Here is a 141,982-nt window from a genome sequence, read left to right as displayed (position 1 = left end):
TTAAATTTGCCTGAGTTATGACTGTAGTTTTAAGGCCTTCTGTGGAGGGAAAAAAGGTTTGAAATAGTTCTATTGCACCTACTTTAGAAACCATGTTCGCTGCCTTTTAAGTTTGTGTTGAAATCACATTTGAAGAAGAACATGGCAGGAAGTCCAAAATCCTTAAGAACCATAATACTGATCCACTCAACCCCTGTTAAATATTTGTTTGATGAAAAGTATCTATTAGGCTGCATTCCAGCTACAGTAGTTTGATACAGTACATGATTGACTTTGTCTTTTTTAGAGACAAGCAGCAGATCTTTGATACTTGTTGAAGGACAACGGACACCACAGTTAAGTAGTTTGCAGGGTGGCTTTTTGCTACCTTCTCTACATTGTAGAAGGATTTCCAACTCCCCGGTGGTAATGCTTACCCACACAGTGTAGAAGCCATTCTGTCAAGGTACCTGTGATGTGATCTGAAGTCACAGATGCTAACATGATTTAACTTGCTGCATGTCATGATGGATGAGCTGAGTAGATATGGCAATGGTAGCAGTGAACTTGACTCTTATTGCTATACTGTTTACAAATGGCTTTTACAACCTGTGGATTGTTTAGAGATTGGGGAAGTAATTTCTTTTGTAAAAACATTGTCTTACCACTTTCTGAAATGTCTCAACTTGCTATGGCCAAGACATTACGCTAAATGTGTTCTGCTTCCATTACTGGTCATAGTGACTGGAGTCATCAATGTGTGGTCCTCTGTGGCAAGGAATCTAAGTCTGTGGTTCTGTTTGGCTTACTATGCAGCATCCCCTCTCCCTTTCATATCATAGAATCATATCACAGAATATCAGGGTTGGAAGGGACCTCAGGAGGTCATCTAGTCCAACCCCCTGCTCAAAGCAGGACCAATCCCCAACTAAATCATCCCAGCCAGGGCTTTGTCAAGCCTGACCTTAAAAACCTCTAAGGAAGGAGATTCCACCACCTCCCTAGGTAACCCATTCCAGTGCTTCACCACCCTCCTAGTGAAAAAGTTTTTCCTTATATCTAAGCTAGACCTCCCCCACTGCAACTTGAGACCATTACTCCTTGTTCTCTCATCTGGTACCACTGAGAACAGTTTAGATCCATCCTCTTTGGAACCCCCCTTCAGGTAGCTGAAAGCAGCTATCAAATACCCCCTCGTTCTCCTCTTTCCTTTGCATTCACAGGAATCTTGGGTGAACACGTTCTCTGCAACTGGGATGGATTGGATTCCATAAGCAATAATGCACAGTAATAGTGAAGACAACTGAGCTAGCAGCTGTGCATTCTCTGCACACTGAGCCAGTGGTGTGCACAGTAGCTTGGAAATGCAAATCCTAGTGAAGCCTTCTGGAAATCATTGTCTTTTGGCTTCAAAAAGACTGGTCCGTGGTTTGTCTTGAGATGAAAGGTGTAGAAATCTAAAATCACCAGAGAGAAATGTTTTTGAATCCGAGGAAGCATCACCTACAATACAGCAGGCAGCCTCAGAACTTAGTGAGGCATTAAGGAACACATAGGGTATTGGCTTGTCTTTGTAGTGCAAAGTGACTCTGGCAGAACAGGAAATGACTGTCTTGCCAAAAGGTAGACAAACAGAAATCACTAAGACTTGCTCTACGTATCTCTTCATTGAGGTTCCAGCCATTCATTCATTGAGAGCTGCTATGAGGCTGTGACGCTACTTAGAATAACTTGTTGACACACAAACTGAACAAGTTCTCTGGCATCTAGTGTTGCATGCTCAGCCTGTGATGAGAAAATCAACCCTTTTTCTATCTGTCTTACACTGTCATTTGTAATAAAGATTGTGCAGCTAGAGATGTCTGATCCTGCAGTGCTAATAATAGTATACACTTGTTTGAATGTAAGCAAATAGTTCTCAGACGCAGAGCAGAGATGTGGTGTAACAAGGTACTATTTTACATTCCTAAGTGAACAATTGTAGATGAATGTTGTGTAGACCAAGGATAACATTTTTCAAAAGCAAGCATGTTTGAACATTTTACCCCAGGCTGTCTTTTAGCTATGCTGCAAGAAGACTTCCTAATGAAAGGCAAGCAAACGGGTTAAAAAATAGATTCCAGTGGAACGTTTAACCTCCATTCAATAACTACGGGTCAGTGAAGGGCAAAAGGGAATGACCCAAAACGAAGCTGAGAACACTTCTTCCTAGGATGACAAATGTTGTCCTGGAAGGACAATATATCAGCTGGCGTTACAAATATCAGGGCAGGTCTGCACTTGTCCAATTTTATGCAGGTGAGCACCATTTCTTAAAAGTCTGCAAACCTGCTTAATAGAGAGACAAATGGAAGGGAAAGTTCAAAACTGGAAGGGTAGGCACCAGATTGTCTTCATTTTTTCAGATTTTCTTGGCTTATTACCACTGATGCAGCTTTAACGGTGGGAGCACTAGTGGACAAATGGTACATGTGGTGGGATTATTTTTTTAACCACCATGTCATTTGGACCTGGTGCCACACTCACAATAGCACAACAATAGGAGGTTGTGTGTTTTTTTTTTTTTTTTTTTTTAAAGGCTGGTATGGACACAGCCTAAGAATATTATCAACTGGGTTTCTGTTTTTAAACTTCTGCTACAAAAAACACCTGAAGCAAAACACGTGAATAGGTTTTTCATAGTGAGACTACCTGGCACTTCAGTTGTTAATGGGGTTGAAAGTTGGTTATGGAAGGGAGCGCCTGGTAGACCCTATAGATTCCCCTTGTATACTGGGAGCTTGTCCCTTATGTGTCGATACAATTTATATCCTTCACAGAAAACAATTTTATAAAAATTGACATTTAAAAAAAAAAAGTGCACACTCTAAACCTTAGTTACCAATAGTGGAAGGCTTTTAAAATATTTAATGACAGCCTCCTAAATCCTCCATCCAGTTTCCTTCCATCACTCTGGCTGATGAGAAGCAGGCTGCCTTCTTCCCCTATCCCAAATATGCCACAAATGTGCATAAGGAGAGAAGCGGGGGCAGGCTTGAATCCTTGAACTTTCTTTCCAAAGAAGGCAGCTATTGTCTCCGCCTCGGGGGAAGGGGTTTCCTGAATCTCCTACCCAGCCTCTGTTAGTTTTAGATGACCTTGCATCCTGTCGGGAATTCAGGGCCAAGAATTTGAGAGTAACAGAAGAGTGGGGAGAGGAGGATAATTTGTGACTCCTTGCCAGGAAAAGCCATTCGCTTCACACAAGAATCTGTGTAAAATTACTCTTGGGTCCTAGACCGTGTGTGATCAGAGTGATATCCGCAGTTTCTCTTTGGAAGAAGGTACTGATGACACTGCTTCTATATTGGTCCATTTCCATGGCTCTCCCACAGCTTTCTTAAATAGATATTGGGCAACAGATCATTCTTTGAAACTGTACTTAAGGGCTCAACACCCTATAAAGAATTCTAAAGGCTACCCTTGTTACTGTTCATTTGGACAGTATATTCATTTGTATATTGTACATCTAGACAAGTCGTAGTGTTAAAGAAAACTATTGCCAGGACCACTAGAATATTGGTGAAACTTGTAGAAACAAAGTTTTCTGCACAACTGCCCACAGTGTGGTAATCTTTCAAAGTCACTGTCGTGTTACGTTATATATCTTTTAAAGCAGTGAAGATCAGCAGCTATGGGTCTCTCTGTAGCTATCATTATCAGGCTGCAAAGCAAGAGACCCAAGTTTAAATTTGGACTCTGCCTTTAATGTTATATATCCATTAAGTATCTGCTTATGGGGAGTTCTTGTGACTCCACAGCAGTAGATGGCACATGTTTGTGTACACATGAACACAGAGTCACAGGACTTGCACAGAAGTTCTTTAAAAAGAACCAATGTTCCCATCCTGCATTATTTCCAGGAGAGATTGGAATTTCTCCTTTTATTTCAGGATGAGGTTTACAAAAAAACTTCCTTCCGTCTGAGGCAGAGGGATTGATGGGAAAAATCTCATGTAAAAGAACAAATGAACAGAGTCCATCCTAGCGAAATGTGATGGGGAAGAAGGGAAGGAAGGAAATGAACTTTGTGTAAAGTTAGGTTCTCAAGTCTGCAGTAAGTGTTGAACAGCGAGCATCTCCCACTTCCAAAAACCAGGCTGCTTATTTAGGTACCTAAACATATACTTTGTGGTCTGTTAGGCACCCAGGACTGAAGTTTGGCCAATGGTCCAGATTGTCATAGTTACACCAGGGCTGAATCTGCCTCAGTGTGTTAAATGCTATGACTCTAGCTGAGCACAGATTTCTTAGACTGTAGTGGCTTAACTGTTACTGAAATTTTTCCATCTAGGCTTCAAGTTCCTCACTTCATTGAGAAGTGGTGGATACTTGCTGCATCTCTTGTTAGGCTGTGCAGGGTTCATTAACAAGATTAAGTGTGAGGAGAGGAAGGGGAACTAACTTCATTGCCTCAAATGCTTGATTTCTTTTATAAATGCTTAATCTTTCTGCAGTTTCCCTGCGGAATCTGAAATTGTGGCTTCTACTGTTTTTTCCCATCCTCAGTTTCTTCCTTCCATCACCTCTGGCTCTGTCAGATAGACAGCAGCTCAACTCCTGTATATCTGCTGGGGCAGTGAGCACTTCTCAAAGTAATAATGGGACATGGTAGCGTGAAGCTTGGCTCTCATAAGGGATCAGTCAGAGTGGAGGGCAGCTTTAAATTGCTGATACTATTATTACTACATCCTATTACTGATTGCACTTGTAACTTTCACACACAAACAAGCCCAGTAGAAACTAATAAACAGTCTGGTATTAAAATGCATACAGATTGCATTCTAGATGCAAAATGTAAAGAAAGTGTCAACTATTCCATAGTCCTTTTGAGGTTTCATGTATCTAAAGTAAAGGAGCATAAACCCAAGGCAAACTCAGTCATTCTGGTAAGAGCTGCTTAACTAAACTATACAAATTGTTTCTCATCAATAATCTAACTGAATAACAAGAGGATTCTGTAATTAAAATCTTGGATTCCTGAACTGCAAAAAGATCTTAGCCCTCACTCTAGCTTTGAATGTTGTCATCTTTTGTAGCTTCTTGTCATTTTCTGTTCAGAGGTGAGACTGAAACAAAACTTAGGCCAGACTAGTGAAGAAGTGAATCTCTTCAAGAACATGGTTATCCTATCAAGTGAGTAGAAATTCAGAACAGAAAACTTAGGGCCAGATTTCTAAGGTGACATCAGTGGGAGTTAGATACTGAAATACATTTAAAAAATCTGTCTCTTAGTTATAAATAGCAGTACCTCTTGGCAGTCTGTCAGTACTTTCCTCTGAAATTTGGTTCTTCATTTGTAGTAAAGTTTTCAAGGTTGCACCGGTTGGAAGACAGGCTCTGGGTTCCTACACTCTAACCTCAGAGTCGCCTGACCTGACTGAATGGTATCACTAAAAGAACAGAGTACTTGTGGCACCTTAGAGACTAACAAACTTATTTCAGCATAAGCTTTTGTGAGCTACAGCTCACTTCTTCGGATGCATAGAATGGAACACACAGACAGGAGATATTTATACATACATGAAAAGGTGGAAGCATGCATACCAACAGGAAGAGTCTAACTTTCCTCTAGGTTTAGATTGATGCAAGATGTCTTTGTGAAAGCTTTCACTAGAAATTGTCTGTTTTCAAAGAAATCTGCAAAAGTAAATTTAGTTCATTTTTTCTGCATGGGAGTAAGCAGTTTACTGATTGGCCTTTTTTCATTATGTATTTCTCATTTAAGGTGTAATCTTTCTAGACACGTCTGCCTCATCATTGTGGTGTCTGAGCTCCTCCTCTGAGCAATGCAGTGTGGTGACAGTAGAACAGGAAGGATTTTTTTACAATTACTTTTAGGGGATAGAGTGGGGACTTAATGCTTTTTCCAGAGAAAAGCAGGATCTGTGTGTAGGGGAGAGTGGTACTAGAATTCTTGTCATAAATATTAATATCTAGGCTGTTTAACAACCATACCCCATCTTCCTGATCCACATGGGTAAAGACCACAAATTGTGCATATCTTGTCCTCTAGGCTACTTTGTTCTTAATTTGCTGCTGGAATCATCCATGACCCCTTTCACACATGCTGCCACACTTCTAGGCACTTCAAAGAAGTGTGATTTCTTGCTGTGTGATGCACAGCCATGTATCTAAGTAGCATCTACAGCCAAGGGCTGAGCAGTACTGCATGTGTGCTGGAGAGTAGGGAAGGGCAGAGAGACACAGATGATTACAGGCACAGTTGTTAAGGTGTCATCATAGGGATAGAATGAAAGAAGTATGGGGTTATGAGCGTCTCTGAAAATTTTTTGATTGTTCTAGTAGTGCTACCCTTCCAGTTCTTAGGTTTTAGCTGTCTTGCTGCAGAAATGAGATCTCTGGTTCTTCTGCTCCCTGCACCCCAAAAGAAACCCTCTTTAAAGAGAACAGGAAATATTCATTTTGTTTCACAGGTGTGGTCTGCAGTAGACTGCTGTGGATTTCAGTCCTGTGCACACTACCTTGTGTAGCTTAGTACTTTCCTTAGCTCTCATCTCACTAAATGATCAGCACAAAGACCCATATCTTTAGTGATTCTTAAATTTGTGTTTCTTTATATATATCTCCTTTCTTTTGTGACCAGATGAATTATATCCAGTTTTCTAACATATTCCCAGTAGTAACCCCTGCATATGAAAGATACTATATTAAAGATTAATAGTATTGGATTGAGTGGGTTTTGTATGCAGAATGAGTCACATTTATTTTTGAGGTAGGGACACATTGCAGTGCAGCATCCCATCAGCTCTGTGATGTGGTAGGGAAAACCTCTGAAGCCAAATTTGGCCCCGCCAGTGATGGACCAAGCAAGAGTTGTAAGTATCTTGAAAGCTATTTGGCTCTACAGGGAGCATTTCTGAGAGAGTAGTCTTAAAGGGCATGTAAACTTCCCAGTTGAAGGAAGGGTGGCCATGGTGGAGAGATGCAGCTGCTTTTGAGTGATATGGTAAGAGGGGGGCAATAGACAATGCTGGCACTTTAGAGGGAGGTAGCACACCAAAAATTCCTCTAGATGTATTGATGTAAGGTGTTGGCCCGGCAGACTGATGGAAATGTACAGACTGTAATGATGCAAGCTGATGAAAGCTCACAATTATGTAACCCTGGGAGTGTTTTGCCTTTACCTTTCAGGGCTTCCTAATCTTAACGTTCCCAGGAGTCGATGATTTGTAAATTGATGCTTATCTAATTACTAAGTGTAGTTACTGCAAAAAAGTTTGTTGCTTTAACAAAATAGCAATAATGCATCTTGGCTACGGCTAAGCAGAATGGCAAAACTAAAAAGACTGTAGTCTTTCTTGATTGGACTGTAGTAATTCAGCGTGTGAGTGGGCATAGCATTAGTGTGTCACAAGCTTTAAAAATATTAACTAATTTCAAGAAGTAATGAAATCGTATAAAGTCTCTCAATCAGTGGAAAAAACAGACCGTCTGTCTCTAGCTCACTGTATAAAAATTGGATTAATTCTCAGTCTGTCACGTGGGAGCCGTAACTTAGCTCTAAGTATATAAATATAGTCCTATAAAAATGATCCATTCTGGGGGCAGGCACTAATAAATTATGCTGCCTTTAAGGGCCACTCTTTATGTGAAGGTCTGTCTTCTTTAATTGTCGCTAACGTCCCAAATTTCCTTACTGGTGGTGGTCCTTTTTAAAAAAGAAAAACTTGACATTACAAATATTGTTTTGATTTTTCACATAGGAAGAGTAATCTTTTCTCACTTTCACTGTCATCCACCCTGCCCTCAAACACTCTGCTTCAGTTTAGCTGCTGGCTGGCCACATCTCTATTCAGTGACATGTTCTGACTGACATTCCTGCCTTAGCTTGTAGCTGAGTGAGTAATCTTCCCAGACGGGGAGTAACAGTTCCAGCAGACAGCTGTGTAATGAGAATGCAAGGAACTCGTTCCCTAAGCAACCAAGTATGTGGGCTGCTGCTAGGCAACAGCCATCTGGAACCCAGTTTGTGTTTCCTGGAATGTACCAGCCCATTTGGCTGGCTAAGAATTAACATACAGTTGTAGCTGGGAGTTTAAGAAAAGACACATTCAGTATTTTAGCAGGTTCCTGTGATTCTAAGGCAATAGAAACTAGACAAAGGATTGTCTTTGCAGGTTTTTTCCCCTCCTCCTGGTTTATTCATTTCTCCACAGTGACGTTTTTTGATGGTAAATGATCTCTACTAATATTGCAAAGGGTTTTCCAGCTGGAGATTCAGTGACTGGTAGGAGATTTTTTTTCCCCCTTAATTTCTCCTCTTAGAAAAACAAAATCCCATTGCATACACCCCAGTCTTGCATTTTACCCCTAATAGATTAGGAATAATTCATATGGGTTCCTCTTTTTGGAAATATTGATCTCTTCTCTGTCTGCTTTTGCAATAAAGTTTCAACCACATCTGCTAGTCAGTTGACACAAGTGATCCAGGTTGAATCATTCCTGCCTCACTGGTCTTTCTACTTTAATCCTGACTTGAGATTTAAGAATAACTTTTCTGAGGAGGGACACCATTCTGAAGTGTCAACCACTGGTTATGGTGTATCTTTGTTCAGTTACAGTCAGTGGTTGATAACTCACATTTTTATTTTTAATTATCTCCTAACTCTAGCTATGACAGCTAGATCCTGGAGGTTCGTTGGTGGTAGTTCTTTTCTCTCTGAAGGTTTCTGTTAATTTAAGAAACTTGATGTAAATAAAAACACACATCCCTGAGCAACATAAGTTTTGCTGTCATAAGTGGGAATGTGCACAGTGCTATGTTGGTGGGAGAGCTTCTCTCGCCGCCATAGCTACTGCCATTCGTTGTGATAATTTTCTTACGCTGATGGGAGAGCTCTCTTCCATGGGCATAGTGCATCTACACAAGCGACTTTACAGTGGCACAGCTGCATCAGTACAGCTGTGCCACTGTAAGCTTGCTAGTGTAGACATGGCCTTAGTATGTCTATGGTTCAGTTTCCCACCTGTTAAATGGGGATAATATTTAACAAAACCCTTGTGTGGTAGGGAGGATAAATACATTAAAGATTCAGGTTCTCGGATAGTACAGGGATTGTTAGTATATAAGTACTCTAGATCAGGGGTTCTCAAACTTTTGTACTGGTGACCCCTTTCACATACCAAGCCTCTGAGTGCGACCCCCCCCTTATACATTAAAAACACTTTTTTTATATATATTTAACACCATTATAAATGCTGGAGGCAAAGCGGGGTTTGGGGTGGAGTCTGACAGCTCGCAACCCCCCATGTAATAACCTTGCGACCCCCTGAGGGGTCCCGACCCCCAGTTTGAGAACCCCTGCTCTAGATTGATAAGATGTGTTAAATCCTTAATCAAACTGGGATGACAAGGACAGCCAAACCTTAATTTTCCCCTGCTGTACACATCTCTCAAGCAGACTGATCCCTTTGGGGTTCCCCAGGTGAATGCTCTGAGACTTGACAGTAGCTCTGGAAATCACTGAAACAGATGGCTGACCTCCCAGCTGGCAGAATAAATTGCGGTGACTTTGAATTTTCATCCTAAAACCAGTCTGGCTATTGAGCAATAATTGGCGTGAACATATCACTAGCTTTCAAGCAGTTAGTCCTGCTCAGGGCCAACAATTTTCTTCTATTCCTCCAACCTCAGGCAGTCTTCAAAATGACTGGCATGGCTGGGACTTTCAAAGGGTGGAATTTTCAAAAGTATTCAGTGTTGGTCTGTCTGTTCGCATTGAAGTCAATGAGAGCTTTATCCAACTTTAGCGGAAGCGGGGTTAGGCTATCACTCAGTGCTTTTGAAAATGCAACACTAAGGGAGTCCAGCACGTGACTCCCTTAAGCTCTTCTGAAAATCCCAGCTGGTTCATCTCTAAAGCAGAATCTATGGAAACAGTGCCGCGTTCCTAGTCTGCAAGGTACCGTTTCTTTTTTTTCTTCTTTTCCTCTTGATGAAGGAGTGGAGGGGAACTTAACTGAGCTATATTTTCAAGCCTTAAGTCTGTTTCTCAGTGCTTTAACAGCAGCTTGGATGCATGGTTGTGGAGAGAAGGAAGGGCAAAAGGCAGGGTACATCTACACTACCCACCAGATTGGCAGGTAGCGATGGGTCTATCGGGGATCGATTTATCGCGTGTAGTGTAGATGCGATAGATCAATCCCCAATCGCTCTCCCGTTGACTGCTGAACTCCAGCTCAGCGAGCAGCGGCCGTCGATCCCGTGCTGCGAGGACACCAAGTAAGTGATTCTAAATCTAAGATACGTCGACTTCAGCTACGCTATTCTCGTAGCTGAAGTTGCACATCTTAGGTCGATTCTCCTCCTCCTCCTCCTCTCCGCCCCCCCCCACCACCACCAGGCCTCAGATTGTCACATGGTGAGCATTAGTGCTAACAGTTGGTCACAGGTCTGAGATTATGTTGATGGTCTCCATGGAAACAACAGCACGGCTGTTTGTAGGACTGGGACTTTTGCTAGTTTTCTTTATTGTGACAAGTTTTCAGAATTTCAGGCTAGTTCCCAATCTGAGAGCACACCAGCAGTTCAGATCTTAGCTATTTCATTGGCTTCAGCATTCGTTTTATGGCCTGTGTGTTGGAATAAGAGCTGTATTGTTGTCTTGGCACTGTTTGCTGCTAGGTTTAGGCTTACTTTATAATCAACAGAGAGTTTCTGTTGCCCTGGTCTAGAGTAGGGGCTTGTAGAGCCAAAAACCACTGACTTTTTGTGTACCGCTTGCATTACTACTAAAAGCAGATGGGTAGACAGCACTTGGATACAATGGTGATGGGCGCAGAGGGAAAACTAAAGAAAACAGAATACGTAAAGAATATGTACAGGTCTTCTCAGATCTGACACCCCTCAGCTATTGCTTTCTAGACTGCCAGCCATATGAAGGCTGAGGCTGTATACATTTTATTCAGTGTTCATAGCTAAGGCTGCTAGTTTGTCATGGAGCTCAGGCAGCCCCTGTGCCAGGCGCACCAGCTGCTGCTGGGGCAGGCTCGGGCCTCCGCAGCACACGCCCTCAGGAACCGCAGAGGCAGCATGCAGAGCTTCCTGGCCATGCCTCCGCCTAGCAGCTGAGCAAGGGGGATGTTGCCCCTTTCGGGGACTCCCACAGGTAAGCGCTGCCCAGAGCCCACCTCACCCCATCCCATGCCCCAACCCTCTGCCCCCTCACACGCCCAAACTCTGCTGATGGGGGGGAGGCACAGAGCCAGGTAGGGAGCCTGCCGTCGCGCCCCCCCCCCCCAAGCCCATCACCCCCACCACTAGAGAGAGTCCTGGGCCGCACACCGCCGCATGCCTCCTTCTCCCCCTACCTCTCCCTCTTCCCACCCCCAGGTTTTATTCACTGGTATTTTTAGTAAAAGTCATGGACAGGTCACGGGCCTTTAAATTTTGTTTATTGCCTGTGACCTATCCATGAGTTTTACTATAACTGCCTGTGACTAAAACACAGCCTTATTGATGGCCTCCAAAGGGCTATTTTGCTTCAGTCTTATTGCCCCAGAGTTTGTCTCTCTCTGGGACAACCAATGAGCAGCTTTCTTCAGAGATGCTTCATAGTTGTCCTGGGGCAGGGCGTGGCTCTGTTCTCAAAACCTGTGCAGTGAACTCTCTTCCTTCTGGAGTCACTTGATAATATTCCCCACCTCCAGAGCTGTCTTGAACACCTTTCCCCTCACCGCACTGTAAAGGAGTCCTAGCACTTTTCCTTCCCATCTCCCCAGTTCCAGACCTACTAACCTACTACACTTCAATGTTGTGGATCAGATCAAGAAAAACGAAGTCAGCAACATTGCTTGATAATATTAGGATAGATCTGTGCTTACTGGTAGACTCTGCTCTTGTTCCCCAGCACTTCACAGTCTTGGGCAAAAAGCTTCTACAATCCCCTGCAGAATAACTGTGGAATTCCATTGGCTTTGTTTTGGAGGCAGCTGTTTTCTGTTGGAGCTAAAAGATTTGGGGGTGGGGGAGCAACTCGGCAGTTGGAATAAGAATATGGGGAAGGCTGGAAGTCCTTTGCTGCATTTCTTTGAAGTCAGGAGAGGAGGACAGACTGCTCTGTGGGAATATGCAAATCGCCAAAAGCAGTATGCACAGGTTTGGGGGATTTAGATTGTTGTTGCTAAATGTCAGTAAACCTCTATTTCACCATGCAAAACGATGAAAAAATCTTTCCGCCGATAGTCAAAATTTACAGATAGGCAGAGTATGAAAAATGCTGCCTGGGAACCTACTAGACCTTGATTTAAGGAGATTTACTTTGTATATTTTGACATGTGAATGTCACACTTTGTGTTCTAATGGTTTTGAAGCTTTAACTTTTTGAATCTCAGCATCTACTGTTAAATAATTACCTGACCTCCGTAAGTTTCCAAAACTGTGAAAACAGATACAAATAAAAAAAATTATTGAACCCCATAATTGTGCAGTTTGTAAAAATTAATTGGTAAAAATAAAATGCTTAAAAACAAATGTCTATCTGTCAAAATTATAAAAAATAAAATTGAATTCCATCAACCCTACATATGCACAGTGCTGCCGATGCTTTAATATTTCTGGTATGGCCCCTCTCTGTGGTTTATTGTTAATCCTCCTGGGAGGCCAAATTGTCAGCAAGTCAGGCGGAAGACACTGAATTCATAATAGCAAAAAGAAAATGGGGGAGGTCCTAGAAAGAACTCAGAATAACAGTAGATACAAAATAACACTGCAGTGAGGCAGGGAGCTCATCCTTCAATCTTGTTCCTTATTAAATCTATTAAATCAAATAAGGGGATGAAAATATGTTAGCCTTCTAACACTACCTTCCCCCTGTTAGAAAGGTTTGCATTAAAACAGCTGCACCCAGCCTTATGTAAGCTGCAGGTTCACTTTGATATGGGTGTGGATGGAAATGTACTTACTGCGTGTATATTTGATGCCAAACATTCTTGGGCTGCTTCCACTTGCTGTGAAATGTGGTGATCTGGGTCCTTAGCTAAAAGGTTATAGGGAGTCTGTAAATTGTGAGCAAGTAATTTGGCATTTGTGAAGGCTTTCGTAGGAAAGAAGAATCAGGCTGTAAAGATGAAAAACCTTGTCTCTTACTCAGGGCCATTTGGGTCACAGATAACTATGCTGCTAATGTGTTTAGGAGAATTCCAATTAATGCTTGGGGGTTTGTTCTCTAAACTCCATTTGTAAGCTGCAGTATGCACAGTGGCTCCTTTGTAAAATGAAATTGCCCCCTCACTTCCAGAAAGCACCTCATAAGCTTTGGGTGCTACCCCACTCTAAATAACAAGGAACCATTGTTTTTAAAAATGTTTGTGATTGTTAAAATTCTTAGAAAATCTAAGCTGGGGAACACCAAGAAAACCTCAGCAGACTTACCAGACTATAGCTTTCTCTGTGCCACTATGTACCACGCTACTAAGAAAGAAAGGATATTCCAAATTAAGCCAGCCAAATGGAGGTAGCTACATTTTCCTCAGCTTTCAAAGCCTTTGCCAAGGTGTTGGGGAGCCAAGGTACTTGGTCAGTTTCCTGTTACAGTAAGGAGTTGCATTGCTAAAAACCTTCCATATCATTTGAAAATGTGTTACTTGTCCTTTTCTATAGTGTAGTGCGGTGTGTGAGTCTCCAGGCCTAAAAACTGTCAGAACTAGTGTGTTAGGCAAGCTGGGAAATCTGTTTGTGCGTTTTGGTTACCACATAGGTTTCTACAGTCTAGTGAGCAATTGTCCCCTAGGATATAAATCCTTTGTAACTAACATGCTAGCTTATTAAAATGGATTTTTTTAATGATCAGTTTTTCTTTTCTACTAATTTTAATTACTTTTCTACTCACTTTACTACTCTCAGCTTTGGGCAAAGAAGATATCCTAGTCAGCTTCTACTTCTGCACTAGCATAATGCTGCTGTGTCTTGGGTTGCAAACACTTAATGGGGGAAATGGCTTACATATTAAAAAAAAGTAAAATCTTTATGAATGGTAGAAACCTTGCAAAACCTAAATTTTGGGTATTGATCGTTCAGTTGGACATTTGCTGTTAGGCAGACTGGCTTGACTAATGTTGGGTGGCGGGGGGAGGAGGTTAATTGGGTGGGTGAGAGCGGGGAGGAGAACAGAGGCTCTCCACATGCTGAATTTCCCTTTTTTGCTTGTGGGACGGTTCTGTTGCATTGTTTTCCTTCATATTGTTTGCTGACACACATATGTTCTCTCTGTTCCTGGGTGTGGTTTGGTTTTTTAGCTTATGAAGAATTTAAAGTCATATGGGTGTGGAGAACTATTTGCATAGTTTTCTGGCAATAGTTCTGCAATATCTTTTGGTTGCTGATGTGTCACATTGACATTATTGAATGGTCCCATCTATAGACGCAGCAGCTGCAATTGCAACCTGTGAGCAAATGGCAGAGCCCAGACGAGGGTTACCCATAAGGGTAGAGCTGGGATAGATTTGTGGAACAGTGTGTAGGGAACCTTGTGCTGAATAAGCAAAGAGAAGAAATTTTTTTCATCTTTTTTCCTTATATGCCTCTTTCCAGCAAGTTTAACAGAAACCTAGATGGATCATTTATTTAAAGTGGCTTGAAGAATTACAGGCTTTCCCAAATTATTTTCTGTTCTCTCAGCAAATGGAGACAATTCCACAAAGCCTTGCATACTCTAGGGAAACAGTGCACAAAATTTCCTACCATTGCTAACGCTGGTTCAGCTCCACTGCTGATAACACTGAGACCCTTGTGTTGACAAGCCACTGGTTGCTGTCAGCCTTTTTAGCACCATATCAGGTAGATCTGCTCCAAGCAGTGTTAAATTTTAGGCTTAAAGTAATGGTAACCTATCTACGCTAGAGGTCCCAAAGATTCAAAATATTGGTGGAACCGAACCAGTGTTGTCTTTGCAACTTTGCAGTTTTTAAAAAACTTCCCACAGTTGCTAAGGCTTGACTGACTGAGCTAGTGTAAACATGTTTTATTGTGCAAGAACAATAGGTGTGATCCTGCTCTCTTGGGACTCTCCTTTATCCTCCTGGGGCCCTGGGAAGAAGGCTACAGAACAGAAGGTCTTGGGCGAGTGGTGGACTGAAGGACAACCACTGACATAGGGAAGAGGGACCTTTGCAAGAGAAGTGCTCTCTCCTTAGATGTCAGAGCCTATGTTTTCATTGTGTTGCATCTATGCCTTGGTGTCTAGCAATCCTGTTCCCAGTCATCTTTGTATAATTGAACCTCTAAATAAAAAACTCATCAACCTGCATGTGAAAAAGTTTTATGGGGGATGACTTTCTTTCCCTCCTCAAGAGACCAGCAAATTAAAACAGTGAATGCTGTCTGCTTGTCTTTAGTAATTTACACAGAATTAATAGAATTCAAACTAAATTCAATTCTCCACTGTCACTTTGTTTAACCCAGTGGTCCCCAAACTGTGCAGTGCACCCCGCCCCCCAATGGGTACAGAGGAATGTTCGGTGCAGTGGGGCCCAGGCCAGCCCCTACAGGGAGCGAGGCGGGAGCTCCACCCAGCCCTCTCTGCTCCTAGCTCCAGCCCCAGCCTTGCCCCAGGCTTCACTGCTGAGGAACCCTTGGCTGTGCAGTAATGGGGCGGGAGGCGCAGACAGATTCCATTATTAGTGGAGGGGCGGGGGGTGGGGGGGGGAAAAGACAAGAAAAGTTTGGGCACCACTAGTTTAACCTAAGCCCGACCTCCTCTGTACTGGAACTTACCAATGATCTTCAGCCTCCTTGCATTTCTTGAATGGGGATTACTTACTTTGTGTGGATTTTCTATTCTTTTTTCCCTTTTCAGTGTTAAAATAATAAGCAGTAAAGCAAAGGTCTGAGTGCTCCTCATCCCATCCCATAATATAAGTATAAGAGGGCATTACATGAAACTAAATGGCAGCAAATTTAAAACAACAAAAGGTATTACGTTTTTATGCAACACAACTAACTGGTGGAACTGCTGCTGCAAGATATTACTGAAACAATTAGCATGGAGTAAACACAATTAATTGGCTAGTTTTATTAAGTGTTTTGAAAATTAAATGCATAAAGACTGTCAGGTGTTTAACTTCGATTGTTACCGGATATAAAATTGTGAGGTCCTTCATTCCTTATTTAGAGCAGTGGCTCTGAACCTTTCCAGACAACTGTACTCCTTTCAGGAGTGTGATTTGCCTTGCATATCCCAAGTTTCACCTCACTTAAAAATTTTGACTTTGGCTTCAGCTCTCACACAGTAACGCTCAGGCTTTGCTTTCTGCCCCTGGACCCCATTAAAATAATCAGTCTGAGAACTGCTGAATAGTATAAACAAGTCATTGTATGCAATTTTAGTTTGTACTGACTTCGCTAGAGTTTTTTATGTAGACTGTTGTAAAACTACCCCCGGAAGACCTCTGCGTACCCCCATGGGTTGAGAACCACTGACTTAAAGCACTGGCATGGGTAAGGAAGAAATTTATCTTGTGACATAATTCTGCTCAGCTAATCCTTGTGTGTGTGTGTGTGGTTGGGGGGGGGGGGCGGGAGTTGGTTTGGGATTTTTTTGGAGGGGAAATGGAGTAATGGAGAGAATGTACTTAACTTTCACTGACCAAAGCAAGATCACGAGAAGAAAACATTTCCCTAATAGCTAGAGATAAAGCAGAAGACCAGTTCTCGACAGCAGCAGGGAAACAGGCAAGTTCTGCTGCTCCTTGGGGAAAACTATCTGCAAGCTTAAAATGACAGTGCATCAGTTTATACTTGGATTATAAAGTAACCTTCCAGATTTCTTTAAAAGCTTTCACAACCAAAAAAGGTTCAAAAGCTTCACTTCCACAGAAGTTGAATGCTCACATAGACTGGCCTCCAGCTCGTTTGCCTCCGTCATTTAACACTGCTCAGAACACATCTGATGACATGGCAGTAGAAATGCTGTCAAACACTTTAAAACTAGTGCTCTCGTTGATGTGAGCATCAGTAGTGTTGCAATGCTGAGAACTCTTAAAATCCTCAGTGTGTACGAGGCGTTTGTGGTGGTGAAAGACTCTTGGTATATGTCAGTGGACAAAAGAGCAGCCCAGGTGGAATGCTTTGGGGAGGATTTTTTTTGTTTGTTTCAGAGCCCCTATATATTTAGGGAAGAGGTATTTTTAAATTGCTGTGAAGTATATTTGAAAGTGAGAGGGGAAAGTGGTGGTATGAATGGGGACTGGAATTTGCATAGTCACCTTTAGACTAGTGGGCCGCAAAGTGGAGTTGTTCTGTAATGTCTGTGGCTTTGTCAACATGATATAATGCTTACGGCTTTCCCACTGTTGCTCCCACCTGTGGTACGATGATAGGAACGCTCATGTCAACCTGTCACTGGTCTCTCTTAAGAGAATGTGTAGCACAGCAGTGTCAGTGCTGGAAACTCCTTGAGGCCTATATACTTCCATGTTGGCTACTCTCATGGGGTATGTCTGACTACACTATATAGCTGTACCAATGTAGTGCCGTGATGTAGACGATTTCTATGTCAGCCAAGGGGGGGTTTCCATTCAATGTAGTTAATCCAAATCTCCAGGAGGCGGTAGCTTCTGTCGACCTAGCCGTGCCTACAGAAGGGGTTAGGTCAGCTTCAGTATGGTGCTCAGGGCACAGAGACTCTTTCACAGCCCTGAGTGATGTAGTTTAGTTGATCTAATTTATAAATGTAGAACTGGCCATGCTCCAAGTGTGTCTCCCACACCCCAATCTAGTGGCTAGTCCCAATTCTGGGTTTACAGTGGTGCTGGGCCCACACTTAAAGGGGGCTCCAGCGTCCAGACCGTGGCCCTGCTCCACCTGAGCCCCACTCCAAGCCCCACCTGTCGCTTGCTCCTCTTCCCCTCAAGGCCCCACCCACCACTCGCACGGGGGAGAGGAGTGGGCGGGGGGAGGAGGAGAGGACATGGAGGGGTGGTGCCTCAAGTGGTGGGGGGGGGGGGGAAGGTTAATCCAGCCCTAGCTAGTCCCCAAATAAATCGTCTACTGATGCCAGCCAATAGTTATTACTTTTAGGTCCTGTCTACAGTACAGACGTCTGCGAGCATAGCTATGTCTGTGCTGGGTATGAAGAGGTGTGATCCCTGACCAACGGAGCTGTACTGGCAAAAGCCCCTAGTGTAGATATAGCTCTACTGATCAAACATTACTTTTTCTGGTGTACCTTATTTTGCTTGCAGGGAAGAACAGTTTTGCTGATATAAGTTGTCCATACTAGGAGTTCTTTGCTGGTATAGCACATGGCGTACCTGACCAGACAAAGCACTCCAAGTGTCACCATGGTTTTAGTTCTGGTTGTAGTGGCCTGTGACTTTAGTGCTAAAAGTCCCCAGGTTCATTCCTGGCTGATGATTTGTGATGGGGTCACTGGGGCTGCAACAGCAAGCGATTTCCCCAAAAGTGTAGACAAGTGAATTATTATCAACATTGAAGAGTGGAACAAACTACAGTAAAATGTCTATCTAGATAACACTCAAGGTGCAATGTATGGTTCCCCATGAGTGCTAATGGCCTCTAGCTAAGTGGTCCACACTCCTTGGTCCTTTTGTCAGCATCCTTCCTCTGTCAAGGCAGCCAAATGAGTCACTTCCTCCTTCTGTGACAGGGGTGACTCATGGCTGGGACAGAGCCAGCTCATCACTGCTCTGAATGAAAGCATCACTTTGGTGTGTGTGTAAGGGGTGGGGGGAGTTAGATATTAGCATAAACTCTCGTGTTGTGTCTGTAGAGCAGACACTGTAGTAAACAAACCGTGCACAGCCTTAGAATGAGGGAATTAATTCTGTCACTTCAACGGCGTTTTTAAAGGGCAGCTGTCATCCTTTTTTAAATGGTTCCATCAAGTCTCTCACTTCCTTGCTTTTCTCCTCTCTCCCCATCCTCCTCTGCGAACAAAATCAAACTATTGAGTTGTTGGCACACTTCAGTTGAGCTTTAGGGGCAAGCTGAACTTTTGACACTGCAAACCTTTTACAATTTGGAAAACCTGCTGTGGGCAGAGGACTGTGCTAGCATTTTTCTGGCAGTGGTTACTGTGTGCCTGGTACACTTATTGACCACAGCTCCAGGGGATTCTGGTCTATGAAGCATTTTTTTTAACAGGCATACAGGGGTCACATTGGGGACAGCAGTATGGTACTCTTTCAAATTCCACCCATGTGAGTTCTCAAATTGTGCAAGTGTTTAAAATATGAGCATGCAGCTCTAACTCCCCCCCCCCCCCCCCAGTAGAGCTTTAGTATGCTTTTAGACGCTGCTAGGCTAGCTGAGCCAGGGTCTTTCTTTTTTTTTTTTTTTTACTGTGGGGATGCTAGTGGTGGAGCTCCTAAATGCCGTGGTACCAAAATGAGGTCATTCGCAGTAAAATATGCAGGTCTGTGACCCACCCCACTTTCTGCTTGAGGAATGAAATTAACAGTACTGACACTTGATTCAGATACCAAGTAATAAAAACGTAACAGCTCATTGAGATGAAAGGGGCAGTACAATCAGTTTCAGGTACCTATATGGTTCCATTACCACATCATCTGGGCACCTCACAATCTTTAATCCATTAAATCACATCTCTACTATATCGTTCCAGGCTTTCTGCAGACTTCTGCGTGTGGGCATCTCTGAATCAATTGTTTGGTTCACAGTTGAGATTTTCTTCAACTGTAACTTCTAGAGACATAATTTTTTTTTCATGAAAGCTGAGATTCTGAAGAATAAGATAGCAGCTGGAGAGGTTCCAGTATGCCACACTGCCACATGCCTGCTGAATTAGAGCCCTGTCTGTTTTCCCAAAATGAAGATACCTGTCCAGAAAGTTACCTTTAGGTAGGCTTTGAAGTATTAGATTTTTGTTGGTAGATGTCTGTTTAACCGTACACACGCAAACCAATGAAAAAATATTTCCATCGATGACCATTGAAATGTAGACAGGCAAAGTAAGAAAAATGTTGCTTGAGAACTTATTAGAGTTTGATTAAAGGATGTTCACTTTGTATATTTTGACATGTGATGTTGACAATTGGTGTTCTCACTGTTATAACCTTTAACTTTTTTTAAACTGTCTGACACCCCCCACCCCAACAATTTCCTACAACTGTGAAAATTTAAATCTCTAAACAGAGGGGAAAAAAGCCTAAAATAAACATCAATATTATCTGTCAAATATATATGTCAAATTCTGCTAAGCCTGCCTTTAGGGTGGAGAGTTGAGTTACATCCCCCTGACCCAACTTGCTTTAAAGTCTGCACTGGAAGCTACTTTTGGAAGGCTGGTTAGAAAATGAAAATTTCAGACTTAAAGTGCCACTCGAAGTTCCAGTAATAGTTACTGCAGACGGGCCTGGGAGTGGCTGTGGCTAGCTAACTTGCCACTTAAGTATGTATCTCTTTCCTCTGCGTTTCTCCTAAGATTTGGGCACTCTGTCAACCCTGCCAAAGAAAATTGTGATTCCCTCTGAAAGGAGCTGAACACATGGGTGTGAATCCCTGCGCTGTGGGATAGCTTATTTTAAATTGAAGCTCGCATGGGTGAAATGATCTGACACTTCACTCCTTTAAATCCTTGACGTTTGTGGGTGTCTAACCGATAAAGCATATGTCTGAATACTGGGTTTTCTTAAAAATGCTGTTTTGATTTTTTTTTTAAATAAAACCCTTCCTTCTTTTTTGAACCGGATGGGAAATGTTCTTGTAGAGCTTGAGCCCTTTTGGGGTAGGAAGACTTCTCAGCTGGGGGACATCAGTGAATGCCAGAAACCCAACATAACTCTCTTGCAGAGAAAGTAACATAAATGCTTGTTCCATTACAAGTTGTTCCACATCAAATAACCTTCAACCATGATACCAAATTGGGAATATCCTTGAGAAGCTAGGGTATTTGCAAAATGTGTTGATGAATCTTTAAGGTGCTCTTGGTCAGAGAATTGTATATGCTTTGCTGTAGTACAGGAAGGGTTGAGTGTTTCTTCTGTTAAGTCCTTACAAGAAAGGTCCCTGGCACTCTTTGGGGGGAGGAGGGAGAGACTTTGCTCCAGTTCCATCCTCTCACCTTTAGTTTTGCTTATATACAATTTTTTAAACTTGGAGTAGCTTTGCTTTATTTTACATGTGTGTGCACTCTTGTTTCTATTGCAATAGTGCCCAAGGATCCCAGATGGGGGATTAGGCCCATTGTATTAGGTGCTGTACAAACAAGTATTACAGGGCCAGTCCCCCTCCAGCAAAGGCACATTCTAGGGTTTACACAGTGGTATAAGCAATAAGAGTAGAGACAGCTGTGTTTGCCTAAGGTCACTCAGATTGGTCACAGGCTGGTGGATCCCTCAACGCTATCCCTCTGATCTGCTTTCCGGTTTGACCCAGGACGTGGTACTGACACTTACAAAACTGGTGCAGGCAGAGGGGAAGACCAATATATAACACACACCTATTGTGTCATAAGCTTAACACCATGCACTGGTGAGCAGTTACCCTGCTGGGAAGCTGAGATTTTTATTTCAGAGTGGTAGCCATAGAATATCAGGGCTGGAAGGGACCCCAGGAGGTCATCTAGTCCAACCTCCTGCTCAAAGCAGGACTAATCCCAAGACAGATTTTTACCCCAGTTCCCTAAGTGACCCCCTCAAGGATTGAACTCACAACCCTGGGTTTAGCAGGCCAGTGCTCAAACCACTGAGCTATCCCTCCCTGTATCAGCAGAAAGAACGAGGAGTACTTGTGGCACTTGGTGTATTGTAGCCCTTGTCTTAGAAAGGTTTGTTATGTTCATATAGGAAAAGTGCTAACCACTTAAATTATTGGAGAGGGAATGACAGAGCTCTATAATATTCAGGGTAGGCTGGCTTCTTGGCCTGTCCTCCCTGACCGTCCCTTCATGGTGTAGTTTATGGGGCCCTATATATGGCATCCACTCTTCTCTTTTTCTTCCATTGAAGGCTGAGGAAAGTGATGTCCTTCTTTACAAAGAAAAGAAAGGTAGTTGGTAACAGAGAAGAAACCTAATACAGGCCCAAGCAACCGAGAATGTAGGTCAGGACATTGTAGGCTGATGTAATTATTGTGAGTGTAACCGTAGGAAATTAAACCCACTGTGCTCTGTGTCTGTGAGAGGAGAGATTACAAATAAATGACAGCTGGGCCCCTCCCTTTTTAATGCACTCCTGTTAGGAGGTGGGATAATGTTGCTGATCTTATTAAGGTGGAAATAGCCACTATCCATAGTTATTTAATTCAATGAAATGAATAAATGGGATTTGAAGAAATGGACTTTGGGTGTCTTGCATAGTTGCTTTTAGTAACATCTGCTGCTTGCAATTGTTTTGAGCCTGACCTTCAATTTATATATATGAAGAGATAGGGATGGGAGGAGGAAGACTGCTTCTCTAATAATCTCTCTTTGGTCCAACATATGGACTCGTTTTTTGTGGTGTGTCTTCCCCCCCCCCCCCCCTTGTTGATTCTTTAGCTCCACTTTCTTTTATTGTTATCGTGCTGCTCTCTGGGGTAGCTGTCACCTCTAATTGGGAGTCGCTGTGCCTAGAGTGACATGCTGATTAATATTTCATCTTTGATGTTAGCTAGGCTTGTAAGAGCATATACAAACAGTCTCAGTTTTGCCCATATAAAGACACAAATCACACCAGCTCTGCATCTCATTTGCATCTGTTTTAGAAGCAAGAGTGTATCATCTTCCTCAGCAGAGGCTGTATGAGTGAGAGGGGAGGAAACAATTGTTCAGTGTCAGTCACAGAGAATTGGTAGATCCATCTCCTGGCCATTGATCACTTGTATATACGAGTAAATTATGCTCAGAGTGTAGTAAGGCGGGGGAATCCCAGGTACCCTGTTAACATCCATATGTCACAAGAATGAGGTGATAGGTGGGGTCTTGGGTAATAAATAAATCTCACATTTGAAAGGTCTGTGAATTTCAAAATTGTTCAGTCACTGGTTTCTTTCACTCCCCCCATTTAATGTCAGTCATGTGTGGAAGATCAATAAATGGTTAGAACAGACATAAGTGGGAAGAGATACCGAATTTAAAACTCATTCTGCACAACCACTTAGCAAGCACCATGGGTGTACTGAAAAGTTTATAGCGGAAGCCGGAAGATTAAGGGTGCCTCTAGTCCCAGCGTGTTCACACTATAGCAGGAGTGCTAGATTTTCTCGCAGGCTTCAGCTGTGTATATATTTCTCCCTTCTTTCAGCTCCCTGTGAGGTAGATTGTTAATCAGCAGTACCAGGAGTGCGCTCTATAATTTGACTTGCAAGCAAGGCCAGATCTGTGAATCATCTCCATGTAATTAACAGGAAACAAGCAGATACAGCAAGTAAAGGCTGAGACAGCTGCAGGGAGGCAGGTTACATGCATGATGAAGCTACTGTGAGTGGCTGACTGCATATACTGTAGAAAATCTTTGCAATGCAGACTTGGTGGCAGACTTCTGTTATATTTCTAAGGAAGTTTAGCACATCACACATTCCACACACAAATACAGATACACTAAACTTGCTCCCAGAGAGTTTTTATTTAAAAAAAAAAAATTTTTTTTAAATCTGCTAATGGAAGAGATACTTAGATGTCTCTTCATACCCGCTGAGAATATATATGGTACAGGGGCTGGCACTGGAACCAGGACCAATAAATCTGGATCTGTTAGCTTTGCCACAGGCTTACTGGGTAACCTTGGACAAATTACTTAATCTGCCTGAATTTCTTTCTCTGTAAAATGGGGAGAATGATACTTGTCTATTTAGTTAAGCACGTTGAGAGCTAGAGGTGAAACCACTATATAAAAGCTTGACAAACTATGTGTAACTGTTTATATAAATATGTTTCAGTGAATAGACTTGTATATTTTCACGTAACAAAACAGTGCATTCAACTTTTTTACAAATTCCCTCACGCACGCTATTGTGCCTTGATCTGTGCCAGTCTGTTGCCAATCTCCACCAACAGTGCTGGCTTCGTGTCAGGGATGCACTATGAATGTATCTTCAATCCTTCAGGATGCAATCTAGCATGGCATTTCGCACTTCTGCAGGTGAATTGGCACAGTGACCCCTCTCTCATTTAAGCAAGACACAAAGGATAGAGTGGTTATACCCTTCTCCCCCATTACCTGTAGGCATCAGGAGCCCTAGAGACTTTGACCCCTAAGCTGAGAAGCCATGTATTAAAGCAGTTGTTTCAAGGCTGTATGTAGATTCAGGCAGGTGCTATGGTCCATGTATTCAAATTAGTCTCTACAGCCATGAGGGGCAGGGGAGTCAAACCTAGTACCACTGATCGGGGTGGGGGTGGGGGGTTGCTGCTGCAAACCCTAACCATGGAATGTTCAAAATTTTCATTGGAAATAATTTGTCTTTTTGCTGTAGCTTTTTTGGAGGGGGAGAGGCAGGTGGAGCGCAGCCCATTTTAAATTCCCCTCTGGTTTATTGCTACATAGACCTTGAAGCATTGTGCTAGTGCAGAGGTTCCCAAAACCCCTCCCCCACTTTTTTTTTTTTTGCTGGACCCCCTTTGGAGATTCATGTCCCATGCATGGGCCCCTCCTGTTGTCCCTTGGGGACCATGGTGGGGGAGGGGTGCCCAGTACCCACAGGGAGGCTGGGTAGTCACCATGTAGGAGATGAGGAAGCCTTCCACTCCCTGCCATGGCTGGGTTGTCTTCACAGCTGAGACCCAATTCCCTGCCTGTCTCACTCCACACGCCTCCCCTCTCTCCCCTCCCCCCCCCATGCAGCGGAAGTGAACCATGCTGCACCCCATGAGTACTGGCCCCCCTCCTGACCTCGGCCCTTCTGCGCAGCCCCACCCACTTCCCCCATGCAGGTTCTGTGTGGCAGGGCAGGGGAAGTGGATGGGCCTCTGTGCACCAGGAAATTTAGATGTTTGTTGGTTGGTTCCTTCAGATGTTTGTGAGGTGAATGGGATGCATACAGCAGGAAAGAAACCAAGTGACAAATCACCCATGGAAAGTCTCTGTATTACCTTACAAATTATGGGTTTAGTGCTCTAAGAAGAATCAAATAATAAAAAATTAAAACTCAGAGTAATGTCCGTTGTCCCTTGAGGTCACTGAGAGATGGGCAGGTGATCCATCGAGACTGTGCTGGCTCTGTCAACAGCAACAACAAGGTTAATATCCTGCAGTGCCTATTGCACTCTTTACTGCAGCAGCAGCACTTTAGATATATTTAAATAGAAGATAAAACACTGGTTGTGATCCTGGCAGCTTAGCTTTGAACAAAGGCATGTTGCAGGCAAGCCATGGAATGGTACTGTGAAGAATAAGGACCTCTGAAAGTATTGGTTAGGTGATAGTTGGATTTAAAAATAAAATAAAATAAAAAAGCTCATGCACTTTAACCTTTAACAAGCAATCGGCATGCTGTCCTGTAGGAAGTGAGAAAATTATAAAGGTTAGGCATAGGCTGTGTTCTGAATCGTAAAAGCAAAAACTAAAATTGGCTAAGAGTAAACCAGTAGATATTGGCCAAGACTGGCTGGAAACAGCAGATAAAGTCAAATAGAAAGATGCCAACTTCTGAGTGGTTTTGATTCTAAAAATAACTCTGCCAGGAAGGCTATAAAAGCCCAAATGCCCCTTCCCCCAATCAATTCACTTAACTACAGTGTGACTAAGGCCATGTGTATATGTACACTGCTGCAGCAGCGCAGCTGTATCAGTGCAGCTGTACCACATCTGGTGAAGACGCAATGTGTTGACAGTAAAGAGCTCTCCTATCAGTATAAAAAAGCCACCTCCACGAGTCGCAGAAGCTGTGTCAGCGGTAGAAGCTCTCCTATCAACACAGCGCTGTGCACACGAGCACTTATGTTGGTGGAATTTGTCGTCAGGGGTGGTTAATTCACACCTCTTAGCGACCTAATTTATGCCAGCATAGGCTGTAGTGTAGACATAGCCTATGAATTTAGTAACTTGTTTAGATGGGTCTCAAAAGCAAAAAAAAAAAAACACCTTTGAATGGGAAGATTCAAATGCTGCAAACCAGAAATCTTGCTGTAGAAACATTTTCTTCACCGTTCTTGCTCTTTGCCTGGGACTGTTCTTAGTTTTTGAAACTATTACATTCTGCCAGCAGTTCAGAGAGCTGATGAGGACCCTTTAAGCATCGTGATTTCCAGTTCTAGTTACACTGTCCTATCTTGCAGCAACTCCCTTACAGAAATTACCATGGCCTGTAAACAGTTCTGCAGTGTTATGTTGTAAGTCTCATCGCTGCAAAACAATCTGCAATTTAAAATAATTTCATATTTGTGCTGCCGTAACGCCTAGAGGCTCCCACCAGAGAGCTATTGTGCTAGGCGTTGTGTACACACAGCCAAAAGGTGGAAAGAAAGACCTCTGCCTTTGTAAATGCTCCACTGTAGCTAGATTGAGATGATAGAACAGCAGTGAGCTCATTTTTGGGTGGAGAGCTGGCAGTAGCTGAAACAACTTTGTTGGATGAGGGTGTGCAGGGATGGGGAGAGGAGGGAGGAGAGGACTGTCCGCGGTGGGGAGGAGATCCCACTGGCATTCTTGTGTTCAAAATTGAGCCACCCTTTCTGGGATGGGCCCATTAACCAGTTGACATGAAACGCTGCTTAGGGAGGGAAGGATGCTGGCCTAGAGACCAAGATCTGGCTGTGTTTACTTTGCAGCTTGCTTTCTTTTATCCTCTGCTTGACAACATAGATGTTGCTCCGTTTGCTGGAGGGGTGGGATGTGCTTGTTTTTAAAGTTCTGCAAAGTACCTGAGTAAATTTAATTTTTAATCGTGTTGTTGTCCTGAATGTTCTCGGTTGCCCTTGACTCCATGATTCGTTTCCAGTAGTTTCTTCTGCTTTTACTGTTGAATTCTCAACCTCTTCATAGCATTACTTAGAATACTGACATCAATGGAGAATGAGTATTTTCTTACTCACTTTCTATAGACTTCCTTTCCCTGTGAAATCTTGCATTCGCTGCCCCATGCACCAAGACCAGTTCCTTTGGTGATCACTGGGAAGAAGACTGAGAGGAAATACCAACTTTCAAAATGAATCTACAGGGCACCTGAAACAGTGTCCTTGCAGCCTGTGGAAGCTGGACTACTGGGCCTGGTGTTTATCTACCTCAATAACCCCAAATAAAATGTTTTTCCAGTGAGCGTTCCCCTCCTCCCCTGCATGTTCCTGTTTTGTACATCAATAGTGACTGGTTTTGCAGAAGTCCAGCACCCTCTTTTGGTTTTGCTTATAAGTAAGGATTTACATCAGTAGGATAGTAATTGATTTACTCTCTCAATCATACTGCAGCATGGTGGGTTGAAACAGCAGCCAGAAAACTATCTGTACTCCTTGTATATGTTTACAGCCCAGCAGTAAAACAGGAGCTACTTCCCATTGTAATGTTCCTGTAATGTAGGCTATGTCATAGGACCTCATTGTTATGATGGCAGATGACCTCATCTAAGTTAAAATACCTGGTTAAACTTAAACAACTTTTTTAATAGTATTACTAGTGGTGTGTTGTATGTAGCTGCAGAAGGATGAAGAGCCTGCATGGGAGGAGCCCAGGTATTTAGGAAAGGGGTTATAGTAGCACTACAGTCAGGCTGGGTGGGAAAAGCCGGGCAGGATGGCTTTTGCTTGTCCCAGACATAGGCCATGTCTATATTAGAAATTTTTGCCAGCACAGTAGTATTTGTTAGGGGTGTAACTTCTCTTGCAATATTTCTATACCAGAAGAAGTCGTAGCATAGGCACAGTTTATAGCAGCATAAAAGAACTTTTGTGAGTGTAGCTTATTTCACCTGGGAAACTGATGTAAGCTATGGAGGCAAAAGCACTTCTTTGCCAGCGTCTGTGCAGGAACTTCTGCCATATAGAAATGTTGGCAAAACTTTTCTAGTGTAGAGCTGGCCACAGCAAAATAATGGTTTTCACATCATCATTTACAGTAAGGTTCTCAAACTGGGTCGGGACACCAAAGTGGGGTCACGACCCCATTGTAATGGGCTCTCCAGAACTGGCCAAAGCCTGAGACCCAGCACCTTGGGCTGAAGCCCAAGCCCAAGGGCTTCATCCCTGGATGATGGGGCTCAGGCTTTTGGTTTTGGCCTCCCTAGCTGGGAGGTGGGGCTCAGACTTTGATTTTGGGGGCCCCCTCAATCCCCACCTAGGGTGGTAAAGCTCAGGCGGGGTCAGGCTTCGGTTCCCCCTCCTGGGGTCATGTAGTAATTGTTGTTGTCACAAGGGGGTCACGGTGCAATGAAGTTTGAGAACCCCTGATATACAGAAACTGGCAGGAATTTAAAGGAGGGGACTGGTGAATAAAATCTGTGCTTCCAGTATGGTATCTAAAACAAAACATGCAGGTTCTCCGCCACCATGCACAGACGTGAGTGCTGATTTAGGCTGTTGTTTCTGTCCCAACTGGTTACTTCTCTGATATTGTCCTGTGGCTGTCTTTCAGTGCCATTCGGCACTTAGTTTGGGTGACTTAATGGAATAAAGTAACTGGCTGAAGGATGGGCACATGGTTACCTTTGCAGAAGTGGGAAGCTGGACCTCTTGTACTCGACCGTGGGAAAATATTTCTTAGCGATTGTTAAATTCCCTTACGTACTACCGATAGTAGATTTTCACTGTCACAGCTATGGTGAGCACGCGAGAGAGATGCTGCTAGGAAGACTGTTAACATGAAAGCCATGTCCTGATTTGAATTTGGACATAACTGCCTTTAACACGTTAAAATGGTCAAGTTAAAGCCTTGGGGAGTCCTGAAGGCATGCTGTTATGTCTACACTAAGCTACTAACACCTTCAGAATCCTAGTCTAAACTCCTAAATGGTTAGCGCGTCAAAGTAGTCTTGCCTACTGTGTGAGGTTCTGCAAGGACTCTACTTCAGCTCTCTTCTAGAGGTGGTAGTGTACACCTACATCTCTTGTTTGGAAATACCAAACCCTGATGGGCACATACAATACCTCCTGGGTGTCTTGTGTGTTAAGTCTTCTACCATGTCAGATTTGCTGAATGCTGGCGTGTGGATGGCCACTGACTAATTTATTTCTAGGGCTCTTCTGTATTCCAAACCACTGTACTGACATGTTGTGGCATGGTGGTGTTTTATCCTCGTGAATCCAGCTGACTTTGAGTTCCCTGAACTGAGCTGCATGGTGGGGAAGATGCTGGATACCTATGTTTCCAGCTCTCAAATCAATAGCGGCAAATAACATACTGTGCACTCAGAGCCAGACTTGTAAAGGTATTTAGGGACCTAAATATGTAGCTAGGCCCTTCTGAAAATCCTGGCATCCCTGCATCTTTAGGCACCTAAATACCTTTAAAGATTAAAAACCAACTCTCCAGGGTTTGTAAAGTGAACATTTGTGAACATTGTAGCTACTGCCTGCTGGAAGAAACCCTTATGGCCTCTTTCCCTTTTGTAGGAACAAACGCCAGCCTGGTCCGGATACAGAAACTTGTCAACTGATGGGAACAAAGAACTGAGAGATTTGGCTTTACCAGGACACTAAACACGATTTAAAACAAAAAAAATCAGGGTTCCACGGAACTTCTGCTGTGTGGTGGCCTTTCCTTGTCAAACACTCTAGCAGTTTGGCAGGATTTTCTTCACTACTTTTCCACCTTCCAGCCTCTCTCACATCATGTTGTTTCTCTTGAACTTTATTGCAGGGTAGTGCTGGCTTCCCTCCCCTCCCCCACTTTTAAATGCTTTGGTGTGGGTCACTCAGTGCAAGCTGTTGGCATTAGATTGGTGTTTCTGCATTTCTTCAAATTTCTACTTGGAGATTTCTCCTGAATATTATAATTGACCTGCTTTTTCTTTTTCTTTCACTGTATCTGTCACATTCTCTTCAATTCCACTCTCTTGCTCCTTCCCACCTCTGCTGTTGCAGGTTCATCATGCCTAGTGGCATATAAAAAGACACCTCCCCCCGTCCCACCTCGGACCACCTCAAAGCCGTTCATCTCTGTCACCGTGCAGAGCAGCACCGAATCAGCCCAGGACACCTACCTGGATAGCCAGGACCACAAGAGCGAAGTCAACAGCCAGTCGGGACTAAGTAATTCTTCAGACAGCTTAGACAGTACCAGAACACCCAGTGTGACAAGAGGCAGCCTTGTGACTCCAGCCAGAGATGCTCCAGAGTTACCCCAGAAAAATGCAACCTTGAAAAGTGACAAAGGAACTCTGACAAGTGAAGAGCCGAAGGTGGAGAATATCCCCAAAAGGAAGCTGTCGTCTATAGGAATACAAGTATGGAATAGTTTGTACTCCTTTGTGTAACAGAGAATGTTCTTAAATGTTCTTAACTTATCTATTTAGCATGTGTCTTGTAACCAAACCTGCAGCTGAACCCACCCAAATAGCTAAAGAAATTAACCAGTTTGTAGAACAATCATCCAGTTCACTCAGAGGTGAAATACAACAAAATGTTGCTATAACAGAAATGTGTTCAGTACAAAATTAAAACATGTCATAAAATAATGTAGCTCTGTTAAATGGGTAATTCTCTTTAAAGGGGCATATGCACAAATGCTAGAGTTTGTGCCGTGTACTGTATTTTAAGGTCAGTCTGCATGCTTTCAATCCGAGTTCAAGGCATAGCTTCATTTAAGATTCAAACTCTTCTATTACAGCACTATTAAGCATGTTTGGGGCTGCTATAGTACGTAATGATTATGGCACCATGGCTCTGATGCAGTCTATCTGTGGGAGTGCCCCTCCTTCACCCCTATTGGTTCTCTGAGACCTTCTGTTACTGAAAGCCGACAGAACATGCAAACTAATGAAAAACAGTTGCTAGCTTTATAGCCCAATGAAAACTGCTCAGGGAGAAGTGTGTATCCAAGCTTTGTCCTGCAAAGGCTGCTTTTGGAGAAGTTTAAAAAAAAAAAAAAAGCCTAATTTATTTGCATTTTGCTTGTGGACATTTCAAATGCAGGTGGCTAAACTTTGTTCCTCTGGTGTATCCACAAGCGCCTGCTGCGCGTCACCTTATGACATGCTGAAGTAGTAGTAACCTTCCCACTTGCAAGTTTAAATGCAAAACATGTGGGTTCGGCAGGTGTAAGTGTGCGTTTGAAAGTGCAGATTAAAACACATCTTCTGCAGCATCAGACTTTCCAGTTTTGTTCATCACCCTTTACCCGACCCTTTACCCGACGTACTGTGCATCTCGATATAACCAGGTTAAACTCGTCTATGTTGAAGCCATACCCAAGCAGGCAAGTTAGTTCTTGCTTACCATTGTGTCCACAGTTAATTATTCTGAATGCCATGGAAGTTCGGCAGTGCAAACTGTACATTCAACATGAGGCTTTACATTGGGTTTTGAATTGTTCTGCTGCTGAAATCTAGCTGGCAGAGTCACTTCCAATGTCACTTCGATATTGATTCTTCCCCACAGAAATAGTGGGAATTGGAGCAAACAACAGTGGGGTGGAGAGGTAGAGGGAGAATTCCCTTTTTAAAGAGTCTGACTGTTTCAATCTGCTCCCCCTGACCCTATTCTGCCATTGAGAATCTCATGCTGTGACCCATGCCTCCCTACCTCCAGTACCTGGATTTCACTTACGGCTGCAACTAACTACTCAGGGCTTCCATGTTGCTCTTGAGTGGGGAGAGGGGAAGTTGATGAGAGGAGACGAGGCTTCAGAAAGTTTGAGAGCCCCTGTTCTAGGGATGCCCCTTTGGCAGTCAGGCTGCTGCCCTCTCTTGAGCCTCAGAATGGCCATCTGCCTGCCTTGTACATGCAGCTGCTCTGAGGCATCAAAACCTTTCCCCTCCCTGTTTCTGTTGTGGCAGTTGATAGAGCTGGATCCAGAATGGCTGTCTGACTACTGCTGGGCTAGGGATAAAATCTGACGTCCTCAGCAGATTGGGGCACTGGTAACTTCTCCTTAGGCTACCAGTATTGTGCCATCCATCCTAAAACAGCCTTCGAATTGGTTTACAGCATCTGTATGCTCTGTGTGCGCGCGCATGTGGTTGCAACTCTCCTGTTCTACTAACATGAATTCTAGCAGCAAGTTTTTGTTTTTTTTGTTTGTATTTTTTAATTTAATAAGGTTGACTGCCTTCAGCCAGTGGCAAAGGAGGAGCCCCCTACGCCAACCACCAAATTCCAGTCCATCGGGGTACAGGTAGAGGACGAGTGGCGGTAAGTGAGAGACATGGGCTCTTTTTTATTTTATCCCTTTAAAATACACTTTGCCAATTAGCTTAGACCCATTTCTTGCCTCAGTTTCATGTTTCAGTACTAACCATGTTGAACAGCATGTGCTTTTATCAAAAAAAGTACTTGCTCTGCAATGTAAACAGCTAAATCAATGGGAGCTTGAAATAAAAACCGAACCCAAGATGTAATTATAGATGCGCGTCAGTCATTTTGTCTGAATGGCCTATTGCAGTAAGCAGACAGACAAAATTATAAGGTTCTCTGTATTTGTGTTTTAAGGTGGAGGGGCTGAGGGGGAACAAGGCTCAGCTGCAGACACCGTAAACAAACCCATTGCATTTTGTACCAGTGTGTGAATCCAGCCACTTGGAGGGCTCCCCTTCATTTCTCTTGCTCCTGCTCTTTCTGCAGAAACAACCACTCTCGCAGTATGTCCTCCAAACAGGACGCCGATTCCGACGCACAGGAACCGAATCCCTCAAACTGTAAATCGTCTGAGAGAAGCCTTGCTGATTGTCCTCCGCGCTACAACTCTGTCAGTGTTGATGCCAGTACTAGGCAACCAGCCAAGCCCTCCCAGTTCAAGAGAAATCTCTCCTATGGAGATAGCAGTGACCCAGCCCTAGAGCCTTCCTCTCTCCCTCCTCCGGACCCTTGGCTCGAGACATCCTCCAACTCCCCTTCAGAACCAACACAACCAGGAGCCTGCAGGCGGGACGGGTACTGGTTTCTGAAACTGCTGCAGGCAGAAACAGAAAGGTTAGAAGGATGGTGCCGTCAGATGGACCAGGAGACCAAAGAGAACAATCTCTCTGAAGAAGGTGGGTGTTGAGAATTGCATGGCGCTTGGGAGGAGGGGACATACCCTGAGACTTGCTAGCATGTGGAACAATCTGACAAAGGAAAGGGGTGGTGCTGGCCAGGAAGGGACTAGATGGGATACGCTTTAGAGTCTGACTCTAGAATCACACAGAGAAGGCAAAGAGTGAGGTTACTTAGGAATGTAAATGTGGGTGATATTGCTACAGTGGGCATGATCTTTACCTTGGGCTGGGTTGTAACATTACAAGCTGCACTGCCCTAGGAGTGACTCAGACACAAATCACTGCTCCGTTGTTTGGGAGGTACAGGGGTGGCTTACATCATCCCTTTTACTCTTCATTCCCCCTCCCCCAACCTCCACGCAGAAAGCCAGCTATTCTGGCTGACCTCAACACTTCGTTCTGCTAAATACTTACAAACTGCTCAACGTTTAAACCTTTCTGTGAAAAGAGATGGTTGATCTGCCCTCCTCATGATCCTCTTGTATTTTGGAAGCGTGGGTTAAGGTCTGTCTGAGAGCATGTGCCTGCAGGTCAGGGGCATTTGCACAGTCAATGGGGGCTCGCCTATAGATCATGCCTTAAAAGGCTTGTCGTTCAACCTTGCTGTAGGCTCTAATTTAATGATTTTAGTGCCCTCTGTTTTAGGAAGCATAGAGCTATAGATATCAATAGTACTGTGTACAATTGGACAATAAGTGAAGCAGTCTATCTCAGCTGGAATGCGATTTCCTGTCTGTGTAATTAACTGTCTTAGGGGTCTCTGGAATTCACTTTCTCTGAATGCATAGGGGAAGAGGGGTTCTAGAGGATATCAAACTGGCTTCTAAGGGTATGTCTATGGTGCAAACCAAAACCCTGCAGCAGGTGAGTCTCAGAGCCTGAGTCGGCTGACTTGGGCTTGCGGGTCTCTCGCTATGGGATTAAAAATAGCAGCGTAGATGTTTAGACTCAGGTATCTCCGGCCCAAATGTCTACGCTGCTATTTTTAGCCCTGTAGCACGAGCCTAAGTCAGTTGATCCGGGCTCTGAGAGTCTCTGTTACCCAAAAATGACTCCTCTGCCTTGGAACTTCAGTAAAGCTCTATTGCAAACAGAGAATCTTGTGGCAGTCTGCCATCTTTGATGGGTCTCTTGGCAATAGAACAAGGGAAAACAAAGTATACAGAGACCTACAGGCAATGCATCCATTTGTAACAATAGATCATTAGTGACATGGCTTGTTTTAAAACATGAGTAAAAAACACAATTTTGCTCGTAGAACGAGTATAAGCCAATGTGTATGTATGCTAGGAAGCATTGTAACCTTTTGAAGTGTTCTTGTTTGCTACATTCAGCTGTTTTTATTTCTTATCTAACTTCTTAAATTCCTTTTTCTTTTGTTAGTTTTAGGAAAAGTCCTCAGCGCAGTGGGCAGCGCACAGTTACTCATGTCACAAAAGTTCCAGCAGTTCCGGGGCCTCTGTGAGCAAAACTTGGTGAGTAGAAGTAACTTTGTAAAATGTCAATAGTCTAACCACAGCTCTGTACTGCTAAGCTGAAGCAGCTCTGTGTATAATACAACCAGGCCGTTTCCTGGTGCCAAAGATGGATGAAGCTTTTTAAAATAAAAACTAAGCAGGTCTCACAAGCTATACGGTAACAGGAGTCTGACTTTCTTAACATGCACTTACTGTCAGTTTAGCAACCGAAGAGGGGTAGCTTGGGCACCTCACACATTTTCCTGGTGTATGTGTGCAACGTTAAAGCCATGTTCTGCCCTGGGATGCCTGCTCACGATTCTCACTGATATCAATGGTAGCCAACCACACCTATTGTAAGGCATAATTTGGCTGGAAGTATTTAGCAGAGAGGATTGAAACAAATGTCTGCCTATATAAATTTGCTCCTGGCTTGAATCCTAGTAAGTAGCAGAGAGAGTCTGTGTTCAGGATGCCTGCTTGAACCATGTATTTTATTACTCTGAAAGGTTTTTTAAGGTGAACTGCAAAGGGTTAGCCAAAAATGAAGTGTTTATAAAAAGCCCCCAAGCCCTCTCAAAATACGCTTACTCTGCATGGCTGATGGAACCATCCTCACAATACCGATTCCAGGTGCTTGTAAAATGCTGTGTGTGTGTGAATTAAGACTACTTCAAACATGGTGAAGTTTCTTGTCCTGGCTGAGGTCTCAACAGGACAAACTTACAATTTTTAAAATGTATTTTTAGGTTTATCCCAGGATGAAAGCCCTTCTGATGTTTAAGGAACACTTCAGTCAGGGCTCAGTAGTGTTTGTTGAAACCTTCTGGGGAAAATAATTTAGCCTTCAGGCTGAGGTATGAGTCAAACTGCAGCCCCAGTGGACATTTCCTGGAAAAGCTATGGGCCATAAAAATAGGGGGTAGTGTTGAATGACTGCTTTTTGGTTTTGCTGATTATAGCTGTAATGACATTTGCACTGGCAGAGAATCTAGGGGCCAGACTTTCAAGAAAGTTCAGCATGTTGGATGCATGCTGAGTACTGAGATCTTTTAAAAATCTGACACCAGATGTGTGAGCTGAGCACTCTGAAAGCCAGGTCCATGTGTAGAGCTCAGATTCTTCAGGGACCCAACTCCAGTTTACTTGGAACAGCTAGCTGTTTGGAGAAACTTCAGTCATCTATTTAGAATCTTTTAACCCAGTTTTGGGTTTCTGTTAAACTCCCACAGTTCCATTTCAGAGAGAATGTATTTTACTTCTGACCATGTTCCAGCAAAAACAAACAGCCTGTTTGCATTTCTGTGCATCAAGTGGCACTCAAGTTCTCGGGCTATATCCCATTTGGTCTGATCACATTTTGTCCTTTCAGTTTTTGTTATTTCAAGTATTACCATAGCATCTGGATGCTTAAAAAAGAAACCACAAATTTTCTGGTCTCTGAACTCAAACTTAGGACTTCTGGAATGGAAGCTCTGCGGGGTGAGCACTAGGCTAAGCAGCCATTTTGTTTCTTGCTACAAACATGAACTTGGATTCTAGACTGGGTCTCTTCTACGGTAAATGTTGTCAGGATTGGCCAGGACCAAGGCCTTGTGAGTGACGTCTGTCTACGGGAGACAGAAGTTTCTCAGGGACTGATCAGAGGGTCTGGAATGAACTCCCCCAAGTACTAAGGAAAAGCACAAACAACATCACCTTCACTCATAGTGCAAGACACCATTTTTTTTCCTTTGTCTTCTGTAACATAAACATATAGCAACATGTATATTTTAGAAAAACCCTATCAAAACAAGATACTCCACCACACGCATCTCTCTTGGAGAGAGAATGAGAGAAAGTGTGACAGATATGTAAACACATTGCTTAATGCGCTGTTGGAGTGTGCTCCAACTATGTTGGTGGGTACAGTATAAGAACCTATATAGAAGAGAATAAAACATGCACTGTATGGTGAAGATGATACAGTTGGTTGTCCTCTTCCTATGGATACTGGAGAAAAACTGCAGCTTCAGTCCCAGCCAGTAGATGTTGACATGAGCTCAGAATTGCCAAGGGTAAAAGTCTGATATAGCACAGACTACTGTAATCTCATGACCTCAGTGACATGCTGTTTCTGATTTTCTTGTTGATGCCCTCTCCCTTGCAGAACCCCAATGCCAATCCCAGACCCACAGCCCAGGACCTAGCTGGGTTTTGGGATCTCTTGCAGTTGTCCATTGAAGACATCAGCATGAAATTTGATGAGCTCTACCACCTAAAGGCTAACAGCTGGCAACTGGCAGAAACACCGGAGAAGAAGGTGAGCATGGGGCAGTTCAGAGTGGCCAAAATAGTGTGCATTCTGCCGAGTCACCAATTGCCCTTCTGCTGTAGCTCTGTGTTCTTAAACTGTGATTTCATAGATGAGATTTTTGGAACTGCTACTGTCCTCTGCTTGCTGCGTACTCTACCTTTTTAATACATATAATCAAAATAGTGTTTCCTGCATGTTCAAAAACAGAAGTCTCCCCCTACACATACACGTAATCTCCTGTGAGGTGCATCAAGAAGATTCCTATAAGATACATTGAAATGAGTGTTAGAAATTCCTGAAACCTTCAGGGGAAAAGTGATTTGGGGTAAAGAGTGGATGAGTAAATAGCACACACTTACATAGCGGGAGGGGATAGGCTTTTTGTTAAATGGATGTTGGATAAAGAGGCTAAGTTTATACTGAATAGGCTGTAATCAGTACCTGTGAGAACCATGTCACTTTAAATCCATGTATATGCTTTATTTCTATGCCTACATCAGTTCTGAGATGTGGGGAGGCGTGAGTCGCAGCTCACTATGTATTATAAAACTTATATTGCACACTACTGTTCTGCCTCTTAAAGTCCAGCTGTGTTAATCGTCTCAGCATGCTCTGACCCATCATTAAGCCCTAGGAGCAACCTGCAAACCCAGATCTGCTTCCCAGGGTGGGATTCTGTGCCACCAGAGAGTGAGACTAAGTTCACTGTCTGGTAAATGGGAAAGCAGATCGTAAAAACTGTATGTAACAAAAGTGGCTTGGATCAGAATCCTTTCTCCTTATTCACTTGATGCTCTGTTTCTGAAAGGCATGTCCCCCTTTGGGCCACAAGCTATCCCCTCTTGTTATCACAGAACAGAGAAAACTTCTGTATGTGCATTTTTATTTTATGTTTTGTCTTTCTTCTTACTGTCTCTTAAAGGAAGAGAAGAAACCACCCCCTCCAGTGCCAAAGAAGCCAGCCAAGCCCAAAACCCCACTGAACCGGGACAAAGCCTCTGATTCTGTGGATAAGCAGCGCCAGGAAGCTCGCAAGCGTCTCATGGCAGCCAAGCGGGCTGCCTCTGTCCGGCAGAATTCTGCCACGGAGAGCGCGGACAGCATTGAAATCTACGTCCCTGAGGCACAGACCCGCCTTTGAGCAAAGGGAAAGAGGAAGGAAACACATGTTTTTCTAAATCATTAAAGAGGGGGAAAAAAATTCTCTCTAAACTTAGTGTGATTTATTCGGTCTAGAGACGCTGAGCCAACCTGACAAAGGGCTCCCAATTCGGCTTTTTTTCTCTCAGCTTTAAGTAATGAAGATTTTAAAAAAATCCCCCACACACAACAAAAATTCCCCCTCTTGTTTTCCTCTCACTGGCTGTGGTGTTGCTGAACAGACTGAAAAGACTCCTGGAAGCCCCAGCCCCTCAGACTTGGAACTTCAATCTTTTTACTTGCTCAATCTAATGAGAATTATTAGCTTGTTTACAAGAAGAGGACGACAAAAAAAAAATGAAGCCTTGAGCACTTGCCATGCTGTGTTCTTTCTCCTTCTCCTCAACTCTGTTCTTCCTTATCCTTAGGGTTTTTTTCTTCTACCTCTTATTCTACCGTATCCACCCCCTCTCTCCCACCTTTTGCATGGCTTTGTTTACTGTGTTAGAAATAACCTCTCTTCCACAGAGCTCCTGAAGAGAACATCTGTTCAGCGTGTACTGGTGTTGCACTCTGCTAGCAAGCAGCCTTTCTTTATTTTTCCTTTAGTGGGGGGGGAGGGTATGGGGCGAAGGGCAGCAGGGTTCACATATCGACGTATTTGATTGAAAAGGAAGGAGGAAAAGATCTGCGGAATGTAATGCCGAGTTCTTCATGCAGCCTGAAAGCAAACGTGTGCAATAAGGTGGCGATGGGGGCAGCGCTTCATTGGCTGATTCCAAAAGAAAGCTGGCCCCATTCCAGGCACAGGATGGGAGCTGGAAGGATGATGTGGTGGAACAAGTGTGACCCCTACACACACACACACACACACACTCTCTCTTATTTTGTCCCCTTCTACGTGTTTTATTTTCCTTGAGAATCACTTGTTAAAAAAGCAGTTGCTACACAGTGGGGACCTGTTTCAAGGGGGAGGAAGGGTGTAATGATAGGGTATTTCTGGGTGGAGGACTGGGTTTTCTACAAAAAGAAGGGGGAGGGTGGCTAATGGCAGGCTGGCAGCCGGCCGACCTGTATGTATGTGTACATATGCACATATACACTTACTAGGATCTGTATATTTAATGCATACACACGTATACATACCCATACACAAGTGCAAGTGGTGTATTAAAAGCACCTCAGTTAGAGTGGGCGTATGTATAGCATATATTTTTACATGTACTATATCTAGATGTGTGTAAAAGTGTGTGTAAAAATATATACCCTGTGTGTAATCAGATTATTTTTCCTTGTATCCCGTGCTTTTTTTGGTGAGAGGGAGGGGTTGCTAAATATTTAATCCTTTTTAGCTCCTTCTCCCCCCTCACGCCTCCTTTTCAGTTTAGCTTCTTGGAGTCGGGCCTGAATGCCAGCGTCGCGTTCTTTCCACCCTTCCCAAAACGAACACTTGCCCCCAAGTTGAGCAATCATGTTGTTTGAGTGGAGAGATCTTGTGTCAGTTTCATGTGGGGGAAATCCCAAAGGAATTTAAACCAGGGTGTTGGTGATCAAAAAGGTAAAAACACAAAATAAAAACCTAAATCCTATCTAAGTGAACACTGTATACTGTGTTTATGCATATATAGTATGACCAATTTCTCTTCCTGTCCACCTACCATATAGATCTCGTAGCCTGGAATGAGAACCTGTGAAAGTTTGACCATAAGCAAAGTGGCTCAGATCCAGCATTGTTTTTTAACTTTATGAGTAGAAGATGTTGACTTGCTGGATTTTTTTTTTTTTTAAATAAGGCTTTTTAGAGTTTCTTAGCATTCTAAAATTAGGAACATGTAGAATGTGAATTCATCTTAATCATGTTTCCAAAGGTACCCAGACTGCTGGGGCACTGTCCCCAAAGCAGTTGTTTTCTGGGCTCTGTCTTGTGGGCTGCAGCCTGTTTTGCTGAGCTTCTGAAAAACCTCTTTAAATTGCGTGGGGACCATTCACGCTGCCTCAGTCAATCATACCTGCTCCACTGCTCAAAGAGTTCCAAGCCTATTCCCTGGGTTCTGGCCAGGCATAATGAAGCAGGGCACTCGTACCTGGCTGACACTATCATGGGTTTATGGTGGGTAAGATACATTGTCAGTGTCTCAAGCCATGTTACATAATCAGAAGCAAGTGGATGCCTCTCTGCCAGACTTTCATTATATCAGTATCTCCTTACTTTCCTGGAGGAATAAGGTTTAATAAAGCAAGGACAGCTGGCTGATAAAAAAAAAAAAACAAAATTCATAACTAACCTGAGTTTATAGCTCTGATCTCCCCCCCCTTAAAAAAAAAACACGACTATATTCTTGGTTTTTGTTTTCTTAATGGGCTTCTTAACTTCTAGGGCACAGTTGAGTTATTTAAACGACATGGGCATGACTTCTCTGTAATATCTGTAAACTGATGCAATAGACTGTGGGTCTGTAGACGTACTGTCTGTGTGTGATTGTGCACTAATATATTTCAGTGTTCAATGGTTTGAATGCAATCTAAATCTCCCATTTCTCCAGCATACCCCATAACCCCCTGAGAGCCAGTCAGCAGCTGGGGAGATCTAATTTGCACATGCCAATTAAATTTCCCCCCCCCCTAATAGGGTGACAAGGTAGCAACAGACCTACCTCCTAATCTAGAGCACAGCCATTGACCTTGGAATAGGCTTCTGACAGTGAAAGGGGATATTCTCACCACCTCTTCCTATAGAGGATTATCCTTGAATCCAGGAATTAAATTTAGTTTTAGATGTTATGAAGATACGATTAAGTCTGAGGAAGGGGATGCAAAAATCCAGCTGGCCCCTAGGCAAGGGCAGTAATACATCAAACCTAATAAATAAACTCGCTCCTTGTGCCTCCCACAGGCCTGTGCTGATCCCTGTCATTTTGACTATAAACACTGAGAGGCGGGAAACCTTGTTTCATCTTGGGACTCATTCTGGTCCATTCTATGCAGAAATAGTTCAGTTTCAGGTGTCCTTACCACTTGACCAGTCTCATTTTCCCCAGTCAGCCCCGGAATGGAAAGTAGATACAACCTCTGTTCTCAAGGTAGTGGGAAAAGAGGAAAGACTGTTCCCAACCTCTGATCAGCCTGATAATATAGCAATAGCGTTAGTAATTTGGGGTGGGAGGGAGGGAGAGGGAGTAATGCTGAGTATTTTTCCCTTTCACAGACAGATTACTGAAAACAAGGAGCTCTAAGGAAACAGTCACAACTGAAGTGATCGGAATTACAGGAAATCTATAGTGGTTATGAAAATCCTAAGCCCAAAGCCTATTTCTTGAAACTGTGCTTTAAAAAGGTTTCTCTAGCTCTAATTATCTAATACTATGTGGATGTGATTTTTTTTTTTAATTGTACATACAGTGCTACAATTAACATGATCTTGAATTGTGCAAAACTTCCCGCAATGATCTAGCCTCCTTTACTTCACTTTACCTCCATGGCAGAAGTAAGAAGCTGTCTAGCCCCATGTTTGTTAGTCTTCCTTTTGTTTTTTTTTAAAATGTGACTCTGATTCCACAGGAAGCCTTGAAAGTTGAAGCCTTGTACCTAGACTAACGCCCAACACTTTGTAATGTGAACCTTGCTGCCATTGTAGACTAGTAAAAAGATGACACCTTGTTGGTGCCTTTCTGCTTTTGTCTCTTGCACTTTGTGACTTCCAATATACCCATCAGCTTCCTAGGGTGGGCCCATATGCATAGGAAAACCTACAGTGGCAGGGAGTCATATTCTAACACAGGAGGATTAACAGTTTGGTGCAGTCTGCACAGGTGACCAAACAAGTTATAAATTGGCCTGAGGTGCTGTTACGTTGGTTGTATTACAGTAGGATCAGGGCCATAGTTTGCTGGGTGCCATACGGATACATTCCCTTCCGTAGAGCGCTTGCCCTCTAGGAGTATGGTAACGTGCAAAACAGTATCTGACCCAGCCTAATGGGAGTGGGTGGAAGCATAAGGTGATGGTAAATGAAAGATAGTGTATAATGGGCAGTAGTCTACCTACCATCTGCCTAGGCAGGGTCCAAAAGAATTTTCTAGGCATTGTGGGAGAGGAAAGTCATACGAAGAAGAACGTGGCATTGTCTCAATTGTGATTCTCTACCCTAGTAAACTTGTCAGTGTAAGTAGGCCTTTCTGTTGGCAAAGAAGCCAGCAGTCTGGTTACTAGGCACTCCTGCTTTGTGTGGAATTGACTGAAGAACTGGCTTCACAAGAGTGCTCTGTTCTAAGGGTGGAAGTATCCTCCTGCCTGTTACTTCCCACTGCCTAAAGAGGTAGTGGTGACAGATAGTGGCTTCATTTAATGTGTTTGGGGGAGGGGGAACTATACTATGTATGGTTTGTTAGACACCCTTTTTTGTATGGTTTTGTGTTATAATCTCCCTCTCTCTACTTGGCTGTAGTGTATGGGACTCACTCAAGGCCACTTCTACAAGCTTCTGTGATCATAGTGAGCTTTGGTTGGTCCCTTATGCCACTACAAATTGGGTGCACTCTGAAATGAAAGCAGCAACCAATACATTTTTTTAAATGCTCTAGCAGTGTGTGTTTTTAAAAAAAAAAAGTGCATTTCTAAAATGTAACAATGGCATCTGTAAGCAAGTATTTATCTACAAGCAAAGCCGGGTCTTGCACCTGCTTGTGTCTGCCAAGCTTGGAGAGGGCATAATGGTGGCATGGCAAAGAGGGAACAAAGGTTCCATGCCTTCGACTACTTTCTTGCCCTTAACTCACTTCCCTGCTGCCAGACACATGCTTGTTGATGCCCTCATGGAGCTAGAGAACCGACTGTGCCACACGGTTTAAGAAAACATCTCCCTATGTGGAAAAATAGAACAGTCATTGGGATGTGACTCAAAGCTTAATGCTTCTGGAGTGCTTAGTTTAGATACATGGCATCAAAGTAAGGCCATTAGAGTGGTCTGCAAAAAGTGTGGTAAATCTTCTCAATGCCATAATATAGCATGGCACTACCCAAAGTGCATGCCCAGGGAAGCGGATACCCCAGTGATGGGCTGTACCTGTTCAAGTTGTGGGTTGGGTTTCCATACTAAATCGGGCCTAAGCCAGCATTGTAAACACAGGCATTCTGCAGTTAGACATGAACAGAGAAAGGAAAATACAGCAGCTAGGAGTAAGGCTGAGCTCCTAGATGGTGTCCGTGCATTTGTAGGTTTTTAGACTAGAAAATGCATGTCTCTTCCAGCTTGATCCTGGGCCAATTCTTGCATTTTAGACTTGGTATTACGTAGACTTTGGAAGGGCAACTTTAGAGAACAAAAAGGCTTCTCCAAGCTCAACTGAATCTCTGCATATGCCAGTTAGAATAAATGAATAAAACTCTAGTAATTATATAGATATTGGAAATCAGATTTTTTCAAATGCGCATAGCCACTCTAATGTTCTTTTATTATTACTCAGAGCTCCTTTCAGTTTTATCAATAGAAGTGTGTGCATATATCTTGGCTCTTGTTCTCTGGCCTTTTGTACTAGCAGAATAGGTAGCGGATGGGGACACGGTGAGTTTGTCTATGCCACAGCATTCACCAGTACGGCTGAATGGGTGGCTATGATTCCTAATCTAGTTCTGTCTGTAAGATCACTCTCCAGTGTAAAGATCTCACCCATGTCTTCAACCCCAATGATGCCAGAAGCACATGGTACTGAGGTAGTTACATCAAAGTATGCTGAAGATAATTGCTGGGTGGAGAGCACCTTGGAGTGGAATTTATATGAATATATTCCCAGCTTTTAAGAGTACAAGTGCTAATTAGGTGGAGGTGTAGTCAGTCTCTGGATCAGAATAGTGATGGACAATGCAGAGAATGGTAAGACATTAGGAAGGCTAAACAATCCTACAAGCTTTTCATGTGCTGGTCCCTGTGAGTATTTGCAGTGGCCATGCATGCACTCTGCACCCAGGACCAGAATTTTTTCAATAGCAGTGTCCGTTGACCCATGCTTTCGCTGCCTCGTATTTGCTGAGGGCATAAGAAGCAGCATGGACTGACCGCCTCTCCGGTTCCTTTCTACTGCTCTTGTTCTGGGATGGAACCCTTGCCTGCTGACTTTAGCTCTTCTACCTGTGATATATTGTAAATAGTAGTTGGTTTGTTTTTATTGGTAGATAGCTTTATAGTCAGTGGGGATTTGAGAGCTCCCTCCATTGCTTCTCCACCATTTGGAGCACATAGTCCCAGGCTTCAGGCCCTGTCTGACCTGCCCTCAGGCCTTCCCAGTGAGCAACCTGCATGAGGGTTGCCTGCACCACCTCGGGGAATCTCACATTCCATCAAAGTGAAATCTGCTTCTCCTTTTGCCCTCGCTCTAGGCAATCTCGGGAGCTAGACTCTGCAGACATCTAATGGAGCACTCCATGGAGCCCTATCTGACTCAGGACCCTCCCACACTGTCTCATCAGCTGGAGCCTCTGGGCAGTGCCCCTGCAGCCCCAGCCCCTTCCAGCTTGAGGTCCTACAGACCCAAGGACTCCCCAAAATGGAGGCAGGGAAAGGGTAAGGAGAAACACCCTCAGAAAAAGGGAGACAGATCACGTCTTAAGTCCTTGAAGAAGACAACTGCATCTCCCATTCCATTGTCACTGGGTAAGATTCCACTCCCCAAGTGGGTGCGTTTTGAGCTCACAGGAAGCTTGGAGCTTCCAGTCCTATGAAACCATCCACTAAGGTACATAAGGACAGGAAGGAGTATTTGCTTTCCACACCCATGGTGATGCATGGCAAGACCACTGGGTCCAAGCCCTCAATGGCAGACCAGCCAATACCAAAGACTTGTGCCAGTTCTCCTCCCGCCAGACCTTGTTATGCCTTCTCAAGCATGTAGTGATTTACACAGATCCTGAGTCACTGTTCTGGTGAGAGACATCACTACACCATTGATGTCATGCACTGAGCACTCTCGGAATGCTATTCACCAGGGCACACCTCTGGCTGTGCTGCCTCAAGACACACCCCACCCATGGCTGTGCTTATACAGCCGGGTGACTCTTACTCTGAGGATGAGCAGGAGGTAGTACCGCCCATTCCCAAGAGGCAGGACAAGTGTCATTAGCTCAGATGGCTTCCAGAGCCTCCTGGAGACCCGGGATCCATACTATGGAGCTAGAGGTCAGTGGTAGCCCCTTTGGGGCCCTTGATACCATGAGGATCTCACTGCCCACACTGGAGTTCATGGGATTCATACTATCAAGCCACAGACTACAAGGACCTGGGACGCTGCTTTAGACAGAGTTCATCTCTAAGACAGGAGCCTCGGTCCCTCCTGGAGCACATGGGGGGAGCAGGGACAGCTGGTGCAACCAGATCCGCAGACAGCATCATCTTCATATCTGGATGAGGTGGTGGTGCCAGACCTCCCTCCCCTCCAGATGACTACAGGTAGTACCAGGAGCTTCTGAGGATTGCAGAAGCTCCCTGGATTCCAGTGGAAGAGGTCCAGGATCCTACATCCCATTGAAGAGTCCATTTTGGAGCTCCTCCCACAAAGACACTTTTGTTATGGATACCTGTCAACTGGGCTGGGGAGCACAGTCCGATGACCACACAGTTCAGGGTTCACACTCCACCTCAGCTTTCTCTAGCTTTAGGCAGTGCACAAAGTGAGATTCTTGCCCTTCCTCCAGTCCCCTCATGTTTAGGTCAAGTTGGACAATGTGACCCGTTTATTGTATAAACAAATAGGGAGGCTCAGGGTCCCCACTCTGCAGGGAAGCAGTCAAGCTCTGGAACTGGTACCTCCAGCATCTCTCTGCAGTGCTCCTACCAGGGATAATGAACTCCCTAGCAGACAGCCTCAGCAGGCATTTTCACAAGGATCACAAGTGGGAGCTCCACTTGGTGATAGTCCAGTAGGTATTTTGTCAGTGAGGATTCCTCTCTTGGGACCTCTTTGCAACTCAGGGAAACAAAAAGTTCCCTGCCTATTGTTCTTGACATAATCAGAAGCACAATTCCAAAGCAGATGCCTTCCTAGTGCAGTGGTCAGACCTACTGATGGATAGCTTCCCTCTCCTCCCCCTCCTACCTCGCATCCTCCAAAAGTCCAGGTGGGACAAGGCAACCATGATCGTAATATCACCATGGAGGCCACAGCAGTTCTGGTTCACCACAGTGCTGAAGATGGCCTCCTGTCTGTGGCCTTTCTTCTACAGCCATTTTTGGACCTACTGTTACAGAACAGAGGCAGAACCAACCATCCTAAGCTGGCTTCCTCCATCTGGTAGCATGGTTATTGGATGGGCAGTAGACTTAGATCTTGCTTGGAGGAGGGCCAGTCCATCTTTCTAAATAACAGGAAACCCTTTACAAGGAAGTATTATGGCTGTCAAATGGAAGAGGTTTTCCCTGTGGTACCAGAAGCATCACTTGCCTCCAGCGGAGTCCAGAGTCCTCTCATTGTGAACTGTCTCCTCTTCTTGAAATCTTCAGGCCTATCCCTATGGCTACATTTAGCAGCTAGTAGTTCCTTTCCTCCTCCAGCAGAGACTTGCTCAGTTTTCACCCACCCCACTGCAGTAAAGTTCTTAAAAAGATGTATCGGAACGTTCCTGCCCATTTCAAGGCTTCCACCTGCCTGAGATCTGAACCTGGTGCTGGTGGACTTATGAACCTTCCCTTTGAACCCTTAGCTCTCCTGCTTCCTCTTACACTTATCAGTGAAGGTGGCTGTGACGGGTTGGATCACAGAAACCCACTTGAGGCTGCCAACTGATGTGCCAAGACTACTTCTGCCCCTATTTTCCCTGCCAGCTTAGAACTCCAGCACCCTGTCTTGCTGAGCCAGACACTCCCGTCTGCTCCAACACAGACCCAGGGTCTGAACCACGTGCCCCAAAGCTGTAGGCTTAACTGAAAGCAACTTAAGAAGTGTTCCTGTCTTTAACACTCGGATGCCCAACTCCCAATGGGGTCCAAACCCCAAATAAATCCATTTTATCCTGTATAAAATTTATACAGGGTAAACTCATAAATTGTTCACCCTCTATAACACTGAGAGAGAGAGATGCACAGCTGTTCCCCCCCTGCCCCCCCCCGGTATTAATACATACTGTGGGTTAATAAGCAAAAACTGATTTATTAAATACAGAAAGTAGGATTTAAGTGGTTCCAAGTAGTAACAGACAGAACAAAGTGAATTACAAGATACAATAAAATAAAACATGCAAATCTAAGCCTAATACAGTAATAAAACTGAATACAGATAAAACCTCACCCTCAGAGGTGTTCCAGTAAGCTTCCTTTTACAGACACGTCCCCTTCTAGTCTGGGTCCAGCAATGCCTTGTAGTTACTGTCCTTTGTTCCAGTTTCTCTCAGGTATCCTTGGGGAGTGGAGAGGCTCTCTCTTGAGCCAGCTGAAGACCAAATGGAGGGGTCTCCCAGGGGGTTAAAAATACTTTCTCTTGTGGGTGGAGACCCCCTCCTCTCTCCTATGCAAAGTCCAGCTCCAAGATGGAGTTTTGGAGTTACATGGGCAAGTCACATGTCCATGCATGACTCAGTTTTTACGGGCAGCAGCCATTGATAACATGCTACCCTGAAAGTCCTAAGGTAGATTTCTTAGTGGATTGGAGCCTTCCAAGATTCATTGTCCTTCAAGTGTTTCTTGATTTGGCACTTAATTTGCACATTCCTTTCTCAAGAAGCTGACCAAATGCTTTACTAAGGGCTTGTCTACACTTACATTTTATAGCGCTCTAACTTGCTGGCTCAGGGGTGTGAAAAATCACACACACACCCCCCGAGCACAGCAAGTCTGAGTGCTTTTAAGCAGTAGTGTAAACAGGCTCTGAGCACTGCGAGCCACGCTCCCAGCGATCGGAGCTAATCCCCTCATGGAGGTGGATTACCAGGAGCACTGGGAGAGCTCTCTCCCAGCGCTCGCGCATGACCACACTCACACTTCAAAGCGCTGTGATGAGCGCGTTCCCGCAACAGCGCTTTGAAGTTTCCAGTGTAGCCATGCCCTAAGGCTACTTAGAAATCAAGCAAGTACACAGCCAATATTCATAACTTTGAATACAACAATGACACGTGCATACAAATAAGATGACTATATTCAGTAGATCATAACCTTTATATAGATACATTACATGGCATATGTAACTTAAAACATATTCCAGTTATATCATGGATACATTCATAAGCATATTCCCATGAAGCCTTATGGGGTGCAACGTCACAGTGGCCTTTCTAATGGCTATCCTTTCTGCCACAAGGGTGGATGAGCTTGCGGTCTTTGTGGCAGACCTGGCTTGTATGATCTTCCACAGAGAGAAAGTATCCCTGAGATTGCTTCCCAAGTTTATCCCTAAGTTCCTTCTGACTTTCACTTGAACCAGATGGCTCTGACCAGAAACCTTGTAATACTAAGGAAGATAGGAAACTCCACTCCGTAGATGGCTGCAAGGCTTTGGTCTTCTACCTTGGCAGGACACAGCCCTTCAGATGATCTCTAAGGCTATTCGTCTCCACCACTGGGAAAATGAAAGGAGAGGCAATATCTTCCCAAGGACACTCGAAATGAATTTCTATCTGCATCCACCTCTGCTTTGTTCTTGTAGAATCCTTTCCTCCTCAGTCTGGCAGGGCTCATTGTACCAGAGCTCAGGTTTCCTCCATGGTTCCCCTGCAAGGAACCCCATTCTTGGAGAGTGGCCACCTGGGGCTCCATTCATTTATCAGGCGCTGTGCCTTGATTTAAGCTTCGCTGGGGATGCTTCCTTAAGGTTCAGCAGTTCTGCAAACTGGTGCAGAGCACATCCTCCCACTGGCCTCCTCAATGAATACAGCATAGGAATCACCCAGAGTGAATTATCCATGGGGACCAGTGCTCCAAAATGAAAGGAAGATTAATTCCCTTATAGTAAGTGGAGTTCTTCGAGATATGCAATCCACGTGGATATTCATGTCCTGTCCTCCTTCCTCTCCTCTGATCCTATCAGGTTGGTGGTAGAGTAGGAACTGGAGAGGCGGTCCCTCAGTTGAGAGAGTAAGGAGGAAAAAGACACAGGTACAGACCACTGGACCCTGCTATTGAAAAATTTCTGGTCCTGGGTGCCTGGAGCACATATGTTCCTACAGTGAATACCTGCAGGGACCATACATCTTGAAGAACTCCAGTTACTAATAGGTAAGTAACCTTCCTTTCTTCTTCAAGTGCTGGTCCCTTCCTTTGTGATAGTGTAACTTCAGCTGAAAATAGCATCCTCTATTTTGTTTCTCAGCACTAATGAGCACCAGTTCCAGCAGCATCCTTTTCCTTCTGGTCTCCTGCCTGTGGCAGGGCGGCATGTAGCTGAGTTATTAAGTCATTGAGCCTGTAATTACATCTATCTTCCCACACTGAGGGGGATCTTACCAAGGGATACAGTGAAAATAAACTAGAAGGTGGATTTTTATTAAATACAGTTAAGAGAGAAAAATCTCTTAAACCAAAAGGTAAGATATTAAAAGACAGAGGATAATCAGGGAGGCTGCTTAAAAATGAGCCACAAGCTATGGCTATTCTCTACAGAAACAGACACAGCCCCTTTCTTTCTTTGTGGCAAGGTAGAGGAGTTTCAGGCTAACACAGTATTGCTTTTTTTTTATTTGCCCATACACACAGAATCAAAGAAAAGTAGGACTGGAAGGGCCATCAGCATCCTGAGGCAGGACCAAGTAACTCCCTAGACCATCCCTGGCAGATGTTTGTCCAACCTGTTTTCAAAAACCTCCGGTGACAGGCTTCCAAGGGAGCTTGTGGAATCCCTATTTCAGTGCTTAACTACCCTTGTTACAAAGTTGTTTTTTTCCCCTAATATCTAACCTACATCTCCCGTGCTGCAGATTAAGTTGATTACTTCTTACCCTACTTTCAGTGGACATAGAGAAGAGTTGATCACAGCCCTCTTTATAATAGTTAACATATTTGAAGATGGTCATCGGGTCCCCATTCAGTCTTTTCTCAAGACTAAACATGCCCCAGTTTCTTTTAACCTTTCCTCGGAGATCAGGTTTTCTCTCACTTTTTTGTTGCTCTTCTCTGGATTGTCTCCAGTTTGTCCACATCTTTCTTCAGTGTGGTGCTCAGAACCAGACACGGTACTCCAGCTGAGCAGGGGCGTAGCCGGGGGGGGGCGGGCAGAAAAAAGGCGCCACCCGCTGCGGCACTTGTACTCACCGGGCGGAGCTCTGAGTCTTCGGTGGCAGGTCCAAAGGTGCCAAAAAATTTTAAAGGCGCCACTTCTGCTCAGTGGGGGAGCAGCTGCTTCCCCTGCTCCCCGCCAGCTACGCTACTGCAGCTGAGTCCTCACCAGCACCAAGTAGAGCAGGACAGTTACCTCCTGTATCTTCCATACAATACTCCAGTAAAGACACCCCAGAATGACAGAAGCGGTTTTGGGTTTGTTTGTTTTTTTTGGACAAATATATCACATGTGGCTCTCATTGAATTTGCAATCCCCTGCTGCTACTAGATGCTCTTCAACAGTACTACTGCGTAGCCCAGGGGTGGGCAAACTTTTTGGGCTGAGGGCCACATCTGGGCATGGAAATTGTATGTCAGGCCATGAATGCTCATGAAATTACCAAGGTGGGGGGAGGGGGACTCATGGGGTGTGTCACAGTGGGGGGGCTTTACAGGGGCTGTACCAGGGACTCCTAGGGTCCCTGCTAGCAGTGACACCAAGGCAGCTGTACCAAGCACCACCACAGGCAGAGGCATCCTAGCTGGGACAGGTGCAGCCCCTGGGTGGTTTCGAGAGTGGGGCCATAGGAGACGGGGCGGGTCCGGGCCGCAGTGGTTGGCTGATGAGGAATGAGGCAAGGGTCTCAGAGGAGTGGTGCTTCAGGGATTGGTTGATGAAGGAGCTTGCGATTCCTAATTGGACTTGATTAGGGGCAGTATCCTGTGATGCTGCTGGCCTTGATCATTAGCTAGTTTGGGCAGAGGCTGGCGCGGGGAAGCTGATGCTTTGGTGATTGGGCGCGCTGCCGCGCTGAGGCAGGGTTCTGATCCTGGAAACAGCGCAGTGAAATCTGGGTAAGTGGCGCTGGCCACGCCCGCACAGTATGGCTCTGTGTGTGGGAAGATGGTGCTCATCAAGGAATTGTGAGTTGGGGGCTGCGGAGCGCCAGACAGGCAGAGCAGGGCAAGCCCCCAACCCCACTCCCTGGCAGGAGCTCGACGGCCGGATTAAAAGGTCTGATGGGACATAGTTTGCCCACCCCCGGCCTAAAAGGTTGTTCCCCATTTTTTAGTTGTGCATTTGATTTTTCTTTCTGAAGTGTAGCATTTTGCACTGGGCTCTACTGGATTTCATCTTGTTGATTTCAGACCAATTCTCCAATTTATTTATGCTAAATTTATTCCTAATACTGGGAGCCACATCTTCTAAAGAAATCAATGCCCATTGTGCACTGAGTGTTCTGAGTTCTTCTGAAAAGCTGGCCCTTAGTAATTGGGAGTCCTTGTTAGAAGACACAGTCCACTTCAGAAAGTAGCTGGCCAGGCCTAGCTTATAGTCATAGGAAAGGACTGAAGGAGTCTGGTACCATGGGTCTGTTCCAGTATCACCTTGACCTGCCTGCATTCATTGATTTTTGGTTTTTGCCTCTCATCTAACACTGTACTTTTGTCCTGTCTCCCATCCTTGTCCGCTGTTGTGATGGAGAAACCAGAGGTGGTGAGGGTCTGTCTAAAGTGTCTATATGCTGTGGTGAGCTCCTGCAACCACTGTGCCATAGGCTTCCAATAGCTGAATTCCAGGTTGTTTTGCAGGAAGAAAATGGCAGTGTTGTGTGTAGGTCTGCAGTACATCTCTGCAAGGGAAGAGGACAGGTGGACAGTACTTGCTCTGCCTCTGAGGGGAGAAAGGAACCCACTAAGCCACTCAGCAGGTGTCATCCTTCCTAGTTCCTTCTGTACCACCAAAGAGCAATAGGATGCTGTTGGTAAAGAGCAACACCCATGGCCCAGAGTTCTCCCGTGCCAAGGAAGGGAAAGGTTCAGGTGAACTGGCCTCTCCTGTACAGCCACCATCTGTAGCTAAACTTGGTAGGGAGGATTGTGGTGGCCAGTCATGGGTGAAGTGTGTTTCAAAGGCTGACAGTCCATGAGTTTGTGTTACTTTCCATACATACCCAAGGACTACCCTTAGCTAGGCACACACTGCAGTCTTATTAGCCTGGGCGACTAGGAAGATGGTTGTCCCAGCAGCAGGCTTGGTGAATTATAGATGAGTGTGGCAGGTTGGATTACAGAACCCCCTTGGCGCTGCCAGCTGATGTGCCAAGACTACTTCTGCCCCTGCTTTCTTGCCCTCGCAGCTTGGGCCTTCAGTGCCCTGCCTGCTTTGAGCCTGACCCACTAGCCTGCTGCAAACCCAGACCCAGGTCTGAACCAGGTCCCCTAACAGCTGTGGGCTTAAACTGAAAGCAGCTTAAGCAGTGTTCCTGTCTTTAACACTCAGATGCCCAACTCCTAATGGGGTTCAAACCCCAAATAAATCCATTTTACCCTGTATAAAATGCATACAGGGTAAACTCATAAATTGTTTGCCCTCTATAACACTGCTAGAGAGAGATGCACAGCTGTTTGCCCTCCCCCCCCAGGTATTAATACATACTCTGAGTTAATACAGACAGTAGGATTTAAGTGGTTCCAAGTAATAGCAGACAGAACAAAGTGAATTACCAAGCAAAATAAAAAAAACATGCAAGTTTGTCTAATACAGTAAGAAAACTGAATACAGATAAAATCTCCCCCTCAGAGATGTTTCAATAAGCTTCTATCACAGACTGGACGCCTTCCTAGTCTGGGCACAATCCTTTCCTCTGGCACAGCCTTGTTCCAGCTCAGGTGCTAGCTAGGGGATTTCTCATGATTGCAGCCCTCTTTGTTCTGTTCCACCCATTTATCTATGTTTTGCATAAGGCGGGAATCATTCGTCCTTCTCTGGGTTCCCACCCCTCCTTCTCAATGGAAAAGCACCAGGTTAAAGATGGATTCCAGTTCAGGTGACATGATCACATGTCACTGCAAGACTTCATTACCCACTTGCCAGCACACATGTATACAGGAAGACTTACAAGTAAAACAGAGCCATCTGCAGTCAATTGTCCTGGTTAATGAGAGCCATCAAGATTCCAAACCACCACTAATGGCCCAAGCTTTGCATAATCACAATAGGCCCTCAGAGTTATATTTCAGTTTCAGATACAAGAGTGGCACATTTATACAAATAGGATGACCACACTCAGTAGATTATAAGCTTTGTAATGATACCTTACAAGAGACCTTTTGCATGAAGCATATTCACACGCATTAGCATATTTTTATAAAATCATCTAGAGTGCAATGTCACAGAGGGAACTCTGCAACTCTAGCAGAACAACTCCTGTCTCAGTAAAGCAGAGCAGGGAGTTTCTACCATCTCATAGGGGAAAGATTTATGTGTCGGGCAGCCCAGGACAACCAAAAACTGAGTATGGAGAAGTGCCATTTAACTCCTCCCTGTCTACCAGCACGCTGCTAAACTGCCTACCAGCGAGGGGGAGAACGGCCCTGCCCACCAAACGGTAGAACCAGAGCATTTACTCGCCCAAGTGTTGGCTCTGTTCGAGCAGATGTACCCCACACTGTGCATGGCAGAGAGGCACAGGGCTAACACTGTCCCCTCCGCCTGGTGTGGTGCGGGTGCAAGACAGATCAGTAGCATGTCCCAAGGAGTGGGACATTCCTCACACGACGATGATCACCCACTCGATCTTCTGGGCTGGCCTAATCCAAGATCCACACTGACCTTGGATATGTCGTATCGAATCATAGAATATCAGGGTTGGAAGGGACCTCAGGAGGTCATCTAGTCCCACCCCCTGCTCAAAGCAGGACCAATCCCCACCTAAATCATCCCAGCCGGGGCTTTGTCAAGCCTGACCTTAAAAACCTCTAAGGAAGGAGATTCCACCACCTCCCTAGTTAACCCATTCCAGTGCTTCACCACCCTCCTAGTGAAAAAGTCTTTCCTAATATCCAACCTAAACCTCCTCCACTGCAACTTGAGACCATTGCTCCTTGTTCTCTCCCAGTTTCCTTCCTACTCAGGATGCAATTCCTGCTATGGGCTTCTCACCCCAATTGGGCTGAAGTGCATCCCAACCAGGATGCAGGAGAGGGGAGAAAGTGCAGGCCCTGCTTGTGCCTGGGCAGAGATGCTGTGACCTACTGCAGTAGCTGGGCTCATTGGCTCGAAGGCTGGCAACAAGGGCTGGTGCTGCTTGAGCTTAATCTGCTCCAGGTGGTCCAGGGCTGGCACTAGTGGGTCCCTTCACTCAGGGATGAAGATGGAGGACAGCAGCTTAGCAGAGCAATCCAGCACAGCCTCAGTTACCAAGGGAAAGAGCATCAGAACAGGGGACAAGTTTCCCTGCTGTTGCACAGCCTCCTCCAGGGCAGCGAGAGAAGCTGGGCCCCCAGAGCTGAGTTATTGCAGCTCACCACCCCCCACCCCCTTTGTACAGTACCCAGGCCATGCTCTCCAAGTGTCTTTCCACTGTGGGGAAGGGGTGGCCAGTCTCAAAGGGTGAACACTACATGAGCCAGTCCTGGACCTCTGGAGCTTTGACCTCTGCTATGTGGACAGAGAAGGAGACAGCCTGGGTCTAGGCCAGCTTGGAACACATAGGGATGGGCCTTACCTCCACCCCATCCGTGGTGGGATGAGAGCAGGGCTAATGCGTTGGGGAGGGTCAACCCTACCCCACATGTACACTAGGGAAGGTTATAGGTCACTGGTGCAGCCAATCCTGATGACCTGCCAAGTGAACCTCCAGATCATTCCAAACACTTGGTATGCATCTAAGATGCCACATGCTAGCTGGTATTGGCAAGGCTCAGGAGGGGACCTGCCTGGTCCCCATGTGCCATCCATGTCACTTGTCCCCTCTCTGAGGCCAGCACTGGCCTCTCCCATCTGGATTAAGTTCGCCCTCTAGGCTTTAGAAAGAACAAGCTGCTACTGCAATGCTTTGCACTGGGATGGGTCAGGATGGGTTGTGCTGTGGTTTGTGTCAGTGTGTTGCCATGCCCTGCACTGCTTTGTGGCTCACTGTCTCTAGCTATACCATTGTCCTTGAGGACCATGATGCTTCTGCTATATCTGCCTGATGTAGGCGAGTGATGCGTGGTAAATCTTCCTGCAGCTGCCTTCAACAGCGTCCTGGGCTCCAGCAGACACACACGGCCCGTGCTTGGGCATATGCTTCTGGTGTTCTTGTAGGGCCAAAGAGAGGCCCTTGCATGCTGCGATGCCCAGTGGCATACCCCCTGGGCCTCACTCAGGCTGGTAACCCCCTTCTCTTATCTATTGCATGAGTCAAAGTGAGAAGGAAACCGCAGCTGTCTCAAGGAGGGATTTTCCCCTACCCTCCAGCATCCCCCAGACTCTGTGTGAGCTGGGATGAGGATATCAACCGTGTCATCCTCCTTGGAGGCTGAATGAGCCCCTCAAAGCCAGGTGACAGTGTCCTCTATGCTCTTTCACCATATTCTTGCTGCCTGGTGCCGCAGTCCTGCATGCAACAGGGAAAGGGGAATTGAACCCCCAGCTGCACAGCTGCTGAATCCCTTCCCCACGCAGTGCCCCTCTCAGTGGGAGAAATTTGCAGTGTGCTCCTCCTCCATGCAGTGCCCTGTCGCCGTCATGCAGGGCTCCTGTGGTGAGAGTTCTCGGATCAGGGCCCGATTGTCATCTCTGAGATACAGAGCAGTCGGTTGCCTTCCTTTATTTACTCCTATCAGGCCAGTGCCTCCATCTTGTCTTCTCTCCCTTTCAACACTGGACAACAACAGACGCTCCAAGGAGAGTCCCAGTGAATATGTGATTAAAGAAAATAAATCTGCATGAGCTCTTACCTAGAGTTGCCAACTCTGTCTGAAGCTATTTTGGGTGATTTTTTTTTTCCAACATGACATAATGTCATTTTCTGAAAATAGCCTCTTGAAATCTCCTGCATTGCTTTCAATAGTCACCGGGAGTTCGATGCCGATTGCAGGAGACTCCAAGCCAAACCTGGAGGGTTGGCAACCCTCCTCCTACCTGATGCATCCTGTAGGGACAGTTCTGTCAGTGGGTGACTTTGAGTGGCCGCTCCTTGGGTCCCTGCAAAAGCCTACCACCACACAGCATTTCTGGTCACTACCATTAGTTTTCTGTTCCTGCTTCGTCCTTTAAGAGAGGCGTGCTCCGTGCTGAGTACGTTTCAAAGAGGGGGAGGAGCAGCTGCTTCTAGAAAGGCCTTAAACCCCATAACATCCATGTTAATGAACAGAGAACATTCTGAGGGAGAGAGTCCCAGCCAACCTTCCCTCAATGAGCTATTGTGTATTTGAAAAGCAATCGCTTGGCTTCTTCCTGAAACCTGACTAGGAGCTAATCTGCAGTGTAAACCGGTACATGTAAATGATAGTCAAACCCCACCCCACCCTCAGCTCCAAGCAGGGAGCATCGGGACCAGCTCACAGGCTGCACCCCATCTGCCCCATGCACTCTTCCTTTGGAAAGCCTGGTGCCCCACGGAGGACCCCAAAGACGACACCCCTGGCATGCATTCTGCTGGAACGGTACCTGATGGGAATGTCCTTTGTGAGATTGCTAAACATGGAAGAACGAGTGATTTATAGTTGCTTGGCAACAGTCCATCCCTTTATCCACCATTTCCCCCTCCAATATCCAGTGATTTAAAGGATTCCTGGGGGTGGGGGTTAATCCCTGGGGGAGGAGGAGCAGGGTTAGATCAGGATTACTTAATGGTTGACGTATTACCTAGCGGCCTTGGTCAGGACAGGGGCCCTGTTGTGCTGTATGCAATGCCAGTGCACAGAGAGCCCGTGGTCTCTAAGTGATGAGCTTACTCTCTAAGACAGGTTTCAGAATGGTAGCCGTGTTAGTCTGTATCAGTTAAAAACAATGAGTCCTTGTCGCATTTTAGAGACTAACAAATGTATTTGGGCATAAGCTTTCATGGGCTACAGCCCACTTCATCAGATGCACGGAGTGGAAAATACAGTAAGCCAGTATAACTATACAGCACATGAAAAGATGGGAGTTGCCTACCACATGAGAGGGTCAGTGCTAATGAGGCAATGCAATTAGGGTGGATGTGGCCCATTTCCCAACAGTTGACAAGAAGGGGTGAGTATCAACAGAGGGAAAATTATTTTTTGTAGTGACTCAGCCATTCCCAGTCTTTATTTGGGCCTAATTTGATGCATCGTCAAGTTTGCAAATTAATTCAGTTTCTGCATTTTCTTGTTGGAGTCTGTTTTTGAAGGTTTTTTTGTTGAAGAATTGCCACTTTTAAGTGTTATTGAGTGTCCAGGGAGATGGAAGTGCTCTCCTACTGGTTTTTGAATGTTACAATTTTTGATGTCTGATGTGTGTCCATTTAGTCTTTTGCATAGAGACTGTCTGGTTTGGCCAATGTATATGGCAGAGGAGCATTGCTGGCACATGATGGCACATATCACATTGGTAGATGTACAGGTGAATGAGCCCCTGATGGTGAGGCTGATGTGGTTGGGTCCTATGATGGTGTTCCTTGAATAGATATATGGTCAGAGTTGGCAACGGGGTTTGTTGCAGGGTTTGTTTCCTGGGTTAGTGTTTCTGTTGTGTGGTGTGTAGTTGCTGGTGAGTATTTGCTTCAGGTTGCGGGGCTGTCTGTAGGTGAGGACTGGCCTGTCTCCCAAGGTCTGTGAGAGTGAGGGATTTTCCTTCAGGATAGGTTGTAGATCCTTGATGATGTGCTGGAGAGGTTTTAGTTGGGAGCTGTTAAGTGATGGCTAGTGGCATTCTGTTACTTTCTTTGTTGGGCCTGTCCCGTAGTAGGTGACTTCTGGGTACCCTTTAGGCTCTGTCAATCTGTTTCTTCACTTCCCCAGGTAGGTATTGTAGTTTTAAGAATGCCTGATAGAGAGCCTATAGGTGTTTGTCAGAGGGAATGGAGCAAATGTGGTTGTATCTGAGGGCTTGGCTGTAGACAATGGATCATGTGATGTGGTCTGGATGAAAGCTGGAGGCATGTAGGTAAGTATAGCGATCAGTAGGTTTCCGGTATAGGGTGGTGGTTATGTGACCATCACTTATGTGTACTGTAGTATCCAGGAAGTGGATCTCTTCTGTGGACTGGTCCAGGCTGAGGTTGATGGTGGGGTGGAAATTGTTGAAATCCAGGTGGAATTCTTCAAGGGCTTCCTTCCCATGGGTCCAGATGATGAAGATGTCATCAATGTAGCACAAGTAAAGTAGGGGCACTTAGGGATGAGAACTGAGGAAGCATTCTAAGTCAGCCATAAAAATGTTGGCATACTGTGGGGCCATGCAGATACCCATAGCAGTGCTGCTGACTTGAAGGTATAAATCGTCCCTAAATCTGAAATAGTTGTGGGTGAGGACAAAGTCACAAAGTTCAGCCACCAGGTTTGCCGAGACATTATCAGGGATACTGTTCCTGACGGCTTGTAGTCCATCTTTGTGTGGAATGTTGGTGTAGAGAGCTTCTACATCCTTAGTGGCCAGGATGGTGTTTTCTGGAAGATCACCAATGGATTGTAGTTTCCTCAGGAAGTCAGTGGTGTCTTGAAGATAGCTGGGAATGCTGATAGCATAGGGCCTCAGGAGAGAGTCTACATAGCCAGACAATCCTGCTGTCAGGGTTCCAATGCCTGAGATGATGGGGCATCCAGGATTCCTAGGCTTATGTATCTTGGGTAGCAAATAGAATACTTGGTTGGCTGGTGCCTGTGATTGTTGTGCTCCTTCTGGGAGCTTCTGAGAGTCAGATGGTGCAGTTTTTTGTACCTCAGTGTGGGATCAGAGTAATGACCTGTAGAATGTGGTGTCAGCGTGTCAGCGTTGCCTATCAGCCTCTCTCTCTTCCATCCACAACCTATTCATCACTAGCCTCCCTTTCCTCCTCCTTTTTTTTTATAATGAGTTGTTTGTGAGGCTGGGGAAGGCATGCTCTGCGGCTGAGCTTGAGGTTAGAGCAATGTGATGCTGCTTTTACACAGCTTCAGCAGCTGCTGGCAGAGAAGCAACTCTACATAGAAGTCCAGTCTATTGTTTTGACCGTCAGGAGGAGTCCATGCAGAATCCTTCATCTTGTAGCATTGGTAGGAAGGTTTCTGTGGGTTAGTGTTGTTCAAATTGTGTGGTGTGGTGAAACTATTCCTTGAGTCAAAGACAGCAAAAGTAGGATTCCAGGTCACCACAGAACTGTATCATGGTCGACTGTGTGCCCTAGACAGCCACCAGAGGAAGGCAGAGCACAAGGAAAAAGAGACTTGGCAGACCAAGGAGCAGCAAGTAGAGATGAGCCACAAGGAAAGGGAGCAAGGCTGGGCTGCTGCAGTGGCGGGGAGAGAGAGAGAGATGAATACACAAGCAGGAATTTACCCTCTCGCAGCTGGCAGAGCTCCTGGTAATGCCATAGCATCAATATCAGCAGGGACTGCAGTAGCTCCAGCTAACTGAGACTGAGGAACTGCTCCTTTGCTGATCACATGCCCTGAACTCCCCGATGTTTCGAGCATGATCCACAGCCATTTAGGCCGGCATCCATGGCAATGACCTCTCTCGGGGGGCTAACAGGCGAGGAAGACTATCAGAGAACCTGTTCTCTGTCACCCACCAAGAGACTCAAGGCATGTCTTTGAAGGCTGGCAGAAGCTGTGGCGGGGTAGGGACAGTAGGAAACACTTCAGAGCACATAGGGGCCTCTAGCCTACTGTAGGATAGCTCTGCATGATGCAAAGATCCCCAGACTGCTCAGCTGAGGCCATGTTGTGTTTCCCAGTGTTCAGTAGCTTGATGCTAGAACAGTAAATGCTCTGGGAGGGGGGCTGTCTATCCCCAAGCTGCAGGATAGAAAGTGGAGGACTGGGTTTGTTCAGAACAAATCTGTGGATCTTCAGCAATTTCACTGCTTTCCCAGTCTCCTTTTCTGCCTCTTCCTTGGATAGGCCTAGTCAGGAGTCCTCTATGGTACCCTGCTCCCAGTTCCAACTGCAGAGTCCTGTTCTTGTTCTGGCCTTTGGTTTTATTGCTGCAAACACATCCTTAAAATAGTCTTTGTTCCTACTCCTCCAGGCACACCCCAGAGAGACGTAGCCTTCACTCTAGGGTGACCAGACAGCAAATGTGAAAAATCGGGACAGAGGGTGGAGGGTAATAGGATCCTATATAAGGAAAAGACCCAAAAATCAGGACTGTCCCTATAAAATCGGGACATCTGGTCACCCTACTTCGCTCTTCTCTGTCACATTGCAGCTGGGATGGGGGGACAGGATTGCAACTGCAGGTAGGGAGTAGGCCTTCCAAAGCAGACTAATTTCAGAAATGAACATTCTGTTTCCATGGAAACAATCTTAGTAGTAAACAATGTGGGCTTCAAAGCCCTTAAACCTTGGCACTCCTGGGCATACTTCGAGGCTGTTATGAACAGTAGAACCTAAGAGTTACGGACACCTCGGGAATGGAGGTTGTGGCCATAGCTCTGAAATGTTCGCAACTCTGACCAAAGTGCAGCTCGGGCTCCAGATCCAACAGCTGACACGCCAGGCCAGGCTTCAGCAGCAGCTAAGCTCCCTCCTCATGCACCAGCAGCTTCCTTACAGGCAGCTTCTTTCCCTGGGTACGACTGAGTTTGCAAGCTTGTCTCCTTCCTGGCATCTGTGTCCGTCCCGCTCTGGGGAGAGGAGGTGAAACCAGCATGTCTCTCTCCTGGTGGGGGGAGAAAGGGGTGAAAGAGGTGCAGACCCCTGCGCTGCTCCTGCTCTGCTCCCTCCAGCTGCCTTGTGCTGGCAGCCCCAGCATCTTCACCTCTTAGCTGTCAGTGGCTGCCCTGCACATGGGGGTGGGGACAGGCAGCCCAGATTTACCTACCGTATTTGCCTTTTTTTTTTTTTTTTTGGTCTCTGCTTGTGCCTGATTGGTTACTTCCAGTTTCACATGGTATCCAGTTGCCCGATCAGTCCGTAACTCTGGTGTTCATATCTTTGAGCTTCTACTGTAGTAAAACAAGGGTGTGTAGCCAGTCCAGGTGAGGCATTGCCAAAGCTTAATACCCTGGCATGTCGGCTGTAGGGCGCTGCTCTCGTAACATGGCTGCCGTTCCCATCATGCCCTCCCCGGTTTCTCACTGCCAGGAGCTAAGCTTCCTCTGGCCTCAAGGCTTCAGCATCAGCTAACTACTAAGATGCCCTGAACCCTGCTTCTCTACTTGGAAGAGTTGTCTTCTGGAAGTCAGCCTCTCTCTAAGGGGAGCACGCTGAGCCTCTCACTTAGCTCACTCATCAGCTCTTGGCCCTCTGCTTGGAGCGTGCCAGGCTAACCAGCCATCATCTCCCTATAATTCACAGGGGTTTGTTTGGGAAGGGAGTCATGGGGATCCTAATGTATCCATTGAGAAGTCTTGACATTGCGTGCCGGGGATGGGCTGCTGCTGGCTTGGCTGCCCTGCTCCCAGCTGCAGAGGGCAGCCCTCACCCAGTGGAATGTTTCCTAGCTCTCCTATGCTTGACCTCGCCCTGCTCTTCTAAGTTTTGTTAAACCGTGAGTGGTGAAGGGCGGGGAGGTGCCGTAGACCTCCCCGCTCTTGGGGTGGGCCGCATTGGCTTTAAGACGCTCTTGGGGTGGGCCGCATATGATACAAATTCTGCCATGTGTTGTTACTGCTCCTGCCATTGCTTATTCCCTGTCACCTGCCTGCCTTCTTGATGGGGGTGGAGAGTGGCTTCGCTTGCTTCTGAAGGCTCCTGCTTCACAAGAACGCTGTGCATTACGCGAGGATCAGCGCCACAACTCAGCAGGCAGAACTAAAGAAGAAGGTGCCAGCTTGAATTTATTCTAGACTCCCTTCTAAGAAGTAGCCTGGGCTCCTTGGAACCAAGGGAGCTGGGCCAGCTCTGGCCTCATTCCAGCAGCCTAGATCTTGCCCTCTCCTGCTTGCCTGTGCTGGGGCTTGAAACTCTTACATGCTTGCGTTCACTGGAGGCATGCTAGCTGGACCTCTCACTCAGCAAGAGAGGGGGCGCCGTGGGGGCAGGTGGCAAAGGGGTCTGGATTATGCCAACAACAAAAAATGCAAGCCCCCAAGCTTTAGAATTTCGAAAGGAGAAGAATGTGTTCTGAGCAGGGTGTAAGCTTGATCTGGGTTGAGTTTGAACTCACCCTTCAATTACCATTAATGGAAGCGTAAATAAGCCCTAGCTAAGAGAAAGGGGGGGTGTGAACCTGTCCAGGAGCTTTTGCCTGCGGCTGTGGAGAGAGAGTACAGGGAAAGGAGACCTGAAAAACAGAACAATCACTACTAGGGAGGCATGGGGCTATCTGCCAGGAAGTTACAACCCTGTCCATCTTGGGTCTCTCTGGTTGGCCTGCGTTGGGTCCCCTGCCACGTCAGGAGCTGCTGCTGCCATGACAAATTTTGGCACGAGAGAGATTGGCACTAACTCAGTGGTTCTCAAAATTGGTCTGCCGCTTGTTCAGGGAAAGCCCCTGATGGGCCGGGCCAGTTTGTTTACCTGCCGCGGCCGCAGATTTGGCCGATTGCGGCTCCCACTGGCTGCAGTTCGCTGCTCCAGCCCAATGGGGGCTGCAGGAAGCAGTGCGAGCCCAGAGACATGCTGGACGCCCTTCCCGCAGCCCCCATTGGCCTGGAGCGGAGAACCGCAGCCAGTGGGAGCCAAGATCGGCCGAACCTGCGGATGCGGCAGGTAAGCAAACTGGCCTGCCAGGGGCTTTTCCTGAACAAGTGACTGAACGGCTTTGAGAACCCCTGCACTAGCTCATTGTAAAACCACAGCAGAGTCCTATGCAAAACCCCTGCAGAGAGGATTGCAGACCTGCAGTTTGGGCTGCGTTCTGCTGTGTAGGGCCAATTTGAAGCTTCCATTTAAAACAGAACCCCCCCCGCCCAAAGAAAAAAAGTTTTTCTGCTGGAAATGAGGGTGTTGCTGCCCTGCTAACCTAGCTGTGCTCCAGCTAAGCCGTGGTAGCAGCTGGAGGGCAAACCTATCATTTCATCTGAGGGGCTGGGTCTATACTAAGGAATTTTAGCCAAAAAATGCCGGCGGCTGTCCCCCACTGGTTTAGCTGCATCCAGGGGAGCTCTAGGCCTGGCCTACATGGCGAATTAGCTCCCACTTCAGTCATCAGTGTACTTATACTGGGGCAAAGCTTTGGCGTAGCTGGGCAAAGCTGCTACTTGCACTGATGCGGCCTACCCAGGTTTCAAGTACTGTTAAATACCACCCGTAGCTTTACCTGGCTCGTAGGAGCTTGCGGTCATGCAGCTACGCCACTGTCCAAAATGAGGGCTAATTTCCAGGGTACACAGGCAGCCTCATTGGAGCCAAAGGTTCCAGCCCTGCACAGGGAAGACAGAGGTAATAGTAGCTGGTGCTGAAAGCGCTGGCCCTGGCAATCACTGCATGGAGCGATACTGTTCACAGTTAAGTCATCAAAATGTTATACACACAGGTTGGGAGAGTCAAAGCTTCCAGTCGAGAGCCCGGCTAGAGTGTGGCAGCTAAAGTCTCAGAAAATCCAGCATGCTCCAGTCCAGGGCTGAGCAGGACTTTTCCCTGGAATTGCTCCTCCATTTTCCTGGCAGCCAGGTGGGACATGTGGCTCCAGGAACCAGCGCAGAGAGACTGACCTGTGTTCTCAGTACACCCGTTGCTGGAACCCAGGCAGCAGGGAGGAGGAGAAACCCACCTGACTCAAATAGAGAGAGATGAGAAATGGGGGGATCTGAGCAAGGAATAGGTTTCAGGGCAAGGAGATGAGGAAGGAGGGGGAGGGAGGGAGAGCAAGATTGGGGAAGGCACAAGAGGAGGACAGGGAGGAAGGGGCAGGAGCAGAGGGAGGAGAGGAGAGAGGCTGGGGATGGGACCCATGGGTAGGACCAGGAGCAGAGGGGGGAAGATAGAAGCTGAAGGGGACCCCAGAGCAGGCAGGGGACACATAGGAGCTGGTGGGTGGCAGCAGAGGAGAGACTAGGGCAGGAGCTGGGGAGGGGACAATAGAAGCAGAAACTTCTGTAACCACTAGAGCCCACTTTCCTACAGAGCCTGGAATGGAAGGCAGGATTCGGGTGTCTCTCCTGCCCTTGGCTGCCAAGCACGAGCTGTGAAACTAGCTGCCCAGTGTCTGTCTCCCTCCCTCTTCAGCCAAAAAATCCACATCAAAGGAACATCAAACTGCAAAGTCAAGCACTCAATTAGGAGATGCCGATTTAAGGTTGCCCATGCAACTCTAATTCCATACAGCTGCTCCCGCATTCTATGCACAGGATGGACTGGGGTGGGGCAGAAGAAGGTTGTTGTCTGCAGGATACCCAGTGAGTCAGAAGTTGGCACTATTTGTGAGTATTGGGACAGTTGGCTCTAGGCCTGCCCAAAGCTAGAGCCCTGCTTCCCCCCCCCCCCCGCCCCCAACTGAGGAGGAGGAGCTATTAGATGCAGACTGCCACTAAATACTGGGGACACCAAATGAAAAAGCAGGGACAGGAGTAGGGTGACCAGAGAGCAAGTGTGAAAAATCAGGATGCGGGGTGGATGGTAATGAGTCTATATAAGAAAAACACCCAAAAATCGGGACTATCCCTATAAAATTGGGACATCTGGTTACCCTAGACGGGAGTGAGGTCAAAGGTTGAGAATCAGGGATCCAGAGGGGCAGCCTGAGCAGAGACACACACACACCCAAGTGCCCACTACTCCTCAAAGGCTTGGAGAGTGAGTAGTGACCAAGGCAAGGAATTTCAGGGAGAGACAAGCTGTTCTCATGGGTTAGGCACTGGAATGCTGCCATGGAGAACCGGATTCTATCCCTGCACATGCCACAGCCTCCTGGGCAAATCATTTCAACCAAACTGTTTGTCCTTTTTCTGCGTATCTGCTTTGAGACTCAGGGGGCCTGAGTTCCAGAAGTGCTGCGCAGTCACAGCTGTAACAGAGGTCAGCGGGAGGGCGGGGCTGAATATATGACGTGCTGGGTAATGCTAAGTACGCTGAAAAATCGAGCCCCATGTGGCTCAAATCAGACACCTACAATTGTCTTGCACTTATGACCACTGTGAAGTTCATCTATCTGTGCCTCAGATCCCGTGGTGTAAAATGGGGCTAATAATGCCACCTCACTCAGTGGGGGTTCTGTAAACATACACTCCTTAATGTTTGGAGAGAGACGTAAGATACTCCAATGACAGCGCTGTAGCAAAGCCCATGAGGCAATCACTAAGTCTGTATTTAGGGCAAGGTTTGACTGGCATGCTGTTGATAAGCCCTGGGACCCTCCACTGAATGAAGAGTATAAAGAGAAATATGAGCACTGTCCATTCTGTGCACTGAAAGAAGCAGGAGGGTTGGGGGTGGGGAATACATGTTCATGTAACATGAAAGACTGTAGCATAATGCATACTCACAAGGGAGCAGCGTTAAGGTTGCACAGACATCCTTAATTCGGGCCTTTCCTAATTTTTGAATACTTGACTTTGCAACATTAAGGTTCTTTTAACTTTTCTTAAAAATTATTTAATAATTTAACATTGTAATGAGTGTGTGAATGTCTGGCTAAACAAATAGTCTGCAATGTAATTTATAAATCCTAAGGTGCTATATCTTTTAATAACAATACAATCTCTGAGCAGGTGCTAATGAGGGTTGGTTCACCTCAGTAAGAGATCATACTGTGCTAGAATGAGGTGAGGATAGCTGTTAAACTAGCTGCCCAGTGTCTGTCTCCCTCCCTCTTTAGCCAAAAAAGCCACATCAAAGGAACATCAAACTGCAAAGTCAAGCACTCAATTAGGAGATGCCGATTTAAGGTTGCCCATGCAACTCTAATTCCATACAGCTGCTCCCGCATTCTATGCACAGGATGGACTGGGGTGGGGCAGAAGAAGGTTGTTGTCTGCAGGATACCCAGTGAGTCAGAAGTTGGCACTATTTGTGGGTATTGGGACAGTTGGCTCTAGGCCTGCCCAAAGCTAGAGCCCTGCTTCCCCCCCCCCCCGCCCCCAACTGAGGAGGAGGAGCTATTAGATGCAGACTGCCACTAAATACTGGGGACACCAAATGAAAAAGCAGGGACAGGAGTAGGGTGACCAGAGAGCAAGTGTGAAAAATCAGGATGCGGGGTGGGTGGTAATAAGAGTCTATATAAGAAAAACACCCAAAAATCGGGACTATCCCTATAAAATTGGGACATCTGGTCACCCTAGACGGGAGTGAGGTCAAAAGTTGAGAATCAGGGATCCAGAGGGGCAGCCTGAGCAGAGACACACACACACCCAAGTGCCCACTACTCCTCAAAGGCTTGGAGAGTGAGTAGTGACCAAGGCAAAGAATTTCAGGGAGAGACAAGCTGTTCTCATGGGTTAGGCACTGGAATGCTGCCATGGAGAACCGGATTCTATCCCTGCACATGCCACAGCCTCCTGGGCAAATCATTTCAACCAAACTGTTTGTCCTTTTTCTGCGTATCTGCTTTGAGACTCAGGGGGCCTGAGTTCCAGAAGTGCTGCGCAGTCACAGCTGTAACAGAGGTCAGCGGGAGGGCGGGGCTAAATATATGACGTGCTGGGTAATGCTAAGTACGCTGAAAAATCGAGCCCCATGTGGCTCAAATCAGACACCTACAATTGTCTTGCACTTATGACCACTGTGAAGTTCATCTATCTGTGCCTCAGATCCCGTGGTGTAAAATGGGGCCAATAATGCCACCTCACTCAGTGGGGGTTCTGTAAACATACACTCCTTAATGTTTGGAGAGAGACGTAAGATACTCCAATGACAGCGCTGTAGCAAAGCCCATGAGGCAATCACTAAGTCTGTATTTAGGGCAAGGTTTGACTGGCATGCTGTTGATAAGCCCTGGGACCCTCCACTGAATGAAGAGTATAAAGAGAAATATGAGCACTGTCCATTCTGTGCACTGAAAGAAGCAGGAGGGTTGGGGGTGGGGAATACATGTTCATGTAACATGAAAGACTGTAACATAATGCATACTCACAAGGGAGCAGCGTTAAGGTTGCACAGGCATCCTTAATTCGGGCCTTTCCTAATTTTTGAATACTTGACTTTGCAACATTAAGGTTCTTTTAACTTTTCTTAAAAATTATTTAATAATTTAACATTGTAATGAGTGTGTGAATGTCTGGCTAAACAAATAGTCTGAAATGTAATTTATAAATCCTAAGGTGCTATATCTTTTAATAACAATACAATCTCTGAGCAGGTGCTAATGAGGGTTGGTTCACCTCAGTAAGAGATCATACTGTGCTAGAATGAGGTCCCAGACTTTTGGTGAAATCCACCTCCAGACCAAGGGCGTGTGCACAATTTAATCCCGTGTCAGCCCTATTTTGAAGCCTTAAAAAGGCCCTAAGTCTCATGTAGACCCTCTGCAAAGGGCTTGCGCCCTTGCTGTGGTTTCATTAGCTGGTTTTCTCATAGGAAGAGCACAGCCATTCACCCGTAACTGATATCAAACTTATTGCTGTGATAACGCAGCTGTCACTTCTTTTGGCCCCACAGTTATAACATTTTGCTACTTAAGTGTCTCTCTGCAGCACAGCTAGCGGGCTAAGGATTTAGCTGAGGGCATGTGCTGGGCTTACTCAAGGCCCTGGGACTCAGTCCATGTGCCTAGTTTCCATGCCTGGTGGCTTAGGCTTGCTGCGTGACCGCGCTGCCTAGGATGCGCACTTCCTTTGTCGGAAAGGCCTCACTGGAAATCTTGAGCAGTTGCCAAATTCAGCATCTTAAAAGGCCCCCCTCGCACATGGCCACCTTTGAAGCAGACGCCGAGGCTGCACTGATTCTGTCAGTCAAGCTGCCGCTTCCCCCGTCGCGGTGTCACCTCTCTCAGCGTTCCCCGCAGATGAAAGCAAATGTCTGATTTCTTTGTGTGCTGGCCAGGCATGAACATGCCATTGCACTGTTCGGAGCAGCCACCTTGTGCGCTGACCGAGGCCCGCATGTGATGCGGAGTGGGGCTGTAATGAGGGTGGTTACAAACAGTGGCAGCTGTAGCTGCAGGGATGGGGGGCCAGGAGGCCGAAGGAGTGCGGTGAAGAGGCTAATTTGCAGAGCTTTGGAAGCCTGGGCAGGACGCCCTCTGGAAGGGCTGGCGGGGGGGGTGGCAGCTTTCGTAAGGGCAAAGCCCAGGAACGGCAGGAAGTGCTGGAGCTGGGGTACGAGGCATGTTGTTGCACTGAGGTTGGAGACTGTCACTGTCACTGCGTTAGATAGACTTTGAGTGCTTCGGGCTTCCAAGGCCTATTTTTGCTACATGGGGTAGTAAATCAGCCCCAGCTAGGGGGTAATACTGGCCCCTCTTGTACTTGCATTGGCAGCTTTAAGGATCCTATGATGGGACGCTAAGCGGGTTACATGTCATTATTTCACCCAGCCACAAGGGGGCACTCAGTGGCAAGGTGGAATTGTGACTGCTCTGATACTTGCATGGAGGACTCTAACAGCTGAGTGCTGTGGCCAATGCTGCTAGCACATAGGAAGAAGGAGCCCGAGGGTAAAGTCTGAGCCTCACTAAGCAATCTGACACCCCCAGCGCTCCCGGCTTTTGACACAGGAGTCTCACTACCCTGATTTCTGCCTGTGGCTTTGGCCACTCTAGGATTTCAGTGGGCAGCGCAGGGGGCACAGCCACTCCCATAGGGATGGAGATCGTTTGCACCTGTACAGCAAACCTGGTTTCAGACTTTCAGGGTGAAGAGTTAGAGGGATGTCGAGGGTCAGCACTGTGTCTGAAGGCAGAGCACCTGCTAATGAGCCACGTATCATAGCCTGCAGCACAATGGGCCAGTGGTTAAAGCACGTTCCTGGGCTGCAGGAGGCCTCAGTTCAATTTTTCCATCACCATTTAAAAAAAAAGTCCAATATTGGTCTCTGAGACCCTACACAAAGCCCTTAGCAGCTCTTTGCCTCAGTTTGCCTTGCAATGGGGCTCTTAGCACGGCAGGGGCACGAGGGTAAATGCATTAAGGATTGTGAGGGCTGTATAAGTACCAGAGGTTGCTTGCCCCCAGTGCCACGCTGGTGCTTTAAAGCTCCTCATATTGGTGGCACTGAGTGTTCAGGGGCCAGAGGCTACAGCAGGGCCCCACACACCTTAGCTGGGACAGTTCTGGTCTGAGCCCCAGAGCCAGCAGATGGTGGAACCCTCCAGCCATGCCCACAGCTGAGCCTGTCTGGCAGCCTGGCCTCCGTCCTTGGCTCTGCCATGGCTATAGCTCTCTGTGTTTCATACTGAGAGTTTGCATGGAGCAAGTTTAGGGTAGTTTTGCTCCAGTTCTTAGTGCACATTCACTCTCTGTCCTATGAGCAGTGCTGACCATGGTGCAACCAACAGTCGTCCTCCTGCCTTGGGCTTGTCCCTGTGCTAGAAGCCCAGGCTGGCTGCCTTTTTTTGCTTGGCTCTCATGCTATCTGAGGCACCAGCCGTCGTACTGCATGGGGCTCTCTGGGCTAAGTCAGCAGAACCACCCAAGGGTCCCTGCAGGCCCCAGCCTTGGTTGGCTGTACCTATGGGGTCGTTAAATTGAGTCTTGCTCCACTGGCACCAATGGCCAAGAAACCCAGTCCCACCTTGGAGCAGGCTGTGGGGCCAAGACTCCCTCAACACCAAAGCCAACAAACCCCCTTCCCCAGCCCAGGAGGTGGGGCCTGCACCTAGCAGTGCCAGTCCGTGCCCAAGCCATCCTCACGCCAAAGCCCATTGAGGCCCTGGACAGCAGTACTGCCACCTTGATGCCAAAACCCCAGCCTCACCCCAGAGTCCACACCCCCAGCCAGAGCCCTCATCTCCCCCCTGCATCTCACCCACATGCCCCAGCCTGTAGCCCCCATTTCTGGCCCCACCCCAGCACCCGTACCCCTCCCCCGCACACTCCAACCTCCTGCCCCAGCCCAGTGAAACTGAGTGAGGGTGGGGGACAGCGAGCACCGAGGGAGGGGAAATCTAATGGGCAGGGGTCAAGGTCTGGTTTTGTGGGATTAAAAAGTTGGCAACCCTAAGGGAAGGTTAGGATCGTTTGGCCAACAGAAAATTGAGTTTTTACACCATGAAGTTTTTGGCAGGAAGCGGCTGCTCACCACGGAAACTGTTGTTCTTTTGGCCTAAGACGGGAGGCCAACGTGTGGCTCGAGCCACATGCAGCTCTTCAGAAGGTAATATGCAGCTCCTTGTATAGGCACCAACTTTCCAATGTGCTGGGGGGGGGGCTCACTGCTCTGCCACAGGCCCTGCCCCACCCCTCCTCCCCTGAGCCTACAGTGCCCTCACACCTCTCTCTTCCCCCCCCCCCAGCCTCCTGCACGCCAAGAAACAGCTGATCAGGCGGGGTGGGGTGGGAGGTGCTGATCAGCAGGGCTGCTGGTGGGTGGGAGGCACTGGGGGGGGGGGGGAGCTGCTGCCATATTACTGTGGGTCTTTAGCCATGTACATTGGTAAATTCTGGCTCCTTCTCAGGCTCAGATTGGCCATCCCAGGCCTAAGACTTTAGTCCTTGGAAATTGTGAAGTTTTTTTTGTGTTTTCATCAAACACTACCGCAGGGGGAAAGAAGATTCAGCCCAGCTCTACTCTGCACTGGTTGAAACCAGCCCAATTCCCCACCCCAAACCAGCACCTGGAATCTTTTCTAGGCTTGCCAACCCTTCAGGAGTCACCAGGAATTAAAGAGCAAGCTTTAATTAAAGATTATGTCATGTGATGAAACCTCCAGGAATATGTCCAACCAAAATTGGCAAGCCTAGTCCTTTCCATGACAGGTGAGGTTCCGTGGGGGCATGTGGGGCATTGTCACTGAGAACTGGGGGTGGGCAAAATCGCCCTGTGGCCCCTCTCTTAGGCAGGAGCTGCTGTATCGCAGGGACATCAGCTGATGCCACAGGAGCAGCTCCACGTACCCCCAGGGAGAGAAGGCATGGAAGGGCTGTACCACTGCTCCAAAGCAGCTCTGCTCTGCCAACCCTGGGGCCTCCTGCCTCCCCCACCCCTCTGCTGCTCTTGGCCTGACCCACCATCTTCTCCACATCCAAACTGCTCCAGTGCCCTTCTTCCACCCCCCACACTGCACCTGCCTTGCTGGCCTCAGCTTTCTTCAGCACTTCTGGTGGGGCTTTGCTCCCTTGTGGGGTTGGCTAGCTGCTCATCGCCTCTCTCCAGCCAGTCCATGGGTGGCACCTGACTTAGCGTGAGGAGCTCCTGCTCCCCTCTGTCACCCTGCATGGCCCAGCCTGCTCCTCCACTGAACAGGCTGAGTGCCAGGCTCAGCTTTTTACGGGAAAAGCTCAGGGGAAACTCAATGCCAGCTGGGAGGAGTTTACTCTGTGAGGTGACTCACAGGCTTTAGCCTAAATTCCTGCCCATGAGCCAGCTGGAATTGTATTTGCATCTGTTCATTTACATCCCTGTTTACTACTTCAGCCCCGGTGGCCACTAACCCTCACACACTGTGGGGCGGGGGGAAGCGAGCTTTGTCCTCCTCTCTTAGTAAGGTGAAACCTTTCAGGCATCCCCCTGCATTGGCTCTAGCCCTTGTAGACAGGACTATGGGTCAGGTCATTCCCACGCTCAGACAAGCAATCTGAGTCAGAACCTGTTCTGAGTAGTCAGGTTTGCTCCACTGCGGCGTTAGAGCACATGCCACTGAGGCACGAGCACCTGCCTGCTTGAAAAATGTCCGTTTCCGGAGTGACCCGACAGCAAATGTGAAAAATCAGGACAGAGGGGTAATAGGAGCCTATATAAGAAAAAGACCCAAAAATCAGGACTGTCCCTATAAAATTGGAACACCTGGTCACCGTACCTGTTTCTGAAGTCTATAGGACAGCTACCTGGAGCTCAGGCCAGGCTTTTACCCAGCGCTAGGCCTTAGCTGAGGCTGCCAGAGCAGAGACCTGTTGTGGTAGGGCTGTGCTGCAATCCTTGTTGAACTAGGACCTCGGCACCCACTTCCAAGCAGAGAGCTGATGACTTGCTAGGCTTCGAGAGTTAGTTACCCTACAGTGGTTGCTCTGCCAGATAGTTTGTCCACTTGGATCCCATGCCCTGCTCACCCTCCCTGCTACTGTGCAGGCCTAGGGCTTTGGGACTCTGCCCTGGCAAAGGAACTGAGGCAGTTGGGCCCACTCTGCATTTTATGCCCTTGCCTGGTGGACGAGGGCAGTCATTAATCTTTGTCTTGACCAGGCCAGAGGACAGGTTTGGCCCTCCTGAGCTGTGGTATGTGGCCTTAGCTCAGGGTCCATAACCAGCAATGACATCACTCTGCAGCAGTTCAGGTGATGAATCAGGGAGCACAGTGCCCATTCACTATAAGCCCATAGACAGATTAGCCAGTCTGGAGCTCCCACCTGCAGCAGGCGTGTGTATTTATAAGCCAGTTGCCCTTGTCCTGGGCATCACTCACTTGTAGGTAATTGAAAACCCAGGGAAACCCCCTTCATCCACTCAGAAAGAGGAAGCAGAGGAAAGAAACCAACCCACCCAAAATTGTTGCCATTTCCCTTTTGTCTCAGCAGGAGGCCGCAGTGCTGCATTTCTGCCAGCGTAGGGGCTGAGGCTACATCTCAGCCACATTCAGGTCCAATCCCTGTGGGGCCAAGATGGCATCTTCCAGCAGCAGCAGTGCTGCGGCCTAGAGGGCAGCGTTCTAAGGCAAAAGGGGACCTGGGACTATTGCACAGCAGAATGGGAAAGGGTAGCTCTATGCATGCCCTTGCTGCCTGTTTCTCCCCTCTCTCTGCCCCCCGAGCTCTAGGGCTGCTGGGGTTGCACGCTGGGGGCTTCCTAGAGTGACCAGATAGCAAGTGTGAAAAATCAGGACAGGAGGTGGGGGGTAATAGATGACCATATTTAAAAAGCCTCAACTACAGGACTGTCCCTATAAAATCAGGACATCTGGTCACCCTAAGGCTTCCCTCTCTACAGCTGGGAGCATAGGAAGTTGGATAATGATATTGTCAGTGACTCACTGGTTCAGCTCCCTCTAGGCCCTTTTCCTGACCCCCAGTAGCTTCATTCAGAGCCATGGCAGAGAGACAAATAGACCCCTATGACCCACAGCTGCCAGGAGCCTGGGGGGTCTGCCAGCTTTAGCTATCAGAACTGACAGCCATACTACAGCTCCTGCTTCAGCAATGGAGGCAACAGATTTCTACCAGGCTTACCATTCCAAGAGCAAGACTGGCCTACTGCCAGACCCTTTCCACCCACAGCAGGAGCATGCAAGCCTGGCTGTTAGAATGGTGCAAATTCAGGACAGGATATGGAAGGCAGAGGATAATATGGACCGATGCCCAATTTATTAGGTCACTTTACAGATCAGAGCTGCATTTTAACACTGAATCCTGCTTGCCGAACTACTGCAACTTCAACAAGAGGTTTTGGATCACCTGGCCTACCCCAACCCAGATTTATAAATACTGGATTTAATAAGCAGCTAGAAACCTAGAAAACAAGTCACAGCATGCCCATTATGTATTTTTTTTTTTAAAAAAAGACACCTTTATTTGACAAGAAAACCCAAAAAGTTATTTACAGTAGTTTTTTGCTCCATAAATTTCATTCAGAGGATTCTTCCCTCCCCTTTGTTGCTTCACTCTCCACCGCCATCCAAACCCAACCAGGAGGGACTTCACCATCAAGATGCCAAACAGGATACAGCCATGTGGTGCCCATGCATTGGATGGAGCAGTGCATTGTGGGAATTGCAGTTCTCCTCCTCCTTTCTGTTATATACACCAGCCCCAGTGCTTCTCAGCCCAATCCCAAGAAGTTTTGATCCTCCAGAATGAGGCAGAGAGGAAGGAAAACAAGGTGGTGAGAACTCTCCACTCCCCAAGAAGCCAATGGTTAGGCCTGTCCCTTCTAGGATGGCCAGGAGGTAGCGAGCAAAGCCAGGTTCGCACCCAGAAATAAATGGGACCGGGAGGGGGGAGCAGAAGCCTGATCAATTTAGGCTAGGTCTTTCTTGTCCCTTTCCCCTTAAACAAACAACAACAAAAAAACCAAACCATACACCAAACACAGCTCTGGTGCACTGCATTACCTCCCCTGGGAAAGGAATCTGTCAGAACATAGTCAGGGTGCTTCCCCTGCCTTGCACCCTGTGTGGTCCTTTGTACCAGCACACAGTGGGTAAGAGACACTAATCAAACCAGTATGGGAACATCTTATAGCCACTGTGCACTGATGTTAAGGACCACACACAGTGCAGGGCAACAGGAAGTCAGATCTCTTGACTCATCTACAGGACATGGGAAGGGATTTCTCTCAACTGCTACAAGTTGCATTGCTCCTTTTCATGGGCCTATTTTGCTCTAAGAAAAAGGTTATTTAAAAAGCTGGTGGTGGTGGTGAATTCCCTGATAAGCCACCACTTTTCCCTACACTGCCCCAAATCCCACAACGCACTGCTCCCCCTCCACTGCCCACAAGTTTCCATCTGCATGAGCACCAGGCATGGATGCCAATCGTATCCTGCTGACATTAATATCACTATTCATGCAACATAATAATTAGGCTAACAACCTAGGATTAGTGTTTCTCAAGATAGATATATAGGTACGTATATATCGCTATTTAACTTACATTTACAGTGAAACAGCAATATTAAACACGGGGATGTTCATTCAACCCATGTTGTTCCCATTTCTGCAGGCTCCAAGAGTTACAATTCAAATGAAAGGTGCACGGCCTGTAACTCACAGCTATTTGGATTCATAACTGCTCCGCGTGCAGTTTGTGGCCCACGCCACCCTCCCCCTAGACTCCCATTGGCAACTGTGACTATTCACAGGGCTACGTGGGTTTTTTGTTTTGCTTTTGTTGTTGTGGCCAGAGATTGCAGGCTCAAAGCTAGCAAGAGACCCTGCTCTGTGCAATAAGCCAGCTGGCCACAAGAGGTCACCATTGCTCCACCAGTGTGGCAGGAACTACATTCAGCATGACGAAAGCAAGGGTTTAAAGATTCCAACCAGCATGTGTTTCATAAGCAGTTTGCTGTTAGCACATCACTAGCTTAACCAAGACTCTGCTTTCCAGGGAATGCCTCATGCAGGCTGAAAATGTTACAACAGCAAGAGAAGAAGCAGGCAGTCCATGCCCACAAAGATTCCCTCTTCTGCTGGAAAGAGGGTATTTAAAAAAAATAAAAATAAAAAGTACAAGTTATTTCACAGTCAAGATTAATCTCCAACCCTGCTCCCAACTCCCCCACTGAAATGCCCTTTCTTCTGCTCTTGGTCAGTATCCTCCCAAGACATCAGTACATTCCTCTCTCCCTTCCATGATATGAGGTGCACGTCTTCAGCAGGAATGCAAGAGAAACAGGGAAATGGTGAAGTATTTACCAAAGGGAAAAAAGAGTCACAATCAATCAAGAAATCTTTTCAGCAGATAAGATTGCTGAACAGCACCTCAGGGATTTTACTGGCAACAACATTAGGGGTTTTTGTTTTCTTTCAATGGAGAGAAAAAAAAAGCCACAGATTTAAGTTTTCCAGTTAGTTTGATCTTTGCCTTTCCACAGGCTCTCCAGGGCCGCTCAAGGCTCTGCAGCTAAACTCTCCATTCACAAAATATATACAAGGCAAAACAAAGAGGTGGCCCAGAGAGGCTTAGGGGAAAGTCTTTTCCTCCTTGGGTGTTCAAAACCCGGAAGGTGTCTCACCCACTTTAGATGCAGTTTTGGCTGGACACTTCATTTGTTTTTCTCCCATAAAGTCAGCAGGTTTTTCAGAGTCTTACACAGCAAAACAGTCATCTAGTAGAGGTCAGCCAGCTACAAAGCTCTCTCCTCACAACAGCCACTAAGATCCTTCCAAGGAGCCAGGCCTCCCTCCTTTGGGCTCCTGAAGAGAGGCGATGTCTCCAGCACGATACAAGAAACCCAGGGTGGAATCCAAGGTGCAAGGGATCCTTGACAGCTTCCGAACATCGTGACAATGAAAAGGGTCATGTGTCCCCCCAGAGGAAGATGCTGCAGTCCACAAGGGCTGCTTTGCGGAGGTCTGAATGCAGTCAGGCTCCTTGGGTCCCCTCCTGGTGGGAGAAGGACGTATAATATCTGGGATGAGGATCTTCACTGCTGAGAAACACAGTAAAATAAAAACCAAAAAAAAACAAAAATAAAAAACCAACCACCTTCAGCCGGCAGATGCCAAACCCGACAGAGCCCTAGAAGACAGGAAGGGTGGGCAGACCCAGCTGGAGCCGGCACAGAGCAGGTTATTTGGAGACTGGGGCAGCCTGGGGTTCTGTGTGCCATAACGGGGGCAGCTGCCCATTCTGCCGTTGCGATTCCAGCTCGGCCGCCTTCTGCAGCGCCACTTCCACCAGCAGCTGGAAGCTGCTGAAGTCCTCTCCGAAGAGCTCGGGCGGCGTGGGGGGCGGAGTGTTAAAGAGTCCGTTGGTGGGGCTGGCCGCGTCCGTCCTGGCCAGCAGTGCCATGGTGCTGCTTGTTGTGCTCAGCTGAGGCTTGGGGTGGGGGTCCAGCTCCATCCGGGGGAAGGGGGGCTGCTTCTCCTGCTCAGCCCTATGGGTGCTCACCACTGTCAGGCTGCTGGCCAGTGGCTGCGTGGGGTGGCAGATCACCTGAGGGCAGACAGACATGGACAACACCTTGGGGGTGGCAGCGGCAGCAGCCGTAGCGGGAGCCACAGGAGGCATCACCAGCACCCCAGAGCCGGTGGTGGCCCCACGAGGCAGGGCCAAGTCTGCGGTCTTGCCCCCTCGGCGAGAGATGGTGAACTGGTTGGGGTCCTTGCCGTCCTTGCGCAGCATGTCGGGCAGGAGCCGCCGCCGGGCGTTGATGAACCAGTTACAGATCTGGGGAGACAAATTACAGCTCAGTCAGATCGGCTGCCAGTGGAGCCCCGCGAGTGAGAGGCCAAGGCACCATGGAGTCAGGCACATCAAGAATGCCTCCTTGAGAAGGGAGGGAACAGCCAAGTCCTCAGCCATGACAGGGACGTGGCTGCCCTCTGGCCTGAGCAATGACACCTCCCTAGCCTTCACTTGCCCCAAGTCGAGCAGAGAGGCGTAAGCTTCCCTTCGGCACCACCCTGAGGGAGGGCAGGCTGAGCTGCTGCCATCTGCCCTCCTTCCCTTTGCATTGCTGATGGCCCAGGCAAGTCTGAGGTGGAGCAAGCGCTGCAGGGGGGGCCCAGGCTGCTCAGGGGAGCCGATTCACCTGTTTCCTGGCCAGCATAGCCCACTTTGGGGCCTAGGCCAGCTCCATGCACAGCTGGCCTGGCAGAGGGGAGGCTGTGCTACTTTGTGCTGTTACTCTGCTGCCTCAGGGGCAGAAATTTAGGGTGTGTCCCCCCCACCCCACCTCCTAGGACCGTGTTACACTCTGGCTCACGGTAAACTTTGATATAGGCCATGCTGCAGACTAACCCCCATCAGTAACTCTACAGCAATGATTCAGGACACCGTTATAACCCTTGTAGTCCTGCCTCAGACAAAGCTAGAGCCCTGCTAATAAAGGGTGGTTCAGGGTGACTGCAGCTAACACGGCTCTGGGCTGCTGTGGGGAGAGGCTCAAAGGTCCAGTCCTGCTCCCAAAGCCAATGAGAGCTTTGCCATCCATGCCAGTTGGCCCTTAGCAAAGCACGTCATTCTGAAACCTGTAAGAACACGGTCATTTGAACGGTTCTGGGAGAACCACACTCACTGCAGTAATCAGAATGCACAAGTTCTCCTGTACGTCCCTCTTCAAAATAAGTAGGAGGAGCGGGGCAGTATGGGCCAACTGGTTTGGCTCAACAGACCAGATGTGCCCTTGTCACCTGAACATGTCTCCTACTCTGACACACTGCCCAGCCAACCCAGGGCAAAGCTGGAAGGGAGTTTGCCAAGATTCTCAACATGCTTTCCTTGCTCCAGATCTGCTCAGGAGGATGGACTGGAAATAGAGGATGCAGCATTTTGTACAGGGCCAACTCGTGCCATAGACTCACTCTAGCTCAATGGGCCCCATACATCCCTGATCCGGAGACAGATTTCCTTCACGTAATGCAAGGGCTTTGCTAAACAAACACGGGCAGATTAGCGTAACATTCTTGCCCGTATGGACACGGGTCAGCAACACTCAGGCATGGAAGAGACACTCCTCCACATGACTGCTGTTAGGGCAATCACAATCCAAGACTCACCTGCTAGTACAACGTTGACAATGTGGCTTTTAACAGTTATAAAGCTTTAACTTTTTCAATCTCAATGTCTACAGTCAATGAATAATTGTCTGCCCCCTGCCCATATTTCCCATAGTTGTGAAGATTTAAATAAAATCAGAGTTCTTCAAAACAAACCCAATTTACCCATAAAACTTGTATTTATACAATGCCTTTCATCCCAGCACACTTCTCAAAATGTATATACGTAGGAATCATCTCTCTCTTACACACACTCCACTGAAATATGGCCATCTCTGGGATGGAGTGCACACCAACGCTACAGCTAAGGAGAAGTAGTAAAGATTTGTTTGCTATTAAGAGTTTCCATTTCTTTACACAAAGATAGCCCTTTCTACCCACGATCTAATTAATACTGCAGTGCACTATAAAAGTGGTACTAACATGTCACCATTTATTTTGCCAACTAGCAGAATTATGGTCAAACTCTCAAAGGAGCCTTCAAAAATGTGCACTAACTGAGCAAGGCTCTGTGGGTAGATGCCTGCAAGCCTCTTGGAAATGCCGCTGCCATTTATTCAATTTGAATGTATATCAAGATCTAAAACAATAAAAAGCTAGATGAAAATCACTGTGTTCTACATAGAAAGCAATTAGAAGAGTATGAAGCAGACAAAGTGACTGATCTCTTCCAAATCAACAGCTGTGCAAAAAAAAAAAAATTCCCCCTAAGGGCAGAAAAGTTACTGCAACTTGCATCACTATTATCAAGAGCTCTGTAGGTTTTTTGGGGGGAGGACTTTCAGACAAGAGTTTGTATCTGACACCCTTACAAAAGTCACTATTTCATGTCCCACAGGCCCTAATCTTGCAAGCTGTGCAAGAGCTCTGTCTGAAGTTCTACGCATGGAAGACTTCAAGGATCAGACAGTGTCTCCAGATTTGTTTGATTTTCTTAAAGGGGCACTGTCAGAAAACTCATAGGTCCCATCCTATCCCCTGCTCCCACTTAAGTCATAGCAGGACTGGGACCCTTCATTTAACACCCACACTTCTTAAAGGCTATGAGCAATGATGTAGAGTATTCAACCGAAAAAGCCTTTTAAAAAAACAAAACTTATTGACTTTGTACCATTCATCTTGTTTTCCTTTATACATGTCACTATGAGGGGAATTTTCTCTCTGCTTTACCAGGATAATTGCAGATAACAAATTAGGGCCAGATCCTCAGCTGATGTAAATCTAACCCACTTCTGAAATCACTGGGGCTCTGCTGAGTCATAGCAGCTAAGGATCTGGCCCTTAACAAGGTAATTAGAGTGGTTATGTTCTGTTTCTAATCAGCTGCTCTGTGTGTTAAGACACTAGCACAAGGTTGTTGTGTGCCTGGATTAACACCATACAGCATGGCTTGGATTAGACAAAACACACTTCAAGGGAGCATTAGTATCCAGTAGGTTTTGTAACTAACCAGCTAACACAGGGGCCCAACCTTACCTACCCTGTTCCCCTTTAAAGGTAACCCTCATCTTATTTTTAAGAAAGGCCAGTGTTTTCCCTAGCACCTATTCTTTTGCTATTCACCATTACAGCACACAGAGGTGGGAGCTTGGCAATCACGGACTGTTTCAGCACTTCATACTACCTGCCCGAGATGAGCCAAAAGCAACAGTTCCCACTGAAATCCCTGGGAGTTACAGGTGCTCAGCACCTTTCAGAATCAGGCCCCATTATGGATGGAGAGTGTGTGTGTCTACACACTTCTACAGAGTAGGCCGGTTGGGTTCCTCTAGATTTTGTTTGTTTGGGGGATGGGTAAGGAAGGAGCTGGTGGGGGGTGTTAAATCAATTTCAAACTCACAGGCAACAAAGCTTTTGTTGAATCTGCAGGTTTCCTGGGCCCAGGCACAACAGTCTTATCTACTTTGCAAAAAGTTAAGAGATACATGGCTTCCTGGTTTCCCTGGAGACCAAGCACTGCTGCTCTCACATTCCTTGTCTGCCAGCCACTGGCCCCCCGCTCTGAGAGATGGTGGACAGAAATATATAATCACATGCACTGGACTGGGTGGTGGCTGGTACTTAACCCTGATTTTTAAGAGACTCTAAGAGCCTGGGCGATTGGCAGCAATTCAAATGGAAAATGTCAAGTCTGAACCTCCAATGCCACCTCCGGGGTGCATTCAGGGCTCGGTACATTTTGTTTTCTCTTTGCAGCCACAGAGAGATTTGCTCGGATCCTCCCCACACCTTGAGTCACTGCCATTGTGACAGATTTTTGTTATCAATCTGCTTTCCCCATGGGGGGGCAATTTTACTGTGACCGTAACACCATCACACCACAATGTGACGGGGGCTATTTCAGCACTTCCCCCCCCTTCCCCCACCATGGAACGAACCTATGGGGGTGGGGGAGGGGGAAGAATTGTCACTTCCACTGACTGTTAGTACACAAGGCACTGCTTCGGGGCACTTCTGCACTATTTGATACCCTTATTCCTACATCCCAAACTTATCATCAACTTTGTCTGCATGAGAAAACGAGAGCCACTGGCCCTAGCACCCCGAGCCGGCTCCATGGGCTCCCTAGCGTCATTGGAGCAGCCGCAGGGTTCCCAAAAACGAAAGGGAAGAGAAGTTTAGAGAGAGACACATGCTGAGTGTATGTCTGCCCTGCTGCGAGGGGGGTCACTCAGCTGTAACAAAATACATGGCCAGATTGCCCAAGTGTTGTGCAGATGCTGCACACACAATAATCACAAGTGCATGCACAAAGCAGGTCACTTGGCACATCCAAATGTACAGTTAGAACATCCAGGCACATGATTGTGCCCTGAAATTAGGTGATAACTGGGGTAAGCAGATTGGTAACAAAAATCTGTCACAATGGCAGTTTATTTGAAAAATAATCTGGCCTTTCCGTCTTTAAATAAATAATAAAATCACCTTTAAGACTTGAGAACCTTGAATTTCTAGGTTCTGTTCACCAGCAAGTTATAAATGAGACAGAAAACAAATAATATTAGCTGAGTCTTTATAGGGACAGCAGCAAGACAGAGCATAACAGCATAATCTTGGCTTCTGATCTCCCACTTAAGCAGGGTCAGGCCTGATCCGCAAGTAGCTGGGAGCCACTGAAAGAAAACCACAGCACCACAGAGAGTGGGGGCTATTGGGTAGGTGGCACTTTTCCTCTAAGCCAGCACCAGTACACTGGCTCCAAGGAGCCCTGTGCTACTGGAGATGCCATCTTTAAAATGCTATGCAAAAAAAAAAAAAAAATCACAGTTAATCATCACCTGCTGTCATTAAAGATCCCCAGCACTTTTCACCAGAGTTGGGATATTGAAGGCAGCACCTCAGACAGATTCCTGGTGGGGGACCTGCACTCTGTCCACATTACAAGAAATAAACACCCATCACCATCCTTTGGTTTCTTCTCTTTGTCCTACAGGTTATGCAGCATTGCTCTCCTCTGTTAGACAGCTGCCATATTCCACCTCAGAGGGGGTGGCATTTCAGCAGTAGATGAAGGAATCCCAACATAAGGCTACATTTTTAAATGCTTTGGAATCTGTGTTTGGAGATTAGCTATCGAAAAGCAAATCCCTGTGCTGCTCTGTTGCACTTATGCATAGAGGTGGGTGGCCCCAGAACTCATCCCAAATATAAAGAGCCCAAAAGAACATGCAGAACAGAGGCCACATGATGTTCCCCAGAACGATTAGATGGGGGACAGGCAGCTTCACACGTCAAAGTGTCCTGTATTCTGCTGCTCATCCTGCAGCACAGGTAAGGGGGGGGGGGAGGATGCCTGCCTCCAGCAGGGGCCAGCCTCTCTGGGCCTGGCATACGGGAGCTGCCGGCTCAGCCTCTGCCCCAACACAGAGTGACCCTTCCCAGAGCCCCTCGCCACCCAGACCCTGCTGATCTGGACGCTGTCAGGACATCGCTAGAGTCCCCAAACCAACAGGGCTGGAGTGGGCACATCTTACAACCTAGCAGCGCTCAAACTCACCCTGCAGAACGCCCCCTCTGCTATGGTTTGCCACAGAATGCACAAATCAAGCCTTCCAGGGGGCACGAAGAAGAAAGTCTCACAGAGTGGAACAGTCCGGAGAATACTCACAATGCTGGGACATGCCCGAGCTCGAGTTCCACAGCAAGAAAAGGAGGGTGTGGGGGGCAAGAGAGACATGTCAGCCCTGAATGTGCTTAAATATCACCCAGCAATGGGCTTTAGCTCAGTTGGATCATCTAAGTGTGGGGGCTGGCAGCCGGCATGCCTTAGCTGATCTCAATTACCACCATATCACAGAGGGAGACAGGGAACTGAGAGGGACCCAGTCAAACAGCACCTTGAACTGCACCCCAAAATGACTAAAATCAGTGCTGAGTGCAGAACAGGCATTAATGCCCCAGCCTCCTCCTGCACTAGCCAGCATTTGCCTTCAGATGTGCCTCACATGGATCACTCTGCAGTGACCCTATGGGGATGACCAAGACATGGGTCCCCATGACACAGCCCACATTCAAAAGGAGGCATCATAATCTTCCAGCTATGCACAGATGGACAGAGAATTGCTCTAGGATGCTGCTGCTCCCCATGGCAGTTTCCCCAGACTAGGTTACTAGGATGAAGCCATCACACTCATTCTGATATCTGAGTCTCTGAAGTAGCACTCTGCCCACAGTAACTCCCCAGCTGCGCTGCATGCTCTTCTAATGGAGTGGGTTCAGATTCAGAGCAGGTGTGGGCGGGTGTGACTGCATAACACTTCAGCCGTGCTGCCGCTGCAACAACGAGAGTCTAATCACATTTCACCTGTCCCCCGCCTTAAAGTCTAATCACATTTCATCTGTCTCCTCTAGCAAACCCACCGATTTTTCAGAGGCACTATTTGATAGGAGTACAGGTAGCAGCATCTGCCCTTTCACTTAGCACTCATGAGATCAATGATCCAGTAGCACTGGCTAGAAAGACTTATAAACAAATAGGAATAAAGACCTCAAGGCAATTTTTGTAAGAGTAGAGGTTACATCCAGTCCAAAAGGCCAACCCCACCCCTCCTTAGTTTTGCATTGTGGTTGCACTCCGCTGCCCCAGAACTGGGCTGCAGATGTTGGGGTTATGGAGCACTCTGGGGTCTTTCAGGAGGAAAGGTGCTGTACATGTAAAAATAGCTTTGCTACTTAACCTCTCTGCCTCAGTTTACCTCTGTAAAATGGGCCCCCTAATACCTACAACCTGTCTCACAGGAGTGGTGCCATGTTTAAAGCATTACAGTCTGCAGTGCTCTTGGAGATCTTCAAATGACTTCTCCTTGCACAATACAAGTGCAAAGCAGTTTTCTGCCAAATATTATTAGGCAGGGCCAGGTCCCAACCCCCCCTGTGCCATGCATTTAACTTAACCCCCTCTGGTCACCAGAAATTCAACCTTTCCTGTCCCCCCCAAGAAGCTGTGAGAAGTTCTTACCTGCAGCACAGAGAGGTTGGTCTGGCCAGACAGACTGAGTTTCTCTTGCTCAGATGGATATGCATTGAACCTATGCTCATAGAGCCAGTCTCGGAGGATCTTCACCGATTCCTTCGGGAGGTTCCCCCGTCTTTTCCTCTTGTTCGACTGCAACAGGTCCAGAGAGGCAGTGCCATCATCTTCTCCGAGGTCGCTGTCTGACATGGTGGAGCTGCCTGCAGACCGCTCCTGGTTAAAGCCTAGGGAAGTGAAAACAAAACAATGCACAGGTTACACCGCATTCCATTTTGTGACTGGCCTGATGCAAAGGGGTTAAATTAACAAGCAGTCCCTCAGCTGAGCCCTGTTTTGGGCAGAATCCCAACCCCACGAGTGACTCAAAGATCAAGATGAAACCATCATGTTCATCCTAGTCCTATGCAGACCCCAAACAGTGACTCAAAGGCACTGCACCTCCATCTCCTTCTCAGAGGGGTTAATTGCCTTGTATTCCCCCTCCCCTTGGTAACCTGTTCACATTTATAATATAACCCTTTAAACAGAAACTGTGGCGTGCTCTGTACCTCTGAGCAACAGGCCGTTTGTTCAGATGCCTAACTTTAGCCCCCCAAGGCCCTGATCCTGCAGATTTCACATGCTTAAAGGTAAGCATGGGCCTAACATTCCCATTCCCCTGGGACAACTCAGAGTGCAGGGTTAAGCACACCTGTAAACATTTGCAGGACCAGGGCCCAGCACTAGCCACTTTAAGAAAACAACACAAAGCCAACCATGCATGATGAGTGTCCGGACTTCAAGGAATGTACCAAACTCGTGATAGTCGGCCTTACAATTCAAAGTTGTGACAACAGTTAGAAGAAATACCCTTTGATCTTGCATATAATTCGAGGGAAGATTTTGAGTCTCTAAACTCTTCTGCCTACCCTGCAAAGTGTTTACAGAAGGCCAGTGTCACCCCCTGAACGTGTTAATCCTCTGCAGAGCGCAGACACGAGAACACTCAAAAGTTATTTCTTGGTTTACTTTACACACACAAAAGTCTCCCTTTCCCCTCCCCCATGCAGCTGCAGACATCTTCGTTAATTGATACACAAGCCCCACCACAACCCAATGGGCAAAATTCAAATTGGCCTAAGTTCCTACAGTTAGTTCATTACCCTTCCCGGCCATGTGGCAGAGTTGGTCTGAAGATGGCATTCAAAACCTCGGCCCTTGTGTCTGCTCCCAAGCACGCACGCACACAACAAAGCAGATTCAAGTCCATTGAAATGCAAGCCCCTTCCTCCCTTCAAGAAGAGAAAATGGCAAAGCTGTCTCCCTAATTAAAAAAGCAAATGGATCCCTGTCCGGCTCCTGCATGCAGCCCTGAGTGGCCCAGGGATCAGGAGGAGCTGCTGGCTACGTGAGAGACAGCGAGGCGCTCTGTTGTGCTCCGCTTCAAGGCACTCTGGAACTGAGCAGGGATGGAGGAGGTGCTGCTGTTTCCCTGTGGCCCTGAGCTGCCCCCACCACCAGCTGCCCAGGGGAAGTGCGACCCAGCCCAAGGAAAAATCCAACACAGCTGGGGAGGGAGGGGGTTAATATCATCAACAGATTTAAAGCACCTTGGTCTGATCTAAGTTTTCCCCACCCCTTCCATGCAAAACCCCAAACACTCTGCCAAGCCGGGTTTCCAAAAGTTCAACATCTTCTCTAGGCAGCGGCTAGGGGCCGCGTCCCAGCACAAAGGGAGTTCGAGTGGATCCATCAGCTCGGGCAGCTCCCAACCAACGAGACCCTTCAGACCCCCCCCCCCTTCTCTACTTCGCTTGGATTCAAAAGAGAGAGACACGCACAAAAAGGAGAAATCACGTGTCCCAAGTAAAGTTCCCCGTCTTGGTAAGAGACAAAAAAAAATCATTCAAAGCAAAATCAACCCCCCCTTTTCTTCAAAACCTGAGTTTATAAACGACCCCCCCCCGGTGTGGGGAGGGGGCTGGATAGTTTGGAAAGTTGCGGGTTGAATCCCGGTGCAAGGCGGGGGAGGGGGGGAATTCCCCCTTTCTTTAAATCCCTGCCTTTCTCACACACACAAAACAAACTGGGACTCCATGTTTTCTGCCTGTTACATCTGCGATCTTACCCCCAGACCTCCTTCTCTTTCTCCTCGGCCCTTCCATGGCATGGGGAGGGGCTCCGCCGGGTCTAGCTGCACCCCTCCCGGGGTGAAAAAAGGGGATCTCCCCCCCCAAAAAACAAAAAAAAATCACGCCCAGAGGGGAGCAGAGCTCGGAGGGCGAGGCAGAGAGAGACAGAGAAAGTTTCTGTGTCTCTCTCCCGGAGTGACAGATGCCTAGACAGAGTTCTCTTTGTTCCAAAAGAAACAGGAACTTGCGCGGTTACCCCCCACCCCCCACCTAACCTCCACCCCCCCACCCCACCCCCAGCTGTCACTTTACAAGCTCAGCAAACAACAAAAATTCCCCGCAAAAACATGGATTGCTCAGTTAAGACAGGTCTGGGGCGAGAGATTTGGAGATCCAGAGGGGGTAAAAATCAGCGAAGAGGAAAAAAGACCCTGTTGTTTTTTTCCTGGGGGGAGGGGGGTGCTGTGCAAGAGGATCATTCATTCAGGGGGAAAGCAAGGCAGGGGGAGGCACGCGGTCGGGTTTGCTGGTCCTCCTGAAATGTTGCAAGAAGTGCGATCAAACAAAAGATTCCCCCCCCGCCGCCAGTTCTCCATAGTTCAGTGCTTTGAAGGTATTTTTTTTCCTCCTCTCCCCCGGTGCCTTTTCTTTTCAGGGCGATGCAGGAGTTTCTGCAGAGTTTGGCGGCTTCCTCCAAGCCACGAGGATGGAGAGGGGGCGCTGCCCCCCCCCCAGTAAGTGGGAGCCCGATGGGCAAGCCACGCTTCGCCAGGCACAAAGTTTGCCCGAAAGACACGCAGTCCCCAAACTTTCCAGACTTACTTTTCCTCGTCGGTTTCATGCCCCTCCCGGGTTCAGTCCAGCTCTGGGCAGGAGGGGAGTCCGCGCAGCTGATGGGCGCTCCTGGCTCGGGGAGGAGAGCTGCCCCCCTCTCCCTTTGTGTAGCCTGCGGAGGCTTTTAAAGAGGAGGGGTCTGGGGCTGTTGGATGGGTCTTTAATACCTGACACGCTGCCTGACAGCTCCGGCTGGAAACCACCTCTGGGGCTTGACGTCAGATCCCCCCTTTCCAGGGCTGGTTCACGCACTTGGGCGCACAGTTTTAGGGGCAGCAAAGCAACCGCAGGCAGTTCACCGCCCCCCCCCCCCATGAGATCTGAAATGTGGGGGAGGGGAGGGAGGAAGGGTGGGTGGTACACGGCAGAGAATCTCCTCCTCCCCTCTCTCTGGAGAATGCAGAGGGCAAGTTGCAGCCTCTAGCCTGTCGGAGAGGAACCCACGAGCCCACTCGTGTAACTGCTACTGCCCAAGTCTCTGTGCAGAGCATTATACAGATAAAACCCTGCAGAGCAGCAGTGTAAAGCACACGAGGTCTGATTGTTAGCTGGCGCCTGCGAATCCGGACTAACTGCACTGAAGAGAACCCATGTAAACTAGCTTGGGAGGAGGAGCTCACAATGTTACAATAATACCTACCCTGTGTTTTTGGTGCTTAGTCTAGGCAAATCTTGGGCAATTTTCAAGCTGTAGATATAGGGTTGTTTTTAATGGAAAACATTTCTCCCCAAAGCATGCTCCAAACTTTTCAGCACGGATTTTCCTCCCATCACTTCTCGGTTGGGAGGATGCGGTCTCCTTTAGGCCCCAATTCAGTAATGCACATGCTTCATGTTAAGCACCGCAGCAGTCCCATCGACTTCAACACCATTACCCATGTGCTTAAAATGAAGCATCTGCATAACTGTTTGCAACAGCAAGACATTTAAAGCAAGAGAAGCTGACAGCAGCAAATCTGCATCAGGCAGCTTCCTTCACCTCTAGGCCTATTAAGGCCCCAATCCTGCAAGGGAATCCATGCAACTCTTTTGATGTCACTAGGGAGCTGGGTGGAGCAAGGCCTAACTTCTCAACAACAAATTCAGGGACAGAAACTTGCAATAAAAGTTGAGTAAAATCTCTCTATATAAACAGACCTTTTTCTTTAACTGAACAGTAAAATCCTGGCATTCAGATTAGCTTTGTCACTTTTTATCCGTTAACATGGAAAATCAGAATCTCTGTGTGTAACACTAAGATGGCATTACAATTAAAGGATTTTTTTAAAAAGAAAGACCAATGGCAGGGAGTCATTAGCAAAATTGGGGCGGGGATGATTTTCTTTTTGTAAAAAGTCAAGAGTAGGCACTTGTTAGTCATGGATGTTTGACAGGATTATGGAATGGAATGTGGATATGAGACCTTTGGATCTACTTCTACCGGAGGTCTGTGACAGCCATCAGGGGGCCTGCAATGCCCACATTCTCTCTCTGGCCCAGGAGGAGGTGGGTAGGCTGGCGAGCTTTGGTGTTGCGCTCCGATGGGGATGGTGTGGAGGGGCTGATTCATTCTAGTTATGCTGTCCCTGGGTTATTTGATTTGTTACTTGGGTAAATGATGAGTCTGTTTACTTATTGCAATATTTTTAAAAGATTGTCAAGGGCCCCCAGAGTATGGGATGGGCATTCTCTCATGGTAGCTTAATAAAAAAATAAATAGAGACCCAAAGGTGAAAAGATCAATCAATCAGATTAAGGCTATGTCTACACTTAAAGTGCTACAGCAGCCCCGCTACAGCGCAGCTGTGAGGTGAAGCACCTCAGTGTAGACACTTACTACAGAGATGGGGTGTGTGTGTGTGTGTGTATGTGTGTGTGTCTCGTTGGTGTAATTAACCCACCTCCCCAAGATATTGATGGAAGAATTCTTCCATTGACCTAGTACTGTCTGTACCACGGTTAGATCGGTTTAATTACATCTCGCAGGGGTGTGGATTTTTCACACACCTGAGACGTAGCTCTGCCAGTGTAACTCTCCAGTGCAGAGCAGCCCAAAGGAAGAAGTATGTTTTGACTGGTAAGGTACAGGCTACACACATGGATCATCATAACCTCATCTACCAAGATACAAGACCATCTACACACAGTGCTATTCTGCTATGCAAGCAGAAGTTCTCCTTTAGCCTAGGGCCCAGATCTTCAAGTCAGGTGCCTAACTCCTATTGTGCCTATATACCTTTGAGGATCTGGGCCAAAATTGCTTGTGCTCTTTGAACCAGGAGGCCTTGGATTCTATCCCTGCTGTCATACTAAGTGTCCAGTGGCCAGCATAGTGACAATGTTGAAATCCTGGATGGTCAGGGGTTTTGTTACATTCTCATTTGCCACCTTCCTGTCACTCAGCAAAATGGAACCAGCGATGGTGTGAGTTCCCTGTGTGGTACAGCCACTGGGACATCTCAGAACTGTCGCGTGCTGTTTAGAACTCAGTTTAGATTGACAGGGCTGACCGCAGCAGCGTTGTGAGTCTGACCTCAGTGGCTGTTCAGCAGCTGAATATTGGTTTAGAGCCTAATCCTGCACCATGTTGCTCCCCTCCATCTGTAGCGCCCAACACCTGGCAGGATCGAGCTTGTTAGGGAAAGAATAAAAGTGGACGAGATGTAAACATGCAGCTGTTTCTGAAGGTCTGGTTCAAAGCCCGTTCGGGGCAGCAGCACATGTAAAGCCAATCCTGCACTTTTGAGGACAGTGGGGGTTTTGCCATTGGTTTCAGTGGGAACAGGATCAAGGCCCTTAGTCTGGAGTTTGGCTGCCTAGGGATGTGTGAATTGAGTTGGTTGTCCTGAATGTGCTGCTGACTGGTCAATCTGGGTGCGGGGGAGGTGCTGAGTGATTCACTGAGGGCTACACAGAGAAGGTATGGAGGGGGAAAAAGATAGCAAAGGCCCTTCTCCTGAAGAGTCCTAGCGAGTCAGGGAGGGCTGAGTGATGGGCAGTGACAGGCAGAGAGGAGTGAAAGAGATTCCAGCCGTTGCATCGCATCACAAAAAAAAAGTCACTAGAAATGTCAAGGCCTCAACATAAAGCTGTGTTGTAACTAGTACAGCTCGTCTCTCAAGTGGGGGGTGGTTGTTCTATTCTTCTGTTGACCTAGCGACTGCCCCTCGGAGAGATGGGTTACCGCAGTGACGGAAACACCCCTTCAGCCAACATAGCGTTTACCCTACAGTGCTACAGCAGCACAGCTGCAGCGCGGTAGCTTAAGGTATGTCTACACTGGCAGAGATACAGCGCCGGCAGCAGCGCGGTAGCTTAAGGTATGTCTACACTGGCAGAGATACAGCGCCGGCAGCAGCGCGGTAGCTTAAGGTATGTCTACACTGGCAGAGATACAGCGCCAACCATTACAGCACTCCTCAGAGAGCTGTTGTGTGTTCACACTGTCAGCTGCCTGCGCAATAGCGTGTTCACACTTGCAGCATTTGCAGCGGTATTTGGAGTGGTGCGCTCTGGGCAGCTATCCCACAGAGCATCTCCTCTTCTGCCACTAAGAGTTGTAGGAAGGCAGAGGGGGTTGCGGAGCATCCTGGGTCCTGTCCCAGTGTCCTGTGATGCATTGCTTTGCATCCCAGCAATCCCTGTGCTTCTGTCCGGATTTGGCGCCATCTTTCAATGGTTTGTGTGTCTGCCTCTTCAATCTGCAGGAATGGATCCCTCACTGTTGACCAATATGCTGCTCGCTCTCACTAACACGTCACAAGTGGCAGTGGAATTATTCCTTAAACTACAAATGCAAGAGGAGTTCGACATTGATCTCGCCACACGTACCAGCTATGACACGAGATTGCTTGTGGCATTCATGGAGGTGCTGACCACAGTGGAATGCTGCTTTTGGGCTCAGGAAACAAGCACTGAGTGGTGGGATCACATCATGATGCACATCTGGGGTGAGGAGCAGTGGCTGCAGAACTTTCAGATGAGAAAAGCCACATTCATGGGACTGTGTGATGAGCTCACCCCAGCCCTGCGGCGCAAGGACATGAGAATGAGAGCTTCCCTGTCACTGGAGAAGCATGTGGTGATTGCACTGTGGAAGCTGGCTACTCTAGACTTCTACCGATCGGTCGCTAACCAGTTCTAAGTGGGAAAGTTGACTGTTGGACTCGTGTTGACAGAAGTGTGCAGGGCCATTAATTGCATTCTGCTCTGAAAGACCGTGACTCTGGGCAATGTGCGTGACATTGTGGATGGCTTTGCACAAATGGGCTTCCCTAACTGCAGAGGGGCAATAGATGGCACTCATATTCTAATTCTGGCACCAGACCACTTAGCCACCGAGTACATTCATCAGAATGGGTATTTCTCTATGGTTCTCCAGGTGCTTGTGGATCACTTGGCGCTCCATAACTTTTAAGAGCCATTCCGTGGCTTCATTCTGACATGCCGTGTTCTCCTTTCAGTCCTTCTTCTCACTGTCCTGACACTCTTTCAGTTCTTGTTTTTCAGCCACGGAGTGCACCATGACATCACCCAGAAAGTCCTCTTTAGTTCTTCGTGGCCACTTTCTAATTCTGTGCAGCCGTTCAGCTGGCGATAACAGAGAGGGAGGCTGGGCTCCCAAGGTCATATCTGTGGAGCCAAAATGCAACATTTTACAGAAGCAGCATTGTTTGGAACACAGAGACCACTGAGTCAGTGATTTAAAACACAGCCACGATTCACATACCTGTCACTAATTGGCTGACCCCAGGCAAGCTCACATGAGCCAAAAGACCCCCAAAATGGTGAGGAACCGCAGGGGCAGGGGAAATCAGTGTTCCAGGACTGTACTGTACACTGGGCACGTGGCTCTTGGGGGGAGACAGCACTGTGGGGGGGGGCTTATAATCATTCTTGTCCCCCCATTTTCCACAGGCTGTGTTCATTAGGGAAGATATCTCACTGCTGAGGGTGAGCAGGGAATCAAGGGAGGGTCTTCTCCAAGACTGCGGCTTCCGCCCTGGCCCTTATGTGGCTCACCTGTGTGTGGCAATGGTCCAGACCCCCCCTCCCAGTGAGGACAAAGTGGCATGTGAAAGTTACCCTTAATGGGGCAAGAAACAAAGCAGTTCTGCCAAAGAACCTGCAGCAGTAGATTGCCCAGTGTCTCCATGAGAGTTTCCTGGAGATCTCTGAGGTAGATTCCTGTGAAGTGAGGGAGTCAATCAATACCCTCTTCCGCCACTCAGACTAGATATGCGCTGGTACGTGCATCATACAGACACAAGCCTTCTTTTTGCAACCCTCCTGCCCCAACAACTCGTTTCAGCAATTCCTAAAATCAAAGCCACTTACCAGGGGCCTCCTCTCCTGTTTGCACGTCACCAAGCTCCGACTGCTGTGACTGGCTAGCTTTCTCCAGGGTAGAAAAGAGCTCCTGGCTGCATGCATCTCTGACCTCCAAGTCATCCTCTGCCTCTGGGTCCCCCTCCACATCTTTGTCCAAGATTTCCTCCTCCTGGCTCCATCCACTCTCGACTGGCACGCAAGCCACCAAAGTATCCATAGTGGCCTTCACAGTGGGGTTGCCACCAAGTATTGCATCTAGCTCTTTGTAGAAGCAGCAGCTCATGGGCGCAGCACCGGAGCGGTGGTTTGCCTCCCGTGCCTTGTGGTAGGTGTTCTGCAGCTCCTTCACTTTGACCCTGCACTGCAGTGTGTCCTGGTCATGGCCCCTTTCTGTCATGCATCGTGAAATCTGTCTGTAGGTATCATAATCCCTACGGCTGGAGTGCAGCTGGGACTGGACAGTCTCCTCTCCCTGAATGCTGATGAGGTCCAGCAGTTCGGCATTGCTGCAAGCGGGGATTGCCTGGTGCGTGGAACAGGCATGGTCACCTGGAAAGATGCGCTGAGACCACTGCACGCATCACTGAGCAAACAGGAAGGGGCCTTTCAAAATTCCCAAGAAATTTAAGGGGTGGGGCTCACAGTTGGTCACCTGAGAGCAGGGCAGTAGAGTTCAAACCGATGTCCAGAGAGGCAAGAATAGGCATTGTGGGACACCTCCCGGAGGTGTACTGATATACCTATGCCAGTAAAGTGTTCCTAGTGTAAACATGGGCACAGTTCATAGAATCATAGAATCATAGAATCTCAGGGTTGGAAGGGACCTCAGGAGGTCATCTAGTCCAACCCCCTGCTCAAAGCAGGACCAAACCCAACTAAATCATCCCAGCCAGGGCTTTGTCAAGCCTGACCTTAAAAACCTCTAAGGAAGGAGATTCCACCACCTCCCTAGGTAACCCATTCCAGTTCTTCACCACCCTACTAGTGAAAAAGTTTTTCCTAATATCCAACCTAAACCTCCCCCTCTGCAACTTGAGACCATTACTCCTTGTTCTGTCATCTTCTACCACTGAGAACAGTCTAGATCCATCCTCTTTGGAACCCCCTTTCAGGTAGTTTAAAGCAGCTATCAAATCCCCCCTCATTCTTCTCTTCTGCAGGCTAAACAATCCCAGTTCCCTCAGCCTCTCCTCATAAGTCATGTGTTCCAGCCCCCTAATCATTTTTGTTGCCCTCCGCTGGACTCTCTCCAATTTATCCACATCCTTCTTGTAGTGTGGGGCCCAAAACTGGACACAGTACTCCAAATGAGGCCTCACCAGTGCTGAGTAGAGGGGAATGATCACATCCCTCGATCTGCGGGAAATGCCCCTACTTATACAACCCAAAATGCCATTAGCCTTCTTGGCAACAAGAGCACACTGTTGACTCATATTCAGCTTTTCGTCCACCGTAACCCCTAGGTCCTTTTCTGTAGAACTGCTGCCCAGCCATTCGGTCCCTAGTCTGTAGCAGTGCATGGGATTCTTCCGTCCTAAGTGCAGGACTCTGCACTTGTCCTTGTTGAACCTCATCATATTTCTTTTGGCCCAATCCTCTAATTTGTCTAGGTCCCTCTGTATCCTATCCCTACCCTCCAGCGTATCAACCACTCCTCCCAGTTTAGTGTCATCTGCAAACTTGCTAAGGGTGCAGTCCACACCATACTCCAGATCGTTAATGAAGATATTGAATATACTGGCACAACCCCTAGTGTGGATGCAATCATATCAGTATAAATGTACTTTCATGAATAAGCACATTTATACTGGTATAACTGCATCCACACCAGGGGATTGTACCACTGTAACAATACCAGTGTAGCTGAAGCAGTACAATTTTTGTGTATGGACAAGGTCATAAGTCCCCCCCCCCTTCCCTCCCCCACAGAACCTCCTCTTGTAGCAGGCACAGCTCCTAGTTTCTAATCACAGTTCTGGTTTTCTCCTTAGCTGGCAAACGACCCTCCCCCTATTTTGTTTTCTAAATTGAGTCAGACCTGGAGAAAAATTAGAGGAAATGGTTTGTGAACTCAGGCAAATTTTTGAGCCACCCAAAGATGTCTGTCTGACTAGCCCTTGCAAAAGCCTCCATGAGGTCTCCCCAGCCCTTAACACAATCATGTGAGCTCCAACCAGCAGAGCTTTTGACAGAAGGTAGGAAGGGAAAATCTTGGTAGGAAGGAAAAAGCTTTTGAAAATCTCGATGGCTGCTTATCTGCATCTTTATGTGCCTAAATACCTCTAAAAATCTGACCCAAAGTGGCTAGTTGAGACCTTTTGCTTATTATTAATGATCCACTACTTGGACCCTCTGGGCACTCCTACCATTCAATTCAGGGTACTAAGCACTTAAAAGGAGATGTTTGACTTGCAATGGGATTTAGGGTCCTAAGTCACTTAGAGCTGTTGAAAATGTTGCCCAAGAAACCAGTTGCCAATTATGCCTTTGAAAATGATCAACTCCAAAAGCCGAGCGCCCATGTGCTGTAGGAGCACAGAGAAGAAGACAGGAATCTCAGTCAGATGAGGAAAATATAAGGAGTATCGCAAATGCAAGCTGAGCTGCACCTGAGTGGTGGAGAATATGATCTAGAGGGCAGGGCGTGTGCTTCTGTAAACTCTCGCTGAGTGGCATGTTCATCACTGGATGTGTCAGTTTCCTTTTCAGAGGAGAGGGCAGAAGGAGGGTCTTTTCCAAAGCATGTGAGTAAAGAGCCATGGAGATTCAATCTTTTCCCAAGGAAAGGTTCCAGGGTGGCACAGAATATAAATCTTCAGGTTGGATTTTCTTTAAAGGATTTTGCTGCTTCTTCAGTGGCCTCCTCGTGAAACCAGCAGGCTGCTGCCTTGAGCCCAGCTTTGCAGAAAACAGTCTCCAGTAAACAATGGCTTGCCAACTACAGAACCAGTTTCTCCTCCCTTGGTTTTCACACCTCAACTGCTAGAACAGGGCCTCATCCTCCCTGATTGATCTAACCTCGTTATCTCTAGCTTGCTTCTGGCTTGCTTATATTTACCTGCCCCTGGAAATTTCCACTCTTGCATCCGAAGAAGTGGGTATTCACCCACGAAAGCTCATGCTGCAAAACATCTGTTAGTCTATAAGGTGCCACAGGATTCTTTGCTGCTTTTACAGAACCAGACTAACACGGCTACCTCTCTGATAGTAAACAATAGCACCTCCCACACCCTGTCCACCACAGTGCAAAGCCTAAGGGGGCTCATTGAAATGTGAATGCCCTTAAGACCAGGCAATTGAAGAAACAATCAACCAGCTGGGTCAAGGGGCACCTGAAAACAGGGGAGATTGGAAAGGGACCCTGGCTGGGCTGCATCCTTAGGGCCTTGTGCACTCTGGGCTTTGCTTATGTAAACTCCCCCAGGCCCCAGGGGCTTTTTTTGATTTTGCTGGCAAGCAGGGGCAGGGCCGCCGCCAGTTTTGCCTGCGGAGGATCCGCTGGTCCCACAGGCAAGCCACCGGAGGCAGCCTGCCTGCCGCCCTCGCGGCGCCGGCAGAACGCCCCCTGCGGCTTGCCTCCCCAAGCATATGCTTGGCGTGCTGGGGCCTGGAGCCGCCCCTGAACTCCCCACTGGTGATAGCAACAGGCGTGGGGAGCTGTAGTGGAGGGAGGACTTGGGCATATTTACCGAGAGCAGGTCTATCTACAGTGTTTAAAAGATCAGCAGCCATGAGAGCCTATGCTGACCTGGTGTGTGAGCTTGGGCAAGGCAGTCACTGAACCTGTGTGCCTTGGTTTCCCCTCCCACCCTTTGTCTATCCTGGCCATTTAGACTGTGTCTACACTGCAGCGGCAGCTAAAGACACTTGCTACAGCAGTGGAAGGGTTTTTCTCATCACTGTAGTTAATCCACCCCCTCAACAGGCGGTACCTAGGTTGACTGAAGAATAACTCTTGATGTGGGGGGCACAATTTAAAGGTTCGGGAGGGAGCATGTGACCATCCCACATGTTGCCTCTGGACTGAGGAACAGCAGCAGAGCCAGGCAGCAGCGAGTGAACACTTCAGGGAGCATCTCATGGCAGCCAGGCCAGGGCCAGCTCCAGGGGGTGTCACTGGCCAGCACTGGGTTCCTTCAGAGGAGAGGCAAGAGCATGTCGGGGGCGCAGCTTGGATTTCTGCCACCTGCCTTGTCAGGGGAGCACCCAGATGTGCAGGGATGGCCCAGTTCAGGGAACATGGCAGGGAGGGCTGCTGGGGAGCCAACCAGCTCCCACTGTGTGGAGAGCCAGGGGCCCAAGTGGCCACACAGCTCCCACCAACTTCCGATCCACCGGCTCCTGGCAGACATGCCTCAGTTTGAAAACCTCTGTGCTAAATGGAAGGCACGTGACTCCGTGTGCCCACCTCCCACCCCATTTGCCCATCCTGGTGGCTTTGTGCCCTGGGGGGCTGCCCCACTGGCCGCTCAGGTTACGGCCCTGTCCAGTGCAGTCCCACAATGAGAAAGGGCTTGTTGTCTGGTTCTGTTTCAGATCTGGATGAAATTTCATCAGAACGGTCCAAGACAGCAGGACTGTTGCAGGGGAAACTGACCTTGCAAGAGTTGAGATGGCGGAGACCTTGCTAGATCAGCTGGACCCAGGAAATTTCCACCATTCAGGGGCAGACATCTCCCAAGAGCAACTAGCAGCATTTCGGCACTGTTGAATCCAGTCCTGAACCCTAGTCACAATTCCCCTTTGAACTGAAATCCTCTCCTCTCCCCCTAACCTAGCTCTCCCACTCTGCACTGCCTGGGCCTGGGGCCACATTTTATACTCTCTTTGGGTAGGTCTACACTTACCTGACGGGTCGACGGGCGGCGTTCGACTTCTCGGAGTTCGAACTATCGCGTCTAATCTAGACGCGATAGTTCGAACTCCGGATGCGCTCCCGTCGACTCCGGAACTCCACCACCGCAAACGGCAGTGGCAGAGTCGACGGGGGAGCCGCGGACTTCGTTCCAGCGGCGTCTGGACGGGTGAGTAGCCCGAACTAAGGTAGTTCGACTTCAGCTACGCTATTCGCGTAGCTGAAGTCGCGTACCTTAGTTCGACCCCCCCCTTAGTGTAGACCAGGCCTTTGTTTCCTTGCTCCAGCTACAGCAGGGGCCAGAGTGACAGAAAGCTCATGGGAAGGCCCGTCAGTATGTGACAACTGGGCCAGGTTTGCAGCCAGAGGTTCAGAGACATGGGAATCAAAGTGACTTAAACCCAAGCTTCTGAGAGCCTCCCCCCGCACCCATGCCACAGCCATGATGGGATTGATCTAATTTTTTCCACGGTTCTGTTTGCTCATTCATTTTGTGTATACTGTGGAGCTGGGAGATAATGGCTCCCGGAGAGCTCCCTGTTTGCTTTCTGACCTCCTGAGGGTAGGGGGAGATTGGGCTCCAGACTTAAGTGACTGAGCGGTTAATGAGTGACTTTAGGCCCGAGGTGGAAGGGTGAGAGGCAAAGCAGAGTTGAAGGGGTAAGGAAGGGTCCATCCAAACCTGGCAGCATCGCTCCAAAAACTCAAGGGTGCCTGTGTGGCTGGCACAGACGCCCAACATTGAATGGCAATTAATGGGAGGGGAAATGGGCACAGATTTAGCTGCCTCTGAAATGCCTTGGGCACAGCTGGTCTTTATTATAGCACGAAGACAGAAAGAGAAAAGTGTTTAAAAAGTAATAGGTACCAGCTTTATTGACTAGGGCAGGTTGGCACCTGTGTTCTTTGCACGCACCTGCTGGCATCTGAACACTAGACTAGCGTACAGGGAGGAAAATGGGGCACGTCAACTAACCCCATAGAAACCCTGGGGCCGGGGAGTGTTTGAGATGACCAGTGTGGAGGAATGGCAACTAGTTGAAATAAATAGAGGCAGATGGCAGGGAGTGTGGGCAGCTTGGTTATTGTTTATTGTTGTTATTTAAGTGCAGACAATATGCTCTGCACTAGGTAGGACATAAAAGGAACCTGGCCCTGCCCTAAACAGTTTATAATCCACATGGATGTCTGGCTTGTAAGCAGCCGGGATAGCATCCATGGGCTGATAGCATCCCAGGGATTTGAGGAGTGGGTCACAGTGCCATCGGCCAATGAGAATGCTCTGTGGGCTCCCATTGGCTGCTAGCACTAGTGACAGGCAGAGCAGCTGGGAGGTGTAAGTGTAGTGTAGCGGATAGAGCACTGCACAGGGAGTCAGGAGCGTTCTTATTGGCAGCCCTGTCCCTGGGACTTGAGTCAAGTGACTCCACTTCTGTGCCCCCTGTGGCAGTTTGGCCATTTTGGATTGTAAGGGCTTTCATCAGGATCTTTTCTAGGTAAAAGATAAGCCCCCATTGTTATCCACTGCTGGTTACAATGGTGGGAAAAGTAACACACAAATGGCTTGGGCATTTTTACAGCTCTGTGGGTTAGATACACTAATTAGTCTACACTACAGCCTCACTGATGCTACTGCTATTGGTAAAACAGGAGGTGGAACTTCCCGTTTTAGATACACCTAACAAGATTATTATTTATAAAGCCCCCTGAAAGTGTATGGCACCTTACAGAGAAGGGAGACAATGTCCTTGCCCCAAGAGTGCACAGCCTAAAAGTTGAGAGCCAATCTGTCCACCTAGGTTTTAATCAAGTATCTGTCACCATGAGAGCTGTGCGCTTCTAGAAAAAGCTGGGTGCAAGTTTGGAGAGGGAAGCTCAGGGAAACAGCAGTAAGATCATACAATTGCTTTGATTACTAACGCTCCCTCTTGGTCCCCCATTACCAAAGTCACTAAAGTGACTCACAATCTACTGTATTTATCCTGACTGCACTCCTGGCTGATAGACACGTGGGGAACTGAGGCCTGGACATCTATTTTTGTACTGCTTTCACTGTATCCGTTTAGGCCTGGTCTGCACATTGCTCTGTGCTGGTATAACAATGTCAGTTAGGGATGTGATATAAAGCTCATGCCCTGGAATGTATAGGAGTAAGCTATCCTGATATAAGTACCTTTTATTCTAGTGCAGCTAATGCATTAGGGGTTGTACTGATTTAACTCTATCCAGATCAAAATCATGCCCCAAATCAAAATAGTGAAATCAGTACAGAAACTCAGGCCTAAGTGACTTGCCCAGAGTCACCCAGGAAGCTGTGGTAGAGCTGGGAACCAAACCCATATATACTAAGCAGTGTCCTGACCACTGGACCATCCATCCTCAGTGGAAGCTTCCAGAACTAGTGTATTTTTAATGGTACCATTCCTGAGAGGGATGGGCCCAGGCTTGTAGCCCTGCTGGCAGTCATGAATTTCAGGAAGTGTCTTGGAGGGCAAAGCTGTTGTGGATCAGGTTAGGAAGGGGATTCCAGGTAGATGGTGGGTGCATGGAAGATGGCTCACGGACAGCAGTGGGAGAACCAAATGAAAGGGTGTGATGTGCTACACAGAGCACAGAAAGGAAGCTCTACTCAGTGGCCACAGGAAGTGTCCGCAGCTGTGCGACCAAAGGGGGACCACGGGATAAACCAGAGGTGAATCAGTTTAACGGTGAGCTGCTTGGATTGCAGTGCCATTCAGACACCGCAGTGGAGGGTATTTCAGAACCTCGATTGAATCCTGACAATGGGGCTTTTCCAACACACTTTTCCTGCCTATAGCCTTGTCTGTTCACATAAATCGCACTTTAAGGGGAAGTCCACATTTATATTTTACTGGAATAACGATGTCAGTTAGGGGTGTGGGGTTTTTTTGTCCTCGTGGTTATACTGGGAAAAGCCATAGTGTAGACACTGTTTTACCAGTACAAAGGTGCCTTATGCCAGTAGAACTTATTTCAATTCCTGTCCACATTAGGGGTATGTCTACATTGCAGCAGAAGGTGTAATTCCCAGCTCTGCTCAAGCTAGCACGCTAAAAATAGCAGTGTGGCCATGCAGGTACAGGCAGAGGCTTGGGCCAGCCCCCGAGAACGTACATGGGATCTCAGGCCTGGTCTACACCAGGGGGTCTCAACCTTTTTCTTTCTGAGGCCCCCCACAACATGCTATAAAAACACCAGAGCATCACCTCCACCCCTGACTCACCTCAGCAGGCCACCCAGCCTGTCTGGGTTGGGGGGGGGGCAGCTAGGGACTGTGTGCTGGGAGGGCTCCCTGTTCCCCAGGGGCTCTGCCAGCTGAGGAGCAGGGTCTCTATGCCCGGGCGGCTCTTACTGGCTGCATGTGCAAAGGGGGCTGGGAACTGAGGAGTAGCTTCAACCAGCACCAGCAGGAGAAGAGGGAAAGCTGCAGCTGCCTGCTCCATGGCACCAGCCAGAGCAGCAGCTGCCCCGCACTGCCCGACTCTGGCTTCCTGCCTCCGACCTGGCCAGGGAGAGATGGGCGGGGGGGCATGGAGCTGCCCCAGGCCTGCTCTGCTCTTGCACTGTAGTTTTTTTGGGGAGAAACACCCCCATGTCCCCCCAACTCTGCCCATGAGCTTAGGGCTTCTGCCCCATGGGGAGCACCAGCGCTTGGGGCTCCAGAATTCAGCTATGCTACTCCTGGCTTCAGCCCCGCGGGGGGCGCCAAGGATCGGGGCTTCAGCCCCGCGGGGGGCACTGAGGATTGGGGCTTCAGCCCTGCGGCTCCTGGCTTTAGCCCCGTGGGAGGAGCTGGGGCTCAGGCCCTGGGTTTTAACCGTTAAGAACGACTGGTCTATGCTACAGAGTTAGGTCAACATAAGGCAGTTTACGTCGACCTAATTATGTCAGTGTCCACACTAAGGCTTGCTCCCGCCAATGTTGTGCCCTCCTACTCTGATGTAATAACTCCACCTCCGTGAGAGGTGTAGGGCTTATGACGGTGTAGATAGGGCGACACAGTGTTGCTGTAGATGCTGCCAGTTACTTACATTAGCTGTTGGCTGTCATTCTTGTCAATTTCACGGCTCCTCTTGGGCTGTCAGCCAGGAGTAGGTGGGGGGCTCCTGCCAGATCCAGCGGTACCTCCCCCCCCCACCCAGCTCCCTGTTCCCAGCCGGGCTGCTGCCCACTGCCTGGGCTCCCTGCTCGGAGCTGGGCTGCCCCGGGGTCCCCAGTCAGAGCCAGGCTGCCTCTCGGCTCCCTGCTGAGCTGCTGCCGGGGCTTCTTTGCCCAGCTCCCTGCTTGGAGCTGGGCTGCTGCCCGGGGTCCCAGCTCCCCACTCCCAGCCGGGAGCCTCAATGCAGCTGGGCTCCCAGCAGGGAGCTGCATGAATCTAAGAGCCCAGGCCCAGGCCTCCCCCTCACTGCTGCCACTCTTAAGTCAGTGGAAGTGCTCCTGCTGAGGACATGCACAGACAGAAGGAGGGCAGCATGGACATGAACCGCTGACTGCAGTGGCTGTAAGTCAACCTAACTTAAGTCGACTTAAGTTTGTAGTGTAAATGTGCCCTCAGTTGCACTTGGGTGGCTAGCCAAAGTCGACACCCATGTCACTGCAGTCATGCTGCTTTTTTTAGTGAAGTAGCTTGAGCAGAGCTAGCATGTATACATCTACCAGTATTGTTAAAGCAGCAAAGCCTTCTAGTGTAGACAATCCCTACCTAAATCACTGCAGTTTAAATGGTGCAAGCTTCTAATACAGTATAGACACAGTTAAATCAGTTTACACCTGGGTTCAATTAATTTAATTTGAATTAAGTTAAATTGATTTAAACCAGGTGTAAATTGAATTAATTGTGTCACAGAAGGGGTTTGCTATGGCTAAACTAAATTCATTGCTAACTTGGTGCAACCTTTGAGTACAGACAATGCCTAATAAGAAGTAGATATTATTATCATCATCATCATCATCATTTCAGTTCATTTGCTAGTCATCCCGACTAGCTGTGTCAGTGAATTTTGTGTAGTTCCCAGGGGGGAAACAGGCACTATCATTTTCAAAGCAGGCTCCCTTGTGAGGGAAAGAACCTGCTTAAACAGCTGCTTTGCAGAATGTCATGTTTTAATCAAGCACCTGAAGAGTTGATGAGTTCTAAATTCATGTATGCTACTGTGTTCCTATGGGCTACAAGCACCCAGGGATGCTCAAAGGTGATGCATTGTTGTAACATATAGTCTATATTGCACCTGTGTATGAGCCTGCTGAGAAAAATTATGTTTTTAAAGCTGTTCTGAGGCTGGTTAGGTTCTCTTTTGATCTCTTTCTACTTAAGAATGACCGTACTGGGCCAGAGCAGTGGTTCATCTAACCCGATATCCTGTCTTCTGACAGTGGCCAGCGCCAGATGCTTCAGAGGGAATTAAAAGAACAGGGCAATTTCAAGTGATCCATCCCCTGTTGCCGTCCCAGCTTCTGCCTCTCATAGGTTTAGGGACACTCAGAGCATGGGGTTTGCATCCCTGACCATCTTGGCTAATAGCCATTGATGGACCTATGCTCCATGAACTTAGCTAGCTCTCTTTTGAACCTGGTTATGCTTTTGGCCTCCATAACATCACATGACAATGAATGCCACAGGTTGACTGTGTGTTGTGTGAAGAAATACTTCCTTTTGTTGGTTTTAAAGCTGCTGCTTATTAATTTCATCGGGTGACCCCTAGTTCTTGTGTTATGAGGAGGAGTAAATAACACTTCCCTATTCACTTTCTCCACAACAGTCATGGTTTTATAGCCTTCCATTATATCCCCCCTTAGTCGTCTCTTTTCTAAACTGAACATTCCCAGTCTTTTTAATCCCTCCTCATACGGAAGCTGTTCCATACCCCTCATCATTTTTATTGCTCTTCTCAGCACCTTTTTCAATTATAATATATGTTTTCTGAGATGGGGCGACCAGAGCTGTATACAATATTCAAGGTGTGGGCAGACCACAGATTTATATAGTGGTGTTATGATCTTTTCTGTCCCTTTTATATTATCTATCCAAGGGGGTCTCAAACTCCATTGCACCGCGACCCCCTTCTGACAACAAAAATTACTACATGGCCCCAGGAGGTGGGGCTTGTGTTTCAGCCCAGGGCCCCAGCAAGTCTAACACCAGCCCTGACGACCCCATTAAAATGGGGTCGCGACCCACTTTGGGGTCCCGACCCACAGTTTGAGAACCACTGATCTATCCCTTTCCTAATGGTTCCTAACATTCTGGTTGCTTTTTTGGCTGCCGCTGCACGTTGAGTGGATGTTTTCAGAGAACCATCTGTGTGGTGATGGTTAATTTACCATTTGCCTAAAGAAAGCCATGGGAGCACTTTGTAATTCAAATCATAATGTTTTGGATGGACCAACCTGCCCTTGGATTGGCTGTAAAATATTTGCTTTGGGTTTGGCATATGTGACAGCTATGCCTGGATAAATGTGATCTCAGAAGTTACTATGGAACAGCAATCCTCATGCTATCTTCAGCCACTGGGAGTTTGTTCTGAGGATATAACTCTTTTATCTTGTGTTTCATTGGTTGAGAATATTGTCACTCTAGTGTCTGGATGGAGTTAGGGAATGGGAGGAGATTTCCTGCTTTGGGATGCTTTTGTAGTTGAATTAGGCTACTTTATAATTAGCTATTTCTGGGATGCAGTGTGGTAGGGGTTAGAAACTGGGAGCTGGGAATTTGTGTTCCATTGCCAGTTCTGGCACTGACTCTCTGTGACCTCGTGTAAATCCTTTAATTTCTTTGTGCCTCGGTTTCCCCTCTGTAAAATCAAGTTACACATACCTGCTTCAAGAGTACACAAAAACAGAAGCACCTAAAATCAGGGGACACTTTGTAAAATTTGGACCTAAATTTCTAGCTTTCTGAGTGCAACCTGGAATGGAAATAGAATGACTATGTTCCATGTAGACAATCTAAAAAACAATAGCTCTGAGATGTGTTAATTACCTCATTCATATCAACAGGGTGTCAAAAGAACAGCATCAACTTGAAATCTAGTCAATTTAATAAATGAGTTCAGAGTATTTCAGGTACAAAGCCTGCCCTGCAGTCCTGACCAATTGTTGTGGTTTTAGAATCACAGTTTCTTAATTTTTAAATAAGTGTTTTTCACTCCTCTGAGGAAACTTACCCTACAAGCAGAACAGTGAAACTGACTATACATAAAGGGCTTGTTTAAATTTTTGCCACTTTAACTAAACCAGTGTAGTTAATGCACTAAAAATAAACCCTTGTGTGAATGCCTTTGCACCATTATAGAAGTGCTTACATTAGTATAGTTTATTTCAATTGAAGACTATACTGGTATAATACTGGTATAACTGTGTCCACACTAGGGCATATAACAATATAACTGTAGCAGTAAAAAAATCACACACACCCCCAACAAACATAGTTATACTGGTCAAACTTTTCTAGTGTAGACCAGACCAAAGTGCTGTCAAATGCACTAAATAAACAAACCAAAAAATATATATATTCTTCCTTCCAATCCCTTTCAATTCTAAGGGTTTTTCAGGTGTTACTTGTATCAATAGCAGGTACAATGTTATCAGCAGAAGTGAGGTTATTTTCAGTTGACTGTGTCTTTAGCTCTGATACCTGATTTTTAAATGTCAATATTTTAACACCCTGTCCCTGTTAATTTTAGCACAAACCTCCAGCTAATGGGCTTATCTGGTGCTGTTGGATGCAGCAGCGAAGATAGGAGGACATATAGCTATCCTCCATCTGCACTGCAACTGTAACTGTGTTGGGGACATGGTTACAACAGTTTAAAAAAAATGTAGATTACACAGGACCTTGCTATGACCCAGTAAAGTGAGCTGTAACCATTCAGGCACACCTATGTTAGAGTGATGGACACAGTATGGAAACCTGCGTGGGAGTGGGGTTGTCTGGGGTTTAACCTAGGTTCTGGCAACCCACTATCTACAGCTACACTCCCTCATGTAACTGTTGCAACCAGGTCCCGTGACTTGGTGACAGCTGCAGTGTAGGCAGGGCCTAACAAGATGCACTGCTCTCAGGGGTGGAGTTCTTGCCTGCCCTGATTCTCAGGGCCACCCTCTGCTTGAGTTGTACTCCCTGCCGAGAGAAGAGGTGGGAGCGAAGTGTGCGGCTCTGGGACTTGTCTGCCGAGGAAAGAGTGAGGGAATAAAAAATAAAAGTTCTCCCTGGCCATTTTTTACTGCTAGCCACTAGTGGCCCCCTCTTGGGGCAGCTCCTGTTCTCTCACTGTGCCCCCTACTTTCTGCTACCCCATGGGGCACAGCAGAGTGGGGAGCCACAGATGCCAGGGGGAGGAGGAGCAGGGGCAGGGCTGATCAGGGAAGAAGAGGATCTTGATTTTCCCTTTGTGGTCTCCCCAAAATGTACAGTTTAGGGTCCCACAGCAGGAGGGTGCAGGGCCCAGCACAGACCCCCACACTGCTTCTGGAGGTGGAACCACAGTGCATTTATTATTCATTATCCTTAGTACTGCATTAGCATCAGGGGCCCCCCACTGAGACTGTGCCAGGTGCTGTACAAACACTGAGGCCTGGTCTACACTTAAAAATCAGATTGACCTAGCAGTGTTGCTCAGGGCTGTGAAAAAGTTTGTGCCCTGAACATCATAGTTAGGTTGGCCAACTGCTGTTGTAGACACAGGGACACGTGGAGCTCCCATCGACCTAGTTACCACCTTGGAGAGGTGAATTCACTCCACCAAAGGAAACCCCCCTTCCCTTGCTGTAGGAAGCATCAACACTATCCTGCTACAGAGGCAGGTGCTGCACCACAGCCATAGTGAGACAGCCCCTTCTCTAGAGTGTACCAACTCCTGGCCACTCTGACCAGCTGTGCAGCTGTCTGTCTCTTGGAGGAGAGAGTCCAGAAGAGCAGTCTTTGTTATTAAGGGGGTTCTTCTGGGGGAAATTTGCAAGCTGTGCAACGGAGAACTATTGAGCTGGAAGTAGATTTGCAAAATGATTGGTGGGGAGTGGGATATGGAGAATCCTCTGGAAACGCTGGGGTCCTGAGAGGCACACACAAAGAGCTGGTGAAGATGCGTGTGAAACGTGCGGTAAAAATGTCATGCATTGGAATAGCCTGAAAGTGAGGGGATTGATCAAAATCAATATAAACCAGGCTAAAATCAGTCTAAGCGCACCCACAAAGGGTTTTGTGCTAGTTTAACTAAAGCAGTGTAAAAAAGGCATTGAGCTAAAATGGTGCAACTCTGACTCTAGACAAGGCCTGAGTTTCTGCACATGCTCACACACAGAGATACCTGTGGGGAAGGACCTCTCAGAAGAAAACCCTTTCTGCCCCTCCCCCACACCTGGGCCCATGAGTCAGCAATCAGTCCCAGGGAGCTACATTGTCCTGCAGGGTCCTTTGATGAGCAGGTCAAAAGAAAGAGCACTTGTTCAAAGGAATGCCTGTGCCTTTCAGTTGATGCCCATGGGAATTGTCCTGGGCAGGTACTTCTGTGCTTGGGCTAATCTCATGGCACTGCAGGCTGGGTAACACATCCTTCTGCACTCCAGCATCTGCCCAGGTGCAGTGCTGAAACCTCCAGCGGGTCTCTGGCTAATCTCAGGTGGAACAACTGTGCTTTGTTAAAAGGAGAAGACCAGCAGGAGCTCCCCAGGATGTAAGGTGAATTTTGTTTTTAAAGTTGTAGTTCCATCCCTTAGACCCTGTCTGCACAACTACAGCTGGGCCAGGAGACCAATTTACAACATTGTTGTCTCCCAGGTTGGCAACCATATGACTTCATTTTGTGGGACCCAAAGCTTTGGACATGTTGAAGGCTTCAGCATGCTGCAGAGATGCTGTTAAAACAGAGCTGGGGTTTCTCTACATTTCAAGTCTCCGGGGCTCCAAAGTGGTGATGTGTAGTGTGGGCATTAAGCTCTGCTCTTGCAAGGGCATTAACATGTGAGTTGTCCCAGGAAGTTAATGGGACTTGTCATGTGCATAAGTCCTTGCAGGTCCAGGGTCTTAATTGCTGAAAGGAAGAGAGCTGTAGTTATTTTAACAGGAGTTTCTGATGTCACCTGATTCTTGTCTTCCTACTGCTTGAGCTCATCCTGAGAGGTGCAAAAGAACATTTGCCTGCTAAACACTTGTGGCTCCATCCCATCCCTTTAGGATACCCACCCACAATTTGCAGCAGAGGTCCAGAGGAGGCCAAATCTAGAGTTCAATGCCCACAAGCTGTGATCTGGCATCTCAAGGCAGCTGCATTTAGTGAGAGCTTTTCATGTGGATTCTATCATCGCTGTTGTTAGATTATTCCCTTTGAGCCCTGTGCTTCACCATGCCCCAGAAAATAACCTCCCTATTGTTTGCAAGAACAGTTAGGGGGTATTCTCTGTTATGATGGGGAACTGTCGTGCAAGAGGAGATAGAATGCATCTTCTCCCTATAGGGCAAACAGTCAGGGCTATCTACGTTCATATATCTGGCATGCATCCAGTGCTTACTTTGTGCCAGGACTTGCCGGGGCTAGGCCTGGCAGTTCATCGCCCCAGGACCTCTGGGCTTGCTGCATCAGTTATGAATGTAAAAAAATTGCTCTTTCATTACAAATTAAGCACTGCATGCATGCATCCATCCAGACTGAGACATTGGTGCCTATCACCTTAGCATCCAGCTTACTGACCATTGTTAGACATTAACAACACGTTTGCTATTGCAAATATTCTAGCAGGTCTGAAACCGTGGACACTGAAATGGAGATTAAGATGGAGACGTCTAATTGGCTGGGTGGCAGGTGCAGCACTTAGGAACCCTCCTAGCTGTAGAGCTAGTTTTCAGCACTCTTAGGTGACTCTTGATTTAAACGGACAAACTGGCAGCTTTTCAAATCAGCTCCCTGTGTTTAAAAACAGCCTCTCCTCTGCAACGTGCTGTGTGTTGTTCATCAGTTGACAAGGGCGGACCAAGAAGCTTAAGCTACGGGAGCAAAAATGTGGGGTAAATGTTCAGAAGACGTTCACAACTAGTGTATAGAAGCAAATCTGTCACAGAACCTGCTGCCATGAGGGGAGGTGAAGTTGATGTTGACGTTGCTGGAGTAATTCATGGGCAGACCCATCTCTCCGGGATAGCACAGGATTGAGGCCGCCAACTGGGGCATAGCATTGGGAGGACACCGTGGATAACCCTGCAGAGAGGGCTCTTCCAACCTGGCTGATGCTACAGATGACTGCTTAGGACAAGTTAATCAAAGACAGAAATCTACCACGTGCAGTGAAACGAGGCGGCGGCCTGGTAAATAAGGTAACTGTGCACATGCACTCATTGGTATTATATCCTTTATATTTTATAGGTAATTTCAATTTTCTGAATCCCTTACATCACAGATTCTAAAGCCACAAAAACACAATTATTCAAATAGAAAACAATTGTTTTTTAAAAAGAGGGGGCAGTTGTGTATTCCTTTCCTTGTCACTGTTCTTAGGGTCTGGATTTGTACTGGATAATAACTGCTGGAAAATGAATGGAGATGGTCTATATGGGTTTATGATCCCCTGCATATTACGTAATATACCCTGGGAATCAGGCTGGATAATATCTGAGGGTATGTGTGTAAGGAGAGGGCGGGTAATCAAAGCATGTGTGTCAAGGTGGAAAATGGCTGTCTAGTGGAATGCAGGTGGTTTTCTATTCTAGGTACCTAGCATGACACAGCTGGTGAGGTGTGTTCTGAGGAGGTCCCACCTGTCTCTCATGCTCTGGATATTGGCTGAGATGGGAGGCAGGACCTGGGATTGGATGGATCAAGGCTCATATCCATTCTGGCAAATCCCATGTTCTGCTGTCTCTTGAGTCCAAGTGTAGCGCGCACATTGGGAACTGCCATTCATTCATTCCAGTGGGTGACAGACCCATACTGGTGACAGGAGCTGTGACTGGCTTAATGTGGGGGAGGGCTCTTGTTTTATGGACTGCGACACTGGGGAAAGTCAGCCCTGAAACAGAAGGCTAACCGCTGGGGATTATGGGTAAACTTTGTCATCAAGGTAAAATGCAGAGCAGGATTTTATTGTTCCTCATTGAGAGGGGCTAATTAGACACACAAATGTTAGGCCCCAGCAGAATAGTTTGACCACCCTTGGCTGGTGTGATTGCAAGATCTGTGCACAGCAAAGCCACCCCCAGGAATGCCTTGTGTGCATGCTCCATCTACCATGCAGCACCTCACCACCAGCACCCGGTAGAGGGACCCCTACCCCTCCTGGTCTACCCCACTGCAAGGATCTGTGCCGGATAGGCTGGGGCATGGCAGGGAAAATACACAGGGGTCCATGTGCTCTGCTATTCTCAGGTGAAAGGTGCTATCTAAGTGCAAATTATTATGAGTGCAGAATGGGGCGGGGCAGGTGGGGCCAGGGCAAGGAGGGATTCCCAGTGGGTTAGAAGAACAGAACTTTTGGCTCCAGTATGAGCCTGCTCTGAAATACAGGGAGAGGGTCGGAGTGGTGTCGCTGGGAAGAGATTCAATGGCCAAGGGCTAAGCAGCATCCTCAACAGGCCCCCTCAGGGGTTCACACTCTGGGTGGCCATGGATCATATACACATTGCCAGATGCTACAGCACTGGTGAGCTGAGCCCATGATAACTATCCCGCTTTCCTCTGGTCACCTCCTCCATACAGCACTAATTCAGGAGGTCAGATCCTTGTGGGAACGGGAGCCACCTGGCCTGACCTGCAGCGAACAAGATCGTCGGAGGCCAGGAATGGTTGACATGCTCTAAGGGCTGAGGGACGGGAGCGTGAAGATTCATCTTCTCCTGGGAGGGGCATTTGTGTGGGGGCCAGCTCGTCCCTAATGCAGAGCAGGGTTAAGGCCTCATGTCATGTGCTTTGAGGCATTTTCCATGGGGTCGGCCTGCTGGGACTCGGGGCCAGAGGCAGCACGGGTGCTCAGGGAGGAGGGGCATGGCAGGTGTACAGAAGGTGGGACGGGCGCCTCTCGGTTCTAGTCGTCTTTGTCTTTGGCTCCGTGCTTGAGAATGCGGGTGAACTCCACGTAGTTGAAGTTGCCTTTCTTGTCGATGGGGGCCTCTCGGTACATCTCGTCCACCTCCTCATCCGTGAACCTGTCCCCCATGGTGGTGAGCAGCTCGCGCAAATGGTCTTCGTGAATGAAACCTGCAAGGGGGCAACGAATGGCAGGGAAGAGGAAAGATAAAGGAGGTGGAGTTAAGGTAGCTGGAGTGCCCGAGCGAATAGAGCCGGGGAACAGAACTCTGAACTGGCTCCTGGGAAGCACTGGCCCGGGACAGCCCAGGATGACCCAGCAGTGGGGAAGGGGGTGTTTCTAAAGAGTCTGGTCCAAGGATTTGGTCAGCCCTAGCTACACAGGGTAGCGATTACAGGCACCCAGGACACTGGGCTGCAAACGTTAACAATGGCACCCCAATGGGACGAGAGCTGCTGCGAACAGGTGGCCGGAGATTCAAATCTGAGCCCCTTAGGAACAGGATGGCCTCTTCCCAGTCAGCGCAGTGTGAAAAGCGACCCTGGAGGCCACAGAGAGTGGGATAGTGCCCGTGCCTGGGATTCACACTGCTGGGGGACTCATGAGGGGCGGAAAGGGGAGAGCGTGGGTCTCAGAAGGAGCTCAATGGATCAGCATCCCCTCCAGGAAGGGTATCCCCCAGCAGGCAGCATTTTCTGAGTTAGTGGTTCTGTGGTACCTGCAGCCTGCACAGTGCCCCTCAATTGCAGCTCTCAGGATCCCCCAATTATTCCCCTCCCAGGTGGCACTGAACAAAGGCAGCATCATGCCTTTGCTCTGCAGACACACCAAGGGTGGACAAGGATGCTGGGTCCCACTCTGTGAGCTTGCCAGGCTTTTGAACTAGGGTGAAAGGCTCCTCCTTTGGGCTGGGCATTGGATGGGCCCCAGATAACTGGCTTAGGCCCAAACCCTCAATGGTACATAGGAGCCTTTCTCCCTTCTGGACCCTCAGCCCCGGGAGCCAGGCACTGGGGGAGCAGAGCTCTGTCTCCACTGGCTGGCTCAGCCCAGCTGGCGTGGCTGACAGCGCAGCCAGCCTGGCCCCCGTTACCATACCTGTCGCGTCCTCGTCGAAGCAGGCAAAGGCATTGCGGATGACATCTTCTGGGTCGGTGCCATTCAGCTTCTCTCCAAACATGGTGAGGAACATAGTGAAGTTGATGGGACCCGGTGCCTCGCTCATCATGCCCTCCAGGTACTCATCAGTGGGGTTCTTCCCTGCCATACGGAACCAGCGCAGGGTGAGCTGCTGCACTCCGATACTTGCTCAGCTGAGGGGCTCTGAGTGCTTGAAACACGACTAAAGCCTCATGACACATGGGCATGATTGTTCCCCATTTTACAGGTGGGGAAACTGAGGCACAGAAGCGACTAGTCCAAGATCACCCAGCAAGTCAGTGACAGAGCCAGGAATAAAACCCAGGAGTCATAGACTCATAGAATCTCAGGGTTGGAAGGGACCTCAGGAGGTCATCTAGTCCAACCCCCTGCTCAAAGCAGGACCAATTCCCAACTAAACCTGATTCCCAGGTCCCTGTTCTAGTCACTAGATTAGACACAAACCCAAGGCAAGTGCATGGCTCGGGGACACTAAAATCGTTCTTTGGGAAGCAGAAATGAGACCTGCAGCTCAGCTGTTCTTTGGTCAGAAATGTCAGCGTGGAGGGGCCAGGGTCTCGTTGGATCTTTCTGTGTATTCAGACAATCTGGGACCTTAAGCAGCTGGTCCCGTTAGCCCTCAGGCTGCATTCCGGGTGCATCTGGAGGATCCCCAGTCTGTATCTTCTCTGCCCCTTGGTTCTAAACCCCATGTGTCCTGACTGAACTATATGATAAAAGCAGCAGGTAAGGTCTTCAAAAGCACCTAAATCCCATCTTCCAAAGTGACTGCGGCACTTAGCAGCCTGGGTCTCAGTGGAAGTCAATGGCCCAGATCCTCAAAGGTACCCAGCTCCCTAATACCCTTGAGGATCCTGGCCTTAGGTCCTTTTGAAAATGTTACTCTATGGGTTGGGATGCTTGTCTGCCCTTCTAGCTGAGTATCCTGGCCAGCCGAGTAATGCAAAGAAGTGCTCGTGAATATTTATCTTCACTTTTAAATGAGCTCGCTTCGGCCATGTTCACACCCCTGTGGCATCCATTTGTCACAATCAGAAAGCTATGCCGTGCCAGCACGCATGTCCCTACAGTGCCAGCACTCTGCTTGCTTTCCAGGAGGGTTCACCCCAGATACGGATCCATAAGGGTCCCGCCAGCCAGGGGCAGCTCCAGGACCCAGCACACCAAGCGCGTGCTTGGGGCGGCATGCCGCAGGGGGCGCTCTGCTGGTGGCTGGGAGGGCGGCAGGCGGCTCCGGTAGACCTCCCGCAGACGTGCCTGCAGAGGGTCCGCTGGTCCTGCGGCTTCGGTGGACCCTCCGCAGGCACGCCTGTGGGAGGTCCACCGGAGCCGCGGGACCAGCGGACCCTCCGCAGACACGTCTGCAGGAGGTCCACTGGAGCCACGGGACCGGCGACCAGCAGAGCACCCCCTGCAGCGTGCCGCCGTGCTTGGGGCGGCGAAATGGCTAGAGCTGCCCCTGCCGCCAGCCCACTCAAGGAAATGGACCACATGACTGCAGACAGCCCGAGCGCTGGCATTCAAATTCGGAATGACTGGCCTTGGGAGAAGCTAAATTCCTGACACATGTCCCCAGGAAGTTTGATTAACCAGCAGAGTGGCGAGAATCCCAATCTGCCCGACTGCTGCCCAGAGAGAGGAGCAACCTTGTCTGACAATCTATTCCTCACCCAGATTCCTTCATCAGCTCTTCCCATTCCATCAGCCCGCTTTTCCCTTAGCAGCAGCCAGCCTGTACAGTTCAGTGCCCTCTGGTGGGTGCAGCTGCAAACAGCTCTCTTTATGCCTGGCTTCAAAACACACGTTTTACACTGTGAGACCAGCCCCTCTTCCCCTCGCTTTTGTGTGCAGTTAGGGGCGAATGGGGGGAGCTCTGCCTCCTGGCTGTACTAGGACTTCAGAACAGGTTTGGTAGCCAGGTCAATAATTGACAGATCTCCAGGGGGACCGCGGAGGCAGGAAAAAAAGAGGAGAGAAGATGTTGAAAACTACCTGGCCTGCAGCTAAGCAGAAAGAACTTTGGGTGGGGGAGCTTGGCAAACCTTGCAAGTCAAAACGAGCTGGAGCCTTGGGCTCTGCTCCTATCCCCAGAGCGCCGTCTTTGTGCTGGCTGACCTGCTAAACAAGCCAGGGCAAGGTCTCTCATTCATACACGTACACCTTTCCGAAGGCTCTGGAGAGCAGCGTCTCCAAAGAAGACAGTCCCATACCTCTCCTTCCTCTCCAGCTCAGGCTGTTGTAGCCGGGAACTTTAGTGCTCGGGCAGAGCGGAGAAATAATGAGCAATAGGGTACAAACAGTAATAATACTTAGTGCTTAAACAGACCTTTTCACCCACTGATCTCAGTGCAGTTTACTAAGGAGGCAGGGGAATCATTGTCCCCTTTCTACAGATGGGGAAACTGAGGTACAAAAGGGAAGGGACTTGCTCAAGATTACACAGTGACTTGATGGCAGAGCTGGGAATAGTAACCCAGGACTCCCGACCTGGTGTCCTGGAAATACCCACCATTGTGATTTCTCGTGGAGTATTGGCATTTCCCTTATTGTTAGCTGAATGCAAGCAATTGGGGGGGGGGGGGCGGAAATGGAGTTTTAGCTCTTCCAAAGACCTTCAGAACATGGCACTACTGTTTTCCTGCAGCTACTTGTCTACATTAAGTTTTGACACTTTAATTATAGTTAAAGGGGAAAAAAATACCCCAAACCCAAGTGTGGGTGCAATTATACTGTTATAAAAGTGCTTAGACCAGTATAGCTTCCTCCAGCTCAGCAAAGTCGGCATAAAGAGCCTCATACCACTATAACTGCGCGCATGCTAGGGCTTTACTGGCATAAGTGTGCTGGTAAAAACACGCATGCGTGCGCCACCCACCTCTGCCCAACACAGCCATGCCAGTAAAACTTTTCAAGTGTAGACAGGGCCTGAGTCTGCCCATAGATACACAGCTGAGAGGTGGGGCCTGCTCCTTCCACACCAAAGGGGTGCGAACATGGGTCTAACTGGGAAGTATCAGCATTAAAGTGCCAGCAGTGAAATAGTTAAGGAGAAACCTCCAGTTATTACACTCCCACCACCCCCTCGTGGTTAGGTTGATTTGAAATGATAGTCCATGGGGGATGGTATAGCACAGGGGTTCTCAAATTGGGGGTCAGGATCCCTGAGGGAGTCACGAGGTTATTAGATGGGGGGGTCGCGAGCTGTCAGCCTCTACCCTGCTTTGCCTCCAGCATTTATAATGGTGTTAAATATATAAAAAAGTGTTTTTAATTTATAAGGGGGGGTCGCACTCAGAGGCTTGCTATGTGAAAGGGGTCACCCGTACAAAAGTTTGAGAACCACTGGTTTAGCACATATTTGGGAGGGGGGTGTGGGCCTTAACGCAGGACAATGGAAGGGGGAAGACATGCAAGGTCAAAATCCAGTGGGAGGGAGATAGGAAGGAAGCTTTTTGGGGAGCTGTCTGTGCAGCACCTACCACAGTGGGGCCCAACCTGGAGGCCTCTGGACGCTACTGCACTATAAACATAACTAATAATCAGCCCCTTTCTGTATATCCTGAGAGGGGAGAGACCCCTGCAGCATGTGATGAGATTTCTAGGGCCCTGGCTCTATACCACAGCCAGAATACTTGTATTTCAGCCTACCTGGCTTCTCTCTTACAGCCCAGAGCCCTGGCTGCCCTGCAGCTCGACCTGTGCTTGCAATAAGCAGGAGTCAGGACCCATAGGGTATTAGCATGGCCAGGGGGCTGCATTTACACACACCTCTTTGGGGCAGGGATGGTAAACCCAAATCACACCTCTGTGCCAATGGGGGCTCTGCTGTGCCCCAGGATATTGCTCCCCCACCCCACCCCAGGGAGCTGCCACTCAGCCTCGGGGTTCTTGCAAGGGAAGGCAGGTGATTTACAGCCCAGACTCCCCTGGAGACCCACCCCTGTAGGCTTCCCAGGAAATGTTCTGAACTGCTGCGTCTCCTGGTTCATGTTCCCTTCCCCCAACCCTGCCAGTGCTACCTGCTTCAGGAGCTCACTACACCTCCCCCGCACTCCCCTGAGCTGGCCTCAGTCACCAGTGACCCCTTCTGGGCCATGACCAGGGAGCCGACATAGTCAGGGCAGATCCTAAACTGTGCTATAAACAGTCGGGCCTCTGGTCCGTGGAACCCCAAGTGGCTGGGGTGAGGCAGGGAGCAGCACTTTGAGTGACATCCCGTCCAACCCAGCTGGTGGAAGAGGGAGGGAGAGATCACAGGTGCTGGACTAGCACTACCAAAGGGGTGGATAAAAAGTTTTGTCTCACCATGGGGGACAGCACCCTGGGGTGGCCTCAAATAGATTTCAATAGCTGGGTGCCGATCCAGAACTTGGCACATTTCTCTGCATAGACGGGACTGTGACAGGGATCGGGCTGGAGTGTTTTCCTGCCCCTACTTTTGTGTGTCTCTTCCTGGAGAGTGTGATCAGGGGCGGCTCTAGCAATTTCGCCGCCCCAAGCACGGCGGCACACTGCGGGGGGCGCTCTGCCGGTCTTCGGTCCCGCGGCTCCGGTGGACCTCCCGCAGACATGCCTGCGGAGGGTCCGCTGGTCCCGCAGCTCCGGTGGTCCACTGGTCCACTGGAGCCGCAGGACCAGCGGACCCTCTGCAGGCATGCCTGCGGGAGGTCCACCGGAGCCACCTGCCGCCCTCCCGGCGACCGGCAGAGTGCCCCCCACAGCATGCCACCCCAAGCACGCGCTTGGCGTCCTGGGGCCTGGAGCCGCCCCTGAGTGTGATGGTGCTGGAAGTGGAACAGCAGAACAAAAGGGTTCGCCTACATAATCCACACCTAACAGGTAACTGTCACCCCCCGTGGGCAGCATGTGTATAGCAGTTTGATTCTGCTCTATCAGTTCAAGGAGTAAAGGCTTCTGTTTTCAGACTCAGAAGTTCTGTGTTTGATTCCCAAAGACACAGCAACCCAGGGACAGTTACACATCTACAGGGAAGTATTTTGCACCAACGTAGCTGTACCAGTACAGATTCCTTGTGCAGACACACTGCAGCAGTGTAAAAGGTGACGCCCACTGTGGCAAGTCACTTTTTTTCACCAGTGTAACTCACCTACACTAGGGGTTTGCACTGGTGGAGCAGTGTCAGTGATGCTTCACAGGTGCAAAGAGTTCCTGGGATAGACAAACCCCGGCCTTTATTCAACTCTGCTTCCAGTTTCCCTGAGGGGATAGTTTATTTAAATAGGAGGGTGAGGCAGAAGAGAGATCTGAAGAGGTCAGAGACCTTCAACCTAGAGTAATTGTCAAATACCTATAGGAGGGAAGGGCTGCTCCCAGTTCCCCAAGCACAGTCCCTGTGGCCTAGCAGCCAACCAGTGCGGACACCCTGTTGGATCGGCACTTGTTACCTAGAGACGCCAGCATGTCATGCAGATCCTCCTTGTCAATGAAGCCATCGCGGTTCTGGTCAATCATGTTGAAAGCCTCCTTGAACTCCTGGATTTGCGACTGATCAAACATGGCAAAGACATTGGAAGTGGCACGTTGGGGGCGCTTCTTGGTGGTTTTGGCCTTGGCTCTCTTGCTGGACATCTTGGCAGCTGGTGATCTACCTCCTGAGTGAGACAGGAAAAGCAGAAAGGAGACTGACCATGGGAACAGACAGACTCAACAGGAATGGAGTGGAGCAATTTATCTGAGTGATTGCAGCAGGGGCAGGGCTGGAAGACAGGCCATGTGAGTTCTGTTCCTGATTTGTCTGCTGGCCATGCAACCAGACCAGTCATTTAACTGCCCTACCCCGTCAGCTTCCCCATCTGTAAAATGGGGATAATCATATTTCACTAACTTTCATCACACAAGGAGGGGGGTGATTTAATTAATTAGCTGTAACCCTTGCAAAGCGATAATGATTGAAGGGAAGGCTAGGGATGACTACTCCCTTAGATTCAGTTTTGCTGCAATTGGTGCATGGATGCAAGAGCAAACACCTGTTTCCTCCCTCTTCCCCCTTTGAAGAAGACCCTGAATTCCGACACTGACCCCAGCAGGTAAAACAGTCCTATGTGCATTTCAGCAGAATATGCCCCTTGTATTGCAATACAGGGTTCCCCCCGACCACCCATCTCCTTATAGCTTTGGGGTGGGGTGGGGCTGGAGCTGTTTTCTGTGGTTACATGGGCAGCGTGGTATGGAACAGTGAGACCCACTGTTCTTGTATGCTGTGGGGAAGTTTAGTTATTAGGATGTATTGGAAATTGTTCAGATGACAAAACATCACTTTAAATTGTAAGGGGTTTCCTCTGGTCCTGCTTGCAGCCTAGGGGGTCTCTGAGAGAAGCCATGTGATGATCTGGGTTTCCTGGTGCAGTCTGCAGAGAGTCAGCATGGAGGTGAGTGGTGGCTCTCTGCTTTGTCTCACTCTGTTCTTGTGCATTAGGATTCTAAGAAATGAAGTTGTGCTATGATGCAACCTTCCAACAAGAGTATTGATGATTTTTTTTCTCTGTGTGTGCTGTGAACAGAACAGCCATGACCTGATGTGAAGTTGCTACAAGGTAGCGAATTAGAAATAAATTTCCCCATGGTTGCACCAGCACCAGCCCTAGCCATGGTGGCAGCACTGCTTTTGGTAGGCTCCAGGGTAGTCTGAGCTTGCTCTGAGCAAGGTTAATGGTTAAAGCACCCTGAAGAGTCTGCACTACTACACCCACCTCTAGGCCCTACAGCTGCAGGCACAGGAGCTGCTCCTCTGCCTGCATCTACACTGCCTTTTTCTAGATCTTTTCCAGAGTCAGATCTTACGCTGACCCACCCATGCTCCCACCATATCTGTAAGACATTAAAAATGTGAGAAGAGGAAAAATATTCCAGGAACCAAGCTAGCAGCCTTCTTGGCCTAGATCTGCCCCTGCGGCAGCTTTTTGTGTGCAGTCACCGGGGCCCCAGGTGTATCCACTGTTATCAGGCCCCAAAGGACAGTTTGGAGCCTTTCTCTTTAGCCCAGTCTGCAGAGAGAGGCTTCTAGCTGAGCATCTCACAGCATCACCGTGCTAGGGACTGTGAGGGTCCTGGATCAAGTCTCAAGTGTCATGGTGCTTATGCAACAAATCCCCCTGTGCCCCTCCAGGGAGGGACTCCTCGCTATGGGCACTTGGAGCCAGATTTTGTTCCTCTTGCTGCTGGTGTAAATCCGCTCCCCTACTGTATGTGCCTGAAAGCAGAATTTGGCCCATCCTTAACCAGAAGAGCCCTGTGCAATAGACAAGCATCTCCCAGGATACTGGGGAGAGGGGGCTCTGTGGTCAGAGGGGGCCCAGCAGGTGGCATGCTGCATAGCTGCCTGTTACTGACCCCCATCCCCTGAGCCCAAGGTCAACCCCTCAGGTCAGACAGAGTGTCCCCATCTTTAGGATCCTTGCATGGAAGGGGTTATAGATGTGCAAAAAGTTCCCCTTATCAGGGAAAGAGCCCAGCCATCCTCCCCTTCATCACAAAGCCCTGCAGTGATCTGCTCGCCTTGTACACTTTAAACACACAAAGAAAGGCTCACAAACAAGGCATGGGCTCTGGGCTGCCTTCCCAGTGCCGGCCCTGTTAGGAACAAGCAGGAAGTTGGTTATCTGCTCCTTGCAGATTCCTAGCATTCCACTCCCCTCCCCCTGCCCTCTTTGTTTAGCCAGAGAGCGGCTGCTGAGCTGGGCTCACCCCCGCAGCAGCAGCAGCTTGTGACCTAGGGCTAGGGGGTCCCAGCACACTGAGCAGAGCTAAGGACTGAGCTGTAATCTGGCGGGGGGCTCTGATTTACGCTCAGGATGGCTTAATGAGCACATCCAGCAGCCCCGTGCAGGACAGCAGCAGCAGCCTCTCTTGCATTGGTGGGCTCTGTCACGGCAGGGAGAGGGTTAACAGTTACAGATCTCTGAGCACCTGGCCCTAAGCTCACCCACGCTGCCCTGGCAAGGCCATGGGAGCTCAGCTCAGAGAGTAGCCGCTATTTCTCCCAGCTCCTAAGCAGGGTGTGGCATTGCAGCCAGCAGGGGAGAGGCCTGCCCCCCCCCCATGCAAGCCCCTCTGCTGAGCATTTGCCATGGGGGCTGCTGGTATCATCATGCCAGGCCTGCTTTCTAAACCCCAGCAGGTCTCCTAGCAACTGCCCTGGCTGCCTATTGGCTGGGGATTGCCCCTGGCCATGCGCCTGCCCATCATTCCTGCACTGGTCACCTGACACTCTATCCAGTTACTAGATCAGCTGGGTGTGAACAGGCCCCTATCCCAGATCTTCAACAGGTGAACAGTCCACAGCCTGCTACATAGTTGAGTATTTTTCCCCTGTGGCCTAGTTGCGGCTCTTCCTCTGCTTAGGGATTTAATTGTTCTGGTAACTTCCAGTCTCATCACCTGCTTAGTATGTGCCACTGGTACAATACATCTTGCTGCTGGATGGACTCCCCACCTACCTAGGCCATTTCACCTGCTGGGTTCCTGCCTGAGAGCTCAATTAAGGGTGCCATCAGCCCACCCTGACTGATTCCCACATGGCTGCACCTCACCTGCCAACTGAGGGATTCAAGTCATCTTTGCCACTTTTCACCAGGCTCCTGCACATGGGAGGTAGGACAGGTGTCGCCTGCACCTCCAGGGAAAATTCCCTCATTCAGGGGGCCTATCCATTACCGCCACGAAAGCTGTGGGTGGGTGCAGGAATCCTGGCCAGGGAACACCTGCATCCCGCAGTGGCCGTTGTAACAGGAGTGGGAGTTACTGTAGCTGCCAAATGAACTCACCCAGACAATGATAAAAGACACAAACACCCTGTTACCTGTGGGTGAGCACTTTTCACAAAGCAACCACTCCATAAACAGTCCTCATCCTCATGGGAAACGTTCCAAAGTGCTTAAACTCACTGCTCTGCTACAGGGCAAGGGCTGGGGAAAGGTCAAAGATCCCAGCAGTCACAGGACCTCCCTGATCCTTGGTGGTTTTGAACGTCTTGTCTACACATGAACTTGCAGTGGTTTGGTTACAGGTATGTGGTTTTAAACGGACTCAGTTATACTGAAAAGGGTTTGGTGCTAGTTTAAGAGTGTCTTATATCAGCTTAGCATGTCTCTTCCTTATTGACTTCAGCTAAACTGCATTAAGCCACTCTTAAACCAGGACCTGGCACCAATTTAACTGACTTGATTTTTAAACTAATGTCAACCAGTGCGGTGTTCTTGTGTAGACAAGGCTGTGGGGCAGCTGCTAGGCCTGTAGAGCAGGAGCAAACACTAGGCCCACAGCAATAGCAAGTTCGAAGCCCAGCTGCCTAACGCAGCAAGAGGGCTCCAGGAGAGGCTCATTCAGTCAATCTCATAGCAGCTGGAGGTAGAGACTTAGTTCAAGGCTGTGACAGCCTCTCACTACATGCAGGTAAGAGCCCCCAGCTAGGGCTGAATCCACTGTTATGTTTGCCACAGGCCAGCACGGATGGGTCACAACTACATACTCACCCTTATCGCAGGAGACTGTAACCTGGTAATGTTACTAACCAGTTAGTTGCAATAATACTGGGCACTTATATTGTGCTTCACACAGCTGAGTCCTTCCAACTCCTCTGGGGAAGTAGGTTGGTATCATTCCCCCCATTTTGCAGCAAGTGCATTTTACTCCCATTTTGCAGATGGGGAAACTGAGGCAGAGGCGGGCGCCTATATTTCCAAGCATTCACTCATTTTGGGTGCCCAAACTGAGATGTCAGGGGCCTGATTCTCAGAGATGCTGTGCACTCACAACTGCCATTGTCTTCAGCAGGAGACTAGGGTGCTTCTCTGAAAGCCAGACTGCTTCCTTTAAGGTGTCTCAAGTGGGGCACCCAGAGTTAATGTAGATGTTTAGCCCCACATTTCCAAGCAACTTGCCTAGCATAACTCAACAACCAACAGGAGAGACAGGATGAGAACTGGGGGGCCTCCTGGTTCCGAGCCCCTTGTGCATGGATCTGTGCCTCAGGCCTGCTGGCTGATCAAGTTCAGAATGGCCTAGTGGTTAAAGCTCAGGACTTCCATGCGATGACCTTGGGCAAATCATGTCACTGCTCTGTGCCTCAGTTTCTCCATCTGTAAAGTGGGGACTTTAGCACACACCTGCTGTGCGAGGGTGGAGGGGAAGTGTGAGGCTGAATTCATACCTGTTTGCAAAGTGCTTTGAGCTCCATGGCGGGAAGTGCAGAGTATTATGATTGGTGCGTGCCCCCTAGGCCGGGCTGGGGAACACACCCGCCTGCATTCCTGGCTTATGTGGCGTGGGACACAAAGCAGTTAAGGCACCATGTCATGTCGCATTAGGCTGCACAATGCCACGATGCCACTCAGTGCTACGTGCCAGAAAACACACCCCGGCTGTTTTGGCCACCTCATGTGAGCTGTTCTGGGAAAGGCCGTCTGTGCTTTGCAGCTGGGTCCTTGCTGCTGACAAACCTGACAAGACCTTTGGGATGGCCAGACCCCACAGGGCCAGGATCTCCTCAGAGTCTGCAAGCCAAGGTTGGCCAGCCTGCCCCTAGAGCAGGAGAGCCTGTCCCCACGTGATGGACTGGGACATGGGCACCCTTCTCTCGCCTTTCCTGCCATGCCGTGGCACAGCTGCCACCGCCTAGTCCCTCACTCCTGTTTTTACTTCTCTCATTCTATTTTCTTTCTCCTCCTCTGTTTGTGGCGTATTTCCCCCTTTCTTTCTTCTTTCATGGCTCCTGTTCCCCTTCCCTTTCCCAGCAAAGCTGCATTGGTGGGGGGCACGAGGGCAGTCGGGATGCAGGCCTGTGAACCACACCGTGTTGTCTGAAAGTGCTCCCTGCTGCCTGGCCCTTGTCTCACACTCGCATCCTTGGGAAGCAGCCTCCTCTCACTGGAGCTGCGCTGGCGGGAGACTGCCCTGCTGACGTGGGGCACCAGGCCTCTGAGCCCCAAATGCAGTTTTACCACCAGTACATGCCAGTACCGTCTGACATGGCTAGGGAGCCTCCGAGTATTGAATTGGGGCAGGGCTGTCATGACTGCAGCAATCTCCTCCTGCTGCTGCTTCCCTGAACCCCTGTCTGCTTAGCCTGCCTCCTACCACCTCCTACCCCACTTCTATCTGCTGCATGAAGAGCACCTGTTATTGCCCTGGGCCCCAGCCCTAGGCTTCGCCCACTGAGAAAACGCTACAGGAGACCTTAGTGTTTGGACAGCCCAGGGAGGGCTCTGACCAGGGAAACGGTACTATGAGTTAGCCCCTTTCTGAGGAATGACACATTTACGAGCCAATCTGGTAACACAGCTGCTCTCTGAGGGGTGCCGGCTCATCTCTGGCCTGGGGGCTGCCCTTGCCCGCTGCGACATGGGGGTATGTTTCTCGGTGCAACACCACCAACTGCAGGGAGACTTGGAGCACCTAACAGTAACTTCCCAGGGAGAAGCTCTCTGCCCTCCGACTGGGACCCTGGCTGGGCACTGAGGAGTGCACCCCTACTGTAGACATGTATTCACCCAAAATGCCGAGAGCTGCGGGGGGGAGGGGGAGAGGAAGTGAACCTGGAGCCCTTCTCCATGGGGCGAGCTGGAGGAACCAGTAGCATTTACAGACCATCCTGCATTCCTGCAGCTAACAATTTGGGGCTCACAAATGGAGGTAACCCCTCCCCCTTTCCTTATCCTGCCCTCCCCACTGCTTGCCCTCACCTTGGGATGTGGTGCCCAACACGGGGCCTGACTCAGGAGCCCTCACATGCAATGAGCAATGCATTGCACTCGAGGGACTATGTAGGCGAGCAGGTGTCGATCAGCAGGAGGAAAGGTGTCAGAATAGGGCTCCCTTGAGGGGCAAACTCCTTGACTGTGATTGTCCGTTAGCACCGTGCAAATCTATGGCGCAGAATGAATAAGGGACAGTAACCAAGTCCTCCCAGCTGCCACCTCGGGCCACTCAGATTCCTCCTAGAACATTCACTCCTTCCCCGAGGCCCATGAGGAGATGATAACATAACTGAAGCACCAAAATGTGCACATCTAATCTCCTCCTTCCTCATCCCACCCCTTCCCTCCTGCTTTGATGCCCCTGCTCGTCATGCCCCAGTTAGATTGTCAAGCACTTTGTGGCAGGGACAGTGTCGACCTGCATGTCTTGGAGAGCACCCAGCACATGCTGGGTCCCTGTATCAATAACTGGGGGTCCAGATGGCTGCAGAGACTCCAGCCTGCCAACAGGAGAGTTCAGCCGATATGCACGAATCACCCGGGGCCTGATCCAAAGCCCAGTGAAGTCAGTGGAAAGGCTTCCATTGCCTATGATGGGCTTTGGACCAGGCTGCACAAAGCCAAAAATACACTGCAAAAATTAGCAAAAGGCTAGGAAAATAAACACTGGTTGTGCTCTAACCATTATCCAAATATTTACCCTGCACCCTTGGTGCTTTGGGGACAAAAGAACAACTTGGATTGTTTTCCCTGCTCGATGGTTCTTGTTATGTAGCTGGAACGAGGTTTTGACAGCATGGAGTTTGGTTGCTCAGGGGCCTTAGACCAAAATGTTCCCTGGCAGAATGCTCAATATCAGGGCCTGGCTTGGCTTGCTCACAACAGTCTAGCTATTTAAAACAACACCATAAGTCTCCATAGAGCTATTTTAATGGAATTCCTGGAGGGTTTTTGCAAACAGACCCACCTAATAAATGATGTAGCTGAGCAGGGAAAGATCAAGTCGCTTGCCTCAACTGCACTTCAGAGCATCTAAACCATTGCAGTCAATGGGATGCTGTCATCCCAGCTATCCTAGGAAGCTGAGTCCACTGTTGGCAATAGTAATTAATAATGGGTTCTCCTGAACCAGTGCTGGAAACAGCTTCATGTATGTAGGAAATTGGCAGAAGACCATTCTTCTGTACCGGTGCTGAAAACCTGGTGCCATCTGGGTGAGCAGTTCTAAGCATCATGTGCCATAAACAGGTCAACTTCCTAAAGCAGACGGGGCATGATGGCAGGGAAGCTCCATTTGTCTGGCTTGTTCTTGGACTGTGTCAACGCATCCAGGCAGCAACGTGGTTTTCGACAGGCCCCTCTTGGCATGTCCACATGCCGCCCAACTGTGTCTGTACCGATATTCTCTGGGACTCTTTTCCTAGTGCCCAGCACTGTGGCTGGGAGCAGGGACTTTTAGGTCATTTCCAAACACCCTGCACTGCAGAGTTAAGGGGACTGACTGAACTGGTGTAGCCGTAAACCCTATAGCTTCCCATTCATTATGGGGGGAAACTGAAGTAGATGCCATCTGCTTAGCCAGACCAGAACAAAAGTCCTCATCCCAGGTGTTGTGACCAGCGGGTACAAGCAGCACTTGCTAATCATCTGGGACAACTGTGATGTGGACACCAGACTTTGAATGAGGGCTTGTAACTGGTGGTGCATTACTTACAACAGCGTCCCTTCTCACCCAGTGTGAACGCTGGACAGGGGAAGGCTATCCTATTCCAAAGTGGCCACTGATTTTGGGTGCCCAATTTGAGGCTTGAAAATAGGCAAGTCATGTTGGCCAAATGGTAAGGAAGGATCGAAAGCCCAGTGAAGTTAAAGGGCGATTTTCCACTGACTTCAGTGGCGTTTGGGTCAAGCCATATGTCAGCAGCTGAGTGGGATTAGAATGCAGACGCCTCCAGCCCTATGCATAATCCGCTTGATCATGCTTCCTCCGTAAGCAGCACTTCCAAAGCACTGTATCTAGTCATCATTCTCTTCTCTTGTGTGGGAGCTGCACTCCCTCTGCAGTATGTTATCTCTGTCTCAAAAGTAGGGCCCCGTGCTGGAGCAACCCGTGGAGACATTGCTCCTAATATTACTAGCACCGAGCATCCCAACTCCAGGAACTAGAGCCTCAAAAGCCATGAGACTAGCTTAAAAATCAGATCTTGTAAATTAGTTTCTAAGATCAGTAGCGAAAAGCCCAGTCATCTGAATACTCAGTGTCTGCTTATTGGCATAGTCCAAATGTGCAACCTTATTGCTTTGCTGGGGTCGTTAACAGTTAATTGCACTGCTGTAAGACTTAGAGGCCTCAGCCAAGATGGAGGCCCCATGATGCTAGGTGCTGTACAAACACAATGACAGTCAGATGGATGGATGTGTGTGTGTGTGGGGAAACAGGCATCAAGGATGCCAAAATATAATGGCGACATCTGGTCTAAATTGCCAAGCCCCTTAGCTGAGCATTCTTCCTATGGGGATCAGCAATTAAATGGTGAACAATCTTAGCGTTTCAGAGGTAAAGTTAATAAGTGGGCTGCAGTGTTAACGTATCATTGAGATGAATGAGGGAGTGGGGGAGTTCACACCTCTGAGAGCTATTGTTTCAATAGGCCTGGCTGTAGACTCTGTCATGTGTACTCCCATTTTCTGTCCTCCTGGGTTATATTGTAGCTCAAAGTCTCTTTCATGAAAGCAGTTGGATATTTGCAATCAGGCGTACAGGTCCTCTAGGGATCCAAGGTGGAGGTCTCTCTGGGGTCAGAAACACCCGCAAAGGCAGGAGCGGGAGGAGAAGAAAGCCACCAGCAGTAATTCAGTTGCTTCCTCCCCTCTGCTATGATGATGTGAAGAAGAAGGCAGCTGGGGTTGGACCTGGACCCACTCAAGCCTTGTCTACACTAGAGAAATGTTGCAACCCTTTCCCACTTCTGCCAGCGCTGGCTCAGCTGCTCCACCAGTGTGAGCAAAACCCCAGTGTAGGTGGCCTACTGCCTGCCACTGGTGGATTTAATGCCAAGTCATCTAACCCTGCTTAGAGTAGCTCTAGACAACATGGCTGTCAGTAACAGCGGTGCCTAGCCTACACAATCATGCCAGCCACTGCTACCACCTCTGGAGCTGCAACGGTGGGAAATTCAAAGGGCAAAACTTCTAGTATAGACACAGCCTTGGGGGGTGGGGGTGAGAGTTTCTATTTGTGGAGTGGCTGGGACAACACAGTTATGGGAGAGGGTGGATTTGGAGTGCAGTCTAAGACCTCAGCCGGACTGAGCTGTAATACCAACCAAGCTGCCCTGATCCTATCACTGTTTCAACCCATCGGTGCTACAAACAAATAGGGATGTTAGAACATGGGCACTCCTAGCACTGCAAGGCAGCTGTGCCCTGCTACCATGAGACTTGGAATGTAGATGAGGCCCCCAGATATGGGCATATAGGCCAAGATTTCCAAGCTGACTAGTGATGTTGGGTGCCCAATGTGAAACACCTTAACGGGTCCTGCTTTTCCGAAGGCAGCTGCTCAGCTCTTCTGGAAAATCGGGTCTCTGTGAGGAGTCTCAGGCTGGGCTCCCTTTTGAAAATGTTGGCCATGGGCTTGCAGCAGATTGGGGCCTGCCTGCAGCGCTCTGCAGGTAGATAATGACAAACCTCTCTTTCTGTTGGCATGTGCTGCTGAAAGCCCCTTTCCGCCTGGCTAAGCTGGACAGTTGGCATCTAAAGCCAGTGAAACGCAGGGTTTGTTTTCTGCTACCTTTCAGTTGGGCTTCATGGGGCATAAATAACCAGACGACCCCAGATTAGTAAGTGGCACCTTCGGCTAAGCGTTGGGGAAAACAACCCAGTCTCTTACTAAAACCCAGTCAAACTCTTCTCAGACCAATGAAGTCCATGGCCAGAAAGTTCAAAACCAGGACAAAGCAGTATTCTGTCAGACCGGGCGTAGTGAACAAGCCCTATTGCTGCCCTAGGTCTGAGCCACCCACTCTAACAGGGTTGTAAAGCGTTATGACAAGTAACTTCGTGTAACGGAGGGGTCATCAGATGTCATGCTGCGGGGCGCTGAGTTGCAGGGGGGCGGGGAGCACTATCCCCAAAGCACAGTGCAGCATGAAGAGCCAGCTGCACGGTGGGGGATTCATGTTGTCCTTTGAAGCTTCAGCTATCGGCAGTGGGGTCCAGGCATGACCTGCTGGAGCACATCAGATGTGCTTTTTTTTCCCATCATGCTTTGCTGACTGCTCCAGTCAGACACCTCTCACAGACCCAACTAAGATGGTATTTGGGCACCAAGATGATCCCCCCCACCCCCAATACCCTGCCTTTTTTTTTTTTTTAAACCAGCCATTTCCTTTCCTTCCCCAGCTACTGATGCCACAATCTGCTGTCACTATGGCAAACAACTGAGACATCAGCCACAGCAATGTGGCATCACTGAGAGTGTGTCTTCATTGGGCAATTGGCACCAGGGCTGGCCTGGCCTGGCCGTGAGCAGCCACGCCGCAAAGTCCTTCTGGAGCGACTGTGTCCTCACTGGTGCTGCGCTCCCCTGTGTGTGTCAGCTAGGGCGTCTGGGGGCCTCTCCCACATTTCTTTGTGCTGCAGTGAGCTGAGCCATTCTCTGACACTTTCCCAGTGAACTGTGGGAGATCCTGTCTGTCCTCTGGGCACACAGGGAATGGTGGGAAGGCATAGGAGCACACCCAGCCCTCCAACGATTTAGCCTGCATCCTCACTGCAAAGTGAGCAGGTTACTAGTCCTGAGTGAAAGCAGCACCCAGGCGCTAACCTACCCCCAGCCGGGCCAGCTAGCTTGGCTTGCAAGCACTATCAAACTTGGGTGAGAGGGTTTTGTGTGTGGACGGGAAGGGGGTCAGGGGCAACACCAAGGTAAGAGCCCAGGCTAACTATGCAGTGAGAATCTGGAGGCAGGGGCGGCTCTAGGAATTGCGCCGCCCCAAGCAGAGCGGCACGCCGCGGGGGGTGCTCTGGCGGTCGCCGGTCCCGCGGCTCCGGTGGACCTCCTGCAGACGTGCCGGCGGAGGGTCTGCTGGTCCCGTGGCTCCAGTGGAGCATCTGCAGGCACGCCTGCGGGAGGTCCACCGGAGCCGCCTGCCGCCCTCCCGGCGACAGGCAGAGTGCCCCCCGCGGCATGCCGCCCCAAGCACGCACTTGGCGCACTGGGGTCTGGAGCCGGCCCTGTCTGGAGGAGGCTGGGTAGGAAGCTAAAGCTGAGTAGGAAGCTGAAGGCGTTCAAAGCAGGCTGCGTGGATGCATGGGATGAGTGCAGGATTGAGCAGCTGTACCCCAAGGACCTAATCCCAGCTCGCTGTGTAGCCCCAGGTCAGGGTGTGCCCCCTCTCTGTGGCTCAGTAAAATGGGGTAATGGTAGAGGAATTACTAATGTGTAGGCAGCACTTTGATGATTTAAAGATACAAACCGCTGCTAACCCCAGCGTGCAGGCTGCCAGCACCACTGGGAGAAGGAAACTCAGCTCAGATTAATGGGGTTGCTGATAAAATAATACAAAGCTTGCCAGAGCGTGACTGTGGCTCTTTAATGATCCACCCAAATGGTGTCTTCAGAGGGCCCCATCGTCCTTGCTGCAGGGAGTGTCACCTGATAGAAGCCACCCCAGCAACACCTGGGCAAGACCTTTGGGAGCCAAGAACCTGAGCTGGATTTCTGTGCACACCTCGTGAGCAGGGGGGTGGGTGGGTGCTATTGGCCACTCTCCAAACAGTCTGAAATTACCTTTTATATGTTCCTTTTCAAGCTCTGGAGAGCGAAGGTTTATCCCGGGTTTTCAGGCTTCTGGTGACCTGGTCCTTGCCATGCAGAAGATCCTGAACTGAATTTTTATTCTCTCCTAGAAGAAATTCTGGGCCATGCCTGGCCCAGGCAACCTGGCCCAGGCAAATGAGAGAGGAGGAGGATTTGGGACAGTGCTTAATTTATAGAGGTGCCGGGGCTCAAGCAACTTTTTTACTTTCATAACTGATGTGGCAAACCCAGAGGTGCCAGGGCTCTGAACTGCAGGGCCCAGAGGTGCCAGGGCTCTGAACTGCCAAGTTCTAGAGGTGCCGGGGCTCTGAACTGTGAAGCCCTGGCACAAATTAAGCACTGATTTGGGAGTACAGCGAGATATTTAACTCCTCCCACTGGCGACAGAAAAAGCCAACAGCAATGGGTAAAGAATTTAAATGCCCAGGGAAACACAACCATCTTTGGTAACCAGCGACTGTTCATGCCTGGAGCTGTCTCATACAGGCACTGCACACTGGCGAATGCTGCCACTGCCTCCTCTTCCTCCTAGGGCTACATGTTAAAGAGCCTTCCCAACACTATTTTAACACCCCTCTAATATTCCCCAAATACAAACACTCAGCAAGGGGCTCGATGGAGGAAAGTACCTGGGACTAGGAAGCAGCCAGATCTCGGGTTCTGATGGGCACTGTCCGAACAGGACAAAAGTTACTCCAGGTGCCGTGGACGCTACAAGCGCTCCAGCGGCACAGCTGCAGCTACACCACTAGACACTTGCTGTGGAGTCGAAGGGGTTTTCCCGTCGCTGCAGTAAATCCACCTCCTCAAGAGGTGATAGCTAAGTTGATGGAAAAATCCTTCCAGCAACCTAGCTGTGTCTACACAGGAGGTTGGGTCGACCTAATTTCAGTGCTTCGCATGCGGCGTTTTTCAGAGCCTGGAGCAGCATTGCTAGGCTGTCTGAAGTTTTAGGTGTAGATCAGGCTTTAGGATTGAGAGAGCAAAAGGGAAGTAAATGAAGTTTTTCTTACGCAAGAGAATTTATTGCTTCAGGCAGGGGTGGATTGGGGTTTTGTGGGGCCCCTGGGCCCCTGGCCCGCACCCCTTGCTCTTGCAGTCATCATCCCCTCCCAGTGTGCTCCTGCTGGGGAAATGGAATGGGGGCTCGGAGGCTTGCCCTGCTCCGCCCACCCAGCGCTCCAGCTGGGGAGTGGGGTCAGGGTACAGGGGCGTCCGTTTTGCCAGGGCCCCCCAACTGGCTGGGGCCCCTGGGCACAGGCCCTGTTGGCCCAGAGGCTAATCCTCCATTGGCATCAGGTCACTCAATAGATCACTAAGGAGCTCCCTAAAATCACTAGGGGATCCCCCAAGAGAGGGCAGTGTGCATGTTTGCCAGGATCTTGCCTTGTGCCATCTGCAAAAGGACATGGGAGAAAACAACATTCCAGACAGAAGTGAATCTTGCCCAAGAAACCCAGAGGCAGGCCCTAACAGCAAGCTCAGAGCGGGGAAGCAGACGGAAAAGCCCAGCTTGTCTCAGTGCATTGCAGTGTGCTCACGACAGCTCTGATTCCAGGCCCCGTTTTGCCTATATGAGATTGATGCTTCCTGAAAGAAGCCCCCCGGACTGACTGAGCGATCCACGGTCAGTAGGAAGACCCAAGAGAGAACACAGCCAACGCCTGCGTGTCAGCGGTTCCGTAACCACGGCTGCGTCCTGCTCTTCTCATCTCTCTTATGGCCGCGGGGCCAGGCTGCGCAGCCTTGACTTACTCTGGCAAGTAGTTACCCCCAAACGCAGTGCCACTGATGTTACTGGGACTGTCTGGAGGAGCCAAATGCTCAGCAGGGTAAGGGCCCTGTGGTGAGAGTGGAGAGCTCTGCCTGTCCCTGTCCCTGTCTTCCTCCTGTCACATCCCAGCAGGGACAGCACTGCGTGGGTTCGCTCGCTCCCTGGGGATGCCTGCCAGGGTTCTTTGCTGCCGTAACAGGTGTTGGTAGGCGAACACCCCGTCACGGCAGCACCCAAGACCATACACCTGCCCCCGAAAACACGCTCTGCTTCATCGTCTTGCCTGAGGGAAGGTAAGAAGTTAAGCAGCGGGAACACGGATCTGGAGGTTTCCTTCCCTTCTCATGCAGGCTCAGACAGGACTGCATGGAATGTGAATCTCTCTACCGGCAACTGGCCTTGTGAGAAGACAACCAGCAAATTGTCTGCACTCCTCAAATTCCCATCCCCTGCTGAGGGCTCTGCTCCAGGGTGTAGTGCACGTCCCAGGCCATGCCAGCTGTCTAAGAACTCAGACATAGGTTGGGTTTATTTCCTTCCATGCACATCTATTTGCTCCCTAGACTGATAGCCAAGGCACAGACGCATTTCCTCCCATGTAACTTCTGACAGCACAGTGGGCAGCCTTCTTATCTGACTCCAACTTTCTTTCCTCTTCTGCAGTGAAATGCTAAAGGCACCAGAAACCCTCTGCCAGAATACCCCTTCCTGTGGTGGAGGACAAGTACTCACACAACCCATTACAGGAGATCAGAATCTATTTCAGCAAAGAGGGTATTCTTGATTGGATCCCACTTCTTTCCCTGAGAGGTTCTGATGCTACAGAGCTCTGGTCTTGGTCCACTAACTCACGTTTGTCCCTAAAACTGCTAGAAACTTTTAACTTGAGACTGGAAAATGTAAGCGCTCAGTTTTTTGGGAATCTTCCCGCACCCTCTGATTTCATCCGTGACACACCTTAGCTGCCCCCAGGAAACCACACCACATGGAAAGTGAATCAATGGAAAAAGCTCTTACCTGTGTCAGAAACGGTTAAAAACCCAGGGATCCCAAAGGCGTTTCTGACTCCTGCAAATAGAAGAAATTAACTAGCTGTTTTAATCTCCCTGGCTGGAAGGAGCTGGGTCATATGGCAAAGGCAGCCAATGGAGAATGGAGTTTACCTAAATTGTTCCCACCCACCCCCAAGGATTTGGCCATACAAGGCAAAAGAATGCTGCGAGCGTGTGGCAGCAGCCCAGCTGTGGGACACTGGAGTTTGGGATATGAGAACAAGAGGAGAGGGGGGAAGAAAAGAAGGCTCCGGGGAAAGAGATGATTCTGCCTTATATAGATGAAATGCTGACGGAAAAAGCAGCAGAGGGCCTGCAGCCTGGTGAGCAATGCTCTGCAGTGAGAGCCCAACTCCTTGGGGGAGATGCAGCTTCCTTTATAAGGGGCTTGCAAGGAGAACTTCAGTTTGTTTTTTTGGTACGGGACTTTTAAACAAAGGTCCAAAAATAAAAGGACCTGCTGCTCGGAGAGGTATTTCCAGTGTACAGTTAGCGTGCAGGTTCTTCCAGCTGTTTCCTTGCACAGTAAAGGTGCTGTTTAGAAAAGGTCAGGTTTATATTAGCCCCACAGCTAATGCTCCTGCTCTGTTACCTGCAGCGACTCCTGCTGGGACACGCTGGGAGCGGAGTAGCTGTGAGCTTCCCCATGGACAAGATTTCTTGTGTCTATCGGGAGTTAAAGCACCTCTAACCTTAGGGTGGCCACTCACGCATTCCCAGAATACCAGATGTTCCAGCGCTTCCAGGGCCCTCCCCTGCCAGCGTGACACCCGCCTCCCCAGCGGCATGACCTGACACACACACTGCATGGAAAGTCACGCTAGTGAGGGTGGCAAAGCAGTGTGCTCTTTAAAATGGCGTCTCCCATTCGGTACCGGACAACACCACGTCCAGTTTTGTCTGAGTACTGGATGCAGACAAGCCGCCCAAAAAGAAGACTGTCCATGTTAAAACCAGATGGGTGACCTCCCTATCTAACCCTGGGGCCTCAAGCGGCCTGGGGGCTCTTCCTAGTTCTGCCTCTGGCTTTCTAGGTGACCTTGGGTATGTCTCTGTATTGCTCTGTGCCTCAGTTTCCCCATCTGTAAAATGGCAATGATGCTTTGTAAAGCACTCAGATCTATTGATGAAAAGCACTGTATAAGAGGTAGATATTCTCATTATTACATAACACAGTGGTTAAAATGCTGGCTGTTGCCAATGCCTTGTCTATATTAGTGCTGGAACTGCTGGTACCTCCAGGGGAGTTGAAACATTGAGGCTAACAATAGGAAATCTGGAGCAAAGAAACCTGGTGTAGAAAAGGTTTTTTTACAGATAAGAAGGTCAGCAGCCTGTTTTTATTTGCAATATACAGCTCTCCATGTTCATGCTGGTCTATCAGAGGATCGATAACCTAGTGGATAGGGCGCAGGACTGGAGCTTAGAAGATCTAGATACCATTTGTGGCTCAGCCACTCACTTCCAGTGAAACCATGGGCAAATCACTTAAATTAACCCGTGCCTCGGTTTCCCCATCTGTACTAAAGGGCTAATATTTTCCTGCATTGTACAGATGTGAAGATAAAATCCATTAATGTGCGTGAGACACTACAGTGAAGAATGCCACGTAAGTATGTAGCGGTACATAAATACGCCTTATTTATGTGCATTTGTCTCTCCATTACTAACTGTGCTAAACACCTGGTTCAGCAATATATTCCTGTTATAACTGCATTGATGCCCCTGTTTAAAATGTCTGGATCTGAAAGCTTCTAGTGCTTGAGTTAATGGACCAGGTGTGTTAGCTTGATGGCAGTAGTAAACAGGCTTGGCAGAATTCATTTTTAAAATAATGTTGATAGAGATTGGTGTTTATTTTTAAGCATTTCCCCTCCAATTTTTATCAATATAATTTTTCACAGTTGTGCAAAATTCTGGGGTTTAAGCACTTTTTAAAATTTGTATCCATTTACATTTTCACAGTTGCAGGAAATTATGTGGGGAGGGGGTCAGACAATAATTATTTAATGAGAGTAGACGTTGAGATTTAAAAAGTTAGTTTTATAACAACGACAACACAAATTGTCACAAGGTTCTCATTTTTCTGACTTTGCCTATCTGTAAATTTCAATTATTATAGCTGGAAATATCTTTTCATTGGGCACACTGTGAAATTGACGTTTATCAACATTTACCAATAAAAAACTAATCCTTCCAGGCCTACTCATAAACCTCTTTTAGTGACCTGACCACTAGAGGGGGTTGCGGAGCTGCAGTGTGTGGGGGGGGGTTGGAAGGGGGGGGGCACCTCAGTGGAACAGGGGCTGGCCTCGCCCTGGGGAAGGGGCAGAAAGGGGTGGGGCTATGGGTAGGGCCACAGGCAGAAGGGGCGGAACGGGGATGGGGCTGCAGGCGGAATGGGGGGCACTTGCTCTGGCCCAGGGCCCAAGGAAACCTTAATCCGCCTCTGACAACTTGGCCCTGGTGCTACGTATTTCTAGCCCATGTGCAATGTTGTTACTGGCCCGTGTCCCCTCTGAGCAGTGCTGTGGTGCCCAGGCCTCCAAGGCAGCTCTTGGGGAGCACTAAAGAAGTCCTGCCCCAGTGGAGCTGTTTTTGATGCGTTTTTCCATTGCATTGCAGGCTCCATCGCTCCTGTTTACGGCTCAGGGGAACTGGCAGGGTGTGTGAAGCTGATCGTTAGCAGACTCAGATCCAGATGGCAGCAGCTTCTCACCCACATTCCCTTCCTGTTGGCTGGCTTGCTCTGCTGCAACCCCAACCGTTCAACCCCAGAGACTGGTTTACATTTTGAAAGTGATGAATGTGGGGCCCGATCCTGCAAACTCCCACAACAAGGCGTACGGCCATTGAGATGGCACCCAGGAGGGTTTGCTGGATCAGGCCTGTTGTTTTTGATCCTGCCAACTGCAGGTCTCTCCATTCCCCTTGACTCTGCTGGAAGTGGAGGATGCTCAGCGCCTCATAGCACCAGAACTAGAGCCAGTAGAAAAATGCGGGAAGCCGGGGGGACATGCTATTGAGATCTGGTTTGTTTGGGGTTTTTTAGATTCTTCCCCCCCCCCCCAATTTTGAAACTGACATCAATGCTACTCTGCCTGTCTGCAGCCAGCGCACCCACGCTCGGTTGGATCGGAGCTGTAAGACTATAAACTCTCTGGGGTAGGGACTGTCTCTCAGGATGTGTCTGTGCAGTGCCTAGTGCAACAGGACCCTCTCGCAGCTGGGGCTTCTCGGTGCTGCCTGAATACAAATCCACGAGAACAGTATAGTACTGTGTCCAGTTGACACTGCCAGGGGAATTTTAGAGAAGCAAAATGCAGTTACCTAAATAAATAGGGATGTGGATAGGACACCCTGCTCAGCACTTTTACTCTTGTAAAAAACAAAAAAACACCCAAACCATTGGCTCTTTAATGAGCAGCGATGGGGGCCTGTGTTTTATGTCTCAGACAAAAGACACCACCAGGACCAGTGATTCAGGGCTGACTGAATCACAGGGAAGAGCCCTGCTCACTGACTCACCACAACCACTTCCTGCCAAACCCTGGGTTTTCTTTGGAGGCTTCCTAGCCAAGCAATGACAAGGCCTGATGCAGAGTCCCTTGCAAAGTCTGACGGGACTGCCGCCCGAGGGGGCAGCCTTTGGTTGCCTCATGCCCCATATGGTGAAGCTGCTGCTAAAGAAAAAACAAACAGAGTCTTTTCGGCTTCATGCAAAGCACAAGGAACTGCGGAGAGGGAAAGCAGATGACAAATGAAAACCATTCAGTGCTCTGCTCCACAGTATCCTTTCCCATGAAAGAGGCACGGCTGGAAGATGAGCCAGGCATCACATGGACGGCCCTCAGGAGAAGCATCAATGAAACACTCTGAAAAGCCTGAGGAGTTCCAGGAAATGTTGCCCTTGAATGTCAATGGTTCTGCAGTGTGGGGGATTGATGCAGGAAGAGCCAGAGGGTGGTTAGTCATTATTATCCCTCGGCTCAGGCCAGCAACTCTGCGATCCAGACTTTCTCTCTCTCCACTGCAGAGCCTTGGTTACATTTGAGCTCTGTCCTGTGGTTGTTCTATAACATTCGCTTCTGGCTTGAAAAACATCATAGGGAAAATGAAAATCGATGCTGACACCTACTGGCCATTCTGAGAGATCCTGTTGCTTCTCCTGAAGCCAGGGAAGCCAGAAAAGACCCTGAAAGATCGGTAGTAAACACAGGGCCTGGCCCAAAGCCATTACTCCAACACACCCATTGACTTCCTGGGGAGTTTTACAGGAGTAAGGATTTAAGGACTGGGTCCACAGGGCCACTTTTCCTCTCTGATCTGCACAGAAGGTATCCTGGTCTCCAGGCTACAAGCCTAACTGCTTTGACTTCAGTTGCAAAATATACAGTAATGACAGGCCAGAGTCAGGAGGGTGATGGGCCAATGTTATGGAGAGGCAGTGTGGTCTAGTGGATAGAGCAATGGACCGGAACTCAGGAGAAATGGGTTCTATTGCTGGCTCTGCTACTGTCCTGCTGGGTGACTGTGGGCAAGTCACTTTGCCTCCCCGTGCCTTAGTTTCCCCATCTCTAAAATGGGGACAATGGTACTGACCTGCTATGAGATCTACTGATGGGCAGTGCCCTACTTGTGCATCTGCATTACACTCCCTGGAGCAAACCCCCAGTGTTACACTAGCGCTGGTGCATCTCCCCAGGTAGTAGCCAGGGAGGTGGGAGCCCGAGTGTAGAGAACGCACCAGTGTTTGTATCACCATGTCACCAAACCCTGCTCAGAGCAGACCTAGATGACACAGCGGTAAAGCTCTGGCAGCCACCTGAGGCCCCTCCACACTACAGATGGAAAAGCACAATATAAGAGCCATGGATTATTACTGCTGCTGCTTCTGGTGGAGATGCAGTATTGCTAGTGAACTGAGGGGTGTGTGTGTTCAAACGTGCAGGGCAGGGGGTGCCCCTCCAAACAGATCAGTGCACATAAGACCTGAGCAGTCCAATCAGTTATTAAATCGTGCCTAGCTCAGAGAAGAGCAGGGAAGATGGGTAGGTAGCTTGGAGGGCCTCTCTGATGGTGAGACGGACAGGAACACTAGCAAGATGTGAGCATAAGAATACCCTGGGGCCTGAGGCCTCCTGTGTTCCAGGGGTTCTATGCTGGTCTAACTCCTCTGACGTCAATGGCATGATTCCACTGTGCTGTGGCAAATTAGGCCCTGGGTTCACAGTTTGACCTGGCCTTTTATGTCCTTGTCTCCCTCCCCCTGAATAAGTGGTGGATGGACAAAAAGAACCACAGAGAAAGCAAACAAGTGGTACAGTATTGACGTTTAGCATCCCAACTGGGTGAGGTTGGATGCTCAGGACCTCAGTATCTATAGAGGGCCTCTCAACAGAGTATCCAGAAGTTAAATACAGAGGTTCAGATTTGCATAGCATTCTCCACAGAGGGCCTCAGAGGATTCTGCTCTTCACCTCTCGCATGGACCGGGAGGCTTTGGTTGCTGTGTGTCAGGTATGGGGAGTTTTGGAAGTGCCTTGTCTTTGCTCGGGTGGGAAAGCCATTGTGGACAGGTGCATTTAAATCTAACTATTAGAGACCAGGGTGAGACTTGTGTAGGGGCAGGTTATCACACATTTGCCTTCAGTGGAGTTCTTGCACCTTCCTCTGCAGTGTCTGGTACTGGCCACTGTCAGAGGCAGGATACTGGGTTAGATAGACCTTGGATCTGATCCAGTATGGCAATTCCTATATTTAGCACTGTGCACTAAGGACAGATCATTTTGGGTTCAGTCTCACCCACCCGCCCCCAGGTAGCTTGTTCCACAGCTGAGCACCCTACGCAAAACATACTTATGGCTGGTGAATTCAAACACAAAGCTCTTTCTGTTCATCTCTCTAGGAGCTACAAAGGGAAGCAAAAATCTCAGTTATGTGCACCTGTTTATTGTAAAATGTAGGTACACTTTGAGCTCCTGGCAAGTGGCCAATGCAGCCTTGGCACACTCTGTCCTTCCCCCCTTAATCCTAAATCATCAAAGAGCTTCTGACATGTTCCAATTTGTATTATTACAGCTCCTTCAGCACACAGAGGCCATCACACAGAATGCAGGAGGATGGTTTTAATTTGCCTGAACCTGTAGGAAGATCAGCTTTGTCATTTCTTTTATATTTGGCATTTTAATAGGACCTGAAAGCAGTGTTGTTTTTATAGATTCCTTGAGTTTAAGGCGAGGAGGGACCATTAGATTATCTAATCTGACCTTCTCTATAACACAGGCCATTAAATTTCACCCAGTTATCCCTGTACTGAGCCCAATAACTTGTGTTTGGCTAAAGCATCCTCCAGAAAGTCATTCAATCTTGATTTGAAGACATCAAGTGCTGTATAATCTGCCACTTCCCTTGGGAGTTTGTTCCAGTGATTAATCACCCTCACTGTTAAAAATGTGCCTAATTTCTCATTTGAGTTTGTCTGGCTTCAGTTTTCAGCCACTGTTTCTTGATATGCCTTTCCCTGAGATATTAGAGCCCTTTAGTACCCTGGTGTTTTCTTCTCATCAAGGTATTTCTACACTGTAATCCAGTCACTTTTCAATCTTCTTTTGATAAAATAAACAGACTGAGCTCTTGATGTCTCTCACTATAAGGCATTTTCTCCAGCCATCGAATCACCTTTGTGGCTCTTTTCTGCACTCTCCCCAATTTTTCAACATCCTTTTAAGAACCTAGACATTAGAACTGTACGTAATATTGCAGTATCTGTCTCGCCGATACAGAGGTAAAATCACCTCCCTGTTCCCACTCACTCCTCCCCGGTTCATACATCCATGGATTGTATTAACCCTTTTTGCCTCAACAGTGCACTGGGATCTCATGTTCTGTTACTAGTCCACTATTGCTTCCTCAATCTTTTTCCAAGTCACTGCTATCCCGGAGACAGTAGGTGTGGTCTGTAGCCCTGGTTCCTAGATGGGAAAACTCTGCATTTTGGTTGCACTGAAATGTATTTTGTTTGAATGGGCCCAGCTTCCCAAGCGATCCAGATCACTCTGTATGACTGCCCAGTCCTCCTCATTATTTACCACTCCACCAATCTTTGTGTCATCCATGAATTTTTCCAGCCGTGACTTTATATTTACATCCAGATCACTAATGAAAATGTTGAATAGCATCAGGCCTAGTACTGATCTCTACAGAACCCCCTTAGAAAATCCCCATTTGACGATGATTCCCCTTTTTGAGATCTGTCAGTTAGCCCGTTCTTAATCCATTTAATTGATCTGTGTGGCAGAGGTAACGCCAGCTTCCTTCTCACTGGGTAAGCTATAGTTTAAGCAAATACTGCAGACTCCATGGTATCTTTTTACTCTAATGGTTGCATGTCTGATCCCAGCTGAAAGAAATTCCCAGGGTGAGACAGCAGAGTAGGAATAAGCAGCTAAAGATGTAAATGTCCTGCCATCTAGTGGACAAATGGGTTCTGTTCAATAGTAGTCATGCACAGGTCACATGGGCCTGATTCTCCCCACAGCAGGACAGTAACTCCCAGCAGCAGGGGCGGCTCTAGCAATTTCGCGGCTCCAAGCACGGCGGCACGCCACGGGGGGTGCTCTGCCGGTCGCCGGTCCTGCGGCTCCGGTGGACCTCCCGCAGGCATGCCTGGGGATGCTCCACCGAAGCTGCGGGATCAGCGGACCCTCTGCAGGCATGCCTGCGGATGCTCCACCGAAGCCGCCTGCCGCCCTCCCGGCGACCAGCAGAGCGCCCCCTGCGGCATGCCGCCCCAAGCACGCGCTTGGCGTGCTGGGGTCTGGAGCCAGCCCTGCCCAGCAGTCAACCAGGCAGATGTGTGTCGTCATCTCCATTTAACAGATCAGGAAACAGAGGTACAGAGACTATGTGTCTTGCCCAAAGTCACAATGTAAGCAGTTGGCAGAATTGGGAATAAAACTCAGCTCTCCTGACTCCTAGTCCTCTGATTTAATCCCAAAACCATTTAGTCCAGTAGGACACTTTGTTCTGAGTTAGACTGGTAGGCCTGCTAAAACAGGGAGGATAATCTCATGGCCAAGGTACCAGACAGGAACTCAGGAGATCTGGTTTCCATTCCTAGGCCTGCCACAGACTTTGTGTGTCCTTCGTGCCTCCCAGGAGTGCTGTGAGGTGTTCAGAGACTATGGTGACAAGTCTCATATAAGCAGATCAATGGAAGAACCATATACATTTCTCTCTCCATCCATCCAGTTTATAAACATACTGTGTGCTCCATTATGGGCCAAAAAGCAAGTATAATGGGGCTCCTCACCTCCTCAAACCTAGTAAGCCTTAACAACAGCAAAGATGCATCTGAAGCCCTCCGAGCTAGCTCAGCTGCTCTCACTGGTCACTAAATTATAGTTTGCTGGAGCTGAAAAGCATACTTAGATGCATCAGGGCCAGATCACATCCCCAATCGGCCCTTAAGGTTTGACATTTGGATTCAGGTATCAGAGAAACACCTCTCTGTTAAAGTCTTGACTAGGAAAAGTGGTTGAGTCTGGACCGGGCTTAGCTGCCATGTGCTAGCTCAGTCAGAACTAAACTTGTCCATTTTCCATGTGTAGATGCAGGTGTTGGTGTCACTAGGCATAAATCTAGGTAACTCTGGAGGGTGGAAAACCGTAAGTGTCAATAAAGCCTTCCTGTATTAGGCCTGAATGAACTAAAGTCACTCCATGTCTGACCAAAGCCTTTCCATGTTTGAACTTTAATCGACCTAACAGGCCAGCAACAGAGAATGGTTATCAGTTGCAACACCTGTACCAGAAGGTAATAATGAGGCCTGCTTGCTCCTGGCTAAGGGGCAAAATAACAGATCAAAGAAAGTAAGACAACATAACGGTTCACAGAAGAGTTACTAACGAGCTAGATTGGTTGTTGCCAAGTATGACTTAACTGCTTAATGTAATTGCTATTGCAAAGTGTATTTGCTACATGGGAATGAAAGGTGGGGAGAGAGGGGGAGTGGGGGGGGACAGAAGAGGCTTAGTTAAAGTTATGTATAAAAAGAGAAAAGCTGCTTGTAGCTGTGTGCTTGATTTGAGACGTGTCTGTCTCCAAGCATCCCGCTTTGAGATCTCAAATAAACTTTGGTGTGTTTATTGGAGCGAAGCTCACCAGGCAACGAACACCGCTGTTGCCCCCCTCGGGCCCTTTGGGCCGGCAACACAAGGTAACACTTTGTCACTCGCAGTTACCCTGCATTTCTACTAGGAAAAGAGGTCAAGTTCAGGTGAGGAATAGCATGCATATATGAGCTAAACCTGACCTAAACTCAAGCACTTTTCCTAGTCATGACAAACCCAAACCATGCAAGTATGGGCTGTGGCTGTGGACATAGCTCTCAGCTCATATGTAAGTCTGCTATCCGTCTCCACCCCACAATTTCTATCAGCCTCGTTTATGACTGCCTGAGGATGTAGAGTACATCCTAAAGAGAATCAACCATAATATAGGTCAGCCAAGGACAGTTTATTATTCCTGCATTATTCCACTGGGATGCAGTTAAAGTGATTCTCAGCTCACTTTCTTGTACGAAATACAACTGATCTAGGCTTAATGCTGTTACTTTCGTAAAGCAGGAATATAATATAATAATGGCCAAGTTATTAGGACCCAGTTGATATTCCAGTTATTGCTTTAATTGCAGATACAACCAACAGCATGATTTCTGGAGCTGGAATGTGCCTTGCAGGCCTCAGATGGTTTGCATGGGTGTCTGATTGAATTAACTGGGACACAGAACTCCTTTTGACTAACCCCACATTTTCTATATTAAAGGACATTCCTTCTTGAGTGCCTCAAGTCCTGTATTCAATAAGGAGTTACTAAGATTAAATGTGTGTCATTTCAAGTAACAGTCATGTAACAGACAATACATGGTGATATAAATGCAGGATTTTGTAATACGAATAAACATTGTGGGGAGTTATCCCCTAAAAAAAATGTCTCCACACATGTGATCCTCACCACCTTAGTGTGTCACCATCATTAAGGGGTTTTATCCTTGCAATACCCCTGTAAGATAGGGAAGTGCTACCTGCATTTTACAACAACTTGCCCAAGGTCACACAAGAAGTCTATGGTTGAGCTAGGAATTGAAGCCAGGTCTCTTGAGTCATAATTCAGTGCTCAGATCACTAGACCATCCTTCTTAATACCTCAGAATAAGCTTGGTCCAGTATTTTTCATACTCGTCCTCCATTTCCTCAGATAGCCTGTACAGGTGCTGCTGCTGTCAGAGGCGTCATCTGTTGGAATGCACATCATACTGGGAAACTGATTGCCTGTGGTTCTTAAGAACCCCTGGGTACTTTATGTCAAAACTGGAGTGTTAACGCAGGTGCCTTGCCACTGAATTGTAGGGAACTACATTCTGCTTCTCCAAATTACCCAATAGTGTAAATCAACTATGGGGATTCTCGTGACTGTCCTATAGCGGTTGTAGAGGAAAGACAATGTGGCCTAATGTTTAGAATATAGGACTGGGAGTCAGTACTGCTGTTTTCTGTTACTGGTTCTGCCAGTGGCTGTGTGTAACT

General features: G+C 48.2%; 3 protein-coding genes and 1 long non-coding RNA gene across 17 annotated transcripts in view; 2 read left to right on the top strand and 2 right to left on the bottom strand.

The window, feature by feature from the left end:
* DLGAP4 (DLG associated protein 4) overlaps nt 1-39,553 on the top strand; it is a 102,760-nt gene extending 63,207 nt beyond the window's left edge. For 3 of the 7 annotated variants that reach the window (XM_039497676.1, XM_039497677.1, XM_039497680.1), the window contains 6 exons: nt 29,952-30,313; nt 32,128-32,219; nt 32,649-33,058; nt 34,445-34,536; nt 36,668-36,820; nt 37,737-39,553. In XM_039497676.1, the coding sequence (XP_039353610.1) occupies nt 29,952-30,313; nt 32,128-32,219; nt 32,649-33,058; nt 34,445-34,536; nt 36,668-36,820; nt 37,737-37,955 (1,328 nt within the window). In that variant the 3' untranslated portion in view covers nt 37,956-39,553. Of the gene's footprint in view, nt 1-8,069; nt 8,270-27,490; nt 27,606-28,403; nt 28,429-29,951; nt 30,314-32,127; nt 32,220-32,648; nt 33,059-34,444; nt 34,537-36,667; nt 36,821-37,726 lie in introns of those variants that run through there. The other 4 variants (XM_039497679.1, XM_039497681.1, XM_039497682.1 and 1 more) reach the window with 4 other exon arrangements.
* A 33,677-nt stretch (nt 39,554-73,230) lies between these two features.
* Nucleotides 73,231-86,886, bottom strand: TGIF2 (TGFB induced factor homeobox 2). Of its 5 annotated transcripts, none has more exons than XM_039499445.1 (3): nt 86,660-86,886; nt 83,712-83,950; nt 73,231-76,922 (listed from the first exon to the last, which is right to left on the bottom strand). In XM_039499445.1, exons 1-3 carry the CDS (start codon nt 86,676-86,678, stop codon nt 76,323-76,325), a joined length of 858 nt encoding a protein of 285 aa, XP_039355379.1. In that variant the 5' UTR covers nt 86,679-86,886; the 3' UTR covers nt 73,231-76,322. The 5 variants fall into 5 exon arrangements, with proteins under 5 accessions (XP_039355379.1, XP_039355378.1, XP_039355375.1 ...); XM_039499444.1 differs by lacking the exon at nt 86,660-86,886 and adding an exon at nt 85,834-86,025; XM_039499441.1 differs by lacking the exon at nt 86,660-86,886 and adding an exon at nt 84,869-85,351.
* A 21,294-nt stretch (nt 86,887-108,180) lies between these two features.
* On the bottom strand, nt 108,181-131,479 carry MYL9 (myosin light chain 9). Of its 3 annotated transcripts, none has more exons than XM_039498823.1 (4): nt 131,359-131,479; nt 116,435-116,641; nt 110,967-111,128; nt 108,181-110,038 (listed from the first exon to the last, which is right to left on the bottom strand). In XM_039498823.1, the coding sequence occupies exons 2-4, from the start codon at nt 116,616-116,618 to the stop codon at nt 109,866-109,868; spliced, it is 519 nt and encodes a 172-aa protein (XP_039354757.1). In that variant the 5' UTR covers nt 116,619-116,641; nt 131,359-131,479; the 3' UTR covers nt 108,181-109,865. The 3 variants fall into 3 exon arrangements, with proteins under 3 accessions (XP_039354757.1, XP_039354758.1, XP_039354756.1); XM_039498824.1 differs by lacking the exon at nt 131,359-131,479 and adding an exon at nt 128,538-128,673; XM_039498822.1 differs by lacking the exon at nt 131,359-131,479 and adding an exon at nt 119,848-119,996.
* LOC120380918 lies at nt 116,976-134,782 on the top strand. Of its 2 annotated transcripts, XR_005587879.1 has the most exons (4): nt 116,976-117,076; nt 117,345-117,418; nt 132,949-133,002; nt 134,019-134,782. It is a non-coding gene; the product is annotated as an uncharacterized LOC120380918 (long non-coding RNA). The 2 variants fall into 2 exon arrangements; XR_005587878.1 differs by lacking the exon at nt 116,976-117,076 and having other exon boundaries at nt 117,144-117,418.
* Nucleotides 134,783-141,982: the final 7,200 nt, after the last annotated feature.

This window comes from Mauremys reevesii, linkage group 13, assembly GCF_016161935.1.
Source record: "Mauremys reevesii isolate NIE-2019 linkage group 13, ASM1616193v1, whole genome shotgun sequence".
Classification (NCBI taxonomy): domain Eukaryota; kingdom Metazoa; phylum Chordata; order Testudines; family Geoemydidae; genus Mauremys; species Mauremys reevesii.
The sequence above is the reverse complement of the archived record's forward strand: the minus strand, read 5'-3'. Positions and strand labels throughout refer to the sequence as shown.

Bases quoted from the DNA above. Each gene is read 5' to 3' on its own strand.
- MYL9 (XM_039498822.1), bottom strand. From the start codon at position 119,884: ATGGAGTGGTTGCTTTGTGAAAAGTGCTCACCCACAG. The intron at 116,642-119,847 runs GTAACAGGGTGT...TGTCTCACTCAG, and splicing joins TGAAAAGTGCTCACCCACAG to GAGGTAGATCACCAGCTGCC. The intron at 111,129-116,434 runs GTAACAAGTGCC...TCCGTATGGCAG, and splicing joins TGACATGCTGGCGTCTCTAG to GGAAGAACCCCACTGATGAG.
- TGIF2 (XM_039499441.1), bottom strand. From the start codon at position 84,908: ATGCCATCTTCAGACCAACTCTGCCACATGGCCGGGAAGG. The intron at 83,951-84,868 runs GTAATGAACTAA...TCACTTCCCTAG, and splicing joins CTGCCACATGGCCGGGAAGG to GCTTTAACCAGGAGCGGTCT. The intron at 76,923-83,711 runs GTAAGAACTTCT...TTGTCTCCCCAG, and splicing joins CCAACCTCTCTGTGCTGCAG to ATCTGTAACTGGTTCATCAA.